The 121,896-nt window shown below is 41.3% G+C and overlaps 5 protein-coding genes and 2 long non-coding RNA genes across 14 annotated transcripts; 2 read left to right on the plus strand and 5 right to left on the minus strand.

Annotated features, from left to right (window-relative positions):
- Nucleotides 1-10,367: 10,367 nt before the first annotated feature.
- Nucleotides 10,368-20,470, plus strand: atad1a (ATPase family AAA domain containing 1a). Of its 4 annotated transcripts, none has more exons than XM_037099312.1 (10): nucleotides 10,368-10,513; nucleotides 11,362-11,537; nucleotides 11,719-11,817; nucleotides 11,949-12,069; nucleotides 13,723-13,923; nucleotides 15,051-15,157; nucleotides 15,363-15,452; nucleotides 16,093-16,143; nucleotides 16,339-16,511; nucleotides 18,312-20,470. In XM_037099312.1, the coding sequence occupies exons 1-10, from the start codon at nucleotides 10,480-10,482 to the stop codon at nucleotides 18,439-18,441; spliced, it is 1,182 nt and encodes a 393-aa protein (XP_036955207.1). In that variant the 5' UTR covers nucleotides 10,368-10,479; the 3' UTR covers nucleotides 18,442-20,470. The 4 variants fall into 4 exon arrangements, with proteins under 4 accessions (XP_036955207.1, XP_036955208.1, XP_036955209.1 ...); XM_037099313.1 differs by having other exon boundaries at nucleotides 10,382-10,513; nucleotides 11,337-11,537; XM_037099314.1 differs by having other exon boundaries at nucleotides 10,507-10,636; nucleotides 11,337-11,537.
- A 36,181-nt stretch (nucleotides 20,471-56,651) lies between these two features.
- htr7c (5-hydroxytryptamine (serotonin) receptor 7c) lies at nucleotides 56,652-85,780 on the minus strand. The gene is made up of 2 exons (XM_037097018.1): nucleotides 84,616-85,780; nucleotides 56,652-58,825 (listed from the first exon to the last, which is right to left on the minus strand). The coding sequence occupies exons 1-2, from the start codon at nucleotides 85,077-85,079 to the stop codon at nucleotides 58,087-58,089; spliced, it is 1,203 nt and encodes a 400-aa protein (XP_036952913.1). The 5' UTR covers nucleotides 85,080-85,780; the 3' UTR covers nucleotides 56,652-58,086.
- Nucleotides 85,781-91,605: 5,825 nt separating this feature from the next.
- On the minus strand, nucleotides 91,606-93,262 carry LOC119019855. Its single transcript, XR_005075172.1, has 2 exons — nucleotides 93,039-93,262; nucleotides 91,606-92,050 (listed from the first exon to the last, which is right to left on the minus strand). It is a non-coding gene; the product is annotated as an uncharacterized LOC119019855 (long non-coding RNA).
- On the plus strand, nucleotides 92,595-109,693 carry piwil2 (piwi-like RNA-mediated gene silencing 2). Of its 3 annotated transcripts, XM_037098785.1 has the most exons (25): nucleotides 92,642-92,748; nucleotides 93,598-93,628; nucleotides 95,172-95,622; nucleotides 95,736-95,841; nucleotides 96,495-96,609; nucleotides 97,235-97,407; nucleotides 97,607-97,697; nucleotides 98,141-98,251; nucleotides 98,868-98,985; nucleotides 99,201-99,322; nucleotides 99,828-99,908; nucleotides 100,000-100,113; nucleotides 101,189-101,377; nucleotides 101,554-101,638; nucleotides 102,085-102,177; nucleotides 102,498-102,638; nucleotides 103,234-103,347; nucleotides 103,580-103,768; nucleotides 104,654-104,755; nucleotides 104,851-104,967; nucleotides 105,235-105,323; nucleotides 105,931-106,036; nucleotides 106,567-106,820; nucleotides 108,029-108,136; nucleotides 108,879-109,693. In XM_037098785.1, exons 3-25 carry the CDS (start codon nucleotides 95,206-95,208, stop codon nucleotides 109,033-109,035), a joined length of 3,192 nt encoding a protein of 1,063 aa, XP_036954680.1. In that variant the 5' UTR covers nucleotides 92,642-92,748; nucleotides 93,598-93,628; nucleotides 95,172-95,205; the 3' UTR covers nucleotides 109,036-109,693. The 3 variants fall into 3 exon arrangements, with proteins under 3 accessions (XP_036954679.1, XP_036954682.1, XP_036954680.1); XM_037098784.1 differs by lacking the exon at nucleotides 93,598-93,628 and having other exon boundaries at nucleotides 92,595-92,748; XM_037098787.1 differs by lacking the exon at nucleotides 93,598-93,628 and having other exon boundaries at nucleotides 92,599-92,744.
- Nucleotides 106,827-111,438, minus strand: LOC119019856. Of its 2 annotated transcripts, none has more exons than XR_005075173.1 (3): nucleotides 111,167-111,438; nucleotides 107,462-107,877; nucleotides 106,827-106,980 (listed from the first exon to the last, which is right to left on the minus strand). It is a non-coding gene; the product is annotated as an uncharacterized LOC119019856 (long non-coding RNA). The 2 variants fall into 2 exon arrangements; XR_005075174.1 differs by having other exon boundaries at nucleotides 111,142-111,438.
- Nucleotides 111,439-112,174: 736 nt separating this feature from the next.
- On the minus strand, nucleotides 112,175-113,861 carry LOC119020015 (GTPase IMAP family member 7-like). The gene has a single exon (XM_037099053.1). It carries the CDS (start codon nucleotides 113,776-113,778, stop codon nucleotides 112,606-112,608), a length of 1,173 nt encoding a protein of 390 aa, XP_036954948.1. The 5' UTR covers nucleotides 113,779-113,861; the 3' UTR covers nucleotides 112,175-112,605.
- Nucleotides 113,862-116,120: 2,259 nt separating this feature from the next.
- LOC119020014 (GTPase IMAP family member 8-like) lies at nucleotides 116,121-121,652 on the minus strand. Of its 2 annotated transcripts, XM_037099051.1 has the most exons (5): nucleotides 121,571-121,652; nucleotides 121,295-121,440; nucleotides 120,682-120,763; nucleotides 119,890-119,949; nucleotides 116,121-119,292 (listed from the first exon to the last, which is right to left on the minus strand). In XM_037099051.1, exons 3-5 carry the CDS (start codon nucleotides 120,698-120,700, stop codon nucleotides 117,359-117,361), a joined length of 2,013 nt encoding a protein of 670 aa, XP_036954946.1. In that variant the 5' UTR covers nucleotides 120,701-120,763; nucleotides 121,295-121,440; nucleotides 121,571-121,652; the 3' UTR covers nucleotides 116,121-117,358. The 2 variants fall into 2 exon arrangements, with proteins under 2 accessions (XP_036954946.1, XP_036954947.1); XM_037099052.1 differs by lacking the exon at nucleotides 121,295-121,440 and having other exon boundaries at nucleotides 121,571-121,619.
- Nucleotides 121,653-121,896: the final 244 nt, after the last annotated feature.

Raw genomic sequence — 121,896 nt, forward strand, 5'->3', positions numbered from 1 at the left:
TGCGGCTGTCGCCTGTGTGGCGGCATAATGAGAGAGAGAGAGAGCCAAGACTTCATGAAAGAGTCCTAATCCACTTCTCACTGATTTTAGACTAGATACATGATTGCGAGCCCTTTTCACTGTGGTAACCTTTTGAGAGCATAATCACAGTCTGTGTAAATGTGTTCCTTTAAAGCTCAGCAAGCTGGCCAAGGATCACGAGCATTAAAAGATAAATCACTGTTTAAAAGGAGTCCCTCTATTTTCGCAAAAAAGGGCATCAACCCTGAGACACGTTTCTTTTGAAATTGCACACACCAAAACAGTGGATCAACATGTAAGATTTTAATAGAAGATATCCGCTACCCTATCTTCTAAGTTTTAACTATCTGATCGCACTGCACCTGGTGGTTTACAGCAAACAGGAACGGGAACAGAGTGAGAGCTCTGCTCTTTTCCTTCTCTGCAGGGGAACAACATGCACCCAACAGCAACGCATCAAAGATTCCAACCTTTCTAGACCAGAGACGCCGCACATGTGTGGGCTGCTGTCATTGTGACAGAGTGCCAGGGCAGACGGGTTGATATGTTAGTCCTGTCCATGGCTCTGGAATACCATAGTCTAACCTTGCTGTGTGTCATGATTAGCCCTTGATGCTGTCCATTTTATTAATGTAGATGGATTTGTACCTGCACCTTTTCTCTTTCTAGAACAATTTTCTATTGCAGTTTGGTTAGGTCTATGCAACAAAAATACCTGGGTAGGTTTGGAAAATAAGGTTTTAAAAAAGTAGTTGTTCACAACATTAACCACGCGTAAGAAAGGAAACTTCTGATGTGTCCGTATTTTTCTGAACTTTTCCCCCCGAGATTTTAAGCTGTTACGTCACATAAACATGACTGGTCAGTGGTCAGTTGTGATGATGGTCCCGGAGCAACATTAATCATGAAAGAACACAAACAGGATGACACTGAATGATGCAACATTTGTGTCATCGTTCAGCAATGTCTGCAGAATGCAAAAAAAGACAGTCATAAAGCAGACACCGTTAGCAACTGGTTGCTAACACTTGCCATATCAACTCAAGGGTTGTTTTAATACATTTTTTACGTAGATGTCATTTTTGAATAAAAATAATAATGTATATGTATAGAGCTTGTAGAAACATGCATAACATAAAAGTTCTTCTCTTCATCCAGTTCTTCTCCAAATCTCTTTTCCATAAGCATTATGATGTTTGCGACAGTGTTTGTGAGAAAATAAATTAACATTATCAGTATCACATGGTATCCATGTTTCGAGGGGATCAAGAGTTTTGGTGGTTACTAATTTGTGGAAAACAAACATGAAAATGGGTGTTACGGTATGCGGCCAGCACACTCTACCACCTCACATTAGTTAGCTATCATTAGCAATGTTAACATTGGCTAGAGATAGCAAAGTTAATGAAATCTAGATAGCATTGGCAACATTAACATTAGCCAGTAGTAGCAACATTAACATTAACGCTACATTTGTTCACTAAATGTTATCAATAACAACTTTTTAAGGGTGAGAATACAATGCAGTACAAAGACTTGCCATCTAACTGCAAGTCAGTTTACCATTTGCAGCTTGTTACTGCTGTAGCTGCCCAAAAAAATCAGCAATTGCAGGTTTAATTACATTAAACGTTGTACACAATTACCTTTTACAGCCGCAAGAGAGCAGTGGTCCCTGGGTCTGTAGAGACATTTCACTAATTATCATTAAGTGCATCACTGTAAACAGGTGTTTTTTCTGGAATGGCTTTGTCTTTGCATTTTAATTTGGATAGCTGAATGCATCTATAAGAGACACATGGAAAGAGACTGAATATGCAACACAGATTCAAAGCGTTGCAGTTATATTATACAGACTGTAACCACTAAGCAACCAGGAGTCTTCTATTCCTTTCCCAAAGACTGTAATGAAAATGGTGCGATAGTTTACTTAGTTTACCTCTTACTTTCCCGGAGGAGATCTGAAGGTATCGAACATTTATGTGAGAAAACAATCTCTACCTGAGGAGAGAAATCCAAACAACCAGCATCGGCCTGCCTCTGCGGCTCAGACAAGTTACACAGGGAGAGGAGGCAATGACAGGAGGAGGAAGAGCAAGCTCATTCTGGCTGCCAGCCAGTGTCCCCTAGGCTACATGAAACACTGATGGACTTGATAGATTGGTGAGAGCACCAGGGGGTTTGGGCTGAGCTGAGCGCTGACTGAGCTCTAGTGCTGGGAGGAAAAATAAATCTAGCTGACACCAGCCGAGTGAGATCCGCTCCACACAGAGCCCCCATCCAACAACCCTGGCTTATCGAGGAACAATCAAAAGTCAGACTGTGTTTGTGGATAAATATGCAATGTGTGTTCGCTGTCATAGTGAGGAATGTTTGTGATCTTGGGCAGGGGGTAATATGGTTTCTCAGTTAATTTCCTGTCAAAGCATAAATAATAAAATATGGAGGGATATTCATTGTTTTTTGGACATTGGCTGACACGGAAAATGTTTATTATTTTCAGATGTGCCTCAGGAAGGATTTGAGGCATCAAATAAAAAATGCACAGTGGAGCATGTTTTCTTTTTCTTTTCTATGTTTAATACTCAGAGACAGGAACATCAAAGTAGAAATTGTTATTTCCTTGCAAATGTGTACAGTGTAGCACATACAATATGTATGGTTATATATATAGACAAAACCATCCATCACCTGTCACTGCAGGTGTCTAGACTGAAGCTGAGGTGTTGTTTGGCAGGGGTTTTAATCAGCCAAAGTAAATGTTGTCCCAGGATCCCCAGGGGGTGCAACAGGGAAGGGTGGGACGGGATGGAGGGTGAAGGCAGTGACAGTGATGTGCCTCCCTCCATTAGCTGATCTTGGTGAGACCGAGACAATGCTGAAATCTCTTGATAGCATCTCTGCAATGCCACAGATAGGCTGCGCAAACGCAGCCAGCCTGACCATCATCCGTCATCCCAAATGAAATATAATGGAGAAAATGGCCAATGGGTGATGGAGATTGATTCCTAAGAAACATGAGTGGTAATCAATACAGTTCCCTGTGCAGCCAAGCAACATCAGAATCCCAGCACCACCCACTGCTTACCCCAGGCTAAAGTTTGGTGCTATCATGCCGCCTGCATGTAATTTATGATGAAGGTGTCACTCTCAGAATGATACGCCACAGCTGAGGGAGCTCAGCTTGTGAGGAATATAAGAGCCTTTTGTCCCCACAAAAGGGAAAAAAAAAAACAAAGTTGCTTGTTCAGTTCTGTTTCGTTCATGTGATGATGGATTGATCAAAAGCATCCCATAAAAGTTAGACCAGGGTGATGCATTTAAAGTGGCTGCGAATGACAAATGATATAGAAGAAAATCGTCCCAGGCCTCTGTTGCAAAATAACTCAGTTAACTTTGCATGCAAACTATAGGGCTCTATTTAAAAAGGCAACGTGCGACTTTAGGGAAATTACTCTTATTTGCTTCAATGTCAAGAGTTAGATGAAAAGATCTATACCTGCTGCATCTCGCTATGCTTGATGGGAAGATTCAGCCAACAGGGGGCTGGCTTTACATTGCTTAGCCTGAATTAACCCAGCTCATAACCCCCCGCAAGACCAAAACTCGCCTTTTTCGGTTTTCTCTTTGGTTTTTGGGTGGAATAAACAAATAGATGTGCTGTATGGAGCCAGGCTAACTCTGTCTCTACATTTCCAGGCCACATGCAAAGATAAAGAAGCCAGCTTCTACTCTGTGGTCAAACTGCACAGTGTGGCAAAAATTAGTCCTAATATTTTATCATTTTTGTGCTTCTGGTTCCCTTATCTCTAAGTCAAGTGTTTTGTTTTGTATTTTTTTGTTTTCTTTCAATGGATTTCCAGTTAAATGCCTTGAAAGAGATCTGTGGTTAACACAAGGTGAAGCTATTTTCACATTTTGTTCTCTGACATTAGCTTTTAACTTCTGGTGATTTAATTCACACTACACACACTTATGAAGTGATGGTGTTTCGATAGTGTTTTTACTTTTTACTACATTCCTATTTGAACTGAAATATAAAACTATAAATAGAACATATGGATTTACTTCCATCGACTGCAAGCTAAATCGCTCAGAGGACATGAATGGGAGACAGAGAGCATTTCCACTGGTTTCCTCAACTTTCTTCACTCTGAAGATAAAAGACAAAGGCTCAAGTGAGATGACCCCAATGTGTCGACAGCACGACCTCGGCAGCGCTCACTGCCTCCTTATCAAAGACGTTCATTTCTCAAGAATTGCACATCGAAGGAGGCTTGTAGGCCAGCGTGCAGGCCTATAGGTAACCTGGCAACAGGAGGCGATGATCAATAATGAATATGTGGCGGGGTCATAGCTCAAGAGCTGGTTAGTGAGGGGTGAAGCATACTTTTCTGTATCCACATGGGGTGCATACAAATACGCTGCTTTTCGCTGTCAAGCCGAGAAAAAAGGATGCTGATATGCTCGAGTTCTCTGAGGTCAACCGCTCCTGTTTTTTGTCAGTGCGCAGACAACAGGCCAACCATGACAGCAGCCCTGTAGGGGCCTACAGCGTCAGAAGATGGGAGGTGAAAGAGGGGATTGTGAAGATGAAATTGTACTTCCACTGTCAGAAATGGTTTGTAATATATTTGTGATATATAATGTGTGATGGAGAGGAGAGAGCCATATGCAAGGGGCGTTTCAGTCGTGTCGCTTGGCCAACGAGTGCTGAATGGCATATATACTGACAGTCCTCTCTGACAGCGTCTACCCAGCAGGCTCCACTTCATCTGCACACTGAATGCGTTTCTCCTTTATTTATTCATTCATTTCCACGTGGCCAAGTGCTGTCACTTTGATGAATGGGAGCTGGAACCGGCCAATTGTTTTCACTCGACGGGACAAGTCTCACGCACTCTGAACTTAAACGTCCTCCTTGTCAGAGGAGCTCTGCCATGCCTGGGCTTTGCAGAGGCCCACGTGCCACTGCCAACCTTTCCCACGCGTCCGCAGACACCACCGCCGCCCACCTAACACCCCCTGGGGCTTTTCTTGTTAGAATCTACCTGAGGAATTGGGGGGGCTGTTCATTTTGATTTCATCCCCACGGCTCAGAATGCTGCACGCCAGGTGGAGATTATGGAGTCAGCTCCGGCTCTCTAGGTGAGTTACATGGACGCAACTATTGTGGGTGCGAGGGTGGCGAGGGGTTTGGCGCTGTTCCTGCTGTCGTGGTTTCCGTTTTGACAGCTACATTCGAGCATGTTGGCTGGCTTAAGCTAGTTTGTGTCAGAAGCTCATTTGGTCAGTCAGGGCCATTTATTATAGCGCCAAGTATTGAATGAAAATGTGTACTTTTCAGGACTATATTGTGAGAGATCTTGATGCACAGGCCTAAAATGTCCTTTCGCTGCATTAAAGCAGTAGTTTGATACCTTATTGACACACCGCCTATTCGCTTTGTTGCTGAGATTTCGATTAAAGTGTAGATACCACTCATAAATCCAGCACTTACGCAGGATAGAGTCGATTAGCTTAGCTTAGCATAAATAAATTGTTCCAGCATATAACTCCTCGATAACTGTGTGTTAAACTTTTTTTTTTTGTTTTTGCACATGTTCATCTAGAAAAAGTAGGCCAGCTTCACCCATCTATTCTTAGCCTGTAAGCTAAGCTAACCATCTGTCCGCTCTAGCTACATAGGTTGGAAGTATGACAGTGATATTCATCCTCTCATTTAACTCTCAGCAAAATCATATTTGTTTATTTCTTAAAACTGTTCCTTTAAATCGGCATGGAAATACCTGTTGTTGCTCTGTTGCTGCAACAACGGAGCAGCAGACAGCATACAAAATATAATATAATATTCTGAAACACGGCGAAGCATTAAATCTAACATATGGAGTCATTCAGATGAGTGTATAACAGTTGTCAGAGGTGAGACAAGGAGCAGAAATGAGAGATTGAAGAATGTGTTGAAATGGAAATAAACTTAACAAATGTCAGATTTTACTCCAGCGAAGGTTTAGATCATCTCAAGCTGTCAAGTCAACACTGCTGTTGAATTGAATGATGACAGCTGCAGATATCACTTCCTCTCCCATTGTGTTGTGTATTTAATGTGCATAAAAGAATCACACGTGGAGCAATTGAGACCTGACCTTCTTTGGTACGTGCAGCGATGCATGTCCTTCACTGATGCTGGCCAATAATTGCCTCAGACAACACAAACAGACAATGAACATTCAATCAAACTGCTCAGTCGACCCGACACTGGCTGTAAACCGAGCCAATTAAATGTCAGAAAACATGTTGCGTGTGCGTTACCCTTTTCATTTCTGAGGGATTATGACATTCAATTGGAGATCTGCACAGCAACTCCGAGCGTGTGGTTGTGAGCGAAAGTGCGAACACGCTCGTGGAACATGTCATTTTAAAAGTTGATGAGGAGGCGATAACAGATTTTCATGCTTCACGCGGCGAAGAAAGAAAGCGTTTACAATGTGACAAGCTTCATGGCTGCTATCAGTGTCTCCAGGCTGCAGAAATTAACACTCTCTCTTCTTAGATACTGTCTTTTGTTGTTTTTTTTACTTTTACACCATGACAGTGCTGATAGTTGCTACACTCATTGTCTCTCTGATCCTGAACTGCCACTGATGTGATATTGTGTTTGCATTTCGCACAGCTGTTCATGTAATAATATGTTTTATCATGCCACATTGTTGAAATATGTCTTCTTCATTTTGTTATTGGCATTGTGTAAAATGTATTCCTTGATTTCAGTGAAAAAAAGGCTGCCTCTGTTGACCTCACATATGTTGACAACTGATCAAACGATATGGCGAGGAATATGTCTTTCTGTCTGTGATCTCGAGAACAGTTCAGTCGATCTACTTCACACTTGGCAGGTTTTGCTCCTGAGGACCCGATGGGGAGTGCAGTGTTGAAACTGGTGCAGTCTGGACATGCTGGAGCCTGGCTCACATTTGATGCCTCTCATGTGATCTCATGGGGAAGCAGACATAAACCAAATGCAGAGAAGTTGCTGCAGTTCCACGTCGCAGTGAGTACAAGGCTAACATTAGCCTCAAGGGCTGCAGTGTTCATCATTGTTGGCCCCGGGTTGCCCGTCCCATTGCTTATTTCAAATGTGTTTTTTTTTTGTTTTTTTAAAAGCTGAAGTCAACAATTCTGGTGGTCACATACTGGGGGTCATCTTTCTTTCTCTAGAACCGTCTACTACTGCAGCTACTCCACAGCTTTAGAGCAGTATGAAATAAAATCATCTGTTGCACTGGTTATTTCAGAACATTTTTATTTACCATAATTTCCACCCGACCGATTCACCAAACAAACTGATTCCCTCTTCAGAGCGAGAGGCCTGAAATCAGCCTAATCTATATGCATGGATGGATGTGCCACTGGGAACACATAGCCTTCTCACCTGTCTCAGGGGATGGAGGAGAAGGGGAAAACAAATTATTTTCTCTTCTTTCACTCCTGTCAGTGTCTCTGTAACTATGGCGCGGGCTCAAGGAGGCTGGAGAAAAAACTGCCAGTCTGAACCAGCAGCCGCGATCATCTTTCTCAGGCGATGTCGGCGGGTTGTCGACTTTCCGTGAGTTACCTTGGCAGAATGAACAAAGAGCGCGGGACGCCCGAGGAAGCCTCAGCACCACGTGAAATCCCTTTTGTTGAGCTGTATCCAGTCTCAGCCAGACGTCGCTTCTTTCAGGCACCTCTCACTCCTCCGTCTTTTCATCTGTGCCAAATGACAACGATAGGCTCGTTTGTTGGATAACAGACATGAGTCATTTATATTGTGCCCCTGAAAAAGTTGGCAGCCGACGGGTGCCAAAGAGGGCAAACAGGAACCAGAGTGGCACCGTAGATTCTTAATGAATACAACTGCATGGCTTAATTTATGGTTTATGAGATGTAACTAATAGCTGTTTTACAAACATTCTAGATTACAGTTAGACACATTAATGAAAACAACTTTAGAGTCACCTTGTTGTGAAAGATATATATATATATATATATATATATATATATATATATATATATATATATATATATATATATATATATATATATATATGTCCTGATGTTTTTTTCATTTTTCAGCAAGCAAAGTGGTCCATTAGAAGGTCTTACTGATAAAACCTGAGAGCTTAAAAGGCTTCAAGAGCTCCAGGCTGAGGACTTTCTCTCTCAACCCGGCAACCCAAAAGTTCCTCTTCTCCTCTGTTTTCCTTACATAAGGGAAAACTCAAACACCATAAAATGGACCACAGATACAACCCCACTTATGCTGAAAAAGTGCATCCACTCAGGTGAGTGGTCCACTTCCAGCACTCAGCGTTGTCAAAAATAAATCCATTTGGTTCCTCTGGGTAACAGGCGAATAAATAACTCGGCTCCTGAATCGCTCCTTCTCCTGCTGGAGATCATATCTCTTCCTGGGAGATTGAAAAGGGTAATTAACCGCTGCGTGCGTGTGATGAACATTTACCGAAGTGTTAAACTGTTTAGCACCCGCAGTTAAAAGGGTGATAGATATTCGCCGTCAGTAATCACACTTATTATAACCTGAGTGGTACATAAGATAACACATGACGGCACAAACACCACCCATCAACAGGGATTTGTATCCCTCGCAGCAAAACCATTCGGTCGGCGGGGTGTTTTTTTATTTTTTTCTTTAAAACTGCTGCTTTGGCTGTTTCGGCTGCTTTGGCTTGTAAAAGCTTAAAGTGGATAGTTTCAAGTTGTTTTTTTTATTATTTATTTTATTTTATTTTTTTTATTTCAGCTATGGCATTGTGACAGACGTGTGAGCTGACTGTGGATTTTTTTTTTTTTTTTTTTTTTTTTTTTGAGTGGTTGTTTGGGCGAGGTGCAGGGCGTTGTGGGAGCCCCGGCTGCACTTTGCAGATACACACGCCTGCGCTTTCAAGCCCAGACCCATCAAAATGGCCCCGTCAGCCTGCTGTCTCCTGGGACTCCCTGCTGCAGTACAGGAGGATTAAAGCTTTTTATGAAGCATTTTCACAGCCAGAGGTGTGCGCCGTATCAGCATGTGTGCCATTTTAGTCAACAAGCGTAGACTTAACCAACGCTGTACGCTTAAAGCTAGAAAAATGGCGCAGGGTGGAATTTTGCATCCAATCTGGTCAGCTAATTGGACTACAAAGGGGAGGAGAAGCTTTGGAGCTTTCAAAGCAACGCAGCCACACAGTCCACAGCAAAAGAGAGAGAGAAAAAAACAACAACATCAACAACAAAAAACAGGAAAAACCATCCCCCCTTTTCTGGCACATTGTTCACAATCGAGTTAATTATGCTCACATAGAAGTGTGTTAAACTGGGCCAGATTGTACTACAGCTCCTGTGGACTGTGGGATGAACGTTACAATGAAAAGTGTTATTGTTTATTCTCGCTTCAGGTGCTGCATTCGGGTTGATGCGAGAGCTGCGAGCTTTGGGGGGGGAAAAAAACATACGGCAAAGGAGCCTGCAAATTCATTAAATCTTCTTACGGAAAAGGTTGCAAATTATGAAGTTAGTAGATGTTTTCTACACCCTCCAAATCTCACTTTCTTCTCAGCTCTGTTGCTCTGTATTTTACAGAAGCAGAGGCCAGGATACCAGCTGTAACCGCGTTTTAAAATTTAGCTCACAATCTGTGACAATTAACACTGCCTTCAGCCCCATGTGTGATAAATTGCAAGCAGGAGAAGCCCATTTGTTCCAGCCTTATCTTTGAGGCCGCTGTTGGAAGACTGAATTATCTATTATCAGACAGAACTGGAAATGACTGGAAACCAAACACAGATTAGGACCTCAAATTTGAGTCATCCTGCAGAATGGGGTGCATTTGCATGTAGCCAACCAGCCCAGGACATGTTGGAGACCAATCCCAGTCAAGTCGACAGATCCACAGCCTTCTCCGGCAAGGATCTGCTCAGAAAGGGATTGCAATGTCTTAAACTCTAATTGATTCAAAATAGATTTGAGTGTATCTTGGTTATATATTGAAAAACATGTGAATTAAAATTTTAGGATGATTTCACGTTACTTCAGATAAATATTACATGAATTAAATCAGATCAATGTGTTCCTCCAAAACCCTTCACCTCATTTCTGTATGTACTGTATATTTAGTGACAGAATCGATCACTTTCTCTCAGTTTAAAGTCGGTTCAAATGTTTACCAGATCACCACATGGACATTGAATAAGCAGTAAAAAATGGTTTGTTTAACTACATTTTTCTTCCTTCCCAAATGCTGTCCATGGTGCTGATATGTGCGTCATCTGCGAGCACGCTCTGCCACCCAGTGGCTGACTGTGTGAATTACACGCCTGCTCAGTGAACGGGAGGGAATGAAAAGAATTCCGGAACTGAGGCGTTTGTTCCTAGCCGAGCTTCAAAACCTGGCGCACCTTCGATGCGAGTGTTTTGTACATGTTCGTTTCACTTCTGTTGGTTCACGTTTTTAGTAAGTTGGACTATTTCGTCTTTTATCTCACGAGGGGGTGTCAAATGTGTGTGTGCCGGCATGCAGAGGAGGATGAAATGTGTTTAGACCCTCAGGTTGACGTCACAACGTCTCAGTGCTAAGGTGACAGTTTGGTGCTCGCTAGCTAGTAGCAGTTAGCTTTAGCCTGCTTGATGATGCTAGTTCGTGAAATAAAACGGTGATGGTGAAGAGTACTTTGGATTCATCTGTTACAGTAAAATAGCGTCATGGGTTGTATGTAAATGACATGCTCAAATAGCCTTTGAAGTATGACACAAAAAGCTTTTGAGTAAGGGAACTGTTACTTTCAACGTCTAACCTTCATCCAGAAAATAAATAAATTGTTTTATGGTAACCTACTGCAAATGTGTTATAGTTCAAATCCCCCCAAAAGATTACTTTAGTCTATGGCTAATAACCAAGTACCACTCTTCAGTTCGGCATATGTCTTATTCAAAAGCAGTATGTTGTATTAATTAAATGTTAACTCTGTGAGTCGGTTCAACCTCCTCACTGCCATTCACAGTGTTCTGTATTTTGGTACTGATCATCCAAGAGCAACTGGTGTAGTTTAAATATTATTTACATTTCTGAAATATTTTTCTTTAAAATATAGGAATGCACTGCAAAGCAATGTTAAATCAGACAATGTGTGATACTTTGCACCAGACAGAATTATGATGGCCATTTCTGACTCTGATGACCTACATGTAGTTAAACTGAGCACACTAACGATGTACTTCATTTTTTTGTTTGTTATGGCTGTCTGTGTTATTTTTCTGCTCGTTACATATTTCTCCAGCTAATGGACTGACTTCGGCCAGCAGAGATGCTGTTTAAAGATCTCCCAAGAGAGGCCCTGATGCGGCCCTTGTCCAGGAATGAAGTGGTGGGCATGTTGCTGAGGCTGACCATCTTCGGTGCAGCGACCTACTACAGCATCAAATGGGTCGTGGATGCAATGGACCCTACTGCCAAACAGAAAAGCCAAGCCAAGAAAAGGGTATAAACCACATACTCATGACTTATATCAGTCTGAGAGGCGATGTAGCCATTTGTCGTGGTTCTCTGCAGTCAGTGTAACAGAGGTGGTTAAAAAGAGGAGTAACTGGAGCAGCAGTTTTTCACACTTTTAGTTCCCTTCTTGTGTCTTCAGCTGATCTGTGTGTGTCTTATGTCTCCAGGCAGAACAGCTGATGAAGAGGATTGGTGTTGAGGGGGTCAAACTTACAGAGTATGAGATGAACATTGCATCTCACCTAGTTGATCCACAAACCATGAAGGTAACAGCTGTAATCTTCCACCCATGATGATCCGATTATAGCGTGTCATGACATGTTAGTGTTTTGGGGTTTTTTTTACCGCTTTGCTCACTCACAGACAGACATTTTCATGGTACTCTACTTCCCTGCAGGTGTCCTGGAGAGATATAGCAGGTCTGGATGAGGTTATAAATGAGCTGCAAGACACAGTCATCCTGCCCTTTCAGAAACGACACCTTTTAGCTGGATCCAAACTCTTTCAGCCTCCGAAAGGTACAACATTTGATTATCTTTATAAAACAAGATGAGCTAACTTCTTCTAGTAACTGCGAGTGATGTATTAATGCTTATGACACTACATTTTGGTGCCTGCCAATATTTAGTCTCTTATATTTCCAGAAAGTATTTGGCTGAAGTTTGTTGTTTTGGCTTTGTGTGGTATTTCTTTCCACGTGAGGTAAAGTCTGTTGGAATTGCAGCTTCTCTAACACATGTTCCCTCAGTTTAAGAAAATAGAGTGTTTCATTTTATGTCATTTATTAGTTCAATTCCAGATGAGATCAGAAACCGAATAATACACATTTTATGATTGAAAAGGAGCAGTGAGAAAGAAAATTATTTCTTGCATGCCCCCTTTTCACAATTAATAGATAAAAAACATAGTCTGGCATAGATAGTTTGCCAATACTGTCAGCAGATGCTTGGTTTCTCAACTTAGGATCTACCAGGTCCTGAAATGAAAGTCAGAAGAGTGATTTGGCACATGATGACCATCGTTTGACCTAGAATTTCGGGGTAGTGTAAATAAGAAGGCACACTGCTATAACCCAAGATCCTCAAAGTGCTGAAGACAGTCAGTTTAACTGTATGATAAATATGTACTTCTAAAGAGCCACAACAGTGAGAACCAGAACCACTTTCTGTTATGAATGCTAATATTGTGGGTTTAAGTGCATCAGTAGCTAAATTACATAAAAAAAAGGTTTTAATGTTTATCACTTTGACAAACTGCAGACACTTAAAGTTGTTATGAACGTCTTCAGTTTGTCTCTTAGTCACTCACTTCCTCGTTATTGTTAGAAAGCAGTCCAGTGTATTTTGCCTCCATCTAGAGCTTCATGCCACAAAAGCATCTGACAGGATTTATGCACTTGGCAGCTTGTCACTTAGAAGAATACTTTACTTACTGTTGAGAGTTTTTACTGTTTGGCACAAAGCTTTACGCTGAGCTTTGGGATGAGTCAACCTCTAAAATTAGCTGCTTTGGGAACCCAGTTCTGCTCCTAGTCTCCGGTCTCTGTTTATATCATGTAAATTAGTGCGTGATGAGTTGGAGCAAATGTTCCATTTTCGTACATGTGTTAAACAAGACCAAGAAAGGGAAAATAATTCTCCCCATTGTTGCCAGTATTGGTTGTCGTGATTTAAAGGGGAATTCCAGTATTTTTAAACCTGGGCCTCATAATTACATGTATAAGTGTGATAATGATTTGAACTTACTGAAAGTTCTTTTAATCTGTCCAGTAGATGGCCTCACCTGGCTGCCTTAACACCGCTGCATTGGCCATTCCAACCCTCAAACATGCTTGTTCTTGCCACTGAGAGGCTGAGGTTGTTATTTTAATTGTCTGATGACATTACAGAAATCATTCCTACAGAGATATATCCTTTCATTAAATAATAAGATCACACTGAGACATGTAAATATAGGATCCAGGTTTAAAAACACTGAAATTTGCCTAAAAATAATCAAGTCTGTAAGAAATAATAATAAAAAAATATATACATTTTTTTCTTCTCCATTCAGATTATATTTTATAGACATAAAAGTATTGGGTACCTTTGCATAATATAGGTAGGAATGTTTAAAGAAATCAAGTGCTTGAATAACCATATTTTTCTTCTTTTAATATTTATTTCTTGCAGGTGTTTTATTGTTCGGTCCTCCGGGATGTGGGAAGACCATGATCGCCAAGGCAACAGCCAAAGCCTCAGGCTGCAAGTTCATCAACCTTCAGGCCTCCACGCTGACAGACATGTGGTATGGCGAATCACAGAAGCTGACTGCTGCTGTCTTCTCATTGGCTGTCAAAATCCAGCCCTGCATCATCTTCATCGATGAGATCGGTGAGCTCATGTCAAAAGTAATGCTTTGAAAATGTGATTTTATTTAACTGTTTGATGTGATTTATCTTCAACCTTTCAAGCAGAAATGATCTTAAAAATAATGTTTTGATGTTGTGACAGTTTTTATTAGAAAAGAAATCAGATTGTTTCCTTTCAGAATTGTATTCTTGTCAGGCTAAAGCAGCACTGAACACCTAAAAAATGACATTTCTTTTAGAGGTTAGCAGCTCCTTAAAGCATAGTGAGTCAGACTTCAAAATGCTTCTTCCAGACTGTCAACCCTAAAGCTGTCAAGTTCAATCACAATGTCCTCTCTGTCAACTGCACCCACTTCCTCTCTTGAACCCCCCGCGCCTTCTACGTCTTAGCAATGTTTGAGTATCCAAACTACGGTTTTCATGATGCAAACAGAAAGAAGAATGTTGTCATGGATTCAATGTGGGCTGCAGCTTAAGCCCTGTTTTAATTTACCCTATATGTATTTACATTTTGGCAAATTGGCACAATTGAACGTGTGCCAAATCGGCTGGTAGCAGTTCTTGTTTGCAGTGCACTCATGAAAATACAAAAAAGGATCACTGGATTACATTGATACTGAAGAAAACTTATAAAACTTCCCTGAGTTATAAGGAGCCTTTTTTTATTATTTCTCAGTGTATTGAACCTTTATTTGAGAATCAACATCAGAGATAATTATATTCTTGGAAAGTCACACAGAATCTAAATATGTGCATTGTGATTGTGAGCTGTGATATCACCGAGTTTGGACTCCTAGAAGGAGTGTAATTATTGCAAATTGCGGTAACCAGGCACTAAGTAGTACTTTGGGTGGCTGAAAGACCTGTTTGTCACAGCTGGTGCTGCTGCTACAACTGCTGTTCTTTTCAGAAGCACCCCAACCTTCACTCCCCCTCACAATTTAAACACTTCTGGTGTAGAATATCATGACAGGCAAAAATCCATTCTTTATTAAAGGGGCATTTTCAGGCTAATATACAAGCAAATCATTTTAATCCTATTTCATCCCCATGAAATTGCCCAAACTGATATCACCCTGTTCTCTGTCGGCTCTCAAGCATTTCGTGTCATTTCTTTTTTCATCCTTGTTCTCTCATCCTTTATGTTAGAGTCATTTCTGAGGAACCGCTCCAGTCTGGACCATGAGGCCACAGCCATGATGAAGGCCCAGTTCATGAGCCTGTGGGACGGCATTGATACCTCCTCAACCACCCAGGTTACACAACCAGAGCTCGCTCTTACTCTGTAATGTACAGACCAGATTAAATAACTGGTAGGGACTGTATTTGGAAAAGTATTTGGGGAAAAAGCGTACATAAATAGTGCCTTTTCACATGGTGTGTGTGCTGTGTTTGAGGATGAAATGCAGCTGGTAGTTCTGTCACCATGATGTATTCACACTGTGATTCCTGTGATTACAGGTGATGGTGATGGGAGCTACAAACAGGCCACAAGATGTGGACCCAGCCATTCTGCGCCGGATGCCCACCACTTTTCATGTTGGCCTGCCAGTAAGATATACACACACAAGCACAGTTTTAACGTATGTAATCTAATACACATAAATAGATATGTATTGATTATAATTTATATTTATGAAATATGTATTTTTGATATGCAAGGTTTAAATAAATAGGAGCAGATACATTCAAATTTGAAAGGGTAAAATAAACTTCTGTTTACAGATAATGAATTCTCGTACCCACTGTACAATTCTTTTTAACATCACCAGCTAATCTCTAGTGATTAAATGACTGTGTTTTTAGAGCTTTGTACTTCTCGTAAAGTAAAGGATCAGAGCTCGAACACACTGAACTGTGTGTCTTAGATTGTCTCATGGCCGCTGGCCAAACCACAAAAAGCACTCGCAATCTTCTTCCACTACAATAAACAGTCCCTTATCGTGACATATGTACATTTATTTGAGCTGCTGATGCTCAACAGGGGAAAATGGTAAGTGAGTACAAGATTCAAGTTTTAAAACACTACAAGTATAATACTTATTATTTATATATGAGGTGTTCAGGCAGTTAATACAGTAGTCAGTGCTAATTGTTGGCTACCAGCTGTTTTTGACTCATAGGTTGCACATTAATAGGCAGTTTTTTGTTTTGTTTTTCAATAAGAACTACTGTTCTTGTTTCTTTGCAGAACACAAGACAAAGACAGGACATCCTGAGGCTGATTTTAGCAGGAGAAAATGTAAGTTGTGTTTTCTTTGCATCCTATTCACATGTGGAAGAAATGATTTTATTGAATGCTTTCTTGTCGACCTCAAAGTCCATTTAGCACCTGTGTTTTCTCTGTCAAATCACATTAGACACAGCACAACCAGTGACAGCTAGCAGATTGATTCTGTGTAAATGTCTAATACTGCTGTCCTGCTTTTTTTCTCAGCTAAGCAACGCCATCAATCTGAAGGAGATTGCTGAGAAGACAGACGGTTACTCGGGCAGCGACCTCCGGGAGCTGTGCCGCGATGCTGCCATGTATCGTGTCCGGGACTACGTCCGCAAGGAGCAGATGAGGCAGATCGCCCAGCAGCTACAGGACTGCCAGGAGGAGGAGAAGTATGACTCATTTTCAAACACCCACAAGATTTCATAGCCCTCGTCTCAGCTGATCATCTCTTTGTTTAACTGCTGCACCTGCCCTTAACAATTTGAGGTTAGACCAGTGTGGGCTTTTGTATGCTGACAGCAGTATTATTCTAACTTTGTATTTGACTAAATACTCCCACTAATTAAGCTTTCTCCTCAGTTTTCGTGACAAAACATTCATGTTTTGAGGCAGTATTAGACCAATTAAAATTATAATGATTACTCACATATATTATTATTGGAGTGTTGATGACCTTCACAAAGTGCTGTATACCATTCAGTTGGACAATGTCAGATAGTAACTGGATGGTTTCTTACATTTTATAAAAGGCGAAATATCTGATCTGTGTAACCCATGCTTGAGCTGTTGCTAAGCGACTATTGAAACCCCATTTCGGAGCAAAGCGTTATTGCTAAAAGAAGAAATGTTTTGAACTTTCTCTTTTCAGCCCTCTAAACACACTAAACTCATAGCTGAGCTCGCTGCAGTTATGACACCAGGCATCAGTGTGTTGTTTCGATATAATATAAGGAAGCAGAGAATGTTACTAAAGGCTAGCTACAGACTTGCAGCCTTAATGAAGTTCTCTGTAATCAGTGCACTTGAGAGATTCATTTGGCTCCACATATAGCAAATAAAAATCAAGTTTTTTGCATCCAACTTCCTCAACATGTCAGTATATTTGAGGGAATTTAAAGGAGGCTGACATTAGCATGTTGTGCAAAATAAGAACAGTAAAATGTAATCCCTAAGTCTGATTTGTGTGTAATGTTAATTGGTTTTGATGGTTTTGAGTATGTATGTGTGTTCACACTGGAAACATGGCAAATCTATCACTATGCATACAAACCCCCCCCTTTTTTTTAGTGGGTACACTATGCCAATGCTGCTCACAGGTGGAAATATAATGAAAACACTTGTTGGAGGCGAAAAAGATCCAGGAGCACTTCAGGAACAAAAGAAAAAAGCTGTTTCTTGAAGAGATTTAGAAGTGTTTAATTACAAGTGGCAGTCTAAATTTTGATTGATGTCTGGTGGCACAAGTATTATTTGATTTCCTCACAAGGGGGAAACAAAGCTACTGATTGATTGGCAGCCTTTAATTGTGCAAACAGTCTAAGTGTCTTCATCAGAGTCTAATGAACAAAGACATGAAGCAAACACTAGTCAACCTAGACCAGGTGTGCAATTGTTATTGGATAATAGAGTATGGCAGGGATGAGGCTTTATATTGTAGGCCAACCCTGAAGTTGCCATCGCCCTTGACAAAAAGCCTGTGAGAGCTTTTTATTACGATTTTGGGTAATTGCAGAAAATTAGCTCTGTGGCAAACACCAGTCTATGAAACTTATACATTTTGTTCGGCGAGATAATCTTCACATCTCTTATGATTTATGAATTTAAAGGTAACTAAGTTACTGCCACCAGCAAGCTTCCTGCAACAATACACCACTTTATTATAAATCTATCTACAAGTTATAATGCTAGACTGTGAAGACAGACTCATGAATAGATGAGTTTCTGTGCTTGTACTTAGGTTCAATGTCTCTGTCATCCTCTGTAGTCTCCTTCGACTTCTTAGCAACCACCCTTCATAAGTCACATAAATGCTTTGCTCCCATTGACATGGGAACCGAATGTTTCTTAGATACTGCTAAAAAACATTATACTGTAAAGGCTACCATATAGAACAAACAGTAAACAACTTGTGACATAGCTAGTTTCGTGTCCTCTGTCCAACCTCTGACCTCTGGTGTCCTTCGCCACAGACCCGTCGACGAGGAACGGCTGCGGCCAGTCACCCAGCTGGACCTCCTCTTCGGCCTGGACAAGATGAAGGAATCAAAGCGTGCCACAGCTTTCATGTTACCCAGCGTGGCAGAGGTTCCCCTGGACTAACCACAACACAACACTCCCGACAGCAAACGTGTTCTCTGCCACACAGTGTCCACAGGCTGTTCCAAGTGGCCGAGCAGAGGCTCCTTGAACATGTCAGAGGTGCAGCTGGAAGTTTATTTTTTCCAGGCAGGGATTGTTCTGAGCATGCTCGTTTCCAGCACAACCCTGTTACATGTGTACAGTTATAATACATTCAGAAATCTAATGTCTCCGAGAAGCAACTGACCGGCTCTGTTGGAGAGATTAGGAGTCAGAGTCTTGCCAAGAGCGTTATGAAAGCTTGTTCTGAAGAGCAGAAAGCCTTCTTCAGAAACTTCATGAAACTGTCGGAAGTAACTCTAAAAACGACTCTACTGTACGACTCCCACCATTGACTTACATATGATCATGACCAGAGGTGAGTAAGTGTGCTGACTCATGATTCATGAGTCATTCAAAGTTTGGACTCTAGTTCAGTTTAATCCTTAAATCAACCATTACTCCGTGCTGTCCTTGTTCGCAGACACTCACGAAGAACAAAGACTTTAAAATCCAATCATATAAACTGAGTGCTTTGTAAGAAATGATTCAGCTGATCCTGTCGCCCCCAGTTCACACTACTCTGTATTGTCTGCAAGTGTTGTCGTAGATAGCAAGTTAAAGTAATATCACATTTGCACATTAGGCTGAGATTTTAATTGAAGTAGGCTGCTTCCTCCTGGTGGATGAGCTGATACTGTTTTGACATTTTTTAACTGTAATTGAACCCCACCTATAACAATCTGAGCCAGCATCCCCATTAAAAGACACTGATTTGACCTTTTATCATTATCTTACTGACTGTACAAATACATGTAGTTGCTGTATCATTGTTCATTGCTTCTCAGCTGTTAGCAGGTGTATAATAGGAATCATACATGTTTGTGAATGTGGAAGCAAAATGTTGCTTTAGAGCAACGGCTCGGACTTGAATGCAGCTGGTTACTCAATCCAGTGATTTAATGCTGTTTTGCAAAGCGAATTCTTCAGCACATCTTCTTTTATTTTTCCACCCAAAATGACAATATGTTGACAAGCTGTTACTTTTGTGGAATTTTCTCACAAAGCTCTTTTTAAGTGTTATTTTTAGTAATGGTTAGTTCCCTTTGTTTTGGTTTGAATGTTTTTATAATTAACTTTTCGTGTCACGTCCTGGCCATCAATCAATGACTGACACGCATCAGGGTTTTCGGTGCCAGTTTACTTTCATTCTCACTTTAAGGAGAGCTTGGCTTTAGATTCTGAATACTTTGATTCAACTGTCGGGCTGGAGTTGCTGCGACTTGCTTTTTCTGCCTTCCCTCTGTATAAAAAGCCTCATTATTTGCCACATGGACACAGCATGTGTTCATGGATCTGTTTGTGGGTCTAGTTTAGACCTTTCGCCCACACAGTTGAGGCAGCCAGGGCATATCTGTCATTGAGCCGCAGCCACGTGGTGGCACTGTAGCTGCACTGTCCTGTTACTGAGGCAGCCGCAGATATGGACTGCTCACATGTAGAGGAGCTTCACGCGTTATGGTGAGACAGTGGAACAGGGGACCCTGCTAACAGGATTATTTCTCCCTTATTGCTTTATTCATTGTTGCTCTTCATTAGAGTACCTCGGGTGACAGTGAAAGGTCAAAATGTTGCCATGTAAACCAACAGTTGTGTCGCAGCAGCTGGCAGGTCTTAGTTCCCTTTCCCAGGGAAAGATAACATCCTTTTAAAATGTTTTCCTTCAATGCAATATCACTCATCAGGTAATTAATCAATTATATGACGAGAGACTAATTCTGTGTTCACATGCAGTTACTGTTTATTCTACTGTCAACTGTGTTGAGTGTACGATATGTTAACCATGTACTGTAAAGTGTATTTATTAAAAGACTGAAGAAAATATTTATCTTTTTTCAACCAGCAAAAATGTTACCTCATTTATTTCAGCATGGATTTAGAGCTGTTAGTCTTTGTCCTGTCCATGTTTGTGTCTTAAATGTAATAAATCTCATTATTCCCAAAGACAGAATCCAACATGTGAAGATTTTAATTTTATTTCCCAAACCTGCTTACTATTAGAATCGATTTGTGTGTTGGCATAAGTAAGCCACGGGTGATTTTACCAATAGCTTTCTCACCAAATGACAAACCTGTTGATTGTGTTTGGACTCTTGAAAGAGTAGCTGTGGGGTGTCTGCTTCTTCATTGGGCTTATGAATCATAATAACCTGTTTGTAAATTCTGCAGTTGCTGCAGTCAGATTCTGAACCCTTTGGGCATGCATTAATAAGCTCATTGTTGGCAATAATCAAACGCTGACTCTTTCAACTGTTTTTGTTCCGGTCCTGCTGCCGGTATGTAACAAAAGTCTTGCATCTGTAATTAGTGCTCTTTTCAGGACTTGCTGACAGACCAACAATTGCACTGTGATTTTTTCTTTTCTTTTCTTTTTTTTTTTTTTTTTTTTAATGGATGTATAACAAAGTGCTCTAATGTCAAGAAATCTCAATTACTTGTGCTTAATGACATGCACAAATTGACAAAAATTTTCACAGGATTTACAAGATTTTTATGTGACAGCAGCTTTATGATGATATTACCCAACCTCTGCTTTTTAAGGTGTTTTTAAGGTATCCAGTCTAGACCACCTTCAGGTCTGACTGCCATGGCCCCCATCTGCCACCTCAGCGGTCATTGTTAAAGAGCCCTGTTATAAAGGTTTGGTAGACCAACTAAACTTTTTCATTCTTTAGCCACACTGGCAGTGCAGCTGTAAATGTATTGGTTGTTGAACCATTTTGGTCCAGACTAAAATGTCTCACAAATATGGGATGGGGTGATGTGAAATTTTGTGCATACATTTGTGGTCCCCAGAGGAAAACTCCTATTGACGGAGAGGAAATTGTGACTCCGGTGATGACATTCCATTTCACCTGCAGCTTGAAGTTGGTGTTTTCCCAAAAGTTTAGTTCAAGACCAACTATCTGCAAAAGACATTGTCATCAACCTCAGCTCTGCAAGACTTTGTGTTTGCAGTCAGCTAACAAATGTAAGCGCACTAGCTAGCAGGCTAAACTAAATATCACTATGCTGCTAGCAGTGCTGTCGACTGCAAGTTGTTTGAATGATTATTTTTGTATGTTTTAACCACCTAGTTTGTTTATAAATGGATGTAATTAACAAGTATCAGTTTATCAGATAACTACTTAGCATTAACACATGCGGAAAGTAAAACCTTTGCTGTTGTGTTTTACTTATGCAGGAAGCATTGTGGGATGACTGTACCTCTGTTGAACATTCATGACACACATTCACACCAGGGAAATACTCTGTAACTATTTTTGTAACACTTGTCTATTCAACCTGTGTGTGTGTGGTGGTGGGTGAAGTATTTGCCTCCCAGAAACAATCCACTTTCACAAACATGAGGCATCGTTATTACCGTTGTCCTTCCTCTTCCCTGCACATACAAACAGCCGGCTCGCTTACCGGCATTTGTGATGCCACAGTTGTCACGCAGAAGGTCACTGCGAGCCCATTGTTCCGGCCTTCCCCCACAAACCCAGGTGAACTAGTGTATTTTAAGGAAGATGCTTGTTTGTGCCATTAAGTGAAGATACGTTCCTGCCTGTAGTGTGAACAGATGGTGAGGTGATATTTACGATGCAGTCTGTAATGAGGTAAAGTCTGGGGTGTTTTCTGCGAGGATGCCTGTCTGATCTTTGACTCAGAAGCATTGATTAGTTATTCATAAAGCTATCGATGGGTTATTCATGAAGTAAGTGAAAGTCTCCATTCCAGCTCTTTTCAATTAGAGGACAGCTCCCAGTCGATAAGCATGATGGAAGAAGCTCTCGTCTGCAGCACAGCTGGCTGGAGATGTCAAAGACTTCCCACAGAGAGGAGAGCTGCGGCACAGATAGGTTCACTTTCATCTGGCCATGGTCTGTCAGCGCGGCAGCTCTCAGCGCTGCTCGGATGGGCTCAACCTTTTTTTTTTTTTTTTTTTTTTCCATCAGATGGAAGTAGTGGGGAGAGTGTATAATGGCCCCACTCTGCTCTGTGACTGTGTGCTGAAAGCATCGGTGCCATCGGACATGATCGAGCGAGCCCAGAGAAATAAGGCGCAGCTGTTATCCCTGCCGCATTTCTCAGCAGGATATCCTGTTGCCTGCTGATGCTCAGGGTTTTATAGCTGGAGTAACTCACAAAGACATATTATGTAAGCATATGAAGGGCTAAGCAGCTCCATAATACCAAGTACATACTCCAAAGAGATTTGGTCTGCTACGTGGTGGTTTTGATTTTCACTTGCGTTTCCGGATAATCACATTGAAGAACAATATCAATGTGTGCAACAATGGGCCGCAGTGATCACTAAAACTTTGTGGTTAAACTGGTTTTAAACCATGTGAACCATGTTTGGGGTTTTTTTTCCTATCTTACCTTTTCCCAGAGCCACGTCTTCACACAAAGCTAAATCAGCAGGCTGCTGGGGGAAGCTTCATCTTTACGTGCGAGTGGAGTCGATCACCTCATCTTACTCTGAGAAGGAAAGCTCATGAGCATATATCTAAAGAAAGAAGCCTAATTTGAGGGTGAACTATATATATTCCTGGTATTCTGTTATTTATAAATAGTGTGGCCTCCTTGAGGATGGATGCAGCCCACAGGCAAATCGTAAATGACATGAACATTTTCCAATCCCTTAAAAACATTTAATTTTGGCTTTAATGTGTTTCGGCAGTTAATCAAAAAAATGTTTCTACTCCATCTTTATGAGGCCAATGATGGTCAAACTTTCTGAATCACGAGGAGATGAAGTGTGAATGTGAAAAATCCCCAGTGCACGTAGTGACAGTTTTTCAAAATGTATCATAAAAAATATTATTCTTTGAAAAAAGGAATCGCCACAATGACTGCTTTGGAATTCAGTGGTGAATCCCCCCCTGTGTACATCTGCGTTCTGTTTTCCCACGCCCATGTGAAGATCCTGCGGCCTCAGTCGGTTGGGAACTCTTTGGTTGCGTGTCGTCTGAAGACGCCTTGTCCTACATTAACCTCCTGGACCGATCTCTGCAGGAGTCTGGGTCTGAGGGGAACACTGGCTGTTCCTGTGTGTCATTATTCGTGTGAGTGCTGCTACAGTATCGCAGTAAGTGCCACTGACATAATCCAGAAGAGCCTCGGTCACCCTGAACCGGGATGCTGTAAAGTAATGGCAGGAAATGGTGCGATTTATGTGTTGACATCGCGTTAAAATGTCTTTACAAATCAGCTGAGCCTCGTGTAATTACTGTGGACTTAATGGGCCGCGGGATTTTACGGGAGTTCCGAGAGGGAGGCACAGAGGTGATTACACCCCCTGTGTTCATGTGCAGTGTCAAGGCAGAGAAGATATCTGTCCTATCGGATCCACATGTCGAAAAAAAGAAGGATATTTGGTCATTGTCATGCACGTTATTACAGCCAACAAAGTTCACATTGATGCAATTAGAATGGTCCGAACTTAATGTTCACTCAGGCTGCAGGCAGCTTGACGGACTCCCACGGGCACACACACGACGAGCCCCCCCTGAGTGAGTTGTCTGTTGTGTGCCTACCTGCAGTGAAGTTATCTACCGTCTGTGCCCGGGAGCGACAACCACGACAGCTCAGACGGAGCCATAATCCGCAGGTTAACAGCTGGCATTTGTTTAGTGCAGCGAGCGAGTTCTGCAGCCAGTCACTGTAGAACTGTTCAGTAAAGGTAATTATTAATCCTCTTGTTGTTACCTGTCATATAGTCTTTGCCTTTGCACGGACAAACAGTTTTATGTGGTAAAGTGTGTATCCTCCATCGTGTTTAGCGACTGCGGGGGGGCTATCATACCTGGTACAGCAAAGTGGTGTTACAAGACAGGACAGGCTATCGCTAGCTGGGTAGCATCCTAAATTCAGTAGAATTTAGTCTTCGACATAATGCCCACGCATGTGGGTTAATTTGAATTTGAATTTTTTAATGATTCAAATTAAAATTCTGACCATATCTCTCTACTTGCAAATGAAAATCAGTTGTCAGAACTTGGCAACACTGAAACACTGAAAAAAAAAAAAAAAAAATGACTGAAGACGGAAGGTTAAGTCAGGAAACTGAAAGGTAGAGGTCATGGGGCGATCCTGCCAACTACTGTTAGAACATGGGCTGCAACCTTCAAGGACACTGATTTTGTATCCACAGCCTTATGGGTGATGCCTCTGCAGGTTTTGACAGATGAAAAACACCAGCTGTGACATCACAAACCAAAAATACAACATGCTTAATAATTTGAGCTCAGACTAGCAGCAGCAGATGTCCGTCCTGTGTGAGTCCAGCGTTGATTCCAGCAACCGAGCTGTGGCTGTGCATTTGCAAAGCCACTAATGCTTCTTTCGAAACCACGTTTCTCTTTTTTCCACCGTTCGGGAGTCTAAAAGCAACAAGTGCCACTCTCTTGCCTTGCGATCGCTCAGCTCTTTTTTAAATCCAGCTTTTTCTCTCACCACCGCTGCCTTACGCCTAGCTAGACGAAAGGCCGGGTTCGGAGAAGAGGCCGCTCCATTAGCGGATGTAATTGGAGTGTCTGATGGCCGGAGTGCAGCAGATGAAAGGTAATCAGAAGGTGTGAGGCAGTCAGAGTGAGTGTTAAGAGACGGGTCAGCTCTCAGGGCATACTGACACTGCTATTGAGCACAACCCCTTGGACTGAGAGCACTCCAAAATCACAGGCACGGCTCATCTCTCCCATGAGTGAGTAGTGTGAAGTTGTTAAGGAAGTGGTGTGTGTGTGTGTGTGTGTGTGTGTTGTGAATGTCACTCAAGGATGAACTGTGACCCTGCAGTTACATCCTCAGATGTACAGTGAGATGCGTATCAAAAACATGATTCTGTCAGAGAGTTGCTCTGTTAGAAATTTCAGATGATTGCTCAGTGCAGTACGGCAAGACGATGCACACAACTCATCGGTTTAAAGAGGTACTTGTGCCATCCTTAGAAGGCTTAGATTCTTGTGATTCAATCCTCGCAAATCATTTCCAGGTGCAACCACATCAGGCAGGTACGATCAGCGAGCAGTCATGTCATGGCAAAATGACAAACGCTGTCCACTCTTTGCTTCCATGCCCGCCCTACATCCTATATAATCCAACAAGTTGTAGCCTGGACAGCAGACCCATTTTTCTGTTCCCTCCTCTCTCACCAGAGCCACTCGCATACTTTTCTCTGAATGACTGACACATCATGTAGCCAATTAAATTTCTAAACGGGCAATTTATAGTTTACATGGGTTTGCTAAGGCCTGAACTTGGAAAAGTTATTATACAGTTTTGCTGCTATAGGTTACATATGCAGCGATACTCCCCTGTGAAGACACATTAATGTGTGTAATTGGTTGGCTTAGTTACAGGGACACCATCACCCTACATAGATGTGGGGTGATGTAGATGACAGAAATGGACGAGATGGACACAGCTGGACGTATACAAAGTACAACTCTTAGATCAGCATGTTTTCATCCTTGTGAACAACATCGGGTTAAGATATTGGTGGAAAAAGATACCTCAACTGCTTGGTTCAGGCCATAATAAATAATAAACAGCCGCCGCTTGCAAATAGAAACTGCCTGACAGCACGGCGGAATGATTGAAAGGAAACCAAATGCTGATTCCGTCTGATGATTAGGCTGGAAGCACTTCACATCAAAAGCTGCAGTGAGCAAATTTTCACGGGCGGGCACTTTTCTGGAAATCGTCACAAAAACAGAAACATTTAAATGTTGTAAAAGCATATTTTTAGATCTAAGATGTTGCGAGGATGCGTCAAACGCCAGAAATGAAATGATAATTAGTCTCACGCATTTAATTTGAAGCCATGTCTTAAATCTCCCATTTCATTACAGTTTTTGGCAGCATTGCAATTCACTTTCAGATGTGTTATTAGATTATGCTCTTAGCAGTTTTAAATGAACTCCTGCTGGGATAATAACAAGGTGCTGTCTTTTTAGCGTATGTGCAGCCAATGATTTCAAGGCCAGTTGTTGTTCAAAGCTTCCACTTAAATTCCCCAAATTTCAGGCCTTTAACAAAGGCAAGATTTGCTCTATGTGTCCACGCCAGTAACGGATACACTACCAGTCCATGAAAAACTGCAGAAATCTTCATTTAAAACTTAGTTTAGTTGTGTTTTTCAATGAATAAGCTTTTTATCTGTGGCACAATAACACAGGTGCTCGTTCCCCTCTGAAAAAAAGATCTAATCACACCCTTGCTGCCAATCACTGAACGTTTCCTTCCTCCCTTGCTTGCTTCCCATCTTCGTCTCACGGAGAAGAAAGGAACGTCAGAATGACACCAAAGCATCCGATCGGAGTATCGGACAGCCGCTGCCAGACCTCTGCGTCTACTCACACATTCCCAGAGTCACGTCAAAAGATATGGTAATAAAGGCGAGGACAAAAGCACAGCACCCACTGAGGAGAGAGGAGATGGGATAATGATCGCTAATTAATCATGCACTGGGGTCATGCAGCTCATCTCCTCACCACCGACACAGGAGCGGGAGGAATGAGTCACTTCCCGCTGAAGGCTCCACATGGGAGGCGGGCTGAATGAAGTGAGACATGGGTCTCTCTGCAAGACGCCTTCTATTAGTCCCAGCCAGCGATGCAAATGTGCGAGCTGCTCTGGGAAGAAAAGGGTTATTTTTTGCTTGTCCAATCATTTATTAATCAACACACGTGCGCGTCTAACAGAATGTCTATTCTGGCATCAGGTGTTTATCTTTCACACTCGGCAGAGTGTTATAACACGTCAGGCATTGGGGAAAAGACCCAGCCGTCTAAAAAGTGGAAGTAACAAATAGCTATTATTACCTGGAGTCTAACGCTTTTGAATGTATTAACAATACCCGATCGTCTTAAATATTCTTTCCCTTCCAAAGATTACTCTTCACCTGGGAGGGTATCGTTAGTTTTGGGCGCTATGATAACATCAGGGAGTGACTTGAAAGCTCACTTACTTTGCACAGAAAGTTAAAATATACCTGCCTGTAATCACTCCACAGCACGTCAAATGCAGCAGCCTGTACGCACCGTGGGAATGCACTGTGTTATCTACCCCTGTTGTAGAGCAGTGGAATAGAACAGGGGTGATACCAGCATAATTACACCAACAACAATTAAAGGAGCGACATTTAAGATATGGTTCCGGAGTAATCGTCGGGATCAGAGCCACCGTAAACTCCCGAGGTTGGATCGTGGGCAGCTGATTCGACCACTTTGCTTTGCTTCGAATTATGGACATATCTTTATGATACCTTTAAGGTTGGTGTTTCCATGTAAGTTTCAGTGATTTTACATATTCATCTGTATGAAATGTTTAAAAATGTATTTATTTTAATATGGGGTAGTGTTTCTGTACCCGATGCACCGAAACTTGCATAAACTGGCCTCCTGCATTGAGCTTGATCATAATTTTGCATATTTTCTCGTACGCAACAAACCTAAAAAAAAAAAAAAAAAAAAAAGCAAGATTTGCTTTTTACATAATTTATCAAAATTATCATATGGTAATGCTCTGCACTGTAATTACCTTTTCATTTCTTTTTTGTCTCCGTCTTCTCCCCCTCCGCTGTCCGACTGGTAGCTTGACATTTGATTGCTGTGAATTGCTTTCATAACTGCTGACAGTTTGACAGGCTCTGCGGTTGGCTGAATGCTCTACACCTTCACCAGCGAAGTAGCTGAAAGCGAAATCGACAACAGTAGGCCAGAAATAGACTTTACAGGGCTGGTTGACTTTCAGTATCACAGCGTTTTGACTTAATTGCGCCGCGCTCAAAGGTAGATTATGGCAAAAGCTTTGTGTGATGACAGCAAGGTGAGTTTGGATCCTTGGCAGCTTTTAATAAGCAAAGGGGCCTTGTGCTCAAAGCACAAGAATGAGGGGTCGGCACATTATTCCACCATGCATATCAAAGCTGCTTTGCAAAAAATCTCCCATCTTCAACATTACATTCAAAGGTGCAGCTGATTACACTTTCATGCGGTTATTAAACGAGATGAGTATGACTGTGATCCTTAAGAAGGGGATTTCTAGAACATCTCCGAGTCACTCATGAATATTCAGATGGCACTTGAAAAGGATTTTCAGGCAAGGGGGGGCTGTAAGTGCTGCTCCAGCTGTTTATGACACCGGTTGCTAAATATGCATTCTCCATCATTAGCACGTGTTTGCGGTCATACATATATGTATGATGAAAATACTGGAACATGTTTTAAAGAAAGCATTTGTGGGTCTTAAGATATGTGGGGGTGGAGAAAAGAGTCAGAATGTCTTATGTAGATTTTTGGAATGCGTATATACGAATGGCTGTGTGTTGCGGGATTTTTATGGCTAGCTCGCATGACGCCCTAGACGAACCTTGCTGGCGCTGCTCAGTTTTGCCTCCGGGTTTTAGTGTAATTTCTATGTGAGTCTCACACGGCCTTCACTACAGCTGGTGCGACAGCCTCTCACCAACACAAGATTTGATGACACAATGACCCTTCCTTCTTTTTTAAGTTCCTTGTGCAAACCCAGGAAGTTGGCACAGAAAAAAAAAAATGTTTTGGGGGTATGTGCCAGATTGGCAAATTCTCATTGGACTGAAAAGGCGCCATGTTTGCATTCACTATCTAGTTGTTTGAATTAATCTATGCACTAAATATGAAGTACATCTGAGGCTGATGGGAATCGCATCATCTTTACAGGTATTTGTACAAAAATAGTTTGATAAACATATTTTTTACTTGATTATGGTGTGAGATGAAAGGTGGTGAACTTGAATGACAATAATATCCAGTAGTTGTTGAGATATCTTACTAACTTAGAAATGACGATCGTGTATCAGCACCAACAGAAATGGCAGAGGACCACTGGAGTGGTGAAGTGCAGAATTATTGGTATAACTGTTGTGGTGAAAACGCTTCAGGGAATCACACTCATCTATGCAACTGATTTTTTATTTTTTTTAATTCTGCTTGTTCCGCGTTGATCACACTCAGTTTGATTATCTGTTCCAGATATAAAATAAACATGAAATGCATCCAAATTTAAGAACCACAACAGACACAGCTTTGATCAACTGAGTCAGCTGGAATCATTTGTGTATTCCATGAATTCTTGATATTTTAAAATGCTCACACGCTGTACTTTGGTAACAGTTTGACTCCAAGCTGTTGAGGCACAAGCTCCTCAGCGCTGACAGCTCTGCTGACAGAGATCAAAATACTCATAAATGTAAACTAGGTTACGGAGTCCCACACGTTCTCATCATCTCGTCAGTTTCTCTCATGAAAAGTGTGCATTCACAGTTAAAAGGTGATACGTTTTACTTTGCCTTACTATTAGAAACCTGTCCTTTGAAGTGGAAGCAGGAAAAAGTGTCTTCATGTCTTATTAGAACTAATCATGCCCTTTGCTGAGGTGGCACTTTGTCAAATGCTAAGCTCGGGGCTGGAAAGCAAATGAAAACCAAGAGCTTTCCTCCAGAAGATTTGGGCCAAGCACGCACATTTTGGGTGCCATGTAAGTGATGAGCAGAGAGCATAAGACCCTCACAATTAATTTCCTGTCTGTGAAATAATCGCGCTCATCCTTTCAAAACCCTTTTCTGAGGATTAAGGAAGCTGAGCATTAATATATTTGGGGGGAGAGTTAAGCATAGTTATGGCTGATTGACCAAAGAAATGTGTTCCTCTGAATAATGTCTGACAAAATTTACTCTCTTTGATTGTTTTTTATTTTGGTTAAAGAGTATAATAGCAAATGCTGTGTCTTTTCTTGTACACATTTTGTTTGTTTTCATAGTCCAGTTTGGTTCAGACTCAAATATCCCAACACCTATTGGACTACTGGATGGATTGCCATAACATTTTGTACAGACATGTATGGTCCTCAGATAAGGAAGAGGTGATCCTCTTGTAGCACTACTATGCTGTTGACAATCATGATTTTGAATTTTGTCTCGACAACTGTTAGATAGATGGCTAGCCTAGTGTCTGTTCTGGTATGATCTGTATCTATTTTTTTCTGCATTTTACAAAAGTGACAATTCTTAGACAGACATTTAAAAGCCCGTTCTTTCCCACAGGCCAGGATCCAAGAGCTCCTCTCTTCTCTTGTGGCCTGCTGTCAGGGGACAGGTACTGATTTAGCCTGTCATTGATCGGACGCTGCGGGAGCCCACAGCAGGACCTTGACACTGCACTCAGATCTCAACAGGGATGTCAACAAATTCAGATTGTTGGACTTCGTCGCCCCTGTCTCCACTCACAGTTACTGTCAGCAACAGCACAAAAAAGCGCGATCGAAACAATTTGAGAGTGATGGATGAGGCTCTCTTGCCATCAGCAGCTGAGAAGAAGTTGCAGAGAAACAAAATCTCTGGAGAGATCTCTGGACTTGCTGAGGGAGTGACAACATTCACACCGCCCACAGCCACATCCCCGCATGCTGCTGGATGGCTGACTCGAGCCAGCTGTACTGCCAGTGGTGGTGCAGTGATAGCCAGGACATCCAGTAAACACAAATATGTGATTTGCCGCAGCTGGCTGCTCGGCTGAAAGTTCACTTTTACAACTTTCCCACGCTGCCGTCCGGACAAAAGGGGCAAGCATTAGTGAATGTGTCTCTGCTTGTCACGATGACCTTTTGGCAGCAGGTTCGTCCTGTGCTTTGCGGTGTGAAGACATGAGAGTCTCTTGTTTCACAGCCTGACGTGCTCACCACAAGTGAGACCTTCAAGTCACGTTTCTTCAAGATATTCAGCTAAGCACAAGCACACATCTCCTGGAGGAGGCAATGAAAGCCTGTGACTCTGCTGTGTGGGCAGCATTCAGCCCCGTCTGCATTGCCTTTGAGGCGTGGGGGACTTTTGGGTCCTGGGAGTCTGATGACTCCTCTTCTCCAATGCCTGACATTGTTTTCACCTTCGCTGGCTGCTGCTGCCCTGCTTGACATTTTGATGTGGAACAAACAGCCAGCGGCTTCACCCTCATCAGTAGAAGCTGTTGGTGTCTATCTCTTTTCCTTCTTACACCCTCCCTGTCTTTCTTGTTATTGCTGATTGTTTAGTCTGCTACCCTGCAGCGCCACTTGGGTGTCAAGGGAAGGTTGTTGTACTATACTAGACACATGCATGTAGTTCAAACTGTGACATAAGCAATGACTTACTAGGTTTACAAACTTTATGGTGAAATTGATGGTAAATATTTCAGGTCAGGTCAGGGATAAGGTTGCATTTTATGGAATGATCTTGCTTTGCGTTAAAATGAGCACTTTATAAGAGTACAGAACTTTGTGGTTCAGGCTAAGCTGGAAACAGCAATTCCCACAGCAATCCCACTTGTTAGAGTGCTTCCATCCACCCTGACCTATTCCCTACATGGACTACTTACTTCCTTCCTTTCACCCGAAAAACCGACCATATTGTCATCGATTGGTTTTTGGGCTGTCGTATTGAAGACTGGTTTGGCATTACGGCCATCGCCATCTTCTTGTTTTGGAACCAAAAGCCAAGGGACCAGGACATAATGTGGTATCCACTTGTATTTACGCCCAAAAGCACACCAGCTTCATCATCTATTATACTATTATATATACTATTATATACTATTATTGGGATCATAATCTCACTCTGTATTTAAAAAAACACTTGAAACTAGCGACTGAGTGCATGAACTAATTTGGAAGAACTGATTTTTTGGGGGGGGCATAAAGGCACAGGAACTAAAACAGAGCTTTTCAGACAGAAGGGAAACAAATCCCTGCAGCACTGGACAGTCTGAGGAAACCGATGAGTTTATGAGCATTGGAGCATGTGAACCTATTCAAGTAGAAACCCAAAATGAAATTATGAACCTGCAAATTTGCACATATATGTATCCTTTAAGTATTCTAAAATGGATAGTTAATTGTATTTTGTCATGTTAAATAGTAAAACTAGCTTCAATTTCAGGTATTGAAAGACTTTAAACAGGCACTTTTATTGCAGCTATTCTGTATTTCATTTATCTCTCTTAGTTGGTTTGATTTAGATGTTTTCTTGTCTTGAGTCTTGAGATTGACTCAGCAGTGTTGCCATCACTCTCTGTTTGCAATACATTAAGTTTACCCTTGGCCATTTCATTTGAGTGGGACGCTACACCTGTCAGCAATTTCAGACACAGCCTTAGTTTATCCACCCAGATGAGGCATTCTGGTGTGGGAGCTTTTCAGCGTACAAGCCTGAATTTATTCCTCGCGCTTGGCTCACGTTCAGTTGTCTCAGACTGTGTTGAGGTTGGAGGTGTGGAAGCATTTCATTGAGCTCTGCCTACAATGACAAATCTGTCCTTCACTTGCTCTGACAGCTCACTATTTATAGCAGCTGTGCACCTTGTGTGTTGCGCTACTATGATAACCAAAGGCATAGTACAAAAATGTACTCATCGTCCAAAAAACCCTTCTCGCCTTAAAAGAAATATGTCTTTCAGCACCCTTGGCCTGCCGCATCACTAATAGTTCTTACTGAGCTTACTGAATGCCAGCTTGTCAGGCAATGGAGGATCCTATTCAGCGGAGTGACATACAACTAACCTCTAACAGACAATGTTGGCCACTTATTCAGGCTGTTGGTGGCTGGTTGATGACTTTTTCTCACTGAGTTACATAATCACTCACACAGACAGAGGAAGGCAGAGGGGGTTGCTGTGCCCAGCCGAGGCTTTGTGGCCACCACCTGAAGTTTGGTGATAAAAGTCGCGGCAGACGTAGGTAAGCAGAATCCACACAAGCAGACCTTGAAATACCCCACATCCTACTCCTTCAGTCTCAAATGAAAAGCGCTTGACGACAAAGAACATATGAATCACTGCTAGGCAGGAACACAGAGCAGATCGGATTGTACAGAAGTTTATCTGCAACTGTGTGATGTAATGTCATCCCTGCACTGACACACACACACTTACATTGCCAACAGTGGATTCTTATTCTATATGGCACAGGTGGATTGAAAGAACAAAAAACAATTTTAATTCTTTCTACAGTATTACTGCAAATGTGTTTTTCAAAAAAAATCTCCCATTGCTTTTGAAGTCGCTTGTCGGTGAATGTGTAACAACACAGAGGTCCACTGTTAGATAGGTTGGAGAGTGCAAACACACATACACACACACACACACACACACACACACACAGATGCAGCCAAATTGTAATCTATATCTTAATGCTTTGACAATATTGTCCTTGACCTTCATGTCAACAGACTGTGTGGGTTGAAAGTTGAACAGAGTTTCTTAGGTATGGGAACTTCACCAAACTTCATCCTGGAGCTGTTCAAAAAAGTTTGTCTGTACTCTCATCAATCACTGTTCAGTCATTCAGCATACTGTGAAAATAAATGAACATCTGATTACTGCAGTTATTGGAGATTGGAGATGTGAAAATCACATGGCTGTCACAGAAAAAATTGATGTTAATAATAGAATGCAGAACATCCTTAATAGACGTCATAACAGGTTGATCTGCCATTACCATTCAGTCCCTGAGACTCTCTTTGATCAGGCAGACTCCTCTTGTTCTCAAAATAGTCCGAATAAAGTGAATCTGCATGGACAGCGAGCCAGCTGGAAGGATTGTGGAGCAACTTGGCTGCAGCACGCTTTCTCTGCACAGCCCGCCCTGACAGTAATTACAGAGTGAGTGTGTGTGTGTGAGTGTGTGTGCGTGCACTCGGGCTTGTTTGTACAGTAAGTGTGAGGAGAGTGGGGCTGGCAACCCAGATAAAGCCTGAGGCGAGGCCCCTCGGAGAGAGGTGTGGGTGGAGGGTCGTGCCACTGCAGAGACGACCTTTCCAATGAAAGCCACTTTCCCCGGGAGAGGTCCAGGTGAGCACACAATTACATTTTCATAAAACTGAACACAAAATACAAAAGCATTCCTCCCATTCTTACCATATTTGATCTTTTATCATTTTAATGAAGACAGACTGCATGAAGAGATGCTGTAAATAATAATAATAATATATATATATATATATATATATATATATATATATATATATATATATATATATATATATATATATATATATATATTTATTTTTTATTTTTTTGCATTTTCTGTGACTTTGATCAGATTAAACACAAGCGATAAGCATGGTACACACAGAGTGAATCCTTGTTGAAACCGCACAATGATTTAGTAACTCTGTCCCGACACTGTTATCTTCATTGTCCAGCTAAGCACAACCGCTACATTTATGCACCACAGAATCCGAACCTGGGCTGAAATACACTGGACGTACTTTTTATTCCCATGTCCCTGCAGACTGCCGCCCTGGGCTTTCAGTTGTAAATCGCCATCGCCTGCTCAGTAATCATTGCTGCTATGTGGACAGTTAATGCTTGTCCAGTCGTGTCCCTGTTTACACACCCCGATAAGCCCTTAACCAATTGGTTTCCTCGCTCGTGTCACTGCCTCTTCCCATTGCATGAATTTATGCAAATCGAGTTCAGCAGTTCAAGCCAATCGACTGTGAGAGTCAGTGAAATCACGGGGACCCCACAGCTGGTAGCCTAACACATGTTCAACTTAAAGACGGAGGCTGAGCAGACATACAGAGAGTGTCAGCACAGGTGCACCACTGAGATGCGTGTTTGACTGCTTGTCTCTGTGGGAGTAGGTTCTCAGTTTGTGTAATGTTAATGGAACAAGTGATGTTGAGCTGAAAAACATTTAGATTAGGTTAGGTGTAAAATCTATTGGTAGTCTCAGTCTCTCAGTTTTAAGGGTTCAGGGCTCCTCTCTGTTTTGCTTCATTTGGGAACTTAATGTACTTGTGTTTGGAACCGTTGTTTGGGTAATTAAAGCAATATGAAGGTGTCACTCTGAGGTGTGTTTGCAAAATGTGATTGGACAAGGTTTACCATGTTTTTTCGTACTGTACTACAAAAACAAATGACTGAAAAACCCAATGGGCAGACCAATCAATAATGAAAATGTGTCCTACCTGGAGCCTGACGCCCTGTTTTGTTTGTTGCATGTAACAGACAGGCCATGACATTGGCATGAATCTTGACAAGAAAGCGACTTATTTTCCAAAATGTGGAACTACTCCTTTAGTAAGGTTTAAGTCCTGACATGAAATCAGCTTTATTTCTCTCCCACCATCCTTTTTATTTATTTATTTATTTTTTTTTACAAAGGAATGATAAGTTCTCCATCAGTTCGCCACATGGAGTGCTCCAAAAGATTATGTATCTCTGTCCAAGTTTGAATTCTCAGACCAGCTGAGAAAATCTGCGTGGGAAAAGGACACGAGTAACACTCTCCCCTCCCTCCCCAACTCTCATCACAGAGCGGTCCGCTGCCACCCTCTTCGCTGCAGCTGCTCACATGGCCACGAGTAGTAGACGACACAACAGATGGGAAACTCTGAATCTCAACATCGTTGGACCACCTGTAACACACTTACATTCTCGTCGTTAACATTCTGTAAATGGGATTTGTTTTCCCACATGGTCAGACTGAGCGACTGATGCACGCAGCTCTGATTTTGTCCTATTCAAGCATCGCTCTCTCTGCTTCTCCTTGAGGATGGCTAGGAAGATGGGGAGGGGGGGAGCAGCAGTACACAAATCAAACACTCACACGCCTCCGGGACATTTGTTCATGCAGGGTCTCTCGACGGTGGCACCATCCTCCTGCAAGAAGGATTTTCAATCTCATCTGCTTGCTACTACTGCTATTTACAGGCCAATGCAGAGGGACCCTCCATGCTGGCTGTGTTTATTCATGCACAGTGGATACTTAATGTACAGTGTGAGCTTCGTGATTTCCTGTACTTATAGAGTGCGTTGAAGCGTCACCTTCGGGAAAACCCAGATGTTAGTTTTACATACATCCTCCATGCCTCTGCTGACGTGCCCAATAAACACTGTACACAGAACACAGCCGAGGCCTATGGTGCTCCCCTTGATCATTTTTGCTAATTTGCTTTTAAAAGGATACACCGACGATACACAGATTTACTCTCCTGTATCATTATCTTTGCTGTAGTGACAGTCAGTGATGGAATGTTAAGAATATTTACTTGAAAACTGTCCTTTAGTGAAAATTTGAGAGTACTTGTACTGATCCCTGAAGACTTCAGTACTTGTACTGAAGAGTTGGAGCTGTGGCACAGGAGAGAGTCCTGGTCCAAAGCAGTGGGAAATGTGTTGATGAATGGAATTCAAAAAATAATGCTGTGGCTCATCTTGTTTCTAGAGAGACATTTCTTGGTGATTTCCACCATTTATTACTGTGCTCTTGTTCCTACATGCTGACACTGTATGAGCCAGGTTGCACTCTTAGATCCTGAGGTATTTGTAGTTATTCATTTTGATATTTTGTGTTTGTCTTGTTTTAACTTGTGTGTCTGGCTTCATTTTTTAGCAATTTGTCCGTTATACTGCGAAGAGCATATGAGTTTCCTGCTTTTGCTTTTTCTGTCAAAGCACAATGCAAACTCTGTTTTTCAAGCTACAATCGAACTGCTCTTGCTACAGTGCAATGAAAATTCAGACATGTTCATGTTGCTGGAGTGTTTTGCAATTGATTGACAATATAATCTTTTTTTGTTTACCGATACAATATCCACTCCTTGCAACTGAAGCACAGTTGATGTTGTTATGCATTTGCTGAGGCACCTCAGACCACACAGGGTGAAGGCCGTGTTCAAACAGACAACAAAAAATACATGCGAGCACACATTCCTTATGGACTACTTTCAACATCCGCACAGTATTTTTCACTGTTTACCTTGCCATTATGGCAACACTTATTGACTCTGTGATAAGTCTTAAGAGTTGTAAAATCCGGTCTCATAGTGTTACAAACTGCCACGCAGTGTTTTGGTTAGATAAGCCAACATACGCCCACTGTGGGGAGAGGTTGTTGTCTTGATTAAATATTTAATAATGATACAAGACAGGGTGGTTTTACTTTTTCAAAATTTAATCTGAGCCACAATCTTACTCTCTCCTGACTTCCACCAAATTGTTTTGTAGCCTGAAGGCTTCCAACAGAAGAGCTTGTCAGATGCATTTGAGTGGGAACAGGGGTACTGAGGGGGAAATATCATTTTACCTTTTAAATCCAAATGTTCTAACCATCTCTGCTTTTCAATGCATCATTCTGGCATGTTAAAGGATGAAAAAATCTGGAAAACTTCAGGGATGAACATGGATTTCTACTCAAGCATCCTGACGTGACTGCCTGCCTTAACCTAAGCTGGTGGTTTAGAGCAGTGGTTCTCAAAATGGGGATGGATGGACCCTCAGGGGTCCTTAGGGGGGGTTCCAGGGGATCCCCAGAATCATTTATTTTCCGTAAAACTCCATCCATAAGTGATGTAACGACATAATGTATGACTACTTTGGTCATGGGTTTTGTTTTATATACTTTCTGTAACAAAACTTTTAAAAGTAAATACTTAATGGGGGACTAAATCTTATCCAAGAGTTCCCTGGAGAGGTTACTTGGGATGCTTAGCCAAGTAATACACTGGTGGCACTTTCAACTCTTTGAAAGCATTAGCAAAGTGGGCTATGTAATAATAAATGAGATAGTAGGATTCACTTGGTAACGTCACTAACGTAGATCTTCATGAATACACCATACCAAACATTCTATGAAAGAGGTACAGTGTCCTGTTGTGATGGAAAATGCCTATTAAGCCTATTAAGTGACTGTATGCACCAGAGAATACGCTCATCCTGTGATTGCTGCAAGGTATTATGGGGACTAATGGTAAAGTGGACAGAAAGGGGTCAGCCGTTAGGGGCCCTTGATGGGGACATGATGACGTTTGAGAACCACTGGTGATTTCCTCAGTTTTAGGATATTATGTGTAACATTTCTGCTTTACAATGCTTAAAAAGAGTGTCTTTGTTAACTTGTTGAGTTGTGTGTTTCCATTATCTGTTCATTTGGTCCCCTGTCAACATAAATTTCAGGGAGGAGACAGTGAGTGAGGAAGGAGACAGCAAACTTGCCTAAAGATAATATGAATATGAACAATGCATTACCCCATACATTTCAGAGTCACATTAGAGATTTCAGTGGTGGTCGCTCAACAATAAAGACAACAGCTCCCATGATCCCATGCAACTTTAACTTAAGTTAAATGTTGCTTTAACTCCAGTTTTGAAACAATGCCCAAATAATGCATGGTTGACCTGTGGAAGTAGGGAGATAAAAACAGCTTAAGTACTGACAGGTGCTGATTTTAACGACAGACGGACGAGACAGATGGGAAGGACTATTTCTGCACTCCACTCTGTGATTGGCCAGGAGCGCAGAGATGAGACAGTGAAGAGCCTTCAAACTCTTTTTTTCATTTTTTTGCTGGGAACAACAGCTGAACGCTTTTCTTCCAAAATGTGGCGCAAAGCAATTTAGTGGCATTGTAAGACTCTTGTCACCTGTGCCTTGGGCAATGGCGAAGGACTGATTTAACAAATTGCACTTTTAATTTCCATTTTTGGATAAAAGTGATACTTGATGTGATGATTCTTCAACAGTTATCTTGATACAAGTCACCTGGCTGAATACAAACCAGCTGTGTTTCCGAACCATACAGCGATCTTGTGCGTTAATATTTGTATTTCCTGAAATGACACCTAATCCATGGCTAGATTGGGCACACAGCCTTTGACATTTCGTCGACAGCCGCTGATACCCGAGGTATTGAAATGCAGCATCCAGCAGTGATTAGACGATAGAATTGGTGACAGAAAATCCATTCTTCCTGTCACTTATGCCACCTTCCCTGGGCACCTCAATCATGTTTTCTTATTAGGCTTGGGGACTTCAGCAGAATATCCAAGTGTAAGTTGAATGTAAACGTGCTTGGGAGATGAATAGGACAATTGGGAGAAGGCTTTACATATCTCGCTGCTCAGATGTTAACCCTTATCAAGTCAGAAAATAACACAAATTATTTCAACAAAGACACACGGACCCAAAAGGGATTCAGCAGCACAGCATCTGTTTAATACGTGACCCTCCTTTTTTTCATTTTGACATGTGTGCTCCTTCAGCTGTTGCTGCTCTTGGAGTGTCATAGCCGCTAACCATGCTGTTATTTGATTATTTTTTTTCTGGCCCCATCTTTTAATGAAGGCTTACAAAGATTGTGATTACAGCTGCTCTCCTCGTTGAGTAGCACTGATTATAAGTCGCTTTGCATAAGAGTCTTGCAAAATGACTAAGATGTAAATGTGAATTAGCGTCAGCGCTAAGGATGCAGAGAAGAGGGCCAAAGCTACAGGGAGAGTTTCTCTCTGTAAACTGAACTGACAAGTTCATTTCCGAAACATTTCACTGCCTATCCATTTTGGGACCTGAAGTTTGACGTCCACTGTGTCTCCAAGAGGCAGGAAATGCCCTGAATAAAGTCTTCAGTCTCTCAAAGGCACAGTGACTTGCTGTGATCTCTATATGATGGCAGGTGTCACGTTTTCATGTGCAGGTTTTTCTCATTTAGAGGAAAAAAAACTCTTCACCTGCTCAGTGCTTGGGTACAGAATTACATTTGTCCTAATGTGAAGTGGGTAAAGTGGATCCACTTGACCGCTCACACTCGCATCATCAACCCACAACAACTATCTGAATCCCAACGCAGCGTCAACAATACAAATGGCTTTTGTAAGCTTTGTATACCTGGAGAGGGTTAGCTGACGAGCTCTGCTTCACAACCAACTATTTATGTATTCATTAACAGCTATCTGCAGGGTTTAAAGATAGCAGTGTGGGTTGTTGAATTAGTCAGGAGACTGAGATTATTTGAGAACTAACGGGTTCATTGCTCTGGACATTAGCGGTGACGAGATGATGAATAAGTTGACTCTTCCTCAGGCGACAAACATCAGATGGTACATCCCACCGGTAACACTAGTAATTTAAATGAAGCTAATGCTCAGATTTCCATGAAATGAATGCCCACATCCATGCTCCGCAGAGGATAAACTTAGACTTATTGACCTTTCCTATATTTCATGAAGCTCAAAGTAAGTTGTCAAATCAGTCAGGTGGGCCTAAGCATTATTTCCATTGACTTTTCTGACTGCTCCCCAGAGAACACTGTACATGGAGAGTGGCAGCAGCAGTGAAAAGCTTGGATTAAATTTTCCAATTAGTACATTTTCAAACAAATAAACTATAAGTATACAATAAAATCTGCAGTCAAACAAAGGGTTTGTTAACTTTATTGTGTAGTAGTCTTATTTTAGTTTCAGTTTTTCCAGATTTTAGTGTAAATGGAGACAGATCGACCTGACACCTGTCTGTGTCTGGCAGGTGTGACCATCGCTCTGATGTGTGAGGGAGGCAACAGCATGAGAGGACTGTCGGACCTCCTGAAAACTTCTTGTTTCCTCTTGAGACATCTGGTGTCTTGCCAGCAAACATCATCCATTTGCTCATCCTCGGGATTTCACCAAGTGATATTAATGCAGGAAGGCAGGGCTCTGCTCTCAGTAGGTGTACTCTATTCAAAACAAGTTTGAATCCCATCAACCAAATGTCAGCAGCTTGTTTGAAACGTGTTGCTGGCATCAAATTCTGAACAGACGAAAGTTTCAAAACAATCAATGCAAAAAAAACTTAAATATATTGTCTTTGTACTGTTTTCAATTGAGTGTATGTCAAAAAAGATCTGCAGATTATCACATCGAGCTATTAAATCCACAATATACATGTCATATTTTGGGCATGTTATGTAAGTCTTATTGTTTGTGAGACAAAAGAGAAAAAAACAATGATACACTACTGAGCATTTGATACCGATTCATCCGACCTTAGCCACAACTGTTTGTGTGCTACAAGCAAACTAAACTTTAACCTTCACCTTTACAGTGACAGATCAGAAAACAGTTGTTTTTATGCAACATCTTTGGAAATAGTTTACCTTCAGGTTATCAGATAAGAAAATACTTACATGTGTCCATCTGTGTCCAACTAAACACTGTACTTGGTTGATTTGTCTGGAGGACTTGTTCTTTTGGCGCATAACCCACTTTGCTAGCATTGTTCCATTTGCTTGGTATTTTCCAGCAGCTCATTATATCAGTACAGTAAACTGCCAAATACACTGAGTTTTGGAACTTTGAGGAGGCAATAGAATAATGCAGAATCTTTTTATAACAAAGTCAGAAAATATGAGTGTGTTTGTTTGGCCCAGGTTGTTAAGAGGCATGTACATCAGGACTGAATGAAAAGATGTAAAATATTCACCATCAGTGACCCGTAAACTTTGATATCTAACTTTCCATTATTTGGTTCCTTTCGGAATGTAGAGAGAAGTCTTCACAAACAAGCCAAAGTAATCCATTTAAAAATACAGAGCAATACATTCACTTAGTTTGTGAATTCAAGTGCTGTGTTATATTCTTATTTTTATTTTCTTTTATCATTACAGGCTGTTTGTTGTTCTTGTAGTAATTGACATCCAGTGATTTCTTCCTTCTTTTGATTGGTGATATAGACCAATAGCAATAAATGAATTTCAGCGCGAGCTTCTTGTTTGCCGTGTCCTTCTCTTTTCATTTAAATGATCGTTTCCATTTCTCCGACCTTCAGGAGGAGCCATTCTTTTTTGTCCTCCACACTCTGTTGCAAATGCAATCGCTCTCCCTGCTCATTACTCTCTCATCCGCCCCGAGAATCTCTGTCTAATTTCACCGTTCGGAGCTGTTGGACCTGCAAAGGGAGCAACATTTTCATGCACGTACCCGAAAGCAAACTGTGAGGATTGTGTGGTGCTTTCAAATCTTGCAACAACAAAGTGTGAACACGGAGGGTGTCAAACAGAGAGGTGTTATTTTTTTCATGCGATTGTGTGATTCATCCACTTCAGTGTTTCGACACTCTGGTCCATAGCGGTGGATGCAGGATCAGTCAGTTGGTAGTGAGAGACCATGGTTTGTAGCACCTTTCTTTAAAGTGATAATATGCAAGTTTTTTCTTAATAGATATCAATTTTGCTACTCCGTGACAGCTACACATGATATGATTCAATAGTAAGTCATTTCATCAGCAAGCTAATATTTGTGATTCGAATAGTATAATGGGAACTCTTTATCCTAACATCAGTTGTTTTTACATTTAATGCAAACAATTTTCCAATTCTTCTGTGGTTAAGGTTAGGGAAAGAACATTGCATGGCAAATAAACTATGATTATTGTATGGTAAGCTTTTGTTAGTGTATTTAGCTTAAACAAGTGGAAATGGTTTGGGGAAAGATTATCATAGTACAGATTTGTGATGGGCCAGGATCAGAAATAAGTCTGATGTGCTGCATGCTCATCGTCGACCGAGACATCCACACTTTCCACCTCACTGGTGTGGAGTCATCCAGTATAGACATAATTCAAAGGATACTGGGCTGGTTATCTTTACAAAAACTCTCAAGTGAAGGGGGATTTGTGAAGTTTCCAACACTGAATGGACAACAGCATACATACATTTGGAATATGAACAAGGCAAAGAAAATATACAACACAGTCACCAAGACTTAAATACATAACTCACTACTGCACTAAAAGGGTCCTTGAAGAAGTGATGCGAGAAGGGTACCTAACGTTAAACTTGAATCATATGGCCACTAACCAGGCTGTATTTGATGTGCTGCGAGAGCGGCTGCTTGGTTTGCATGTAGCCTTGGGAAACTACGATTGATTGCTATTTGATTTGTGATCTGGCCAACAGAGATGCATACATTTGTGTAATTATAAACAAAAGTGTTTTATATCACATCTGGATTTGATCCGGATATGAGATACTTGAAACGACAAGTATGAATGGGGCCCTTGTAGACACACGGTGCCCTACACCCTTACCAGTCTAAGAGAGGAGTCAACAGAGACAATGGAGGAAATAGACTATGCAAATTGAGAAGAAATTGGGAGAAAAAAATGTAAATTAAATAGCTGTAGGACATGTGTAGTGTGGTTGCACACAGCTTAAATACATGCAGACATTGAGCACATGGCTTTAAGATACACTTTCATTACTGTAGCCAGTTGAATAGAGCAGTTACTTATAACGATTTTGTGGGTTGATTATTTGAGGATCTTTTCCTGTGTGTTGCAAACAAACACAGTTTACATCCCCTGTTGTGAAATGAAATGAGTGATAAATGTTATGTTCACCAATGCCAAAACAAAAAACATAGAATAGTTATTTTTCATGTCATACTCCATGTAACTATGTTTAACAAGTGCTGTGGATTGACCCAGCTCATAATGCTGAATACGGAATATAAAATGCCTCTGTCTCTGTTAAAAACAGTTGGACTCCGTCCATCTCTTTCTGATGTAACACAAACACGTCCAAGCATTTCAGCTCTGTTGTGTCATTCCATCAAGAGATGAGGATCTCTTAACCAGCTGCTGCTGGTGTTATTGCCACCCCATAGTCAAGTGTCTCTGTAGAGAGTTACAAGCAAAGAACAACACCATAAATAGGCCTGAGCAGTTTGTTTCTCAGTTTGAGTCAAATAGTCAACTTAATCTTGCATTCATTTTTAAAGGTAACATGAACAAAGTAAACACTGACTGCTGCTAACTGTACCCTATGCTGCAGCTATTTGTGACTTGAACTGCCACATGCTTGTTAGCTGTGCAGCTGGTAGCCCTAAGAGGCAGGAGGGAAGGGAGGAGGTTGGTCATTATTGCATAGAAAAAAGCAAATAGAGCTAAACATATTTTCATATCTAACTCCCTGAATTAATGGTTTATTTCAACCAAACCGGAATGGGTGATTGTTGGAGAACCGGAAAGACAAACTTACCACTTGCTTACATCCCCCAGCAAAAACTTGGGGGGGCTATAAGACTATCGCTTCTCAGGGTACAAAGTGACACTACAAGACAGGGCGAGCCGGGACTAGCTGGTTAGCATGCTAATTTCAGTATCTCTGCAATACTACACATTCTTGCGGCTCTGATACGGCGGTTAATGATCTTAATGTCACCCATCTTCCAGAGCTGGACTTTGCTGTCAGAGTATCTGATCTAACCCAAACACACAGACCAGGTGTCCGCAATCCAGTTCCTCAGTTGGACTGAGGTCATGTGACTGAGGTGGCCAGTGGCTTTAAGAAACTTTGGTTTTCTTACGCATTTTTATTTTGTTTTTTTATAAAAGCCTCGCTGCATTGTCAGTCGCTATAAATCTTATCATCTGGCATAGTGAGTGGAGCACCGTGGAGATCACAAGAACAAGAAAGATAACAAGCAAGTGGCATTCAGATAAAAAGGGACATGAACTGACGTCTCACTTTGATATTGTATGAGGAGGTTTTACTTTTCAGTCTGTGACCTTTGGTCACAAGAAGTCAATAAAATAGATTCCTCATTGACGTCTGCAGCAAGTGACTGAAACTTTCCTGGATCTTTGTGGTCTCTTATCACTCTCTACTCTAAATAATTTTACCGTTGTAAAATACCTCTCACGGCATACAGTAGTATGTAGAAATGTGAGATCATTAGAACTGAAAGTGAACTGAAATTTGTTCTCAGGTATAATTTGGTCAGAAATGTGGAGTATTACCTCATGGCACGGACACTTGAATCCAAAATAGCTTTACTTGAATGAAGAAAACACACAGACATGTCCAGATGCTGTATAAGCCCATGACACAGCTGGACATCCAGTGTCAGCTGTTGCTGTAGCTCAAGTTTTACTTGAACTAGGCCCTGTCTTTATTTCAGGGCCTGGGATCCTTTGTTAAGTCTAGGTTTCACTTTGATAGCAGTCTCACATAAAATAGGGACCCCTGTTATCTGGAACCATGAGGTAATACTTTCCTTGTTGTCACATATAAATTAGGCAAGTGGTACCAGAGCTGGAGAAGGACCTCACAGTAGAGCCGAGACGTAGAGAGGCAGAGGAGGCGACAGAGGGCCAGCAGCTGGTTCTCAGTCTCTCGACCACTCTGGAGCTAATTTATGGTCATGTGGCATCTGTGCACTTTCAGCAGAGGATTTAATGAGGACACCAAACTACCAACTACCCTCATTATAATTTATAAGTGACCAGATCCAATTTGTGTTTTTAGACACTGTAGCCAAATTGGTCGTCATTAATGTTTAATCCAGGTTTTTACCAATTAACTGCAAATAGAATCTTCTAAAAATCAATGTCTTGTGTTTTATTGATACTCTTTTAACATTGCTTTGGTAAACTGAGATTTCTCACTGTGATACATCAAGCATGTCTCCGTACAAGTTAAGTTTCGTGTTGTACTAAAGATGACTGATTACTCTGGCTGCATGTAAGGTGTTTAACACACACACCTCAACCTAGGTTAGGTGAATGAATTCATAAGGTCAAGGACATGGTAGTAGTCTGTCTTGCACTACTGCCTCATGTTTACAGTGTCAGGTTCACAGCTCGGTTTCCTATCTCAGACATATACTACTATGTTACTATTAATTTTGTACTTTATGTGTCTGTAATTATTTTGTGCATTCACATCCCTGTGAGCCCTACCTTAATGAAGCCGCAGCTCCCTTTTCATATGCACATTATTATGTCAGTGAATGATTAACATAAATGATTACACATTGCCAGTGGGTTTCGGTGTTAATGAGCACGGCAGGTGTTTAAATGGACTGGAAGTATCGCAGGTGTTTGAATTTACATAATGTACGGTACTAGGCAGAGTCAAGCTCCTGTGAAAAATTCATTCATGATCATTTTTGCTCACCAGATAATATTAGAATGCAGGATCCATGAAAGGTCAACTTATCTCATGAAAAAAAGATACAGTTTATTCGGTGGTGTGTATTTTATACCAAATTACAAGGGTGTACTAATTGTTCATCATGTTGAAGATGTTCAGAAAAATAACTCAAATGATCAACAAAATGTGAAGAAATAACAATTTTGCCAGTAGGACATATGTGTGTATTGTGCTGCTTAAGTATGCTAACCAGCTAGCCCCAGCCTATTCCGGTCCAAAGGTCCTGTGCTAGCAGTAGCGTGCGCAGACTTTATGAAGGGCAGGGGCGAAAAGAAGGGCACTTTAGCATGCGTTTTGGCTCCCATGAGGGCACTTTAGCGCGTGTTTTGGCTCCTAAGAGGGCAGTTTATCATGTTTTAACCAGCTAAGGGGGCAGTTTAGTGTGTTTTGCCAACCAAGAGGGCACTTTGGCATGCTTTTTTGGCTCCCAAGAGGGCACTTTAGTGCGGGTTTTTCAACAACTTGTCCACAAGGGGGGCGACTGCCCCCACCCTTGTGCACATCACTGTGTGCTAGCACTATAAACACCACACTTCCTGGTGTTTCATGGCTAACTGAGCAAAGTAGCAGACAGCAGCTAGAGCTTGCTGGAGATAAATGGTTACTCTACCAACATGCTGCGCCCTGTTTGTCTATGACAGTGAGTATGATTTAGACAGGTCGAGAAGTCTTATTTATTGCTACAGTATATTAATTAAAGACAATGATCTAGCACACAGAGAATTCTTTGTTGTTGCTAGGATCACTGTGGACATCCTTTATGCTAACTTTCATTGTTCATCATCTATGTCATAATGGCACAATTGTGTTTATTTGGTCTTTTTGTGAGTATAACTCAGCCAAACTATGCTGTTATGTATTGAGTATATCTCTCCAAGTATGATTCCTACATCTTGGTACATTAGCCTACAAAACCAAGCCAGAGAGCCAGAACTTTGGGTTCTATCCTCCTTAGCACAGAATGCTAATGACAGTGAAACATTTTATTGTAGGAGGAAAACCAAACGAATCTATGACATCAAAGAAAAATGTGAAAAGCGATGGATAGTGGTATCCATGGCATGAGTATTTAATTTCTCCCACATAACAACATGCACACACATTGATTTCAGAGCGCTGATGTTTATCAAATATGCATTATGCACAAGTCAGCTGACCCATTCAAGCAGTGCTTAGCGGTCCTCTGGGTGGTGAGTAATACAAGCTGAGCTATCAGCAGAGAAAATCTCGACTACTAACTCTGCTCTCCTGCCCTCACCTCTTGCATGCAGACAGGGTCACAAATAGAGATCCAATCCAATCCAAATAAAGCCTGATTGAGGAACACATAGTGCACAGCTTGTCTAGGGTTTCTGACTTCCTACTGCGCCCTATAACCTTGACCAAAATAAGAATTGCCTCCACTGACAGAGGCAGGTAGCCCATACTTCTGATGATATCGTGGGCAGTTTCACCTCACCTTTGCCAGGTTTGTGATGATCAACAGGGAATGGAACGTCACTGAATGAAAAGACTGCAAGTCGTCGGTCCAGATGGAGTGCATGATTCATTAGCAAAGAGCGTTTGTTTTTCTTTTGGTGCACTGAAAGATTGGAATAAAGGAACATTTGTCCATTCGCCACCCTCTCCACGTGTGTTGTATTGGCACTCTGCAACACTCAGACTCCATTATGCGATATAGTCATAGTCACCAGTCCCCAGAACAAATGTTGCCATGTACGCTTCTGCAAACCATGGATACATTTTAAAACTTGACTTGAGATAAAAGTTTGCTCAAGTTGCAACTGAAGTTTTTATTTTTTTTAATTTGAAATTTCATGTGAAGATGCTGTGCTTGTGCACTAATTAGGTTTGAGCACCAAAAACACTATGAAAGGGCCACAAAATTATGTTTTTTACCATCCTTGCTTTCTTGCATTAAGCATGGGTAGAAATTATCCAAATGTTGTCACGTTACCTTAGACAGTGTTCTCTTAATTGATAGCTATCACCACTATCCCCTCCTCCTCCTGGCATGAAAGTTAACTCATATGCATCCCAAATATGAACGTTATATGACACATATTGTAGAAATGCTCATGTGATACATTTGAAAATGTACAAGTTTACAAATATGCTTGTTATTTGCAGAATCATAAAATCCAGCATTGTATTCTGGAGGCTGGGCTGGTGTGCATACGGAGTAGCCCAAATGGTGTGATTTTTTACTGGAGTTTTTAATAAAAAAAAAAAATATATATATATATACAGTATATATATATATATATATATATATATATATATATATATATATATATATATATATATATATATATATATATATACATATATACATAGTATATTTGGCTTACTCTAAAGGATAATAATTGATAAACCTGCAAAACGCTTTACAATTGAGGCTCAGTCTGTATTGCTAATAATAGGCTGCAGTTGTATTGATTTTGAGAGGGACTAGGCTGCATTCACCTTGCAGGTTGTGTGATGCACCTAAATAAGGAGGTGGTCAGTTGTTTTTGGTCACTGTTTGTGAATCTGTGTGCATGTAAGTCATTTTCCAATATAGGAAAACATAAACACTTGTAAGAGAAAGTGTTTTGTGTGCCTTTTTATTTTTCGACCAACAAAGCAGCTGACCCAGGAATTCCGATCATTACTGTAATTGGATGTGCTTCTCCATGCTTTCAAATCAATAATCATGGAGTGGCTGACTTGCGTGAGATGCCACATGAAGGCAGAAGCCTGGAGGACCAGCATCTTGTGTCAGTGAGCAATGACATCTCAGGATGGAAGCGGTACCCAGCGCTGTCCTCTGAAGCACAGGTCCTGAAGGTCATTTGGGCTGCATGAGTTGTGTTCAGCCTCTGCAAAACACCGCTGCCTACGCAAAGGTCAATACGAATATCACAAAGCCAGTGTGTCATTGTCAGCATCTCAGTGCGGAGAGGCCTACATAGTGTCAAGGAAATCAGTGGAGGGGGGAAAGAAAATATTGCCTGAGATGACACGTTGGAGTAGAGAGAGAACATTTTAAAGTAATAATCCACAAATTTCAAGGTTTTTCCACACAGCATCACCAGTCACATACAGTGAAGAGAAATCTCTATAGATGGCTCCATCTTCTTTGTTTTTTCAGCTCAAGTCAAGTAACCCCACCACTTTGTCTAGATTAAGATGTCTCTACAGTCAGTGGATGGATCACATGAAATTTGGTTCATGGATGCATTTCTGTTATTCCGTAAAATATGTCAGGATGTAGCAAATTAATTTGGCACAAAATGTTAAAAAAAAAAAAAACATTCATGTTCATGTGTTTTGTTCATTACTGGTTTGTGAACAGGTTCCTGCCATCTTCATCAGCCTCAGTTATAAGACTTACTATTGCAGCAAGCAGGGACAACTAATGCATCACTTCCTGCACAACTGAAGGATATTAGTATTAACACTGTAAATGTCCAGTCACAGGATATCAGGATTATTCCTTCAAGATTCAATTTTTACTGTCCAGCACATCATCAGGTTAAGAGAGAGTCCTTTGAGAAAGACCTCATCTTGTCCTGCTCTTCCTTTTTCATCACAGACAGCAAACCTGAGTGACCGTGAGGCTGTGCACCGCGGAAGTCGACAGCGGTGAACAGGGCTGAGATTTGAGAGCAGTCTGACAAGGTGTCAGGATGACAAATCCTTGCACCGGCTCGTCCTCACAGATCAGCAACAATGTGCAGCGACAAGAGGAAGGGCCAGATTGACTGCTGCTGTAACTGGCTCCGACAGCGCAGGAGCACCTGAGTGTACTCGAGTCTACGCTCACAGACTAACTGCTGTCAGTCCTCACTCAGCACCCCGCTGCACCACCGGAGCCTTAACAAACTGACAGAGGCAAGCTGTGCGATTTAGTTCCCCGCTCACCCACACTTCACGACTTCAAGTCTGAGGCTGGCCACACACACACACACACACACACACACACACACACAGTACAACTTTTGCGCAACCATTGGCAGATTTTCAGTGGACGGCAACACATGGCATTGACATTGAAGGATATAAAATCATACTCTGTGTTTGTGGTTTTCATAATGTGGATCAATCAGGATTTTTTGCATGACAGGGGAAAAAAAACAGATATACTAGAGGAGGTAAAAATTGCTCAATGTTCTCCTACCCAATTCCGTAAGGCAAAAGGAACCGGTCACATCAAAATCTTACCACAACCAGGAAATGACTTGTTTGGTGACTTCACAACAAGGTGCAAACTGTCCCCCCAACTGCAGTGAGCACTTTTTTGGTATTCAAGTTCAACAGTTCCTACTGTCTATTGTGAGATGGTCTGCTGCAGCTTAATATTTTAGTGCACTAACCATCAACTTAAGCAAATCAGTAAAAGCCACTGTCTATAAGCATTTGAAATTCAAATTAGCTTGACGGATCCAACAATCACATAATTATTCTGCACAGAGGGGCTTTGATACAGATAATGTTTTGTACATTGTTATCTCTTTTTGTTACGAGCCTGCTGCTTAATGTCCCTCAGCATGATAAATGGTATTGCATTTTAAAAATCTTGCAGACAATCGCTGTCAGAGAATTAAATAATGACAAATAATGTTCTACACAGGTCAGGGCACATGTAGTCATTTCAAAAGCAGCACACTGAGGCTGCTCCATCCAAAGGGCAATCCATTATCGTCAATCTCACCAGTCTCTGTTTTTATTCTCCACTGTTCTTAAATGACGGAGAGAAGGCAGAATCATAGTAGTTGAGCAAAAAACAAGAAGTTGTCCTCGGGGTTACAACAGCCCAGGCTTTCACTGGAATGCACTTCAAATTGGAGGAGAAGGGTTTTCAAATTAGGTGATTACAGTCCACGGATCTCGACCTCTGCTGGTTCCATTTTGACTGGTCTGGTAAAACTCCTAACTTTTCTAGAAATTGCTTTAAGTTAATTTGAAAGAAGGAAACACTGACTAGACTTGCAGGTTTACCAACACATCATACAAAAAAAAAACAAAAAAAAAACGGGTTGACTCCAACGACTCAGAAAACATCGTATAACACCATTCAGAAATCAGCATGGCCGCTGGTGGATAGGCAGGCAAACCGGACCTCCGTTCTATGCTTGGTTAAGTTTGGTCAGGTTTGGTCACTAAACTGTTTCCTCTACTCTGCCACTCTCCATCTTACAATCCTTGTTTTCCAAGTTTTTTAAGATTAATCCCTGGTGTTGTGGAAAGATCTCTCTGATGTCTTAATCTCTCTTACTTCAGACGGGCTCCATTTATAAAAACGCGTTAATGAATGGAAATAATTAACAGTGAAAAAAAGATCCCTGCTCCTCTTTGATACATCCATCCATTAGCTATACCTGTTTATCACTCAGGGGGCTGGAGCCTACCCCAGCTTGTGTCTTATGTCTTGATATTTTGTCCCCTTTTTGTGTCTCTTCAGTGTTCTCCTCTGAGCTCTCTCCTCTATCTTCTCCCCTCTGTCTTTTCCTCTTCCTCCTTGCATGTTTGTCTCCCTCTGTCTGTCAGTGTAGTTTCCTTCATGCTTTCTCCTCTGTGTCTTTCCCTCATTATCTCATTTGTCCTCCTCCCCCCTCTCTCCATACCTGTTCCTCGTTCCCTCATCAGTGTTTCTGTGTATTTAAGCCTTGGTTAAACTCTTTGTACTCTTTGTTAGTTCGTTGTTGGTGTTGTGTGTGATGTTTCCCCTGAAGTTCCTGCGTTTCCTCACGTGTCTCCTGTTCCTCTGCGGTATGTTTTTGAATTTTGATTTCTGTTTTTTGTTTGTTTTTTTGTTGTTGGTTTTTTTTCTGTTTTTGATTTGAACTTTGCCTTTTTGTTTGCACTTTGTTTTTTGGTCTCTGGATTCATTTTTGTTTGTTCCCTTGGTTTGTTGCTTTCAGCTTTTGTTAAATAAATCTGCCCTTTTGCTCTCCCCTACCCTGCCTCATTGTTTCTGCTTTTGGGTTCACCTTTTTTAGTTTTCCCCTTTTTAATACCGTAATAAGTGAGATGCATATACATTAGGTAGTATGGAGTAGGCATTGTTACATTAATTGTACACACAGTAATTCATGGCAGAACACATTCGAAGAAAGCTTGACAATTTATTTATTTTTTTTTTTTTTTTAAACCAGGCAGTTCCATCAGGAGTTTAAATGATGGGAAACTCAAATAGCAGGAAGTTGTTCTAAGTCTCTCTGAGAGATCTGGTTTACATAGTGCTTCAAACTCCAAATTCCCCGTCTGCATTATATATCAAGGGGGCTCTGTGTGACCAGCTGTAGCAGATTATGTGTATTAATCATTTTTATTGGCCAAATGAGACCTTCCCTGGATCTCTTGGTCACTTATACAAGCCTGTGGACAGTTTGTTTGAGCACTTTAATGGTGCTGGGCTGTGGGTTTCTTTTGTGAAAAGACTTTTTTGTGACCTTTCACATCCTCAAGTGCCTCATCTCAGTGAGCAAGAGTAGCCGATGCTTAGTTTAGAAGTGGAATCTGCTGACAAAAACCAACAACCAGTGTCAAGCACAACACAGATCCACAGAACCCCTTTAAAACAGTGGGGTGGAAGTTTGCCTCTTGTTTATAGGTATTGAACGAGTCAGATTTATATTTAGAAAAAATGAACTGTGACTTTACCCTCGGACCCCGTATGTGTATATGGTCTATGTTTCTAATAAATGCACAATGAGCTCCCTGAACACTGACTAGTTTAGAAAGTACAACTAGTTAAATGTACTGAATGTACCAAGTGAATATGGACACAGGGGTATCAGAGCATATAGGCAGCTTTCTAACACTCATATACACACTTGCAGATCTGTATCACAGAGAAAAACAATGGGCGGACTCATCCCATACACATCGTGTAGGAGGGCCCTGATTCTTGGCAGTCTGCCTCGCGAACATGTATGAAAATACAAGGCGATGAGTCAACACGCAGATGCTCCGCAGCTCGAGTAAAAACACAACATTCATGACAGTAAAATCAATAAAACGCAAGGAGGCAGAGATATCTAGTGTTCACTTTGAAGTGTACAGGGGCGGGTGCCCTCATGTACAGTTCCTTTGATGCTGGCAACCTTAAAAAGCATGCATTTACCTCCTAGCAGTATGACAGAATCTAATTACAGAAAGCTGCCCCCAGAAAATAAAATGAGAGCAAAGAAACAATTTTGGCTGTCACTTTGACACTTTGCAGATAACTTCCCTGCATGTTAATTTGCTACAGGCCCATCCCCGCAGGAAGTGGCATGGACTATCAGCAGCCTCTCGTGCTGCGATTGGCCACCGGTGGTGGCCGTGGGAGGAAGTTGATATTTCAGGACACAGCACATAAATCGGATTAGCAGATAATTGACATGTTTACTGGGGTATTTATAGCTTCCATTTGATTGGGAAGTAGGGAACAAGGCTAAATTCATGGTCCAATTACATTTGAGGATATAACTGCTGGGTACACATATGCCCACGCTACCTTACAAATCTGATTTACATCGCCATGTGCCGGGAATTAATTGAGGGTGACCTTGAAAAAGCGTAGGTAATTGGAATATTTCCTGCAGCTGCGGTTAAATGAATGAAAAATAGTGAAACATTCTGAGCAGATATGATAACGTTATGTAAATATACAACCCTCTTATAGCCTAACATACCGGGGCTACAAGAGAAGCTCATTCACAGTAAAATGCGAACAGAAAAGGAAGTTTTCAAGTAGTTTTTAGGCTTTGTTATCTCTTTGGCCAGCAACATGGTAAACTCGAGCATGCTGTGCGTACTTTATTGGCATCACCTCTTGTGATATCTCAGCGCAGTTCAAGTTTGAAACAGCTCCCTCTCACTGCCATTTGATGTTAACAGATGTTATAGTTGTTGTGACATCTGTAGCATTACCAGTAGTAACCCCACATATATGCAAAAAAACTGTTGGAAAACTGTTTACTGAAGTCATGAATCAAGTGGGAAGTCAGATAATTTTCTCTACATCTTACAGACATTTAAACTTCTCATTTAAACCAGTGGAGTTTCCCCTCGCTGGCTGGTACAAAGAATGCTGGTTGAAGGCACTTTACAGACCTGGACGCTCCATCCATATCCAATACAGTCTATGGACTAAACGTGAGCAGTTCAAGAGCACTGATTTTCCCCTCTTAGACTGTTTCATATGAATTTTTTATACAGGCTTGAAAAGGAATAAGTACATTAGGCAGAAGTAAGGCTTAGAGAAACATTGAGACATGTTCTTAAACCTGATATGTAACATGTAGTAACAAGTAAATATAAAACATACAATCTAACAGTGTAACACACTATATATATATATATATATATATATATATATATATATATATATATATATATATATATATATATATATATATATATATATATATATGTATATATGTATATATGTATGTATGACAGAAAGAAGAGTAGAAATCAGCCTATTCATATGAGAATGTATCCTTTGCTGGTCAACATAATCTGCAGTTTTGCTGCAGGAATGGTTAAACAAAGTGTCCTTCCTGATCACTGAGTGTTTACATGGGGAGGTGTAAGGGACGCATTGCGAGATTGTAAAGATGCAGTGCTTCAGATCTCTTTCCCCATGTTTAATCAAAGCTTCCCTACTTAATTACTGGGGCAGATTAAAAATAGCAAAAGCCAGAGTGTATGTTCCCCGTCAGCCCCCACAGCCTGTCAGAACTGGCAACTGAGCCTGTGGGCAGCATATGTGAAAGACTCATCTGCTACTATCCCTTCTCCCTTTAATGAATTTACTACATGACACGAAAACATTCCAGCCTCTTCTCCCCTCCACTGATAGCAACGAAACATGTCAGGAGTCAGTGCAGGAGGAGAGCCACGCTCGCTGAGAGAGTGGGCGCTCCTCTAGGGCACAATGGTGCTCATTCCCCGAGAGTAACGCCTGTTGACATGGCTGCTGGGAGACTGGACATCTTTGGGGAGATGCACCAAGTCCACAAGAGATGCCTGCTTTTTCATGTGCTAAAACAAAATGTCAACGTGCTTGCTGTGGCCGTGCTCCTGCTCTTTACTTGAGGGAGATTTTTATGTCGCTGTGCCCCAAATAGAAACGCATCGGGACACATAGCCTCATTTGAATAGGTTTTATCTTTATTTTTTGGACTCTGATGGTTTTTGTTGACGTTGAATTTGTGCTGAATTATGTAACAGTGTGTGTTCAGTGGACTTTGGCGAGATCCTTGTGATGACAATGGAAAGTATAATTAGAAAAGTCCTTATGCTCCGAGTGGGAACAGTCGCACAGAATCTTTTGACAGAAGGCAACATGCAGGAATTGGCCGAATGTACCGCCAGCCCAAACAAGCGGATGCTTTTTTTTCTTTTTTTTTTTTTTATTAGGTGATTACAGAAAGGGATACTAAAACAGTTTGGGAAATTTGGACTTACTTCAGAAAGATGCCAAATGTAATGCAAGTAGCAGCCACAAACAATGAAAACAAAGGTTACTTTCTGTTGGCATTACATGAACAGTTCATTTGTACATCAGGCACACAAAAAGTACTAAAATCCAATAAAAACAGAGGTGTGTCTCATTCCACCAGTACAGGAAAACACTGTTGCAGTGAGTCAATGGGTCACATGCCTTGGAAGCTATTCGAAAAACAATGATTCTTCATTAAAAATCTTAATAGAAATTTGATGAATTTTCATCTAAAAAAAATATTCAATGTATTTAATCTATTTACACTCACACCTGACTGCATACTACTGCTACCTTTTCTATTTGTGAGGCCAAGTGTGACTTACTCCCTACTGCACTGAGCATTTGAACTACTTACCTTTCTGACCACAACACACAACACAGCACACTTGTCCGACTCTCCTGTGTCTCCAGAGGACAGACAGATGGTGAACTCACAGTCATGAAAGCCAGCAGACAGCTGTCAGCCAGACCCTGAATAAAAGATTTTGCTCCAAGCAGACAGAGAATAAAGGGAATAATGTCTTTTTTGGGTCAGTGTCCTCAAACATGTCGTCAGAGTCTTTGCAGTAGCGCAGCGGCCTTGGTATAATTTCTTTAGAAATGCCATGAAAGTTTGAACGGCTTCTAGCGGCCCTTAAGGTGAGTCTTTATTCATCGCCATGGACCTATCAATCTAGCCAGCGTGAATAATGAATCTTGTATGACAAACGGTGTGCATCTTTTGATAAGAATTTGCTCTGTGAAGCTAAAAGGCACGGGGATCTGTGTCGATTGTCTCCTGTTTGAAAACGAGGGGGAAAAAAAAAGTTACAAGACGTACAACGCCATCACTGAAGCAGTTATGCGCGTGTGAATGTATCATCACCCGAAGTCACGAATGTAGGCCACGGTGTCATTTAAGTGTTTCTTTATTTACAAAGTGATGACATGCTTTGCCACTCCCACAGCTTCTTTCTGAGGGTAATGACAAAGCGGTCAGACAGAGCAATTACAGAGCCGTTGTAGACAGATCGATCTCACACAATATAAAATAGCAGTTAATTACAAAACGATGAAAGACACCGGTACATCTGTTTGGAGTAATTGTACAGTATTTTCAAAAATCGAGGTAGAAAAAGCACACACTGCTGGATGGATTACTGATTTGACACGAGTTCATACAGGTTCCCCAAAGAGTTCAAACTGGATTGTGGTCAGCAGTGAAGTGATCCTGGTTCAAAAAGGGAACAAGAAACACTTCTGACAACCAGTGGAGCAAATGAGTCTCGAGAACATGTGAAACTGCAGAGTTGGTGTAGCTGCAGTGGCTGTTTAAAACCGACGAGGTCCAGCATCGACATGTGGAACGAAATCAATGAAGGCAAAAATTGACACAAGTGATAAAAGTCCACAGCATCAAGGTTTGATGTCACATACAGTATTGACTTTGAACTCAAGTGTGCGATCAAGTGCTTGGGTGAAACATGGAAACACTTCTTCCAAATAGTCATCTACTATTCAAAACCTTTTTAGTACCTATGTATACAGTGGCGTGTAAGACAAGTATGTTTCATGCAGACACTACACAGAATACTTTCAGTTTCTTTTTTTATAGCGACAAACACTGAGATTTCATGAATGGAAAATGCTTTTTAGCACAATTCTCCACCCACCTCCATTCCCTTGGCATCGCCACATCTTTAAACATTTGTGAAATATTTACGGTGCTCCTGTTAAATTTAGCGAGAGGGCCAAATTGAAAGCTATGACTGAAGTGATACAAATAATATCGAATCCTGGCAAAAAGCACAATACACCTCCAAGTGTTTCACTTTCTGTTTTGAAATCAGTCTAGGATGGGCTCAAATGCATGTCAAGATAAAGATGTTCAGAAGACGTTACGCAATACAACAAATGTTTTTCATTATCAGACATCAGTTTTGTTAATATACAGAAATCTGTTCGCTTTCTGTTCCCTTTGAAAGCCCCCGGATGATGGATTGTGTTTACATGTCATTTCCTTTGTCACCACATTATCCTACCATAAATCCGGAGCCAGGACGGAATTGTGGCATATGCACAAAAGCAGTGTCGACTTGAATGGCGCATCAAGTACGCTCTATGATTTTCTTTCCCAAAATAGAATGACTGAGTCACACACACACCGAAGTGATCATGCTGTCTCTCTGCCTTTGCAGAGGGGCTATAGAGCCACCAACAGTGACTCGCATTCTGTCATTGTTTGTCTTATCTACAGGCCTGTGTTCACGTCGCCCTTTAAGCACTGACTGTAGAAGCACAGGGCCACCATACCCCTCTTTTAGAGAGTCAATACAGGCTGCTGAGGTACTCTGCTTTAAACCTTAAGAGCCTCGTGCACGCCCACAGCGGACAGACGGCGGTTGATGTTGCGATAACGACAGCGGAGAAGGTCACGATAAGTGGACCGCAGGTCTCGATTGAAGAAGGCGTAGATGAAGGGGTTCATTAGGGAGTTGGCGTAGCCTAACCAGAGCAGCGTGCGCTCCAGCCAGATTGGCACACAGCTACACTCCACTCCACAGATAAAGGGCCTGGCAGTGGACAGGATGAAGAATGGCAGCCAGCACACGGCAAAGACCCCCACAATGACCCCCAGTGTTGTCGCCGCTTTCTGCTCCCGTTTGAAGATGGAGATGTTTCTGCGCTCACGGTTCAGCAGGCGGGACAAGGCGGCACAGTCCTCCGCCACACCGGGCGGCTTCAGGCCCTGCATCCGCAGTGCCTCATTAGCCACTGTTTCAAGGCGCTCCCGGCGCGAAAGGTCAGTGAAGCGGTGCTTGGCGCCACTCTTGCGAGCTGCCCTGAAGATCTTGTAGTACATGACCAGCATGACCAGCATAGGGATGTAGAAGGCTACAGCTGTGGAATAGATGGTGTAGCCAAAGTCTTGGCTAATGAGGCACACGCCGGCTGTGTGGACGTTTTTAGCCCAGCCGCAGAAAGGTGGCAGGGTGATGGAGGCTGAAGCCAGCCAAACTCCCAGGATCATCTTTGCCATCAGCTGACCGTTCTGCCGCGCCGGGTAGGTGAGGGGCCGTGTGATCCCCAAATATCTGCAAAGAAAGGAGACAGAGGAAGCATCAGCACCAACTTTCAGGCAGCTTTTCAGCATAGGACTGTAGAAGCTGCCTCGATATTTGCTGCGAAGCCCTTTCTACCCTGTCTGAACAGAAACTTTGTCATAGCAGAGACATTGGTGGTAATTACATATCACATTTAATGCCAGTTTTAATTGAGATGAAACAGTATCAGTGTAGTAGCATCAGATGCATGTCCAGTCATTTTAAAGACAGACATTTAACTAAGAGAGCAGAAGCTTTGTTATTGCCTGGAGGGCCTTTCTTTGACTTTGCAGGAGCTTTGCAGGTAGAGCGGGAGCTATCAATCAAACAGGCAGCTCGGTAGTTTCAAATAGCAGCTGGAGGTGTCAGAAAAATTAAGACAAAGTGAGGTGTGAAAGCCTTCAGTTTGTACCAAACTGGGAAAATGGCCACTATTCTCACGAAATGATGAATCTGTGTGTACGTCTCAGCATGTTTTGGCTGTATGCCTGCAGCGTTCATCAGCGTTAAATGCGTCATTGATGAAAGCTGTATCTTTGACATTCCCGGCTGTTTTTTCTTGCTCTTGCTCTATTGTTAATCAAGATGAAAAGCTTTAGGGAGCGCCGGCCAATTCGCCTTGTCGTCCACCAGTGATGCTATCAGCACTGTGGACAAATTCAGCTCTGTCAGCCTGGGTGGGATGCTGCACCTTATCAGCACCTTTGGATGTTGAGCTTATAGAAGTCAGGTACCGTCTAAAAGTTTTGCACATGAGCCTTAATGATAAAAAAAGTATGATTTTGTGCGTGTTACAAATGCAATGAGCCCGTATAAATCTGAACTTAATATTCTGATACATTCAGACTGAAGGACACGCATTAATTAAAAAGCATTCCTAATGCCAAAATGAATGTGAAATCCATTCCAGTGCATTTTAAAACTTGACTGGCACACAGCTCAGCAACAGAAAGCCATTTGGATATACAAAGTCGTACTAATCCAAGATTTTATTCATCACATGCTAATTGGCTTTAGAAAACATGGGGACTACAGTCCAGCTTCTCTGCCGCAACCTGCAGCTTGTTAACAACTGACAACTCTCAGAGCAGGTGGTATTGATCACCATCAGAATCACCAGGAAAGGACAATAAGTCTACAACCGCGCCGCAGTTGAAAGCACTCCATTATTCAACAAACAGGTCAGACACCAGTATTTAATAATCAACTTCAAAAAGCCGGGCAGAGTTGCCATCGTGCACCTGAGGCATGTGATTTCATGCAACTCAGAGTTGCCATGACAGCAACTGAAACGTCCATCATCCATCAGAGACGGGGCTTGGTCGCCTGTGGCAGCTCAGGCGGACAGGGGCCCGCGTAGATGACCATTTACCATGAGAACTTTTTTTTCTGTGCTGTGAATCAAGTTAACATGTAAGTGACTCTGAACTAAAAAATCCCATTACAGAATCTTAGAGAGTGACTTTGCTGTTCCCCTTTTAAACTCTGGTTCCAACACACCATTACAATGTCCTCCTTAAAGATCCCTTGGCTCAGATTACTTGTGCCCACTGAATATTATGTAACAATTATCGCTTTATTCAACTACCAATCCCTCCAGTCACTGCTCTGCCTTGCTTACAACCCCCACTTTAAACGCTCTTAAGCCTTACAAAGGGTCACTGAACACATGCAGGCGAGCAATGTCAAATAGATGCAAGACAGACCCTGAGATGTGCACACTCCATGCTGTGGGAATTCTTTGAAATGTATAATGGAAAACCCAGTAATGCAACACTTCTCTCTGAATGCATTATTCAATGATAAGGAAGGTGGCTGTGATGCTTATTTGTGGGGATGTTTGTGTGTCTGTGGGGGTGGAGGGCAGTTCTCCGCAAAACTATGACTCATGTTTGGCCCTTTAGAAGGCAGAGCTTTTTTCAGGCGAGACAAAAGCCTCTCACCAGCCTTGTGAGACAAACAACTAGGCCAGGTTGAATAAAACGGGGAACAGTTTAACACTTCTTTAACACAGCTTCCCGCGTGTGTTTTAGAAAGATTAGCTGATGCATCTGTGGGACCTGGTTGATTTTATCTAGTGCGCTTTGACATAAGATGATTAAACTTTACTATCACTGGTGAGCCATTAATAGGATACAGAATACATGGAAGCTATCAAATAATGAGCACTGCAAAATGTGACATTCACAATCAATAACAGCAGCCTTAACACGTGGCAAGCAAAAGCATTAAAATGTGTACAATAATGTAATGTCAATGGAACTGTCAATGTAAATCAGTGAATACATTATGATCAAAATAAAGCTATAAAGGCAACACTGAAACATCATCTCTTTTAAAGGTGCATTATATAAAAAAAAACAGGTCGCTACAGTAACCAGCTAGCAAACTCGACTGGGAGCTTGGAGCTGCAAGGAAGTGTTGCTGTTTACAGCGCTCTTGCTGCAGCAGTTGGTAGCATGCTAACTTCAGTACATATCTCTGCAACACAATGCACACCCATCCTTACGTCAAGATAATTTCTCAAAATTCTGTTTTTCAGTGTTTTCAACTAAAACTCTTGCATATTGCACATTTGAAGTTGTGAGTAAGTGAGTAAGCAGACACAGAGCATTAACATTCATCTGGAGATGTATCTCTGTCTACCTGATGAATGCATGTCCAAAATTCACTATGCTTTCAGCTCTGTTCTCCACTCATTCTAGTCACCGGAATAAAATGTTAGCATGAAACATTTCATGCATCAGCATTGGAGAAGAAATTGCGGGTTTTGGATTAAGAGCAGCAGACTTTGAGACCGTCGCTGCTTATGGAATCTTTTTTGACCATTCAACCTGACCTACCTGGAAGAGAGCTGGGCTAAGAGCCATGCTGAAGGCAGCTTGTATTTAAAGCTACCCCTGGATGACATTCAGTTACAGGAAAATGAAATGGATAAATCGGACTGGTCATGACCTGTTGTGTGACTACATCTTTACAGACCCGTGGCCATCGCAACATCTTGGATCAAGCTGTTGCATCAGATGGAGCGCAGAGGAGAGGTGGACTGTGTGTTTACATAACTGATGCTTGATGCTCACGCTCAGGAAAAGATGATGGACTATGTTTCAGTTGTCCAGCTTTTGATAGGAACTTGCCGACAAAATCCTCATCCTCAACATATCTGCTGTTAGCAGAACCGTATTGTCAACATTTACTCTGGCGACTAGGTTTCTCCTGAAGGGAGAACATCTTTTAGCTGCTAAATGCTCCACTATGCTTTGGTGCAGGGCATGTAGTGTACAGTGAACGCTGGGTTTTTTTTAAAGAGCTTTTAGCTGAATACAATTGCCTGCTGCAGCTGAAAGCTACATGCATGAGAGCAGTGACAGTGAATCAAAACCAGTATCACAACAGGGAGCTTAATGATACTAACAAGCTCAGTAGAGCTGAGAGGGACTGCAGGTTTGAATTCCCCGTGGGTTCACTTATACAAGGAACACCTCTCATTTGATCCATTGTCAATAAAAAATTCTACTGAAGCAGCTTTAAAATAACAATATATAATCGTGCTTTAAAACAGCAGTGGATTAGAATCACTTCCCAGAGAACAGTGTGCGCTCAACAGTAATGGTGACACACAGAGTTTGGAGGTTATTTATTTATTTATTTATTTACTTATTTATTTATTTATTTATTTATTTATCTTTTTTTTTTTTTTTTTTTTGTTCGTGTCTCAGGAGGATTTGAGGCACATCCACAGCCACAACTGCCTTCGGGGATTACCCAGCCACAGACAGTGTGCCCGAGCTAATGGAGAATTCTATTACTTCTGCTAGGCTACCAGCTAGGGCACGGTAAAGTGAACTGCTTTCTGTGCTTCTGTGCTTGAACGCTGCAATCGGCCCTGGTGAGCAACAGTCGTCAGTCATCTCCGGGAGCACCTCGCAAACCTTTTACGTCTAAGAGAAGATACACAGTGAAATATTTACCAAGCCGCAGCTGGTTTGGCTGGAGGAGTGGTAAATTTAGAACGGGTTCTCCTTAAGAGAAAGTAACAGGACAGAAGGGAAGTCTGTCAAAATTCTTTTTTTTCCCAGTTCTTTCAAGAAACTTTCCACTGGAGACTCCTCACTCATTCATCTCAACGAGGCATTTTAAATTCCTATGTCCCCGCACTGGAGGGCAATCCAAATTGAGCCTGTGAAACAGTGAAGTGTTGCCCATTTTAGGGAGAATGTCTTTTTTTTTGGTTACAGCCTGAGTGAAGTGGGCACTGAGATGCAGATGTCGCCTGAAATCAAAGCATTTTTGTTGAAGAACTGTCTCCTCAAGAACTGAGACGTGCAGCTTGCCTGCTTTTTTTACCCAGCAGTCAGTGGTGTGTTTTTACTGCTTTCATGCTTGGTTTGCTCTACGTAAAGTGAGTGACAGTGAAAATCTGAAAACACCCGATCCATCGTTCTCTCTGTGCTCAGTGTATAACTCCTGTTTTTGGAGGGTAATCATCTCGCAGATTGTTTTTCTTTGTCCTTTCTTTGGTGTTTGGTGTTCAGCTACTTAGTTTCACTGGATGGACTTGAGCTAAACCGGTAAATAACATCAGAAATCGAAAAAGAAAAGAAAACTGTGTTTAATACAGCAAAGGTCTTCATCAGAGGTTGTACTCTGATAGACTGAAGAGCACCAAATCTGTCTGGCTAGAGTTGTGGGATTTCTCCGACATCAGACAACAACCTGAGTCCTCGAGGAATGCTCCAGCGCTCCGTTTCTATTTGAGGCACCTCCGTAGGACAGAAATCGAGCTGCCTCCCTCACAAAGCACACTGCACAACATTAGTGGAGCTGTAATTTCCTCTCCAACAAGGAAGCAAAGGAGAAATCCGATCGGCTCCGTTCTTTCATTCACACACAATTCATCCCTGCGCTGTCGAGTTCACGCACACACCTGCGGCGGTTTAGGTTTGTTCTCTGACTCCTGCTCACGATTAGGTTGGGGGTGAATGAGTAAAATAGCGGCAGCTGTCTTCTTTTAATCTCATTTAGAGTCTTACATAAGCCGAAGTGAGTCATCCCTGGACAGACATACTTCTTCCCTTCAGATTTGTCTGTTACCTCCAGCCAAAGGGCTGCCAGCTTAGGTCAGCCTGGTGTCAAACAGTCTGTGAATAAGTGTTGGCTCTTATTTTAGCCCGCACGTAGAAGCAGATGTCACAGAGACAAAAGGAAAGCTCACCGGTAAGTTTACAGGTCGAAACTGTGTTTACTTTATGGTGACTAAGGGCTTATCTAAAACTCTGCTAATCTTTTTTTAATGAAATGAGACCAACGTCCGTCACAGTCTCTGATGTCCATGACCTGACATCAGTATTTCAGGCGTTGCACGTCTCTTGCCTGAGTCAACCGTGATACTAAGCATTAACAGGTCGGTTCACCCAAATTACAATAACACATATTTATCTACCTCTCATCATGTTTCCTCTAACGATCTATCTGTGGAGCTGCTAATTACACAATTACACTTTAATTACTTTTTAATTACTTTGATATCACTGAATTAAGGAGCCTGTACTGTATGGGCCGCTAAGGTTTTGTACATATAATCCGCTTTTGGTTTTGGTGAAACATAAGCACTCGGTCTGAATATTTTTAGCCACGCTAGCTTGGTAGCTCTAGGGATTGGAAAAGTCGGTCAGTCAGATGGTGCAACGCTTTGGTCCAGAGGAAAATATCTCAAAAACCAGCTCCTGGACGGATTGCCTTGAAATGTGTACAGATGTTCATTTGATTGGACCGATTTGTTAATACTTTGGTGACCTTTTCATTTAGCATCTAGCGCCTCAATGTGTTTGCAATATCACTGTGAGTATTTGAGCACCATTGCACCGTCTGATGTTCTGCTGTAGGATCCCTACTACATTTTATTTCCCCTAATTCAAGCATGGCAGGCAGAGACGTATAGTAGGCAGGAAGCCATCTGTTTATGGAATCCTGGGATTGCAGTTCTATCTTACAACTTAACAATACAATGCATGCTTGCTTTTGGCCCATGAGGTACCATTTAGTTTCAGGCCCTCCAAAGGAAAAAAAAGCTTGGGCAGCCCTGGACTGTTAGTCCTGTAAATGTGTTGTCTTTCTCCATCTCCCCGTCACAGTTCTGAGTAAGTATGAGATCTGATTTACGAGACTCTCAAGATAAAGATCATTCCACTTCCCTTTCACATTCAACAGCAAGTGTTACTAAAGGATTTTACATGGTTTCTGTTTCTGAGAGAGATTGAGAAAGTTACTTGACTTGCCAGCGCAGACCTTGAAATCAATCAAATGCTCTCTTTGTCTGTAGCCAGGCACATTCAGAATTCAAAAACACGATACAAGAAGCAGTAAGCACTGCAATGATATATAGAGACAAACCAACACGCATGGTGTGACTACGAACAAAACAAAAACAATTGACAGCTCAACAGTAAATGTTTCTTCTTAGATTAAATTGGAAGTTCCTCATTTGGAATCATTATTAAAACTTGGAGTATTCTGATGGTTACTGTTCTGGCCTGTGAGGACTTAAAACAGCAGCTACCTTTGGGGGGAAAGTCTGACACAAAATGATCTATAATTCTTTTTACTCCAGGTATCTGGCCAGCTGTGACTCCCTAAATAATTCTGGTTTTCGATCCGCGACACATTGCACCCTTGACTACACAATGTTACGCTTTACAGTGGAGTCATAAGTTTTGGAAAAGGTAAGCTATTAACAGAATTATTGTGTGTACTTGAAAGATACACCTTCCTCCAACGCTCCCAGTCCCGATGCCTTTACAATGTCTATTTTACTTCCTCCTAATTGTTGTAAAGCGGCAGCTTCAATATTTTATGGCCCTTACTGCACGGCAAACCAGCTGTTCCTGTCGGAGGTTTACTGGCTCTCACAGCAATAGAGATGATGGGCAGCTATTAGTGCCACGGTGATAAATGGATTCCACTTCTAACAGTCAGCGTTTCCATCCGTGTTAGAGCTGGGTGTCCTTGGACGACAAAGCAAATATCCCACAGGCTCTATATAGTCGAGTTGAGTTGAAAATAGGGTAATAGAATAGAGATGTGGCAAGTTAAAACCTAAAGTACACATAATGTCAGTAACCTCATATAAGGTCATCCAGTTAAACCACAGATGAATAGACTGCCTTATAATCACAGATGATGGGTCATACTTCAACAATGAACTAGTTAATGCAATATGTTGTGAAACTGCGTCTGAAGACTGACCTGCCACACTCAGAGGATGTTTATGAAGCCTTCCACGGCAGTGACGGACAAGACACAATTATCATTCAAATGGGAATGACGGCAAACACTTTTGAGTCTTTCATGAGAAGTGCTGCATTTATTTGACCTTGATTACTTTACTCTCTTCCACACACCTGCTAATCACTGCCTAAAGTGGGCTGGATTGTCAGTTTCAGGAAATTACATAAATTGCGAGATGCAACCCCCACCCCCAATTCCAACATCCAAGCAGTGCACTGAGGTGTTGTTTCAGTGGAAGTAACACAAACTGAGAGATACAACCTGATTACCAGACCAAAAACCAAATTATGAAGTGTCTCAACTCTTCAACGTGTTTAAGGGCTGAAAACAAAGCAGCCAAAAATATCAAGCAGCGTACGTAAGGTAACATTATCTACATTTTTTACCTTAAAAAAAAAAAAACAGCTTCAAGATCACTCTGATGGTACAGTGTCTTGTGATAGGGTAAATGGTGTCTCTGTCTCAGCCACTCCGCTCCCCCATCCCATGTTTCAACACTTTCAATTCAATGGGAAGGTCGGATCACTGTGTTGCATCTATACAAGATAGTTTTCAGGACATAACAGTGTTGTCGTACAAAATGACAATTTCTACATAATGCTGCCTCAAGGCAAAATGGTGCATCTTGCGATTCAAGGCAATAAAATGGTTGGATATTTCAATGGCATTGTTATGGCAGCAGATTAGAAACTTGATGTTTTCAACAGGCTATCAAATCATCATCATCAGTACAAGTTTTCACTGTTGAATGTGTTCCTCTACTACAAACTGGACACTACAAAAAACATTGATTAGGTTAGATGAGAGAATTAATACCATACAACATGTCTGTGCATCTAATATGAAGCTATCTAGAAGCGGGTTTGCTAATTTTTGAATTGACAAGAATTGACAAGAAACAATGGGAGCCATCTGGCCTGCATGCCTCTGTCTATAGCAAAAGGCAATTTTTTTCAGCACATTGAATAGATGAGTCCCACACTAAAGGATAAGTTCACCCCAAAATGTTTCCATCAGATTGGGGGTGCATAGATAATGACTGAGTTTTTGCATTTTAGTGGACTTATCCTTTAACCCCTCGTAAAACTACAGTGACATTTACACACTGCTGTTTGGGGTTAGGAGACAGATTTATTTAGACCTCCCTCTGTTTCCAGTCTTTACTCTAAGATATGTCTTTGGGTTAATGTCTGGTGCTAAATGGAGACACACACATTAGAGCCATATATGCCAACTGCCCACTCCATCAACCTGCTCCTCACCACCACTCACCATTAATGAGCCTTTTCCTCTTGTCAAATAACTACTTTTAAGGTCAACTATGACCTCTGTTGCTCAACATTAACATTAACATGCCCCACAGCCTCATTAACTCTTACTCTGTTAATTCTGCTGTTAACCGCTCTTCACTAGCCATGTACAGCTCCCACACTTGACAAGGTGAAAACACACCACGAAGCACCCAACTTTCACCATGTGACCAGGTTCAAGGGACCACTGCTGCTACTTTCTGTCGATGTTTCCAGCTGTGGTTTCGAGCATGCATTGTGCTGAAAAACACCACTGACATCCTGCCCTTGTCTGTATATTACTCTACTGCAATGCAAAGGCATGGACAGTATGTGCAGTTTATTTTAGGTCTGACGATAAAGCACTCGACAATCCCATGACCATGCATTATTATTTAACATGTTGTCTCTTTTAGGCTCGGATTGTCCCGGCGGACTCTGACAACAACATACGGCCTTGATCTTTAACTTGTGTTTCGACCTCTCTGTGCCGATAATAACAGCCTCGGAGAGCTTCTCTCAGCTCCGTCAGTCCTCAAGATACTTCGAAAGCACTCACACATATCTCTCGAACGTTCAGTCTATCATACATCACACGACAATGTGCCCATGTGTGACTCCATTCATTCCGCTGCAAGTCCTAAGTGTTTTTTCCTCTCCCAGCACAAGATGGATTTGTGACTGGGTGGGAGAGCTGAAACAACCTCGAGATGCAACCCCCACCCCCAATTCCAACATCCTAGCAGTGCATTTGTGACTGGGTGGGAGAGCTGCTGTAAATAGACTGAGTCAAACTGACTCTCCTAAATGCATTTCCTGTCTTACACAGTACGCCATGACAAGAATGTTTCTGACTAAAGATTAGGGCCACACTGTCAAATGCAGAGATAAGGTTAGGCCAGGGCATTGGTTATCTTGTGGTTAGATGAGAACATGATAAGCAAAACATCTTCTTTTTCCTTCTTTGTTTTGTAAGTTTTTTTGTCCTTCGTCGCTTACGAATGCCAAATGTAATGAGTAAAACCCATCAAATGATTCCTTTGGCAACACTGAAAGCACCCTTTTAATTAATCATTATCTTCAAGTGTGCATGATACTCTAAGTTGTCAGGAATAGTTCTGTTTCTCAAGAAACCCCTGTCTCCTAGAAATGATGTTTATATACTACTTGATCCAGTTCAAGGAAGGTAGTTAGAGCAGATGTTGGCCGTTCAAAGTGCAGTGCTTTGACTACAGAGAGTGAGGTTCGCATCCTGTCTGTGGTCAGGTTCAAGCAACAAAAGCACGTTGGTTAAGCTTATGTGGATTAGGTGTTGGTTTTTTGTTGACTGTACCATAAGTAGCACATTTTGTTTCATGTTTCCATTCAGTGCACTGTGAGAGTCTAAATATAACCATTACTGTAAAAGGTTAACAATTCTCGTATCACTCCTGGCAGCAAATTTAGAAATATCAGATATTGTTAGCAGCAATCACGGTTTGCAGTTCCTAGAGAGTAGCTACTACTGCATATGAGCAAAAGGTAGCATGAAGCCTTTTTTGCCTCCAGAGGAAGCTGTATGTAATAAATTGCCTCTAGTGATGTCACTCAGTGGCTTTATTGCATTGTGGGTAATACAGGTGTCAGGAAACGCCATATGAATCTCTGTAGGGTTTTATTTTGAATGTTGATGATAATCTGAAGAATGCAAAACATTTTGGGGAAATACTTAATGTTCACCTCGTGTGTTGATCTGAGTTATAATCAAAAGTTCGGGTGGGCCTCAGAAGAATTTCCAGCTTCAAACTGGGCCACGTCATTCTCAAGTTTTGGGAATGGCTGAAATAAACTATTTAAAAACCCTCTTGGACTAGCTGGAAAAATGCAGCATTTTTTTTTTTTTTTTTTTTTTTTTTTTCTGAGCACATAAATTTGTCAGACATGCGGTTCTTATATGGACAGTGATGCTACAAACGTAATAATCCTGTAAAATCCGAAGCATCGCTGCAGATTAAACTACCAAACAGTAAGAGCTCAACTTGAAACATCTCCAGCATACACATGAATACAGCAGCAACATCAGTCTGTAGACCTCAGATACAATAATACTGACGGGCACCATTTAAATGACTTTACTTTTGATGCTTAAAGCTCATTCAGCTGATTCTACTTATATGCTTTTACTTAAGGATTGAATGTAGCACTTATAGAGAGTCTTTTTTTTTCACTGTGTGGTACAGCACTATTATTTAAAAGATCTGAATACATCTTTCACCGCTGTACATGGCTTGCTGTTTCAGGCTTTTAATATTCAAAAATAAGTCGGTCACCGCTTCAATTTCCATGTCTGTCCTATAACCAGCTTTTATGTTACCAAAATAATGAGGTGAATACTTACTAAACTTACATTTGATTCTAAACAAACAGGCTTTATTTGTTTCATTTTTTTTTGACCATGTACAGATGCTCTCCAGCCAGCAGAAACCCTTAGCCGTATCCTGTGTCTCAGGTCTTTTAGGTTTGTGCAGCATGTGGCTGCGCATTGTCTCCTAAATCTGGGCCAGGATGTTTTTCAGAAGTGATGAGACAAGCTAAAGTAAACGAGACAGTTTCCTGTGTCTCCAGGCTCTTGTCGGCCTACCTCATCTCACCATGTCACTTTCTGAATGGATTTTCGCCTGCTTGTTATGTATTTAGCCATTGTCTCTGCTCCCTGTCAATTCCTTAATGGACTCCCATTATGATGGCAGCCATGGTGACCAGATTTGTGGTACCGCTACAAAGCCTCTTTTATGTAGATGTGTGCAGAGGGCTTATGCTTAAAAATCATCTTCAATTTCAATCTAATATGGCATGTGAAGTACATTGGCTGTGGTCAGCATCCCCAAATCTGAAAACTCATTTAGTGAAATCCCAAAACGTGAAACCCTCTGAAATATTAATGAGTGTGCTAACTCTCGCCTCATTATTATACAATGACTGAGGTCTTCTAGTGGAAGGTGAATAAGTGCCAGCGAGTCCATCTTCGTCTCGTTTCCCTGTCAGGATGATGTGAGAGAGCGAATGTGAAGAGCCCCTCCATCTTTGTCACCTTCCCCGTGGTTCTTTCACTGAGCGCGCTCTCTCCCAAAGGACACCTCCGAAACTAAATAAGCTAAGAGGAACTCTCAGATGTGGGGGAGGAATCTATTTCTCTACCTCCTCCCATTTTATATCTGACCTTTCAGGAAAATCATGTTGAACAATTTTTAGTTACCAAGGATACAACAGACAGCTCCTCTTTGCAGTCGACTTACTTTCACCCAATTTGGCATCTCGCCAGCAGTTAGTATAGCTGAAGTAGCTGTGTGGCCCATTATATGTCATCATTCCGTGGCTCGGCAAATATAAAACGACAGTGAGGAGGAGTTGTATCCAACTTGTTCCTGAGTCACAAGACGCCACCATGTAATATAAAGGCAAATGTTATTTTTTTCCACTGACCTTTCATTTCTGGGACATGGAAATACCACAAATGTTTTAAAAATGGAGCAAAGAGCATGAAGAACAGTACTGATATCAGAATTATTTCTGAGTTATGGCCTTTTATCCACAGAATTATTTTTGTGTACACAGAAAATATTAGTCCTTGTGATATTGTTCTGATATGTTACAATTCAAGGTTGAAGGAATCTATTTAGGATGCATCATATTCATTTATTTTTTTTAAAGGTAAATATTATGTATCGCCATCTAGCCTAAAGATAGCGTAATCATATTGTAAGGAGATATTGCCCAGCCTGTACCCATTGTTTATGAAGAGGCAGAGCACAACAGCAACAATCATACAAGAACAGACCAGCCCCCAAAATAAACTTGTACAGTTTATCTATAGTACACAAAGTTACATAAAGCAAAGAAAGCTTTCATCCATCTTACCACTGCTCTTAAACTTTTCAACACTCATGTATGTTCTTGATACGTTGTTGCATATGTCTAACGTGAATGACACTGAATAGCCTTATTGTTGAAGGGTGCCATACAGATAAAACTGTCTTAGCTTGCCTGAGGCCTCTCTTTAAACATTTACCTATGCAGGGCAACAGCTGCCTCACCACTCTGTTAATGGCTTTACATACGAGGGGCAATATGACAAAGACAATCCAGCGTCATCAAAGAAGTAGATAAGCAAAGATGTTACAGGTCCTTCAGCTGGATTGTGCAAATTATTTATAAAAGAATGCCTTCACTCTTCAGCCAGATGTTGGCCGTGTCATTTTAAAGGAGCATTATGTAGTTTTGGAGAAGTGATTCAAACTCAGAATTCCAATAATTACAATATAAATGAGTTATTAATTAACATAAATATTTTTCCATAACTGAAAAGACAAGCTGTAATCGGAGGAAAATAAGTTCCTCATAACACTGTTTGAAGTTAGAAAGGTGGCAGGGTCCGCCACATGTAAACAAAGTAAAACCATATGAAACTGTGTTGTCCTTTAAGGTCAGTTTGTTCATTCAGTAAAGAAAACAAAGAGAGTGTGCTTATTTATTTTGTTACAGCATGAAAAAAATGTCTCCCCCACAACTACATAGAGCAGCTTTAATGGAACAACCACGTAAATCAATCAATACAGGAGTATTCTATGAAGAAACATTTAGATAACACAAATGACAAACGGGAATTCTGTTTGTTCAGCTCTGTCAGCTGTCATCATTCAAGCAAAAAGGGCAGATGGTGTGTTTACTGCTTACATCAGCAAGACTGATCCGAGTGTTTTTCAGGAGAATAAAAGTAAATTGAATGCAATTAGATTTTGCACCAGCTGACAGGTTTACAACATAAAATACGGAGGAGTAATCTGTGTTCCTGTCTGAGCACAGCGTGCACTAACCGGACAGAGCTATGACTGACGAGGGGAATATTCATTGCAAGAGCAATTTCACCGCTGTTTATCTCGCCTACGAGCAGCAAGAGGGAGACAATAATTCACTTATCTGGCCTGTTTTTCTTTCCTGGCAAGGCACGTTTACATACAGTATCACGTTTATTCATTTCTAGGATTCATCTTCACGCAGGTTAATTTGAAAGACACGCAAACAAAATACCATTAGAGGTGAGCAAACACAGCTGTGACAACAAGGTAATAATACTGATAATACTGATCCGGTTAAATAAAGGTCAGTGCCGGTTACCAGAGCGGTTCACATAACGATGGGAAGGTGACAGTCGATTGAGTAATAATGTTAACAGCCGAATGAGCTGAAACAAAACAAATTAAGGATTATAATTCAATAGCTAAGGATTATAATTCAATAGCTACACTACATCATCTACTTTCATCTGCTGTGGACTAAATATCAGTTAGCTGGCGGCTTGAGATCACAAAATCATTCATCTGAGAGTCACTAGATTTTGTGATGATTGTGTGCAACAGATTCACTCATCTGTGCCTGCAAGGTCAATGCCTCCACATTCAAACACAGCTGAGCATTAAGCTTTTCTCTGTTTCTGCTCAAGAAAAGTACTTGTGGTTTCTTTTTAAGAGGCGTCTTCAACCACAGCAGTTTTTGAACTCACAGTGACACAGAGTAAATATAGTACACACGCTCTTATCTCACTGGGCCTTCTTTCCTTGCATACATCCTCGCAGACCCACACGATCCACCCAAACACTGATAAACTGTTCTGAGCTAGACTGTGAATATGGCTGAGCCGTGCGAGCTCAAGGGGACGGCAAGGTTGGTCGCTCCGCAACAGACATTCGTGGTCCCCGGAAGATGAGTCTTACAGACTTTGATCAAACCTTATTTCATCTTATGAAACATCTCCAAATCTACTGAATGGCTTGCCACAAAATGTGGAATAGACATGTATCGCTCCCAGTGGACAGTGGATCCCAAATTACTTTTAACTGTGCTCTAGTGCCAAGATGCTGTTCACACTTCTGTTTTTGAGTGAAGTGTCTCAACTACGGATTGACCAGTATCTCTTATTGTAATTTTTTCAGGATCAAGAGGATGGATGGAAGACTGATAACCAACATCTGGATATAAATTTGCAGTACAAATAAGTAGTGTCAAAAATGAAGAATAACTAGTGATGAAATGTAATTAACAAAAAAAGTACAGCAGTAAAAATTTGAGTGTTTCCATTGTCTGCTACTTTATCCTTCTAGCGCTCTACATTTATTTGATGACTCGTCACTTGTAGTGTGTAACCAATCAGATAGTGTTGTGGGTGGGACACTGAGTGAGACCCTACAGCAGCAACTACAGACAGAAGAAGGATGCTGCATGCAATATGTAAGAAATCTCAAACTGTGCAAAAGAAAACAAATAGGGGGCAGCAGGAGTAACCACTAAATTGCTGCTAATAGTAGCTGTCATTTGCTAGTTAGCTCAGCAAGCGGTCTGTACCGGGAGCATGGAGCACCAGGAGAGTGTTGGTGTTTAGAGCACTCGTTCGGGAGTTTGTACCAGGAGGTGTCTGGGGCTAGCTGGTTAGCACGCCATCTCCAGTAGACACTACATCATGATGTCAAAAAACATTGTTTCTTCATATTCTGTTGACAGTCTCAGTTTATTTGCACCTTAAACACTTTGCTCAAAGCAGTGCACACAGAGCAGACAGGCTGGCTGTAGACTAGGGCCATCATACGCGCTAGTGCTTGTAGCATAGCACAGTGTTTCTGCTCCTGAAAAGTACACAAAACCACACATAGCTTTGAACTTTAGAGTTGCATGTCAAAACAGTTAATATACACTCTCCTCGCTCACCAGGGCTAATCCTCTGTTTGCATCCTCAAAGACACAGATGCAGCCATACAATCCACCAACACTGGCGAACTCCTCTGAGCACCTAAAAGCTAATATTTTCAAAGTCTCTCTACACTCCTACTCAACATACCATATGCAAATGTGTTTTCAAGGCGCTTCGAGGACAAAAATCTAGAGACAGTTGAAGCATGCTGGTGGCAAACTGACCAACAATGGATAGCAGATGTCCCGAAGCTCCCACATCAAATGCGATACCATCAAAAGCTCTAAAGAAGCTGCCAGCAGACCTTTTAGTGAGACCTGCCGATTTCTTTCAGTCAAGAATAAACTTTCAATCTCTAATGTTGTGACTGGAATCTTCCTATTCCCAGTATGTCACATATGCGCTGACAGGCATTTCAAAGCATGCAGAACTTCCTGCAGTGCAGTGACCCAGTTAGTGGTCACTTCTGAGGCTCGGTGTCTTGCTCAAGGGCAGCGATGGGTTGCCATGATTCAATTTTCTACGCCACAGCTGGAATACAAACTCTGTTGAGGGCAGCGGGTTCAATCGCAAACTTCTCAGCATCTACCTGACCTGATCTGAGTGAGTTGAAGAAATTCAGCCAAGACGTCACATTAAACCTCATTCAATTACTCACTTTCCACTCTTGGATAATGAGATAACTACTAACAACAGGTGGACAGCAGTGAGCATACATGAACATGCTTCTCCTTTTTGTTTTTCTGTGTTCCTCTCCTTCAGTGTTTTATACTGAAGCCCTGAGGGGCAAGTGAAGATATTTTTTTTTCTCTGGTGGTCCATTTTCTAAGTGTGATCACAATTGTTTTCTCTTCTGTGTTTGTGACTTGAGTGAGAGCTGGTGGGAAGATCTTTGTTTTGCCAGGATAATCTTTCCAAGTTCCTTAATTTTTGATACATGAAAAGAAAAAAAAAACAATCACCTATAAGTGTTTTAATTTTTGCCCGTGTTTTCACAGATGGAGAGAAAATTAAGGAAAATCTACCTGTTCTTAAGTCACAAACACAGAAGACGAAACCATTTAGATGAGATTTCGTCACTTGCCCCTCAGAGCTTCCATAGTTTTATATAAGTTGTTAGCACAGCTGCTCTGTTGTTGTTAGTGGTGCTGGCTCAGGCATGTTTGAGCTGACCAATCAGAGGAGAAACAGGGGCTAGCAGCAGACAGAGGGGGGATACAGGGATGCAGCTCTGGACAGTACCAAAAAACTGGTGTGTTTTTTGAGCACTTAAGCATGTAAACCTATTCTAGTAGTTACCCAAAATAGAATTGATAAAAATGAAATTAAAAAAAAATATATAACAATTTTACCTCTAACTAATATGCTCAAAGGGAGACTTCTATAGTTTACGCTCCTCCAAACATTAACACATATGGGTGCACAAGATTGGTCACTGTTTTAAATAAGTTAACTAATCAGTTATTGTGTGTTAGACTATTCATAAAGCCCAATTTAATGGACCAAATAAACATTCAGTTCATGTGCACAGACTAACCAAATACAAGAACTTGAGTTCTATAGCTTTGTGGCAGCAGCAATATGCTAAATGTTCACAGCGTATTATCACTGATCCACAGCATGATGTGTGTCTGTGTGTGTGTTTGTGTCTTTTTTTCTCAGCTCCATCAACAGGAAACCCATTATCTCACTGCTTAGTAAGTGTTCATTGGCCCTTTTGTGTAATCTCGATGAATAATGGACCCCACCTTTGTTATGCCAAACACAAAGCATGATTTATGCCACACTAAAGTCACTCAGCACTTTGCCCTTCTCCTCCTCCAGCCCCCGGAGATTGCCGGGTAAATACGGTGACAAGCTGGGAATAGCAAAATAAAAACTTGGATCTTTATCTGTGCACTGGTTACTAATCCATCACCCTCCATGTCAAATTGCACAGGAGGGTGCGACATACCAATACTGCTGCTGACGCAGGAAAGCTGCGTAACCCCAGCTTTTCAGGAATCGAGCATTTCTATTACAGCTTCCATCAACTTTAGGGTCATAAACACCCCATCAAAACATGAGTAACTGTGTGTAATTTCAGTTCGAGGAAGTAAAATAGGAAGATGAAAATGGGGTCATTTGTCTGTGTTTGTTTGTTTTGTGCATGAAAGAGGAGACATGCAAATTATTCAAAACATCAGCAGCCACAACAACAACAACAAAAAAAAACCTTCATGACCTAATTTTCTTTTGTGAAAACACTTTGGGTGGATATTTCGTGTCTTTGATCCATCAGCATCACTGCTGCTGTTGGATCTGGTTCAAGAGCTCACTTATTAGTTACGTAGACAGATCTAATTTAAGTGGCTCTTCACAGAGAAAGCCAATAAACCACCAAAACAAATCAAATCACAGTCCATGTCATAGTGAAGAGTGGATCTCTGCGCCGTTAAACAAATGAGGCAAATGTTCCACGGAGTCCCTTGTAAGGGCAAGCCTCTCTGCATAAGGCTTAGTCTGAGTTTTTCCTCTTGAACCCTCCCCTCACTTTGGAGTGTCCTCATAGTGGAGTGTTCCTCTAAAGCTCTCCACAGATCTACGATGTGCAGAAGTCGATATAAAAAACTGTGGAATGTTTTATTTAACATGACCCGAAACCAACAGCAGAGCAGAAATGTGCAGGCTTACCATTAGCCATGTTAGTGATGCAGCTCTATGGGTGGCAGTGTTGGTCTGGCAGCCTAATTATAACTGTTACTTAAGATGGCATGCTAACGGGCTAAAGTCAGGTGGTGAACATCAACGTGTTTCACACTGTGAGCATGTTAGCATGTTGATTAAGGGGCAAATATTCAGCATTTTTCCGATTTTCAGCATCTTTTCTGTCAGACTGTCAATAAACTAATATAAAAATGTGCTACCTATCCTCTCACACAACACCCTTCCCACAACACAGCACTTTCTTGTTTGTAACTACAATAATAGCCATAAACACTGAAAAATCTGAATCTGATATGTAAGTGTATTGAGTAAATGTATTCGAAGGAAGTATAAAGAAGCAGAAAAAGGTAATGCTCAAGTATAGTACCTGAACATTTTACTTAACAATAGTAATGAAATAAATAAATTGTGATATATTTTGTCACTGGCTGTTTTAAATTTGACTAAAAGACTTTCATTTTTCACAGCAAATGAAAATCGGTCCAAAATACTCCTTTTCGGTCTACTTGTTTTCTAATCATCTCTATTGGTCGACCTCTAATGCTGGTGTTAACATTTAGCTGTAAACACCACTGCCTCCATAAAGCCTCTCAGAGCCGCTAGCATGGCAGTTCACACCTGGCATTCTATTCCTGTTTATTTTTTACTCTCCCTCTTTTCATTTTCATGTCATCATACAGCAGACAAAGCACAAGTACCTCATCCACTGCAATGCACAGTTCCTACTGGATCATTTATCTGCAACTTGAAAAAGTGCACCTCTCAAGTGAGCAGTGACAAAAAACCTTTGTGGCGACCTCTTATGTCTCAGTGACAATGCAGAGCAACCACAAAGTCAAGACAAGAGACAAACAGCAAGCCGCTGTCACACTTTTGAGAATCTCCATTCCCACACACACCGCCCTATCGGATCGCACGATCAGGGCACAGTGTCTCTCACTCCATGTGCTTCTGTAATAAAAGTTAAGCAGTCAGTCAACAGGATGGAGACTGAGCTGCGGTTGACAGTACAAACAGCACTTATCAATGATTAACTCACCAAATGCGTTTTTTCTTTCACCGTGCTCTTGAACATCTCCATTGACGGCAGTTTTGCTCGGGAAGAGGTGCTTGTTTACAAGACAAGGGCAGTGCTGGATTTGAAATTTTAATATCGTTTCCTCTCGTAAGATGAGAGCGGTTTGTTTTCCACCGCATGACACAACTGTAGTGGCTTGAAACATTACATTTCTTGAGGCTTCCAAAGCCCTCTGAAGTGTAGCACTCTCTGTAAACTGTTGTGATCACAGGATTTAGGAATTCAGCATAAAATCCCATCTAGCAGCCGAGCACGCTCTCTGTCCTGATTTAGCATTCTTTCATAAGCATGAACTGCCTTTCATCAGATCGCACTGGCCTGGCAGGAGATGTCCAATCCTACACGTCTCGGCGAAGGTGGCCGACAAGTGGGAAGCGGATAGCGCCTGAGAGAGTGGAGCTTAGGCGTCACATCACATTACCTGAGGATGCGTCAGCTGGGTCAAGTCATCTGTGGCTGCTGCTTGCCGGTTTATGTTCCCCAGCTGCACTAAAGCGAGCGTCGGCTCTCCCGGGACGAGCTCACGTGCCAAGCCTCACAAAAAAATGTTATCGGACGCGGAGGGCGGGTCGATGCAGGAGCTGTGGGTGAACTCGGCCCATCATTGACACACCAGTTGGCAGAGAGGATGCGAAGGCTGTGGCTAATCCCGCTGCCATCGAAGGGGCTCTAGCTATAGCGTGATTTCCCGCCTCAAACCCCTGAAGGAGCTTACGGGTGTGATCACACCTACACTATATATTCTTTAGCCTGAACCATGGTGGCAAAAGTGTACTTTTACCACAGCTCTGCGATTTTTTTTTTTTTTTTTTTTTCTTTACTGACCTACATCCGGTCTATTTTCCACAAGTCGACTTATACTTACATACCAGTGTCTGTCTTTTTGTTTTGACGTCCCTGCTCCGTTCCTTCAGCGAGGTCTTTTCTTAGACGTCTGAGGAGCTACACAGACGGACTACACTCTCTTCCCACTGTATTGAATAAATCATTCATATTTGATGTTTGAATTATTGAACATACAACATATTACTCTCAGTGAAGGTAAAAACTGACTGTAGCCAAAAGAGATGAGAGAGACGTTTTTTGGGGGAGGAAGTGGGCACGAAAGCCGCTAAGCTTCTTCTCGGAGTGCACGCCGGAATATCTTTTGGGAGAGAGGAGGCCGGCTCCCACTTAGAGGCCTTGGGTATATGGGCTCTCATTTATCGACTCCACAACACTCAGACTGGACCCTCCTCCTGCGACTGGGTCAACGCCGTGGTGTGCTATGTTCTATTTGCAGTGGTGAATCTCCACCTGAAGAGGCTGGAGGTGACGAACGGGCACTCATCCAGATTAAATCAGCATTTGCACATACAGTACACAATCGATACCACCGAAGGGGATTCTGCTGTCATTTTCATGTGTCCCAGGTTACATGACAGGAAAGCTGCCAGTAGCTTGCTGTTATACCGAAGGTTGCGAAACTAGGTTGCGTAAGGGAAGTTTTTGCGATAAGATATGCTTTTGATTTTCTTTCTCTAACAGATTGCAGAAGGGTGAAGAGGAATGACATTAGACACTCAGAAAATGGAAATAATGTTGATTCTTATTAATGTTTATCGTTTATAGAGGCAGTGGACAGAGACAGGGACAATCTCATTTTTCACTTTATGTTACAGTCTGCTTACATAATGGCCAGTTAAAAGGTGATCAAAACATGAAAACTGCATCAAATTGTTACAAAGAGCTATTTTGTGCTGCAAACAGTTGCCCCCTAATCTGAATGATACTGTGTGCTAATGTGTGAAGCAATCCCCTTAATCACAGTGACAATACTATTTCCCTGAGTTTCCTGGTGTTGTCCAACCACTGTCACTTTTCAACATTAAATATGTTGAATGTCTTTCCAAGGCACCATGCGACCACAAAATGACGTGTGCACGTGCACACCAAAACACAACACAATGAGACCCACAGACGACTGGATAACTGGCAAAGTGGGCAGCTGCAACAGTGCAGTGCCACTGAATTGTAATAGCAACCAAAAACAATTTAAGCAGATCCTGCATTATTAAAAAGGCACTCCTTGGATTTTACACACCGTGTTTACACATCGCAGGGGGTACTTACACAACAGTTTTCTTTAGTTCTCGGAGGAGCTTTTTAAAGCCATATCATTTTTAGGACGTTAGAGTTTACGAGGCAGGGAGGCACTAACGAAAAAACATTAGTTGCTTCCCTTATTGGGAAAGTAGGATTCAGTGTTTTGTCTTACTTTCCTGTAGTGCATTGCTGGCGCAAGTCCATAACTAATCTTCGGACCCTGTCTGTTAAAGCACAGGGGCTCAATACCTAGTCTTAAATCCTCATTATATGACTATATTGCAGGGGCCTATACAACTCATTTTAGCCCCAGAGCCCCATGTGGTTTAAACCAACAATGATTAGACTTGTGTTAGAGCAGATGGTGAATGTCAGATAAGCTCTATTCCCCCAGAATGTCAGCAGTCTCTCTGAGAGCATCCATTGAAGCCTGTCAAGTCCCCGCACGATCATAAATTCATTGGACCTGTACACCGGGGACCTCTCTTCCAGCATCCACATTGTTCGTAAACCTAAAGGAGCTCCGGGAAACAATCAATGTCCCTCCGTGGAGGAGAGAAGCTGCTCTTCAGGGACCGACAGACCCCCACAAACCACCCTGATCAGTCCTGAGCTGTCCTTCACCTTCCTTTTACAATTCATGTCCTTGCATGGGAAGCCTAAACCACAGAGAGCCTTAATCACAGCTAATCTTGTGTCTGATTGGCAAATCTCATCCTAATGAATTACGTTGCTGGTTCCCATTGTGAATCATATGCCAAACACACTCCGCGTTCACTAGAACAAGTCTGTTTTCAGGGAGATCAGCTCACTCAGTTTACACAACTGTCTGTGCACCTCGTGTGGGAGTGAAAATAATCCTAAACACACATCCCATTGATATCAAAATTCAGTCAGTCTTGTTGTCAGCGAGAGGCAGGAAGATGTGGGAGAAGTCATTCTGGGATGGTGTGGTTTGATTTCACGGTGGCAGATTCAATCATCGACTCACTTTCCAGACATGCTCACTCGCAGGTGGGTCCATTTGTCCTTTCTAAGTGCACACTATGAGCAACAATGGACATGAGACCCGACAGAGCCGGTCTGCGACACTCCCACTTATCCTCCACTGAAATACAAAAAGAGGCCCGGTTGAACCCTCTGACATTGGTAAAATGGTAAAGGGACGATGGACTTTATATAGAGCTCAAAGCCTTTTCCAACACATGCCACGTTCACCCGTTCACCCACACATTCATCGACTGATGGCAGAGGCTGCCATGCAGGGTGCCAACCTGCTCATCAGGGGCGAGACTGTGCTTTTTACTTACAATATTTCTGTCAGTCATTCATACATGAATGGAACAAACACAGCAATTTTTAGTACCTGGCCCAAGGACACAGCAGAGCAACATATCAGTACCATATCATTATTGTGATTTAAGACTGTATTTGGGATATTGTTACATAAGGGATATAATAAGGGATATCCCTCTTACTACACGGCTACTGGCCAACACGAAAAAAACCCTCACACAGTATGTCTTTTTACATTTTATATGTTAGTGTTCATAGTTTTTTCAGCATAGAAATACAGTTCGCCAAACCGACGCCGTTTCGCTTCTCCCTCTTCGCTGCTTTCCTCTCTTTTTCTTTTCTTGACCGATGACGACAAGTCAGCCTTTTGCCAAGACTCGAAATCACTGTATCCAAAAATATTAAAGTTAATGTGAATCTCATCCATACTAGTGGCCTAGGAGTACGTTTTTTTCCAATATAAGGTAAACTACAGATCAGCTGACGTCACTTAGCGACCAAATACGCTGGGGTGATAAGTGACCGGACTACTTGCGGAGCAAAGATTGCAGAGCACGGAGTGCTACAAAATACGTGAATCAGAGGCAAAAAGGCCACTTTCTTTGATGACGGTCAAATAATGCTAAGCTGCGGTCAATTTTACAAAAACAATTGACCGCTGAACATTGTGAAGGCCCATTCAAGTGAATGGAGCATTCTACAGCATTAAGAAGAGCTGTGTAATAAATCCTGATATGTCATGAGTGTTGTCTTTTTTCTGGTTTTAAGTCTGCATTAGGGTAATGTGCAAAGGCACTGTGCACTCTGGACTTTATTTTCCTCATTAGTATCGTTAATATCAAAATTCTGAGTTCGAATCTCTTCTCCAAAATCACATAATGCTCCTTGGAAATGACACGGCCAACATCTGGCTGAAGAGTGAAGGCATTCCGTTACTCCAGTAGATCATTTATATATCTTTTCAAAGTAATTTACACTTACACACAAGCCAGCTGAAGGACAACACCTGCACTTGTTTGAGTTTGAATTTATTCTCCAGAACTACACGGTACCTTTTAAAGGGGCCCTGTGGAACGTCTGTGGTGTGCCAAAAGTCAGTCGACAGCAGCTGTTGCTTCTCTGCTAGCGGAGCGGAGAGAGGCATTTGAGAATATTGCATAAAGGCACATTCTCTGGACTGTCATGAAAAATGTAACCCGAGCAGCGTACTTGTGAACAATATAAAAACATAGTCCACAGGCTTGTATAGGCGACTGAGAGAGACGGGAAGGTCTCATTTTTCACGCGATGTTACAGTACGCCTAAATGTGTACAAAGTGATGAACACATGTTAACTGCTACAAATTACATAACTGACCCTTACACAGAGCCCCTTTAATAGATTGTGAACGCACCATTCTTGCAGTATCCTCACGACATCAACATCAAGGTATTCTGTACATATCATGGTACTTGATTTCGACGCTGCTTCTGAGGAGATTCCAAAATATCAGGATATTATGTGTGACCGTATAGTTGAACAATGGTGCCATATCATTTCAATGCTATGGATCAAACCAGGAGACTAGCGGACAACCTGTAAATTGTTTATTGTTCATATCTACTCAGGTTGGTTCCATTAAATATAGACAATGTCCTCCTTGTGTATTTGCTGGGTCCATGATGATAAAAAAAAAGGATGTGGCCGAAGGATGTGTTCCGTACTGACAGAGGAGGCCGAGCAGCTCACGACCTGACTGAGGAGCAAATTGCATCCATGCATCGTCAAGAATCTCTGTGACCTCTGTGACATTTAACCCGAGCCCCTGAAGAGCTTGTCAGCTTCAGACCAACTAATCTAGTTGACCTCTATCCAACCAGCTAAGAACACAAACGAACATCTATCACCTTGGACAGCGGCGATCACGCCGTATCACAGCATTATATCTGAGATCCACCTCCTCCCATAATATCGCCGGCCCTGCATCCACACCGGAGTGCCTCGCGCATCCACAAGAAGACGACGTGCATAATCCTGGCTGTAATGCGCTGAGGTGAAAACGCCTGATAGGCGAGCAGGAGGAAATAACCAGATCATCAATACCGCAAGGGGCCTCTGTCTTCATTATGGTTACTGAGGGAGAACAGTGACACAAATCACTTGACTTTTATTTCATTGTGGATTATAGTGGGAGCAGCGGACATGTCTCATTTGTCACAAGCCATCAGGCTCAGCTCTGGCATTATGAGCCGCTGATACCTGACGATGGGTGCTCGACCTTTACTCTCCCCGTTTTCGAGTGTGAATTTTAAAGCATTTTGACGTCCAGGAGTTCACGTTCATGAATTATTCTGGAGCGATGTGTTCAAGGTGCACTGTGTGATTTTGGGAGAATACATTTGAATCAGAAGAGAAAGATTTTCATTGACTGTTTTTATTTTATGCCTAAACAAACCAAATAAACAAAATCTCTGTTTTCATGTCTGAATAAACAAACTGACCTTGAAGGACAAACACAGTTTCATCCTGGGCTTCTTTGCTTATGTGTGGCGGACCCTGCCATCTTTCTAGCTTTAAACAGCTTTCTTTTTCAGTCGTGGAGGAGATAAATATTTCTGAGTTTGCATTATTACCTCATTGCAAAAAAAAAAATAATTCAGAGTTTGCGTTTCATCTCCAAAACTACATAGTACCCCTTTAATGCAAACACCCTAATTGGTAAAGCTCTTATCTTTGAGACAGAACAAGCAATATCTGGGCCTTCAGTTTTCTTTTGAATTCAACTTTACATCGTGCACTGTTGGTGTAAATCCGATTCCAGCCGCTTCACACGCATCTAAATTGATTTGAAACGTAGATTGTTCAGGAGGCGTGATGACCGAGAGCAGGTGCGACCTGCGTGTCCTTAACAGAGATGAGAGACGGTGGTAACTCATATATCAAAGACGTGGCAGTGCGTAATTACGGGATACGCTGGCCATAGTCCGGTCAAGCAAATTAATTAAGCGAGCAGTACATTAATCACAGTCTGCGTGCTAATTTTCCGGTTCAGTGCCGCGCAGATGATCAGGGGGAAATCTGGAGTTTGGCATTTAGAAGAAGCCATTCTCTGGCGCAAAGACGCTCAAGCGTTCATCACCTCATTTGCACTCGGTGTGCCCCTGCCCCCGGCGTGCCTCAGTGCTTTAGCGCAGCTTGTTTTAACAAAAAAAAAAAAAAAAAGGTCATACATGTGGCTCCTCCACGCAGGGCGCACTGGGTGCGTAATGCGGGTGCCACCGCGAACGAACGGGCTTCGAAATACCAGAGCGGCTTCGGTCGCCAACTTTGAAAACTCACCTGTCGACGCTGATCACACACAGCGTCATGATGGAGGCAGTGCAGCACATTACATCCATGCCGATGAAGATGTTGCAGAACGTGTCTCCAAAGAGCCACTTGCCCCCGGTGAGGTCCGTCACTATCACAAACGGCATCACAACTATGGCCACGGACAGGTCCGCCACTGCCAGGGACACCAGCAGGTAGTTCGACGGTTGCCTCAGCTTCTTCACCACGCACACCGCGATCACCACCAGCGTGTTGCCCATCACGGTGACCGCCGTGATGATCGCCAGCATCACCCCGATGATGATCTTCTCCGGGCGCCCGAAATCCTGCAGCTGCTCCCCGCACGACTCGTTCCACATGGTTGTGGGACTGGCGGTGAGGGCGTTGTGGAGAAGCTGCACGGTGCCATTGATAACTTCGGAAATATCCTCCTTCTTGTTAAGAGTGAGCTCAATTCCCGAAGTATTGTACATCACGACAACGTTGTCTCGGTCGGGGTGCAAGGGACGCCTCGCCAGTGCACTCCAGTTACGCGCATATTTGGATGTGTGTAACCTGCTCCCGGCTCTTGTCCAGCGGTTTTCGATCGAGGTTGTTGCAGCTGCACGACATCAGAGCCGCCGGGGACTCACGCAAGCTCTCGACTGGTTCCTGTTCAAGGGTGATCCGTGTGAGGGAGCGCTGTAGGTGGACGCTCCATCCCCAGAACGAACTTCTACTCCAAAACTGCAAGGTGGAAACAAAAGTTACAGAATCTAATCATAGCTGCTGCCGAAGTGCCTGCGTGTCGGTGCACTAACCAGACAGATATGGACTATTTGGGGAGTTGCGCTGCGCAAACCGCACCTATTCGTGTGACGCATCACTGAGGACGCACAGGCAGCCTCCTAACTACTGAATACGGGAGATAAGCGCTTCGCTTTCGAAGTGGAGTTAGGGAGCAGCAAGCGCGCAAAATCATTAATAGTTTAGTGGCCATTTGTGCATGGGGGGTGGGGGGGGACAGGGCTCCCTCTCCAAACTGCACCTTGACTTAATGCAGAGGGTGCTGGGCTGGAAATAGAGACTCAGATTTATTAAAGGTGCGCTGTGTAGTTTTGAGAAAGGAGTTTTAATCAGAAGAAAAAGATCTACAGTGATTGATAATAAAAAAAAAAAATGTTTTATGCCTAAACAAACTAGATAAACAATCTGACCCCATACTGTTTTACTTTGTTGAGTGTGGCGGACCCTGCCACCTTTCTAGCTTCAAACAGTGTTCTGGGGACCTTATTTTCTTCTTGTTTGTTCAGTTATGGGAAAAAAAAATCATATTTCAGAATTTCATCACCACCTTAATATTGTAAAGGTCAGTGAGTTTGAATTTCCTCTCCAAAACTACACTGTGTCCCTTTAATCCCTCTGAATATTCCTGCTCCTCTGGAAGACGTAGTCAGTATGGCAGACTAGCATCCCCAGTGATGGCCCTCAAACACAGCCAAGCTTTCTTTCCTTCTTTCCTTCTTTCTTTTTTAGGGGGGAAAAACTGCAACCAAGTTTGCTTTAAAAAGATTCCAGTTTTTTCCCACATGCCTCTTGAGTTTCGAAGAACAGACAGGAAATGAACCTCTTGGCACGTCTCCAGCGCCTCCAACAAGCAGAAATCACCTGTTTATAAATAGAACAGCTCAAAAGCAACAGAAAAAACATGTTTCCCTCTCGTGGCGCAGGCCTACGACACGCTTTCCCCACCCGCTCGCTCCGGCTCCACGAATTCAAGCAGAGAAAGTCCAGCGCTAAGACAGGAGGGACATATGGGAGAGCTTCCCAGGACTTCGGCTGCTTGCATCATCGTCCAGGCCGCAACAGCTGTGGTGTGTTTGTCCCCTCCGGCTCTGGAGGGGCCAGCGCTGCTTCCCACAATTCCCTCAGCCTGCCAGCACAGCCACCACAGGCTTTTACTCAACATTGTACTGCTCAGTCCGACAGACAGGTCATTCATGATTGTCACATCGGATTAAAGCCAGTGACCGCCGATTGTTTCTCCTCGGCCCCCTGCCGTCAAGGAAAATTTAATCATTTACATTAAGGATACTACAGATGCTCAGAGGTCAGAGGAGGGTCACGTTTCCAGAGTGGAAAGCCTCACAGGGGAGCACTCTGGGCTTATGCAAAGCAGCCTGCCCGGCATGTCAGTAATGAAAAGGTTCACACATGTGTGGTTTAGGCTTTAGGATCAATGAGGAGACACTGAGGGGGGATGAGGGGTGGTGGTATAAGGAGTACAGCTGCGTTCCTGTGTGTTTCAAGCAAAGGTTGTTCAACGTTTGCTGCTCTCCGTGTCTGAAATGTACGGATTTGTTGCTTTTCTCTGTCACTTACAGATACTATTTACAGAGAGTCTCTGGTGTTTGTTGTACAAGAGAAGCAGTTTGAAGACGCGAGCGCGGTGGTGTGGTGATTTTAAAGACTAAATGATTAACCTTGAACATTTTTGGCAGATGAATTGATCATTTGCAGTCCTAGTCAAGAGGAAGCATGGCAAGAGAAATGCAGATCAGCCTTTTGCAAGTTGTCAGTAGTTCATTGAGCTGCTTCTTTGTTGCAAGCGTAGACATTCACTCAGGCATCATCGTTTTGTGTCTGTTCATGTTTATTTTGCGTTTTCTTGTTATCATTTTGCATATTTTGTGACTGTTTTGCATCAAATTATGGTCATTCTGCATCTTTGTGTGGTGGCTTGCCTGTGTTTATGGTTACTTTGAGTGTTTGTGTAGTCGTGTTTCTCCTGTTTGTGTTCACCTTGTGCTTCTTTGATCGTTTGACGCCGTTTTTGAATCTTTTCTAGTGCATTTGCCCTGATTTAGCTGCCCGTGTATGTCTTTGTAGTCAGTTTCCCTCTCTTTATAGCTGTTTGATTGACTATCCAACAAACATGTTAACCACAACTTCAAACAGAGCTTCGGGCCCTGGGCCAGTGCTCAGTGGAGCCACTTCAGTAATCCGTCCAAGTGTCTGGTGCTTCCAGGCATCAGTATGTATGGACTCTGCTCTAATGCTTGAGCACATCATTTGTTGACAGTTGAACTTTGGTGTAACCAGGTCCAGCCTTTATTAAAAGCGTGGCATGGTTTCTCAGAGGTGAAAGTGTAATTCGAACCAATTACAGGAAATGACCTCAAAATGCAAAACTTGTTTTGATCCCCCCGTGCTGCCAGAAAATCCCCGATTGCCTGTTTGGGTGTCAGGTTCCTAAGACTCTGTCCAATAAACAAGCCCCATGTGACTCCGTGTGAGTTTTGCTCCCCAGCCCGAACCTCCTAATTGGGCAGTAAGAACCCTAATGAAGCCAAAATATAAATCGAAATGTCCCGACCATGGCTGCCATCAAGTTTTAACATTTTTGTACAAGTTGATACCTGTAACTACATCAACACGTCAATCATTTTCTGATGTTTCAAAGTCAGAGCGCGCTGCCAAAAGCAGCCCTTCAGGTCCTATCCAAACATGTTGCATCTGACATGACAGGTAATCCTATCGACTGCGTTGGCTGGGAGCCCATCTGTGCCTCCGACATGAACTGGCATAATGTTATCAGTCAGTCAGTGGAAGTCAGATGTCTGTTCTTGAGAGGCAGATTGCAGCTGAAGGCGGACAGGTGGAGATGGTCCTCTCTCCGTAGGCCAGGGCGGAGATAAACAATGTTTATCTCGTTTTCTCTGAGGGAAACTGAGGAGTTGCGAACATGACCTTAATAAAGTGACACAATCAGACGCGGAGCAGGAGCGCCGGGCAGCGAACAGGTAATTTCATCACGGCATAATAGAAGTGTTTGTCTGCGATTTAGCGCTGAACTAAGAGCGGCGATCTCTCCTAATGAAAAACAGACAATACTGCAAACCCCTAAGTGTTTCCTTGACAGTATCAATCTAAGCTTTGTTTATATTTGTTCATTGTTTTATTCTGCTTCAATTAGACCGTAGAAAGTCATTGTTATGCCCAACAGTTGCTTTTTGAATTTTTTTTGAACGCCATTTATTTTAGTAACTCATTATCCCAATGCACATTCAATGATGCCGCCAGACTGTTAACACGCACAAAGAGCAGCGACCACATTACTCTGGTCCTTGCTGCTTTCCACTGGTTCTCTGTGAGGTTTGGAGTTTATCTTACATATCTTACATTTCCCCGCTTGTTTTTAAAGTGGTACAACACCTGAATCTGTGAGTTGATACCTTCCCTTGATCCTCTGGAGCTATCCAATTAATGGGTCCAGAATCTCGACTCATGACCAAAAGTAACCAGGCTGTTTTTGTGCGGGCGCTCCAGTAGTGGAAATCTCATTTTTTTTATCATGTGGCTTTTTAGCTGATGGTATTTTATCTTGTTCCTAATGTTAAGTTTTGGGTCTTATCTTGTTTGACACTTCTCATAAACCGCTTATTTCCATCGTTCATAACTTTTAAGTGCTCTCGGTCTGTTTATCTGTTTTTAATTCCTCCCTCATCATTTCCTTTTTGGGTCCTTTACTACTCTTATTTGTTATGTTTAATCTATTTTTGTCCTTCATTCCTCTTACTGCTCATAATCTTCTTTAAGTGTCCCAAATTCCTTCAATGTGATGTTGTTGTTTTCTTCTTCTTCTTCTTCTCCTTCTTTGTCCTTTATTGTTGTTATTCTGTTATGTATTTCTAATTTTGCATTTATGTTTATAGTTATCTGTTCATTTTTTCTCTTCTCTTTCTGTGAGTTTGCCTTTTATCACTTTTACTCCTTTTACTTGTTATGACTCATATTTATTTGTGTTTTTACATTTTCTGCCTTCTTGTTTTAACTCAGACTTAAGCTTGACCATTGAGTATTTATTCTGTAATATTGCCTTCCTTATTATTGTTATTATTCTCTGCTATTATTACCTGTTTTGACTGTATTATTTATCAACTGAAGCTCATCATTATCAGTGCAGCCTTGAATTGAAGTCTTGAATCTACATGGAGATGTCAATAAAGTTAACATCCTCACAACATCCTCCATCCTGTGTGATAATGTCCTTTTTCTGGTACATCAAAAGTCATCCTGAATGAGGTTATGGCTCACGGTGTAAGATTAGGTATGGAAAACACAAACTGCAGTGCAGCAGAGAAGGAGGCCATTTCATCTTCCATCATGAACCTGTTATATTAAGCCCATTAACAAAAGTGTTCACCTTAATGTGGATGAAAAAAAGTGAAAACTCATGACATCTTCTAAGTCATGGCCATAGCAACAAAAGACCGTCTGGTTCCATACTAATAAATGTGTCATGTCTTTTCTCTCTATTAGTACAAACTTCGCTCTCAGCTGCTGTTAGCAGCTCCCACCGTGGCCTCGTTACTCCCCAGTCTTCACTCAGAAATTGAGTCAAAGCCAGACACACGTTTCTCCTCACTGAAGCATCACTGCCAGTGTTGTTATGAGTCAACTAGGCAGACTTAAACTGTATATGTTTATCTTACCTTTAAGCTTTAATGGTAAAGTATCTGCTATGACATCGAAAATCCACAGTTTCATGTGCAGGACACAGTGTTAGATACCGGAGCGCTTGTCTGCGCCTCTGTCCAGGGATGGCCTTTATCTGGAACAATGGACTGGAACAATGGACGCTGTTTGCTGGTCAAGAAAAAAACTTGTGTGAATCCAGATATCCAGGACATGAAAATCCGAGATCTGCTTGGCTTCAATTATGGTTAAGGACAATGAAATTTGAGTGCCATAGCTTGTGTCCCGCTCTAGTTCTTTAGTTGTGTTTAACAGACTTTGCCATGGTTAGTCGTGTCCGTGGGTGGCTTTCATTCAAGTCCGAGAGCAAAGTTTTCAGTATCTCACAGGCTTTTTATGTCCACATATTGAACAATTCGTGGGGGGTTACTCAAGTGTGTCAATGAATCGAGCCGCCTACAGATTGATTTTCGTCTTTTCAACACAAATAACGCTTCTCTGTGGATATTTTTATAGTCTGTTGTCTTATGCATCAAGAAAAGGGAGTAACAGAATACACCATAGAAGAAGCATGACAGTTTGTCAGTTTCGGTGATGTGGGCAAGCCTGGCGCTCATCACTAAGGAGGAGGGGGCTTTTCAAATACTTCCAAGTTTCATTTCTCCACGGGGTCGAGTTCGCTCCGCAAGCACACTGCAAGCATCCCTCACCTGATTCTCACCCACAAACCGCCACGTGTCCCTGCTGACTCTGATCTCTGCGTGGACACTCGCACTACAATGATAAGGGTCAAATAAAATTCCGACTGACGAGCTCTCAGCTACACGGCCTTACATCTACATTTTGGCGAGGTTAACATATTCAGAGCCACACGCAGGGAGTAGAGAGTCAATATACGCCATAATCGACTGGTCCTGCTTTGACAGCCACTGTAACATCGTGCACAATTGTTTGAATCTGATGTTGTCTCGGTCTTTGATTTTGGGGCGGGGGCAGTGTTTACATTCATTATGGAGGGTCGATTTAATTTTCATGCCTGCAGCACTCCTCCTTACATATGTCAATATATACATCCCTCGTCATGATTTACAAGCCTTGTCGGGGCCACTTTTATCTTTCTCTCTTTATGTGATTGTTCTACTTGAGGCTCCAAGGATAACGTGGAATTTGTTGAATGCTGACTTTCTTAGAATGCAAATAGGCATGAGCATGACCATCAAGCCAAAAGTTACTCAAGGGGAGTTTAAACACACTGTCCCATCAGGCCACTCCCCAGGAAACAATAGAAAAGGACCAAAGCAATGGGTACTCTCTGGAACAGTGATTCATTTATCCCTGCAGAGTCCAGGTGCGAGCACAAAGTCATCACCTCTGTACCTCTGGGAGCATTTGTGTGATTGTTTCAAAGGGGTCTAAGACTAATTGCTAATATGTCTGACCGGTGACCTGAAAACTAAAGCTCCAAGGTCTGTAGTACTTTTAAGAGTGTTAGTCCACCTGTATCTCTCTTCAAATTACAGAGAGACACACACAATCTATGCATCTTTTCATCATGAGTATCTTTTAAGTTGTGCTTAAGTTGTGCTCCTATCCAAAACAAATGTCTGTAGTTGTAAAGCAAGACACTTGGCAAGATCCAAGACTTGCAATTTTTCCTTAAATGCCTTAAAGCTGCTGTGATACACACAGCCAATTCTTAGTTTGGGTAATTGTCCAAAAAGGAAGTTGTTTCGTGTTGCCTCACAGCAAGAAGGTCCTGGGTTTCGAGCCCCGGCTGAGGCACAGCCTTTCTGTGCGGAGTTTGAATGTTCTCCCCTGACCCAGAGAAAAGGCAGGTTAATCTGTTACTCTAAACTGTCCGTAGATATGAATATCAGCGTGGATGGTTGCTCGTCCCAATACGTCAGCCCCCTGATGAACTGGTGGCTTATCCAGGGTGTATCCTGCCCAGTATCAGGTGGGGTCAGCTCCAGACCCCCCCCTGAACCTGAAAAGGATAAATGGTTTCAGAAAATGGATGGATAACATGTATTGTAAAATCTACAAAAAAAGTTTTATTACTGTATAATTAATTTTCCTATGTGATTTGCACACAAATATCTGATTTGCTCTGATAGTCAAAATGGCAGACAAACTGGAAAGTTGTCTCTGACATTGATCAGGTGCATAGTTGGGTTAATGTGTGGTGATAAAGGCAAAAAAAAAAAGAAAAGAAAAGAAAAAAAAATCATCATTAATAACCCAGCAAAAGACCAAATGCAGCATTGCCTTCACTCATCTAATATAACAATTTAATCATTTTATCATAAAGTAATCACTCCAAATCTAACCTGGACTGCACCTAATGGTTCAGCATTAAAAAATCAATCACAGGAAATACAGGTCACTGTCACTGATGCTTAAAATGTGCCACGACTTCCCCGTTATGTTACACCACCTGCACACCTGAGGTCGTCTACACAGGTGGTGACCACCAGAGGGCGACAAAACAATACTCCTCCGCATTATTTAAATACATTATTATAGATTGACAGGTGCAGTAGACCAATGCCTTGCTGCAGCATCAACTGATTATCCAATAAGGCCGTGGGAGGGAAGCGACCGTCTATCAAGTCTTTCTTTCCGGAGACTGATTAACATCAATTTGACGTTGAGCCTGGTTGGAGACGGTTCACTCCAGTGTATGTAAGTCCTCATGCTGTAACGTTGATAATTAATTCTGTTAACTATTATTCTTCTTTGGGAAAACATATTTACGAGTTTTCTGTAACTTTTGGTCGAATTTATTCTCCAGTGGCTGTCACTCTAGGTGTGTACATTTTCCTCAACACATGTCAAGTAAGCTAGCTGACTTAGTGTTAATGTAGTCAGGTTACCAGTGGTGCCATGCCAACAATGTCTTTTTTAACGTATTGTCTAGTGTTGGATAGCATAGTCAACAACGTCAGTGAGTGGATAAATTCATAGTACTTTACCCAGCCATGAATGTAGGCGCCATAATGTCTAGTGTTAGCCAATTACCGTTAGCTTTGATGTCAGGCTAACCGATAATAATGGTGCATTCCATTGCACCTGGAACTCGGGTCAAAAACAAGGAAAAGTGCAATGGAACGGCCGTAAGAGTTGGAAACTTGGGCAAGATCCGATTTGCTGCATCACTGTTTGTTTGTTAAAAGTGCACAACTTTTGTAGATGTCATTCTCACCTCCATTCAGTTGACCTGTGCTCAATAGAAGTCTCTTGAGGGTGCGTTAGGAGCCAACTCCTTCTGTCTCGTTTTAAATGCCATTAACTGGTAAAGTAGCTGCTGTAGTTGCTTGTGAAGTTCCCAGACTTTTTGTGCAAACACTCGTTTGCAGCGAGCATCCATGTTTTTTGTGAGCAAATGCATTGAGATGCTTTTAGGTGTGAATTCGAAAATTCCGACTTGCAATGGAACGCACCATTAAGGCTTTTTCCTTATGCGTCATGCTAGCTAGCATATTTACCATGTGTTCTCAGCAATATTGTCTTTTAATTTTCTCTCCCCTGCAGCTTTGCACCTGATTAAAGTACCTGCATGTCAGTAAGTCTATTGACGAATCCTTGCTGTGTTAAAATTATGCCACAGTGTTTGAGTATTTGGGTGAATTTTACATTTAAAAGTGAGGTTTTTTTGGAGTAGTAGAGTACACCATGACAAAGAAGACTCTGTCCTCAGTACAGTTAAAGTCCATCTTGCTGTATTTTATATTTGCAGTGCTTGAGTTTTGTACTGCACCTTACTTCTCACAAGAGCTGTGTAATTATTGCACAGTAATGTCAGTTTAATGCACTTTGGTGCCGTACTATGAACATCATACATGACAAAGACAAAAACAAAGCCCTTCTTGTAGGGATGTCCCGATCTGATCTGCAGGATTGGAATTGGGGCCATTATGGGTATTTTTCCACAGTTGTGGCAGAACTGAGACACGCATGTAATTTTACTCTGGTAAACCTGTGGCGAAAATGTCTGCAGTGTGGAAATAACTTAAAGGGATATTCCAGCGTGAATTTAATCCATGGTCTAACACAATGTGACGCCGAGCTAGAACCTCCTAGAGAGACAAAGTTTTCTGACCGCTAGTTTACATTTTGTTTACAGTTTACATTACGTTTTAGCAGCCTCAGAAAAGACCACATGATAACAATACACTGCAGTCTATGCCTCCACCAAGAAACCGCCATCTAAAAGCCCCTCATAGCCACAAATAATGCTCAGAACAGCACCAAACTTCAGCAACAGTACAAATAAGGTCCCAGCACATTCGAGTTCGGGGCATCAAACATCTACTAGCTTTGCCGGTTGGTGTATTAGACCATGGATTAAGTTTATGCTGGAATATCCCTTTGAAGTAGGAAGCGAAAGCAGCCCAGCATCAACATGTAACATCTGCAATAAGACCATTTCGTGAAAGGGTAACAAAAGTGCTGCATTTAATACTACTCATTTGATACAATAAAATATTACAGAGAAGCTAATTAAATTAATTGTACAGGATCAGGGTTTTCTTCATCATCTGGAGTTTTTGAGTCCCCGGTATGCCCTGTCATCTTAGTGTTACGTTACATTGATTTGACAATTAGAGTTACAATGTGCCGGTATGTGTACTAGTTTCGTGGGTCTCATGCAGCAGAGCATGTCAAAGAGGCAATTTAGAAGATGCTGAACATGTGTGAAATAGACAAGCAATGGGTCCATATCATTTAACTTCAGCTGGCTGTACACGAGGGTCTGCTGTCACAGCGCAGCATCACAGACTCATTTGCTAACGCAAGGATTGATTTTTGTTTTAAGGAGAATCACAGTCAAAAAACAAGGATATCAGTAATTATAACAGTTCTGAATGACGGTCTACCCCTACTGCACAGTGTCTTCAATAAAAAATCTTAAACGGATATTCTGGTGTAAATTTTAATCCATGTTCACACTTAAGCTAGCGGTCCGCAAACTTTATCTCTCGGGGGGTGTCCTACTTGGTGTCACGGTGTGTGAGACCATGGATTAAATTTAGACCAGAATATTCCTCTAAATTGGTAAACGAGCTGAATGATGACGTTTATCCTATGTTTTTTTCTCGTTGCAGTTAACCCATTGTGGTAACATCAGCAGTAGACCAAATGGATCCAAACAAGCTTCCTGACCTCAGTGGTATGACAGGCGTTCCTTGGGTGGGACGCGGAAGAGCACTGCAGCCACAGGAGCTGGCTGTAGGACGTAGTAGAGGGCTGCCGCTCTCTACTGAAGGACCTGGTCTGGGACGAGCCAGAGGTTTTCTCACTCCTGGCGATATCCCACGAGGACGAGGAGTAGCACTACCTATTGCTGAACCTGTGGTTGGACTAGCTCGGGGGCTGCTGCTGCAGCCTGAAGATGGAGTATTCAGCCGAGCCAGAGAGCTTTCTATCCGAGCAGCTGAACCAAAGGTAGGGGTGGCAAGAGGTGCCATCCTGCCAAGTCTGGAGCCACAGCACAGACAGACACTACCACCTCCACCTGAATCCACAACACCACATCTCACAGAAGAGACCTCGAAGGTTAGGGTCAAAAATGTGTCTTTGTGCATGCACAGTTGCAGTTATTTTATAAATTCAATAGCCCTACATTAAGAGCTGATTGAATGAAGAGCTGAGTTTTTATCTGCTTGCAGGTTGACACGCCCACCCATGGTCAAACATCAGCACTGGTCTCAATGTTTCGAGGAATTGGCATTGAATCGTCAATGACATCATGGGGAAGAGGAACACTTCCAGTGGGTCTGTATCTGTAATAGAGCTTGGCCATTCATTCATTCATTCATTCATTCATTCATTTATTCATACATTGTCACAGCTATAAAATTATATAATCTGTGTTCAATAAATACTATAATATTAGTTTAATATTAGTTTATTCGTTTATTTTTATTCTATTAAATACTGTGTGTTCTGTCAAGTATTTTGATTGAACAGTTCCTACAGTACAAAAAAGCTGAAGAAAGTGTTTATATTGTTTTTTGCCATTTCTGACTCTAGCACGCAGCCATTAGTTGTTATAACTGTTTTTGTTTGTTTGTTTTGTTTTTGTTTAATAAATAATTTTGGAATGGATTTGGACTTCGAAAAAGCCAGATGGATTTTGTCATGGCAGAGTTGGTTCACGGTGTCTCTGACCTCTGGCTGTCCCACATTTGCATGCATTTTCTTTTCATTGTCTTTTGTATGTCTGATTAGAGTTGCTTAAATGACATTTAAACATCATTATCCTTAAAGGAGCTTTCCTTAATGTCTCCTCCTCAGCCTTCGTAGAGTGGACAAAAGTAAACTTCAGTGGCCTGACATGCATTAATTCATTCAGATTGATTGCCAATACAGGTTTAACCCATGCCGCAGAAGATCCATAAGAACTGAGTAGATAAATTTTGTTCCAGGAAGAGTAGCAGCTGGAGATTTGGGAGATGTTAAGTTGCAAGGTGCCCCTTCAGGTCTACTCAGCAGCCCAGAGAGCTGTGGCCAACCTGAAGAAGTTATGGGCAGAGGGAGCAGGTAGGTGGCAAAAGATGCAGTGTCTGACCTACACTAAATATCAGAAACACTTGTCAGCCCAGTGCAAGAACACATGCATACAGAACAGATACAATTCAATTTTAATCCTGCAGCTGTCTATACCTATTGAATGCCTGATTTACACTTAAAGTATGCAGCTGTGATCTGAATCAAGTTTGTTTATTTATTTATTTACTTGTTACTTTACTTATTTATTTACTTATTTATGTACGCTAGTCCATTTTATTGGGCCATGAGGTGCTGCTTTTACTTTGTAGTTGTTGTGAGAGGTGTCTCCTTAACTGAAGTGGTGCAGTAGTTTGACTGGAATTTTTGTTTCCATGAAATGAAATGGCAGCTTTGAACTCGAGATCACAAATATTAAGATGGATAGTTTCTTACAATGGTTAGCCGTAAGTGTCCCTCATATTACCTGTACATCTACTTTGAGTGTATCGTGGATTTCTTGTTGGTAAAAAAATGTACGTAATAGAATCAATATAATTTGACCAGTATTTGGAGATATTTAGCCAGGACAAATTCAAAAATTAAAAAAAGAGAGAGAGAGTTCTCTCATTTTCTCAAGAACTGAGACAACTGCTATGTGACCCCTGGCCCGTTACAGTTTCCATGGCCGAGGTTTGACCCCTAGGACAATGGTGGGGCATGGAAGAGCAGCGATACCTCAGTTTGGAAGAGGACGGACTCTATCCCCTTCTTTTACTCCAGGTCCTGTCCATTTTCTTGCTCCAGCCCCTGAGGAACAAGCAGCCTTACAGTCTCAGACTTCCCTCACAGGTAGACAATCTGAGAAACAAATTAATCTGATAAATCATGCAACACAGCAGGACATTAAATGTTTTCTTTTCCCATCTTTCATCCCAAAAATGTTTTATTTTAGTGTGTTTTTGATGGAGGTTATCTGATGTTTATTTACATGGAAGTTGATGTGAGAAGGACTAAAAATGCTTGATGTTAAAATGCAAATGATGTGTAGGGACCATGGCAGCAATGCCCACCAGTCAAGAAGTGCTGGAGCTTTCTACTGTGGCACCAGCAAAGGTGGAGTTGAAAATGGAGGCTGTCCGGTAGGTATGCTTAACTATGCTTAACAAAGCATATACCTCTAAGGGTCTTGACACCGAGCTGACCTCCAGCAGGCATTATGTGTCTGTAGTTACGCAAGTCTACAATATCAGATATTAATTTGTGTATTGTCATTACATCATTCATCCAACTTGTTTTTTTCTCCATCATTCTACCTACAAGTAAAATGTTAAATTATTTTATTATACATAAAGATGCACAGTATAACTTTTACTGTTGTTTTTGCGGTGTGTTCAAGTGCAGCATGTTACAGATGCAAAACAATGTTATACATTTGATCAGCGCTTAATTCCATAATTTTTTCCATAATTTCCATAATTCACATCAGATTTACAGATATCAAACTAATTTTTACAAAGTGAGTCACTGTTGTGGTGTTTTGTGCTCAAATGACATTTTGCATGCATATTCTCCATCTTGTCAGTGATCCAATTAATAAGGCTGGAACAAAAGGAGCTCCTATAACTATAGCTTCAAACCACATCCCGATTCGATGCAAGAATGAAGCTGTTTATCAATACCATGTTACATTCACGTAAGTATCATGTGTGTTTCATTTTTTTAGAAACAAAAAGGTCAATGGAAAAAATTAATGTGACCATGAATGATGTGAACCAAATATGAACATAACAAAGCCAAAATTCAAAGCATTGCTGACAATAAAATCCCAGAGGTGGCATGCTTTGTGCTAAAAGGCATAAACGATATTATTGCTAGTCATATTGTGAGTTTATAGTGGTAATTAGGTTTGGGCAGATGAACGATCCCATTGTCCATCACTGATGGCTGACAGCCATCGACTACTAGTCCCTGACCATCGAAATACCGTGATTCCTAAGGCTCCCCACCATGTGGTGGTAACAGGAGATGGTCTCGTCTGCAGGGTGACACACGTTTGATTATTTATGTCAGAGCAACTGTGGGAAACAGCGCTGGCTACAGTGGTGAGATAATAAGCAACTCCTGCCTTATGACAACATTGAGGGGACACGCTCCCCCAAATGAGTAAACACAGTGTCATCTTCTGTCGCACTGTTCACAGTAGAGAATGTCATATGCTAATTTGGCAGACATCACCCAACCCTAATGGTAATCAACACTAAGTATTGTACAAATTCTAGAAGTTGTGCATTTTCAATCTTATCTTTCAGTCCAAATGTTGAATCGATGGCAATGCGTTTTGGCATGATGAAAGATCACCGCTCGACCACAGGGGAAGTGATAGCTTTTGATGGCTCCATACTCTACCTGCCTATTAAACTGAAGGACGTATGTATCACAAATATAAGTTGTGTGGTTTATTTACTATGGTGTGGGGTGTTTACTCTCTCTGTCCTTTTTGTTATTTTAATATTTTTGTATGTACATAATTAAATTCCTCTTCTTAAATAATATTAGTTTAAATGCATTGAGTTTTATGTAAGTCACATTGCTGAAGTTAACACCAGTTTCCTTCTGTTACTTTATCTCTGGATGACCAATAGGTGGTTCTCAAGAGTTTGAGACAAACTGATAATGAAGAAATAGAAATTAAAATCCAAATGAAGAAGATTTTGCCACCCAACTCGGATCTCTGCATCCCATTCTACAACGTGGTGCTCAGAAGGTATTTTAAGTTTTATTTTTTATAAGGTTGGGGGGGGGGGAGAAGTCAAAATGCAAATAAGTAGTGTCTAACAGCTCCCCAAATTTCATGTAGTTAACATTAGCGATAATGGCAGTCATTGTCAGCTTAAGGATTTAAAATGTCATGCTGTAATTGCCCTCCATCCACTCATATCAACATAGGTACTTTATTTATCCCGAGGGAAATTCAAGTATCATAATGATAATTAAGTGTTTCCATTTACTTGTTTCATATTCACCTTGACCATTATTTCTGAGTTTGTTTTTTGATTAATAATTTAATGTCCTCTTCTTCCTGGAGAACCTTCCTGTTCAAGCAAAATGCTCAGTTTTTGAAAGCAGTCTGGCTTTGTGTCAGAGCCCTTTTAATGAAATAATCCAAGCAACCACAATTATCTCCTTATCTCTCTACCTTCATGTTGGGATGTATTGAAAGATGTCCAAATGACCGTACGTGACCCAGTGTTGTTGTTTTTTTTTCCAAGGGTAATGAAAGTCATTGGACTGAAGTTGGTGGGTCGAAATCACTATGATCCAGAAGGCGCAGTCATTCTGGCAAAACAGGGGTTAGTATTGAGTTGTATCTTCCGAGGCACGACACAATATAATATCATGGCAATTCTAGTCCGTTCATTATCCTTCTTGTGTGTTTTATAGGCTGCAAGTGTGGCCAGGCTATTCAACCTGTATTAAGCGCACAGACGGAGGCCTGTACCTGTGCATAGATGTCTCTCACAAAGTCTTGAGGAACGATTCTGTGCTGAATGTCATGTGAGTTCAGAACGGCTCTCAACAGTAGCATACAAATGGGTACAAGTTCAGAGATAAATTCATAGTCACATGTAGGGAAACGTTGTGGCTGAAATCTCACAATATTTCTGGATATTTCTGTCATAACGATATTCTTTACTATTTGACAAAAATAGACAAACATTTTTAGTTCACAATTTTTTCTCTCTTCATACTTTAGTTGTTGCTCGCATTCGAGGAAACGAGTCCTCCACAATTGTTACTTTGTCACTTTCAGCCATGCTTGTTGCTGTGTGTAAGGGTATAAGGTCATTTTCTGAACAAGTTGCAATATTACCTTTGTCACAATAAGATTTTTTTGAATTATATATTTATTATATTTATTTATATTTATTACATTTTTATTATATCAACAAAAAAAAAATCACATGGGTATTATCCTAAACATTTGTTATGGCACACCTTTTAGGTGACTCATAAGTCAAACATTTAGTTTTATCAGCAGTCACTTGGTTAGTTCAAAATAGGGCTGGGATTGCATCTTCCATGGCCAGCTAAATCTTAGCATTGTTGTTTGCACTGTTGTTTTCTTGGCTAAGTTTCCTTAGCATAGCTAGCCAGTTAACTTCATTCAAGCTTCAGAGGCAGAACACGACTATCACAGTGTGTCTCTGTGGACATTGTCGTGTGCCAATCCTGTAGACATCGTTCATATTTCTAAAAATTAGCTAGTAGAAAAATCTGTTCTGATGGACTCCAGAGTAATAAAAACAAGAATGCATCTTTTTATTCTGTGTTTATTTTTGGTTCTTACTATATAGGTACCCAGACATACTCATACAAGTTTGAACATTGGTTGTGCCATTACTCAGGCACACAGAGCTATACAGATGCCATACTCTATGATACAGTCATACATAATTAAATACCAGTCTGTAAGATGTGACATTCTTGGTGTGTCTGAGGTGAATTGGAGGGCAGTGAGTTGCCAAATGCATTAGTCTGTTGCAGTCTATCTATTGCATCTGTAGATTATTCATAATTTCTGTTTAAAAATGGAAGAGAAAAATTACCTTTGGTTCCTTCTTGCCGCCAGGAACATGTTGTATCAACAGAGCAAAGAGAATTTCCAAGACGAATGCACCAAAGAACTCATCGGCAGCATTGTCATCACTCGTTACAACAACCGCACATACCGCATTGATGCTATTGAGTGGGACAAGTCACCCAAAGACACCTTTACTTTGATGGATGGCACTAAAACAACCTTTGTGGAGTATTACAGGTGAGACTTATCAAAATTTGATTTTTTTTGTGCATTGAAATGGTGACTATTTCAGAGTAGCAGCAAAAATCCAAATTATATCTGGCTACTGGTGTGTTTTGTTTTGTTTTGTTTTGTTCTTTTAATTCACTCTAACTTGTCATCATTGCATCACACGGGCTTCCATCTGTTGACAGCAAGAACTACGGCATTACAATCAAAGAGATGGACCAGCCTCTGCTAATGCATCGCCCGAAGGAGAGAGCCAGGCCAGGAGGGAAGGTAGAACTGCTCTTAAGTTATTTTAACATCATAACAAATGTTCAAGACACACTGTTGGCTGTGTTTCTGTCCATAATATTCTTGTGATCCTTACTGTAGACCAGTCAGCCGACATGAGGTGAATTCTTGCGTCAGATTGCCACCTAGTGGCCAAGTCTTGCAATGTGTATGTCAGCACCTCAATTTCACAAAATCAGATTAGATGCTTTACTGCAACTAAAACAGGTTTGTCATATCAAGCTGTTGCACATTTTCCCATGTGAGAAGCAATCTGGTTTCGATGAAAAACCTGCTTGGACTTCAGTAGTTTAATACACAAATGAATATTTTAGGTTGTTGAGTCCATGAAAAGCATAATGATTCAAAGAGGTAATTACAGTATTTCAAAGATATGTACAGTGAACTCTGAGCAGTGTAGATATTTTTTTTATTCTGGTTCATTGCAGCAAATCATTACTGGAGAGATCCTCTTGGTGCCAGAGCTTTCCTTCATGACAGGAATCTCTGAGAAAATGAGGAAGGACTTCAAAACCATGCAGGTATATGTGATGTTTCAACACAATGTTTCTATGTTCTTCCTTTTATATCTTCAGACACCTACATTAATCAGCTGTAGCTGTAAGTATAGACAATGCTCCTTTTAAACAGTAAAAAGAATGGTCTTTCTGAAGCAGTTGTGGTAGGTTTGTAATGAAAGATAAATTAGTGTCACAGTACAAGGTTCACACCAGTTTGGGCATTCTCCATTATAATGTAATTGCTGCATCAGTGCTTATGAAAATCACAATGTTGTGTCTGAATGTGTTTGTGTATAAATTAAAAGAAGAACTCATGACTCAGTGAAGGTTTCATACTGTAGGAGGTGACTATGCACATCAACGTGAGCGGTGAGCAGCACACCAGCTCAATTAAACAGCTTCTGAAGAACATCAGCACCAACCCTGAGAGTCAGAAGGAGCTCAGCCGATGGGGACTGGAGATCAGCTCACAACTCCTGGTGGTGAGGCTCAGCAGCTATTTTCAGATTCAGCTTTACAATATTTCATGCAAAGAGTATGTTTCACTTCAGATTAACACTTTTGAAGTCTGTATGTTGTAAACAATGCAAAGTGTCTTGGCCTTATTTTATTATGATAAATCCAATATTGTTTTTCTGCTTTTCAGTCCAAGAATACGGTTGATTCAGAATGAATGAATAAATGTCAGTCTACAAAATGCATCAAATATAAAAAGGGAGAAAGTAATTACGGTTTGTTTAGAAGTCGTGGATAACAACTCTGCTCAGAGTCAGTTTTAGGGTTTAAACAAGGTCCTGACTTAAAGGAGGTCTGGTACAGAGGAACATGGGTTTTAAAACAAAGTATAAAAAGTATCTGTCAGATATTAAAATGCTGTTTGATGTGAAATAGGTGCACAGTGGTGAAGCGGGTAGGTAAGCAGACAATATAATCTAGCGTTTATGTGTTCTGCTTGGCTCTTGCTTATTAAACTTATGTCAATGGTATATTTGATTATTGTTATTTCATTTTTTTTCTTGTAACCACATGTGCATTTGTTTTGAACAGTATATTGTGTATTGGTTTTGTCTCTTGCAGGTCAAAGGCAGAACTCTACCTGTTGAAACCATCTGTCTGCAGTCCTCATCATTTGCCACAGGTTCTGATTCATCCTGGTCCAGAGAGGTTGTCAGGGATGCTTCAATCAGCTCTGTGAGTCTTGTAGATAAATGTCTGGTGATGCCTCTTTGTTTTTCATTTTACAATTTATCTGACATGACGTATGAAACTTTAAAACTTAACGCAAACTCTGCTTGCAGTGATGGTGGCCACAGCTGCTATCTGCCCTCTGCAACCACCAGCCTCCAACCACATCAGTTATTTTGTCTCAGTCTCAGAAATGGCTGCAGTATTTATTCACCAACTTGATCCATCTTACTCTTAGATCCCACTGAATATCTGGGCCGTCTTCTACCCTCGCCGCTGTGCAGAACAGGCAGAAGAGCTGGTTTCAACCTTTAAAAAGGTGGCTGGGCCTATCGGGGTGCGGCTGGAGCGGCCCGTTCGTGTGGAGCTCAGGGATGACCGCACTGAGACCTACCTCAAGAGCATCCACTCTCAGCTCACCAGTGAGGTATTAAATATATATGTAGCATTCAGATTAGTAGCTTATTAAGTGTAATGACTGCCTTTATACTAATTGCATCACTCATGGTGTGTCCACAACACATGTTTGTCATGCTCTCCCTGCATGTTTTTTGACAAGCTGATGGTAACTGATGCTAAAGCTCAAGTAGTATATGAATGAGAGCCAATCAAGAGAATGATTCACTTTCTGTGCTAATTGTCTGAATAGTGTGTTGGTAAACATATTTTACAGTACAAGAGTAGCACAGAGGAGCAAGTGCATGTGCTGTGATATGTAGTCTTAAAATATGATTGACATTTCACTGCAGTAAAGATAATCTGAGCCACATTGAGGCTGTTTGGCTATGTTGTATTTTTTTGTTTTAGTGTCTAACAGTAATTTATGTATTAATTAATTTGTTATCAGATATTGCATTAACATAATTCTCTCCGCATTCACACTCAACAAATCCATGTGACTGAATAGCTCTTGCTGTGACTAGATAGCAGTTGTTGTGTTGTTGCTGCCATGTTAAAGTGTCTGTTCTGTCTCTGTGTAACTGTGTTGCAGTGGCAGTCAAGAGACTGCAAAATGGTGTCAGTCTGGTTTCCTAAGGCAACCTTAGCAACTGCTGGTGTCGGGCCCTGAATAATTCTGCATGTTTGAGTGTTTAGCTTATGAGTTTTGCAAACTGACTAAATTCAGTGTCCATTTTGCCTCATCCATCTTTCTTTGTCATTACTAATGAATGCTGTGATGTTTAGCACAAATTAAAAATGTAAACAGCCATACAAACTGGACATCGTTGACTCTCTGGTACCACTTAACCAAGCCCAAAACATAAATGTGAAGTCCACTCTGTGTATGTTTTAATTTCTTGTCTGTCCACAGCCTAAGATGCAGCTTGTAGTGTGCATCATGGTTGGCAACAGAGACGATCTCTACAGTGCCATCAAGAAGCTCTGCTGTGTCAAAAGTCCCATCCCGTCCCAGGTTTGTAAAGTTTTTCAAGTGAATCTGTATGATTGGTTTAGAAATAGATGGAGTATCTTGACTTATTTATTTTTTGTCATACATTTTGTTATCAGGCCATTAATGTGCGCACAATTGCCAAGCCGCAAAAGCTAAGGAGTGTTGCCCAAAAGATACTCCTGCAGATGAACAGCAAGTTGGGAGGAGAGCTGTGGACAGTCAGTGTCCCTCTGGTGAGTTTTATGTCTTTACATGAGTAGGAAGAAACTCTTTATCTGCTGGGTCTATGGATGGTTTAGGGAAAATATCTCTACTGTGACTGTATCTTGCAATAATGATGGTGCACTTGCTCATTCCTAGTAGGTCCTTTAAACTAAGCATAACATTGCATAATTGATAGTACCTTGTGAAATTATGTATCATATTCTAATGAGAAATTGATCACAGGCGTTGTGGTGCATAAAGATAAAAAGTAATGAATGCCTGCCTCACTTCAATAGAAACACTTAATGGTGGTTGGAGTGGACGTCCACCATGACACCAGCAAGGTGCATCAATCAGTCATGGGCTTTGTTGCCAGTGTGAACAGGTAAACTTTTTTTCCTCCAGTTTTGATTCTTGTTCGGATTAATAATTTCTTAGCGGTTACTCAAAATGAATTCATGTGGAGCTCAGAGCTTACTGGTGGTAAACATTTTGGTTACTACCTATCTGCCACACAGCTTTGTGTCCTTTCTTACACGATGAGATTGGCAAATTATGAGGTTGTGTCTGCAGAAAATCTATTGGTACATCCCCACAATAGAAATAAAAGATTAAATGTGCATATCACTTTTAAACATCTTTGTGTTTTGGAGAGTAAATGTTTTTTTCATCCTTCCGTTTTGTGCAATCTAGTCTTAAAGTGAAACTCGCGCCAAAAAGCAACCAAGGCTCAATTTGTGATAGAATATGAGTCAGACCTTCGTGTAAAAGCATAATTACGAGTTTGGTTTTTGGGCAAGCTAATTTTCAGTGGGAGTGCTACGGGCACTTTAGCACTAGCATCAAAATCGCTATTTTCAAAACACTAAGAAGGCTCGACACATCATGAAACTTTGCTTGTAGTATCACCAGGGTCTCTACACATGAACACGAGGTGCTTTTTGTTGAGGGTTTCACTTTAATAGAAATGCTTTTGCTTTTTTGTTCTCCAGTTCACTGACACGCTGGTACTCCAGAGTAACTTTCCAGACACCCAATGAAGAGCTGATCAATGGCTTCAGAATTTGCTTCCTGGCTGCACTGCAGAAGTACTATGAGGTAAATTGCACAATGGCAAAGCTTGTAATACCTAAAATGTGTTGTAATCCTGTCAGGTTTTTTGCACTGTTTTCTGTCACTGTACTGAGGTACACCTGGTCACTGCTTGCATCTGGTTTCTTTAATCTCTGACAGCAGCTTGGTAAAATGTACACTGAGTTTGGAGTTAGACACTTTACATCAAAGTATTTTTACCTCACAACTGTACTCAGCTTAAATACTTAAGCATTTAGTGTAAACTGTGTTGTCACAATAACTGCAGTTCACTGTTAAAAGTAGCAATTTATAAGAGATGGCCAAAATTTGAGTTTAAAGCAGTTAAAAAAAAAAAACTTACATTACCACACTGTCAAGCCCTGCTCTAAACCAGACCTCAACCTTTCAGCCAGGGCTCACAGATGATGGCAGTGGCTGCTCCCTTCTTTGTGTCTGTCTCATTGGATTCAGCAACTTCATAAAACACCCAGTGGGGGGCAGGAGTGCCATGCCATAACTAAATCATTGGCTTTTGTTAATGTTCTTTTGTGCAGGTGAACCACAACTTGCCAGAGAAGATTGTGGTGTATCGTGACGGTGTGTCAGACGGTCAGCTGAGGATGGTTGAGCAGTACGAGATCCCACAGCTGATCAAATGCTTTGAGACTTTCCCCACCTATGAGCCCAAGCTGGTCTTCATTGTGGTCCAAAAGCGCATCAGCACCACCCTCTACTCCTGCATGTCCAACAACTTTGGGGCCCCACCTCCAGGAACAGTCCTGGATCACACGCTGACCCAGAGAGACTGGTCAGTCTTAATGAATCCAAGTGAATGAGTTGGTAACAGATCCTCTTTTAAACTCTGAGGCTTGGGTGATAGACAGCTGTTTGTTTTTGAAGGCAGGATTTTAAAACTTTTGATGATCATGGCAGCAGTACAGTTTGCACGATGTTACAAGTAATTTTACCTGCCATTAGAGGTAAGATCGGGCCTAAAAAATCCAGCCCGACCCGACCCAGGCCCGCAGGCATTAAAGCCCGACCCAGCCCGAGCCCGACCAATTAACTTGATTTGCAGGCCCGAGCCCGAAGCAAACCCGAAATTTCAAGATTACGTTCACGAAATGTCCGCAAAGCCGTGCGCAAAGCGTGCTCTTGCTCTGCGCCTCCTGTTTAGTAGTAGTTATATAGCAATTACCTTACAGCGCCGCCTTCTCTGTTTTATCCAAATTATTTATTTACAATAAGTATTCCTTAGTTTAGTGTCCACACATTGTTTTAGTATACATTTTTATGAACATATATTTATTTTTTAAAAAAGTCAGCGAGAGAGAAGCCCGAGCCCGACCCGACCCGAACGTAATGATTGACATTTTAGGCCCGACCCGACCCGAATTTCGGGCCGGGTCGGGCTCGGGCTCGGGCTCGGGCTAAAGTTCTTACCTCTACCTGCCATGGACCATTATGTCTTAGATTGGTCAACAAAATCCACTGAAAGCTGAAATTAAACTGTGCTTGGGTGAAAGGTGATCCACAATCAACTTTTATAATAACTTGCAAAATTATCCTGTGTGTGTTAGTTGCACATTGGGGACAGAACCCAAATAAACACTGTTAGCCCTATAAAAGAATCAGTGAATATACTGCATTTATTGTGTTCACTCTGAATGTAGCATTGTGGGGTTTTTTTTTCTTTTTTTACCTGCACACAACAAAAAGGCTACAACACACGCCCCAATAGATCAGTTGGTAGAGCATGTGACCCATGTACAGAGTATTTGTCCTCGCTGCAGTGGCCCAGGGTTCAAGAGTGACTTTTGGCCATTTGCTGCATGTCATCCCCCTTTCTCGCATCCAGTCCCCACCTGTTAATAAAGCAACAAGAAGGCCAAAAAAAAAGGTTAAAACACCATTGGCACCAATAGTAAATATCTGCACTTTGATAAGGAAACCTTCAAAAAAATATGCATTTGATGTTGGCTGTTTCCTAATTGAGGGTGTTTTGTTATTGTTCAGGGTGGACTTCTATCTGATGGCACATCACATTCGCCATGGCTGTGGACTTCCGACACACTACATCTCTCTGTACAACACGGCCAACCTCACACCAGACCATTTGCAAAGGTATAGATGACTACCAAATGTTGCTCTGATTACTGGTAGACATTTAAAACATGTCTTTATTGAAGTTCAGTGAAACAAAACATTGGTTGATAAACTTAGACTTAAAGACATCTCATAGTGGATTATTGGAGAAAAACAGTTTAATGTTGTGTATTAGAAGCATATATTTATGTCTTTTATTAAAATACATAATTTGTCAACACTTGAAAAATGTTTACAGTTCAGGGAATGTAAACTAACAAGCATGTTCAAACATTTGGCTCTGACTGAACCTAACTGTATTCAGGCGAGGATGAGGAGGATGCAAATGAATAGGACAAGGCAGTATATCAGTATTATACCATTATTGTGATATGAGACTGTAAGTCATTATTGTTTTTTTGGTTTTTTTGGCTATCATTGTATTGTGATATTGCAAAAGTGTTGTGTTACTGGTTTTAAAGGCAACATTACAGTAAAATGATGTTATATTGAACTTACTAGACTGCTATACTTAATTACTTACCTTTACCCGCTAAGTCATTACATTCACATTACAAATGATTACTTGTTAAAAATCTTTTTGTCCTGATATTGCTATCCAGATATGTTTTGTGTATCACAGTATAGCTCAGAAATAAATCAATATCATAAGGTCAAACAGCCCAGCCCTAGAATACGGTTTTAATGCAGCTGGTTGGTTGGTTGTTCATTTGTTCGGTGCCAAAACGCATTTAACATTGTTGCTTTGGCTCCACATCAGGCTGACGTTCAAGATGTGCCACCTGTACTGGAACTGGCCGGGTACCATTCGCGTTCCAGCACCATGCAAGTATGCCCACAAACTGGCTTACTTGTCTGGCCAGTACCTGCACTCTGAGCCAGCAATACAACTCTCCGACAAGCTCTTCTTCCTCTGAGCTGCACCAGTTACTGCCACAGACATACTGCTGACAACAAATACTGATGGAAAAACCTTACTGAATGACAATCAACTCATTTGAACTAATGAGTGAGTCATTATTGACATGTGGCAGTTCAGACTTTTAAGTTAACTGTAGATTTCTACTTAGGATTCCGATATTGATCAGTACTACTGATGTTTATGAGAGGGTTGCCTCAGTTCTCACATCTTGATAAAAGGGCTGGCTGTGGGATTCCACCAGGCACAACTGTTTCTTGATCTGACTGCCATCTGGTTTTGTTTCATTCCCCACTGGAAGTGTTCCTGATAGTTTTATTTTATTTATTTTGTGTCTATTTTGATGTCATAATCGAGCACAAGTCTGCACAGTCTTTTATTTTGAAAATTGATGCTCTATGCACTTCACGGGTTTAACTTCCTGCAGTGGACTTGAGCTGCAACTATTTCTGTGAATGTAACACTGTTATTGCATTACTGCAGTAAATCCTTGATGTATATCATAATGGTATAAACACGTTTTATTTCAAGCCTAGTGGGGGAAAAAATTGGCAAAGTTTAGAGTTTTCAGCGTTTTTGAGCTACTGTTCTTGTTCATGTTCAGACCTTCCTTTGTGACAGATTCTGTACTTTATAAATCACTTTATACAACCTGAGTCATTTTCTTTCTTGGTCAAATTCTATATGGGATGATTATGATAGTGCTGCTGAGTATATCAGCTTTAATTGAGGTGGTCATCCTATTTCATCCTATTTATTTGCTCTATGTGACTGTTGAACATTTCACTCTAAAGCCATGAGAATTAATAGCTGCAGTAAGAGGAAAACTCCACAAGATTTCCAAACATTAGTGAAGGCCAACACTGATGCAATGGGATAAAGTCTGGATCTCAGCAGGTGCTCCATTTCATACCAAAGGTGCTGAGGGGCTTCATCCACACCAGGAATAACATACACAGACAAAATGTAGTGAGAGGTATGTGGACACATTTTGACCATGTCATTTGTGAAAAAGTTAATGGTGTTCCTCACTTAAAACTTGAAACTCTCATAATTTTGAAATGACAAGTACAAATTCGACACCTGGGGTCAAATGTATAATCCGTGCATAACAAAGATCTACTTCCGCCACTTTAATCTCAAATTTACGAATTATAAGATTTCACTGGGGGAGAGAGAGCATGCGTACTGGTACACACATTTAACACAGTCCATAACATAAGTGCAGTCTTTCAATGTGAGTTGTGTGCTGTTAGGAACAGTGTTAATCAAGGTGACATTTTATCTAGAGCTGGGGTTTTCACCAAACTGTGTTAGGATCACATCTATAGTTGAAGAAACCCTTCACGATGATAACACATTGATCATTGATGCACGAGTTTTTACCCTTGTGTTTACTGTCTTCATTAAATATGTCTGTCGGTATACATTATAATGATAATGATCCCTATGTAAATAAACAAACACAAATTTATAAACGCAAATAAAGATTATTTTCCTCTTTCATCAGAGAGTAAGACAATATTCAGGTGTAACCGGCACTGTAGTGGCCGTGCCACCTGACACAATATCTGCCTTGGCGCTGCGTGAGGGCAATGCCATTTCGCAATTTAGGTTCGAAGGAGGTATCAACCATAGACATATAAAGAGTAGACGCCGCAACGGCTGCCGGGCAGGGAGAAATGCGGCGGCCATCTTGGGGCGGTCAAATGAAAAATATATAAATCATGTAGAGTATCAATATGATTCATATATAATATAATATAATATAATATATAGATATAGATAGATAGATAGATACATTTATATATCAGAGAATATGAAAATATATATAAATCATATATAGAGTATCAATATAACTCATATCAGGTCAATGAGTGAGAAATGAGAGAGAGAGAATCATGAGTGACTAAAACAAAACCTGGATAACAAATGGGGACGGGAAGGAAGTGGAATGCCTCTTTCTTCGTTCTTCTTAGTAGCCTACATTCATTCAACTCGGAGTAGAATGACCGCCCCAAGATGGCCGCCGCATTTCTCCCTGTCCGGCAGCCGTTGCGGCGTCTACTCTTTATATGTCTATGGTATCAACGATCATACTGACGTTCAGCCTCATGATGATGACGCACATCAGGCAGAGGGAGCGCAGGGATCCCCTCCTCCTTCAGCAGCTTGCACACTGTCACTGCGCAGAGATTCGTCTCTGGCTCGAAGTTAAACCACTTTTCTTCAACTCCTCCAAAGTCTGCGGCGCTGGACTCGCTTTGTTTACCGCTTCTGTCACTTTCTGCCATTTCACTTGCTAAAGCCAGAAACTGTAGCCCCGAAATAATACTTTTAGTTCTTTGCATTTTACATTTCTCCTCATCGCTGGACTGCATTCTGGCGCTTTATTTGCAGGTCAGGTGATTGGGGGCGTGGCTACAGCCAGTTAGAGTAAATCATGGGGATGGTCAGTCCTAGAAAATGCAGGATGATTGAGATGTATGAGGAAAAGACAGCCATTCATGGGGTTTTGTAAATCATTACTGGGACTGGGTATGCATGTTTCCTGTTTTGTGTGTACTCAGACGTTTACACCTGAATGTACACACAGTTGTATACATTCGACCCCTGGCGCTGCACCTCACCCTCTTGACACCCTGGCTTGGCTTGTGATGATGGAGCGGCTTGATAAGGCCGGTGTGTTTTTTGGAAAGAGTTGCTGCTGGGTCTTGCAGAGTTTAAAAGACTACACTACCGAGGAAAACCTTTCAATGGTTCTACAACAATCTACAATAATTCTTTGCAAAGAGTGGGTGCTCTGAAATAAAATCTCCCTCTGATGAAACAGGGGAAATCCTGAAAGCACGAGACACTATTTCATTCAGTCTGTACATGTAAGAGAATCCAACTTCAAATGAATCCTGAGCACTGATAACAAACACAGGGATCAAAGTTCACAATAAATATTTGATCAAACTGATAAGGTCTGCTGCAGTGAGCAGCAGCTGTACGAGAAGGAAGTCGGAAGTCATGTATCTACAGGGTTGGGAGAGGTACATGTATTCATCACATTACATTACATTTAAAGAAAATTAAAAAAACAAAAAAAAAAAAAAACAAAGTCCAAACTGCACATTTTGCAGGTTGCTTCATCAGATTTGCCAACAAGCGTGCTTTAATAATCAGATACTGCTCAGCAGGGAATCAAACAAGGTCCCAGTCACCGGTACAAACATGCAAAAGCCAGAACAGTTACAATGTACAAAATAAAACAAAAAGACATTTTGCATGAGATAATGAGATCCACATTCATTTTTATATCAGAATATAAAGTCTTGTTGATCCAGTCACAGTCTGTGCAGTCAGTGTATCTTCCTTAACCAGTATTAAAAGATCTGACTTATGCTCTCATAACATTTGTCAGGTGAGAAGTTCCTATTTCTACACACTTCTACACAATATCATTCATTGCCTATTTGTGTTGTCAGTCATGGGGCTGGAAGGCAGGTCGATGTCTGTTGTCTGTAATGTATTTCACTGAATCACTGTCAGTCATGAGTTCAAAGATGAGTTCAAAGATCATCTATTGGGCCATAAATGTAAAAACTGAACCCTTGATCACAGTAGCCAGTTGTAAAACTAGTGCAGAAATACATAACATAATAAAAAAAAGCATAAACATTGACAGCACAAACATTACACCTGTAAATGTTCTTCTCTTGAACTTGTACATTTCTTGGAGTTTTCTGTTGTTTTTTTCAAGCTTCTCCAGGCTCTGTTTATCCTCCTGATGCATTTGTTCCCACATGTCTTTTCTTTCCTTCTCCCAAGCCTCTCTTTCTCTTTCTCTTTCTCTATTCACCTCTTTTCTGTACTGCTCAAACTTCCTGACAGCATTTTCCTTCTGCTCCCTTTCTATTTTAACTAGTTTATCGGAAGTAACCTCTCTTCTTTTAAGATCCTGTCGGTGATTTTCTTCTTGTTTTTTCCGTCTTCTTTCCCCTTCCTCCTGCTCTCTCTTTCTCTCCTCGCGCTCTTTCTTGATACATTCATCTTTCTCCTTGAGCTGTTTTGCGCTCAGATTTTTCTCCTGTTCAGTTTCTCCCTGCAGTTCTTTGATTGTCTTTTTCTGTGTTTTCAATTCTTCACTGAGGGTCCTGACTTCCTCATCCTTTCTCTTCAACTCTCCTGTCCTCTCTTTCAGAATCTTCTCCACTCGCCAAAGCTCAGTGGTGTAGCAGCCACCTTTTTCCTTCACCGTGCTCTTGACTATGGACAGAAGCTCTCTGATGTCTGTGTGACATGTGTCATCTCTGTTACTGAAAACCGTGTATCTCCTTCTACAGTCAGTTATTGGTTGGTTGACAAATGGCTGATCGTCCGGGTCATCTCCTCCGGTGAATATAATGATGATGAAATCTTCTGACGTCTTACCAAAATATTTCTTGATCAGCTCCACGGTGTCTGTTTCCTCTTGTTTACAGCACTCCTTCTTCAGCACCAGTAAAAACACATGAGGGCCAGGAGAGAGCATTCTGAAGCACTTACTGATCTCTTGTTGAATGTCATCATCAGACAGAGTCGTGTCAAACAATGCGGGGATGTCCACCACGGTGACAGGCTGTCCATCAATCTGTCCTGATGCTCTCTGGCAAACCTTGGCGACAGACTCCTCACTGGGTTTAAAATGCTCTCGGCCCAAAATGGCGTTTCCAGTTGCACTCCTACTGCTGTCACTCTTCCCAATCAGCACCATCCTGAGACAGTCTCTGCTCTGACTGCCAGCATCACCTTCGATCACGCTTTTCTTCTTAGCATACTTTATTTGATTTGATATACATTGCGACACTGAATACAGACAGACGGAAGGACGAGTGAGCAATACAGGGATAGAAGACAGAGATGAGTGAGTCGGAGACAGAAAAAAAATAACTCTACTTGTCATCTCTAAGAGCTAATGAGCTAAAGCTATTTGCTGATGGAGGGGTTGTCCAGGAGTGTGGGAATGCAGCAGCTGAAGCCTTACTTGAGGGGAAACAGAAACAGAAATGTTATTCTTCAAAAATTCAGTTCTTTATTTTAAGATGCACAATTCTTAAAAAGCGATTTTATTCATTTTCACTATTTTATGTTTTAATGCAGCACTTCTTTTCCTTAAAGAGAGAAGAAAATGATACATACAATATTATATATCTGTATAATTAAATATTAAATGACAATAGATATTGTCAAAATGTTTATGTTCTTTTCTTTATTTGATTTGACAGTCTATTCTTGATTACATGCAGACTTTGATAAAACTGCTAGGCTACCTCAATATATATATATCACACTGATTCAAATGTGGACTCTGCAGTAGTTAAATTGAGAAATCAAGCTGGCTATGTTAACTGTGTAATAAGTTTCATTGTATAATTTTTCGAATTTTTTTGACATTTTGTCAAATGTGAAGACAGTATCTATGTGGAGGCTTTTTGTTGACATAGGGAATTACTATTATTCATATTTATTTTTATTTGATTCATTATCATTTGTTGTAACAAGCAGAGAAGAAAATAAATCTTATCTTCTAATTCAGTGCATCTTCAACCTAATGGTTACTTTTGTGATAGAAATATCAGCATCAGTACTCGGTATCAGCAAGTACACAAATAAGAATACTTGTAGGCTAACCCTGGTGCAACCCTAGTCTGCATTAAAGGTCCAATTTGTAAGAAAGTTGATTTTTTTTTTTTTTTATCTCATTCCCAACTCATCAAATGACACTTTGAGATTGTAGTTCAGACAGGCTGCCATCCCAATATCCTCAAATGTATTTTAGCCATACCATGATCTTTTTTGAAACTTATCCCATATAATAGTTTTGATGCCTAAGCTTAACTGTAAGGCTGTCCTTGTGTTAACCATGTGTTTATTATTGTCAACGTGAGGACAAAGGTCACCTGACTTCTTTCCTCCATGTCATGTGTAAAGCATGGACATGTAAGGAGAAATGTCCTTATAAGTTGTGTGCGTCGACATGTGGACAGGAGGAGGTGGGGATCAATACTACCTGAATTAGAAGACCCTACACATTGAAGACTTCATCCAAAATGTAAACAGTGAAATTAGATGTTTATCTGCTATTATAAAAGCCAGTTTAAAACAACATTTAGTTCTTTTTTTCAATTAATATGATGTAGATACGTCAGGTTTTTGCACTTCCAGTTTCCTTGTGTCTACGTCAGTTACAGAGGTTGTCAGGAACATTAGACTTCATTGTGGTGATGAGTTGCCAATTAACCTAACCAGCATGTATTTGAACTCACTTTATTGATGGTTATATATCAAAGCAAAAGCAGAATTGGATATGGAGCTCCGGGCATAACTCTAACGCAGATGGTGAGAGCAGATATAGTGTTATCCTGTCAAATAATTCAAACTGTGCTCTGCAGTCGCCATAGCGTCTCTCAGCTGAAAAAACAGGGACTAACTCAACCAGAAACCAACTGCACGGTGCCAGAGCCTAAAGAGAGGATGGCATGAAATGTTAAATGTCTTGTATGTTATTGTTGTTATATTGACATTGACCTGTTTACATATTTATAACAATATCAGTCTCATTATAAAATCATCAAGTTTGATAGGCCTACATTATTAACTTGACAGCATGCTGTCTAAAAAATCTTTCTTGACTAAAAATGTGTTACTTAGAAGGTTCTACTGGATTTTTCAAAGCAATTTTCAAAGCAAAAAGTGGTGGTGGTGGTAAAAAAAAAATGTTTTAATGTGCAATTAAACCTGCCATTGCAATGTTGTTTCTGCACCTGTTGTAACTTATCACAAGGTGATTTTCTTCCTTGATCATCTTTCGCCAGAACTTCAGACTCTATCTACTGACAATATAAAACTTATTGGTGTCTGAAGTAAGAACAACAACTTTTTCAAACTTCTCACATTTCTCACTTCTCACATTATTGCCATCAGTAGATTTGTCCTCATATTTGGGTTATCTAAAGAACTGAAGATACCCCGAGCACAGCAGTGCCGCTCCTCTGGATGCTAGTTGGTCCAGGGTTAACTACAGTAGGCCAAAAAAAGTTTGGGCACACACCAAGATATAATTGACATCATCTTTTTACTAACAAATTACATAAAAAAAACATCAGATTCACGCTGTGTTTAATTACCATTAGGTTTTCTTTATATAATCAGGCAAATGGATTAATATAACAACATTCTCCGATAAAAATGGTAAAAGAAAAAAGATAATTTCCACAAGACACAAAAAGTACAGATACACGTTTATATATTTGAGTGGTAGTAAGAGCCCTCACTGTTATTCATTACTTAATACATGCATTTTTTATTTTTACTATGATATGTTGATTTGGCTGTTATATATAAAAAATATACTGTTATATGTTTTTTTTTATAATCAAATGATCATTTAGAATATTTCATCTAAGGTTTCATAAGATTGCTTCCTCACAAAAATGATATTAAGTACTCAAACAGGGATGATACTCATCTTAAAACCATCACCAACCAACCAGAGTCTAAACTTACATACATACACGTTTACTTGGAGGTGCAAGTTTCAAAGACATGACATTGTCGCACTCAGAAACTGTGGGCGGCACCAAATCGCACAAAATGCCAATTTCTACACAATGTTGCTTCAAGATTTCAGTGTTCACATGGGCAGGCACAATACATTTCATTACATGAACATGAAAATATCTGTAAATCATTAAGATAGTTTAAAAAATAAGCAAAACTGCAAAAATATGATATTTGTGATTACGGAGGGGGAACACAATAACAGGAACAGTTACAACTAACTGCAAGAGGACAGTTAGCAACATGTTTGGTTTCATGAAGCTCATACAATTTTGTGATGGTGATAGAGGTTTTGTTTCAGCTCAGTGCTCTTTCTGAAGGTTGTAGCTTATTGCTTAGACTTACAGTCAGGCCAGTCAGAAATCTATCTTTGCTGGTAGGTTTCCTGTTTGGAGAGACACTCTGTTTGGATGTGTCCTCAAGCTAAATTATATTCTTTCCTCTGATCACAATCCATTCTCTCACAGTGACACAGATTGATGCAGTTATCTGCAATTGCAATTTCCATTCACAATGGCTTTTCCAAGTGAATCCATTAATTTGTAAAGTCCAGTACCTGCTATTGTTGTCTTTACCGCAATGGTGGACACATGTCTTTTATATTTATATGGCAGTTCATTTAAACATGAAGACCCAGCAAACAATACAGTGCGAGTAGAAAAACAATATCAGCAAACACAAACATTCAAATTGATACTCTACAAGTTGGACTTGTAGTTCTTTGTTCCTCGTAATCATAGGATGGAGCAAAAAATATATTTCTGCCTGTTTTGCATGTCTTGAATCTGTTTTTTAGTTTCTTGTTTTGCTTCCCATACCAGCATGTCAGTGTTGTAGCAGTTACCACCATTTCTCGTCATCATGGTCTCGATCTTGGTTAACAGCTCTCTGACTTGTGTGCGATCTGTGCCAGCTTTGTTATTGAAGACCTGGTACCTTCCTCCACAGTCACTGATGAGTTGCTTGACATAATCTCCTGAAGCCTCCACATAACTCTCAAATGACTGATCCAGGTCGTCTCCTCTGGTGAATATAACGATGATGAAATCTTCCGACCTTTTGCCAAAAACTGTTTTTATCAGCTCCACAGAGTTTTTCTCCTCTTGTGTGATGCTTCCCATCTGCAGCACCACTAAGAAAGCATGAGGTCCAGGAGACAAAATGCTGATGCATCTATGAAGCTCTTGTTGAATTTCCTCATCAGACAGAGTTGTATCATACAAGCCCGGGGTGTTGATCACAACGACAGGCCATCCGTCAATCTCTCCTGTTGCTTTCTCACAACACTTGTTTGCTGGCTTTGGGGCGATTCTGGGCGTAAAACGTTTATAGCCCAAAATGGTGTTTGCTGTTGAACTCTTCCCACTGCCAGTCTTCCCAATCAGCACCATCCTGAGACACTCTCTGCTCTGATTTCCATCATTCACACCTTCGATCACCTTCTTCTTCACATCCTGTAGTTCTGCTTGAAGTCGTCCATTAGTTTTCTCCTTCTCTACAACCTTCTCTATCTGAGCTGTGGTGAACATGTCCTTTGTGAAGTGCCTGGACTTAAGAGATCTCATCTTTTTCACATCATCAAACAGCTCTGGGATCTGTTGCTTTTCCTTGATGTTGAGAACAGTATATCGTCCTCCACAGCTCTGACAGAGCTCCTGGATGTCCTTGTTTCCTTTAAGAACAACATCTGGAGACTTAAGATCTGATTCCACAGTGAACAGGATCATGGTGAAGTCATTAACTTGGGAGCTGAATGTGTTCCTGATTGTCTCAAACTCTCCCTTGTCTTCATAAATGAAGGAATCCAGAGGAAGAACCAGGATGAAGGCATGGACTCCCTCAGGATCACAGAGGGAGATGCTCTTGAAAGATTCTGCCATCACTACTTCTGTAGGTTTTTCATACAAGGCAGGCAGCTCCACCAGGGAAACCTGACGTCCACACACCTCTCCCTGATGTTTTACACACTCTGATGAATTGGAGACTGATGGACGGTCTGTCTGACCTAAAATGGCCCTGACTGCTGAAGTCTTCCAAGCTCCTTCCCTCCCACACAGAACCAGCTTTAAGGCTGGTTTAATGTGTGACATGATTAAACCTGTATCCTCACCCTTCAATACATCACTGTTGACATGCTCGCCATTGTTCTCTTTAACAATTTGACCCAAGCGTGTTAACAGCTCAGGAAGTTCAAGGTTCTCCTGGTTCAAGTATCTGTATCTGCACATTCTCTTCATGTCTTTTAAGGGCTGCTCTGGCACATTATTTGCCTTTGACCCTGAGCTCTCCTCTCTGTGTGGTGACATCAGCACCAGTGAATGATCAAATGATCGATGACCAAAGAGGTTCAGGATTCTGCAGAGTCTCAGTTTGAGTTCCTCAGTGAAGTCTTCAGGCTGTAAAACCAGCAGGAACACATGAGGTCCAGGATCACAGAGTTTCATACAGTGCTCTACATGTCTTTTCAGTTTGTCTTCTGAGATGTTGGGATGCAGCAGATCTGGGGTGTTGGTGAGAAGTATGTGTGTCTCCTTCAGTTGTCGACCAGCTATCAGACAGATGTCAGACTCTTCCTCAGTGTTGAACTCGGTCTTTCCCAGTATGAAGTTCCCCACGGAGCTTCTCTCAGACCCACTGTTCCCCAGCAGAACAGCCCTCAGCTCAGACACTGAAATGAAAAAATTAAATGCATTTATACAGTACTTTTATGCCACGTACTTTAAAGTGCTTGCTTGTTATTCACCCCTTCACTCGCACATTGCAGGCCATCATCCAAGGTCCTTAGGTAACGCATCTTTATATACCAATTTTAGCCCAAACCATATAAGTATTTTGATGCCTAAGCTTAACTGTAAGGCTGTCCTCGTGTTAACAATATGTTTCTCATTGTCACCATGAGGACAAACGTAACCTGACTTCATCCTTTACTGCATGTCCAAAATTACATTTGTAAAGCATGGACATAAAACGCAGAATGTCTTACTAATTGGTGTGCTTCAACATGTGGACAGGAGGAAGTGGGAATCAATACCACGTGAGCCCCTGAATTAGAAAACCCCACTCATTTAAGACTTTATCCAAAGTGAAAACAGTAAAAAGTTAAACCAACTTTTTATAGGACAGTGAATGTGTCAGCTTTTATGATCATGAAATTTCAACAGTGAGCTTACAAATACTTAAACATATCAAAATATGGGTTTGTACCCACTGCTGAGATACACTGTAAACATACAGTATGAATTATTCTCAGTTCAGTTTAACTTACTGGAGGGAGGCAGCAAGCTATAGCTACTGCTGCGCTTCAGTGGCTGCAGATCATCTGTCACTGTAGGGATACAGAACATTGATTTATTAATTTAAGGGACACAGTTTATGGCAACATACTGTTTATTATTATTATTATTATCGGTCGCTGACGTACACTCCAAAGTGTGGTCTTTCATTTTCCTGAGGCGTTTCTTCATCAGAATTTATATTAAATCGATGTTTTTTGTTTTTTTTTAATTGCTCTGCAACATAAAATATATCATTAAATGTTCCACAGTTGAATGTGGGACATTTGGCTAAATGAGACTGCACAGGTTGCCAGGGACATAAAACTTCTTCATGGTCATATTTATCTTATTGTCCAACCGTAACAGCTGTTTACTGCAAACTGCACCAGGAGACAGCCAAGTTTATATTCTTAATAACACATTTGGTCATGAAGTCCTCAAGGATTCTGAAGGTATGACAGTACTGGTAAGGTTAGGTAATAAAATTAACGTGTTTTAACATGATATGGGCCAAGATGTCATGAGGTACACCTTCGACAGTTGGCCCGTCAATTACAGCGCCGACACAGAAGGACATACAACCATCCAGTTGACAATTAACTAACCTGCATGTGTTTGGACTCACTATAATGATGGTTATATTAACAAAGCCAAAGCAGAAGTAAATACGGAGCTCTGGACATAAGTCTAATGCAGATGGTGAGAGCAGATTAATATCTATTATTATTATTATTGTTATTATTGTTATGATTGTTATCCAGTCAAAGTCCAGCTGTACTCACCTGTTGCTGCAGTCGCCATAGCGTCTCTCTGCTGGTAAAATCAGACCAGTTCAACCAGAAACCAACTGCATGGTGTCGGAGCCTAAAGAGAGGATAGCATGAAATGTTAAATGCCTTGTATGTTAACTTGTGTCTTACCTAATCTACCCCTGTCTGATGTGACATCAGTAAACCTCCCAATCACACACACACACACACACACACACACACACACAAACACACACACTCTCTCTAAACACGGTACTTTAATACTTATTGATATGTATACCATCAAATGAGGAGCTACTATCTGTGTTTTGTTGTTTCAGAAACAATGACAATAACAATCTGTTGTATTGTATTGTATTGTATTGTATTGTATTGTATTCTTTTTTATTGTAACTTATCACAACATGATTTTATTTCCTTGTTCTGTCATCTGAGCTTTGGACTCTGGCAACTTCAGATTCTGTCTACTGATATTACATTACTTACTGGTGTCAGACTATGAAGTGACAACAACCACTATTTAAAACTTCCTTGCATTAAACTCCTTTTTTTTTCTTCTTTTTTGAATTTACCAACATTTTCACAACAGTTAATTCAAACTATTCACCTCCATGTCATGACTTACATGAGGCTGCTGTTATCCTGGCTGTAGGTCTCCCATCATGGGTTTTTAGAAGTATATTGCAAGAAAGAACATACTCTTCTCAGCTCAGTTTATGTTGTTACATTAGTAACTACAAAGAGCAACTCTGGTCCAGCTGATCACCAGGCCTGAATAGTAATGGCATAATAGAAACAAGCAGTTTTTACTTTAACAACAACTTTCTCTTTCTTCCAAATAGCCTGCACATTTTGTATGAATTTGTTAGTCTGAAGATGTATTTCAGTTGTGTCTACTCACCGGTTGAGATCCTCTTTGCTGCTTTGTACGGTAAAATAAAAAAGTCTGCACTGACACCAATCATTATCAAAGCAGAGAGGGCGGGACACTGTACTGACGTGATCTCAGTTAATGTTTAACCCAAAGTTGTACGCCAGGGTTTGGGAGGCCTGTTACTCACTGATAAGATTCAGGACTTGCAAACTCCAACTGGCAAACATCTAACAAAGATCAACATATGTTCATACTGTCTGCTGGAATTGTCCAATTCTTTAATGACTTGACCCATAAGCCATTTTTGGACTTTGGACATGGACTTTTTCAACTTGGGAACACTGGACATCCAG

The sequence above is a fragment of the Acanthopagrus latus genome, chromosome 5 (assembly GCF_904848185.1).
Source record: "Acanthopagrus latus isolate v.2019 chromosome 5, fAcaLat1.1, whole genome shotgun sequence".
Classification (NCBI taxonomy): domain Eukaryota; kingdom Metazoa; phylum Chordata; class Actinopteri; order Spariformes; family Sparidae; genus Acanthopagrus; species Acanthopagrus latus.

Excerpts from the sequence above, each read along its gene's own strand:
- htr7c (XM_037097018.1), bottom strand. The coding sequence starts at position 85,079 with ATGTACAATACTTCGGGAATTGAGCTCACTCTTAACAAGAAGGAGGAT. Across the intron at positions 58,826-84,615 it reads TGTGTGATCAGCGTCGACAG|ATATTTGGGGATCACACGGC; the intron begins GTGAGTTTTCAA and ends CTTTCTTTGCAG.
- LOC119020015 (XM_037099053.1), bottom strand. The coding sequence starts at position 113,778 with ATGGTGCTGATTGGGAAGAGTGACAGCAGTAGGAGTGCAACTGGAAAC.
- atad1a (XM_037099312.1), top strand. The coding sequence starts at position 10,480 with ATGTTCGTTTCACTTCTGTTGGTTCACGTTTTTA. Across the intron at positions 12,070-13,722 it reads ACTCTTTCAGCCTCCGAAAG|GTGTTTTATTGTTCGGTCCT; the intron begins GTACAACATTTG and ends TATTTCTTGCAG. Across the intron at positions 13,924-15,050 it reads CATCTTCATCGATGAGATCG|AGTCATTTCTGAGGAACCGC; the intron begins GTGAGCTCATGT and ends CCTTTATGTTAG.
- piwil2 (XM_037098784.1), top strand. The coding sequence starts at position 95,206 with ATGGATCCAAACAAGCTTCCTGACCTCAGTGGTATGACAGGCGTTCCT. Across the intron at positions 99,909-99,999 it reads GTCATTCTGGCAAAACAGGG|GCTGCAAGTGTGGCCAGGCT; the intron begins GTTAGTATTGAG and ends TGTGTTTTATAG. Across the intron at positions 106,821-108,028 it reads ACGCTGACCCAGAGAGACTG|GGTGGACTTCTATCTGATGG; the intron begins GTCAGTCTTAAT and ends GTTATTGTTCAG.
- LOC119020014 (XM_037099051.1), bottom strand. Across the intron at positions 119,293-119,889 it reads TAGCTTGCTGCCTCCCTCCA|TGTCTGAGCTGAGGGCTGTT; the intron begins GTAAGTTAAACT and ends TTTTCATTTCAG.